Below are 144,179 nucleotides of genomic sequence, written 5' to 3' on the forward strand. Positions count from 1 at the left end.
CTGGGTATGCCGTCAAAATCTGTGTGAAATTTTAAAGGTGATGTAATGGTATCTGTATTTGAATGATCGCTGATGGTCCAATATTCAATATTATATTAGTCACACAATTTTATGTGAAAAAGTATCAAGGTAAAATCTTACATAAGTTTGTTATTGTGCTGTATGCATGAATCTATAGAGAGGAAAGACATTTGTCTGCATTGAAGGTGGGAGAATCAAAATTATTCAAATTCCATGCAACCATATCTGCACTTAATTTACACTGAAGTTTTTCCAGAATAATGAGCTATAACTCTTAAATATATTTACCAGTAGCTCAACTTAATTTGAAGTACATAACGTTCAGCACCTTTCAAATCCTTAAAGTCAAGGCCAATAACATAACTAAAAGTTGTTTCCTCAAATAACTCCCAAGGGAAAACTCACTTAGTCATGGGATATCATAAATTAAAACCAATTTTCAGAGAAAATTCAGGCATTAAAACGCTGCTCCAAGATGCAGAATTTACACTTACATATGCCTCATTCTGAAGACCTGCATACTTATGCAAAGCTGCTTTCACCAAAGAATAATTGTACGTTTTCATCACCATGGCAATGAAGTGTCATTGGTAGTTAATGTCACTTGAAAAAAAATACATTATCTACATCGACACAACTCTGTAATGTGAATCCTGATTATGTGATTCTTCTGCAACAATTGCTTCCTTCATAGCCCATATAAACCAACAAAGAACGGATTTTACTTTCCTGTCTATACTAACATCTCTGAATCATTCCTAAATCATTCATATATGAACTTGAATAAAATTTTAAAAAATGACTAAAATGAATTTTTACACTTTAGTGAATTTAAAATTGGTATTTTAAAGAGGTATGGGACACCCCCACATTGTGAAGTTCTTCTTTGAGACAAACAATAAAATGATAACTAAATGCACTTTTTCATAATAATTTTAATACCTCACAGAGTCAAACAATAAGTAAACTATTGATCTGATCGTCATGAGTTTGAAACCTGCTGGTGCAATTTTTTCTTTAAGAAATTTTAAAACTGCATTTTACTGTCAATAAAATCCAATTTTGCTATATTCCTATAAATTTAAGGTTAAATATGGCTCCTAGATCAGTAGCTTTATTGACAGTAAAATATTGCACAATTTAAAATGGTGATTATGTTTTGAATGTGACATTCTTTAATCCATCTTTATATCTCGAGGCATCTGATACCATTTAAATTCGACTAAGCATTAACATTCTAAAATATTTACATTTGCTAATATGTTTCCTTAAATGAACCCTTTGGAATACCGAAAATTTTCAATTCTGTATGAACTTTTTCGTGACGTCACAATGATCATAGCACACACTTATCTTATTGTAAACATAAAATCTTGGTAAATTTAACAGTTCTGAACGATTTGTCTATTTCAAACATAAATATAAGTAATAAACAGCAATGTTAAAAAGTTCACCAGGATATGAAGTTGGTTGGTATGTGATCAAATCTACTGAGAAGCCCTTCATGCCCCACAGGATTTAATCACGTGACCAACCAACTTCATATCCCAGTAAACTTTTTAAATTGCTGTTTATTTCTTAATTACATGTATAAACCAAAAACTGACTGATTGATAGACATGGCAATAGTCACATGATCTTGTGAAAGAGAACACAAGTCTGTATACAAATAACATACAAACTTTTTTTTATTAACTTGTTTTATTGGTATACTCAATTAAACTGCAACTGGAACAGATGGTGAAAAAAGGGTTACTAGGATAAAATACTTGCATTTATAAAAGAGGTGCATTTCAGTTTCAACTGTAGTAAAGAATAGCAATTCCCCACACATTAATACCATTTTTCCTAATGTTTCGTGACTTTCACCAATAATTAGATGATCAATTCATGATTTTTTTCAATGCACATATCAGTAATTAGATTATCTGCTGGCCTCACAGTTGTTACAATATGAAGTACATGGTACTGAAGAAGTCTACCTACCCCATTCATGCTAACAACACACATACACAGACAACAGGATTTACATTGCAGGGTAGGAGTTTCCATAGCTCTACACACAGACCCTCAAACAACGATAGGGAGTGTGTCATGGACATGTTACACTAACCATTGATAGGTGATGATGATGATAATGATGAAGATGATGACGATGAAAATATGATGATGTACTGACCATAGTCTACAAAGTGATACAGTTCTAGCATTATGCCCAAAATGTTTCATTAGTGTGCTAAAGCACTGTTGACCCGTGAGAAGTAATTGCATCAAAAACCGACACACCGAATGCTTGAAGCACTGGGGGGATTATCACAAGTACACACACACAAACACACATAGACACTCAAGTCTTTTTGTCCTCTACGTCAAAGTCCAGGACTAACAGTTTGGTTTCCTCTGTGCCGTTTCGACTGCCCACCGCACACACGAGTTTGGTGTTACTGCACCTGACTCTCCACACGACCCCCCCACTCCCCCCACTGTCCAGAGAGACCAGGTTCCTCAGAAAGTCCCCCGATTTTAAGTCCCATATTTTAACAGTTCCGTCATCTGATGATGTGATCACAAACTTCTTGTTGAACTGCAGACACGTGACGGCACTTTGGTGTTTGTTTGGCCCTGAAAGATAATAGACCTAAGCATTAATATCAATGTAGCATCGAAGTACATGTATAAATAATCAAGGACACCAAATGCATTACTAATGATTAAATGCTTGTCTTGATATTTAGTAATCATAGTTTTTAACATGTAATTTAATTAAAACATAGAATCTATAGAACAACAAAAATGTTCATTAATTATTATTGTGTAAACTTTTTCATGGGTCAATAGGTCATAATTTTGACCTCAAAATGATCATCACAGAAGCTTAGGATTGCATTATTATAAACATAAAAAGGTGATTATGTTTATAATTTCTAAACTATTTGCACTTCTTCAATGTAAATATAAGTGATAAACAGCAATGTTAAAAAGTTCACTGGGATATGAGCCTGGTTGCTATCTGATCAAATCTAAAGAGAAGTCCTTTGAGCTTCGCAGGATTTGATCATGTGATTTAGTGAACTTGTTCACTTCTTAAGTGTACACAATAGCTTTTACAGGTTTCGTAATACAGTGTACCATTTGTTTTCAGTGTTACCTTGTAGAGTTTGTAAGCACTGGCCTGTTGTGATGTCCCACACTTTGACTGTTGAGTCAGCGTTTCCTGAGACCAGTATGTTGTCCTTCAGCTCGAGTCCACTGGTCAATGACTGGTGACCAATCAATGTGTGTAGACAGTTCCCAGACTCCACGTCCCACACTCGAATGGAGGTGTCCAAGGATCCACTCACAATGTGGACCCCATCAAACTAACAGAACATGAAAAGACAGTGGTAAAAGAATCGTCTCATTCTGAAACCAGTTAAATCATCAATAATTGATCATTCTAGAATATGACAAAATGGAAAAAACAGTTGAATTTTTTTTTACACTTTGTGTTTTGATTACATTTTAACCACTCAGATAACAGTCAAATTTTCTTTAATTTCATGTTTTCAAAAAATCCTTCTGCCACTCAAAGCACCAGGTTATATGAAAAATACTAGTAGACAAAATTTCAGGTCAAGAACTCCATGAATACGGTCTTATTAACATTGACTTTGACCCACCTGTAAGGAGTAGACCCTGTTGGTGTGTCCCTGCAGAGTGTGGATACAAGTCTCTGTCTCTGGGTCCCACACTTTCACCATGTAATCGTAAGCACCACTGACAACCCGTTTCCCATCGTATTGCACACACCGCACTGCCGCCACATGACCCATTAACACGTGTTTACAAACACCACTGTGGATGTCCCACACTCTGAGTGTGGCATCCCTAGAACCACTCACAACTCTGAAGAGACAAAGTCACATCATATCTGGTTCAATTGAATATTCTTTTTTGCATTGTTGAATATGCAATGAAAAATTTAGAATAAAATAATAGAGTCTAGCATCCGTCTAAATTGTGCAGCATTTCAAGACTCCTTATTGAAATATAGATATTCATAAATTCATATTGAAAAGTAAAAAATATTTCGATTACCGGTAATTGCATCATTTAAGTGAAACTAAAAGCATTGTGAGGCAGATAAACCATCCTATTGGTGACTTACATGTTTTTGTGGAGGTGCATACACCTGACCGTGGAGGTGTGGCCATACAGTGTGTTGATACACTGCCCCGTGTCCGCGTTCCACACCTTGAGTGTCCGGTCTGTTGAGCCACTTATGATGATGTTGTCTTCCATCTGAGAGGACCATACCCCTCCTGTGTGTCCCACCAAGGTCCTTAAGCACTGAGAGACAGAACAAAAATTCATACTAAAGAGTAAAGACTAAATCTTGTTTACTTTAAAGCAAGTATTATACTGTATGTAATTTTTTAAGAGCAAGAACCAGTTGTTATTTTATTATTTCTAGAAGTGCATTTTCTGTCTATTTGTGTTAAATGTCTGGAAGCTAAGGTACGGTTGCTTGAGAAACTCTCAGATATTTATCACAAGTAATAATATGTGTACTTGACAGTACTTTATGTTTCAACACATGGTACATTAGTCTATCAGAGAAGAAGAATCAACGAGACATGCTACACTGAATGTCTGACTGTGATTACTTACCTTGCCTGTGATGACAGACCATACTTTGAGTGTGTTGTCATCAGAACCACTGACCACCCGAGAGCCACAGAACTCTAGACACGTTATCACATGATCATCATGTCCCCGCAAAAGCTGAAAGAGACAGTAACAGACCTTTCAACATGTACTAAAATTAGAACTCAAATATAATGAACAATGAAAATGCAGCAATTCTAACATTCTTATTCAGGGCTCTACATTAACTTTTTTTCCTACTTGTCCATTTGGACAAGTGACCAAAACATTTACTTGTCCGAACTTCAACTTCACTTGTCCGAAAAATTTTCAATATTAAAGATCAAATATTGTCAACTTGAAAACTACAGTACTCTATTACTAAAATAAAATCATTTATTGATTACTCTAGCTATAATTAATAACCTGACTTTTTAAATGGAAACTTAAAGTGTCTTTCCTATATGTACATGTATTTGTTCCATATACTTTAACATTAAACATGATTTGTCAGCTGTAGCTTTGTCATGGCAAATTACAAGACATTATAAATTCAGCATCAGGTTTAAAAATACATGTAACTGTTATATTGATTTCTCAGCTGTTTTTTAAACTAAACATGGAAAGTCATCAGAGTCTATCAATGATGAATGAAACCTAATATAAGTTACATTTCTTTCCATAATCCTTTATCTTTGCTACCTTTTCTTCCTTTCTTTTTCTTAACATATGTGTTTGGTACTTTGTAAGAACTAGGATCCACACCTTGAAAGTTGTTTGAAATTAGTGAACTTCAATCTCGATCAAGAGTAACTCAATTGCATTGCAATTTGATGTCGGGATCGGAATTCAAAATAACTAATCGATAAACTTATAACGAGACTACGGATAAACTTATCACACAACTTTCTTTTCTTTTTTAAATGTTTGAGACTTCTTTACATAAAAAATGCACTTGTCCAGTCGGACAAGTGGCCAGCAATATTCACTTGTCCGCATATTTTTTTAACTGGTACCGGACAAGCGGACAAGCGTTAATGTCGAGCCCTGTTATTAAATATAAAAACAACATAATTCTCATTCTGCCATGCAGAGTAGTTAATGTAACCTGAATTGTACCTTTGGACTCCTGAGTTCAGCTGCCCTCCAGTTCTGTTCGATCTGATGCTGCCTCATATACAGGGCCTTCCAAGGACTCCTACTTCCCGTGCGGCGCCGGAGACGGTTGGAGCCGTACACCAGGGTCTCTGTGATTCCCTCCTCCTTACATTTCTCCCTCCACAGAAGATTGTCCTCCGCCAGGACCCGCCAGTAACGACAGGTCTGGGCCGCCTTTAACAGGGCTTTGGGCTCAAGGAATGATAGAACGTATAATGCCAACTGAAACAAAAGTCAACTGTTTATCAGCTAGTGCAAATTCAATTGTTTTAAGAAAAACTTCAATATCTCGAACACTGATATCTCAAATATAATGGATATGTTGAAGTGATTTGTAAGTCATAATCACTTATTTTTGAAGTATTTTACCCTCAATATATCTAGTGCTCTGATATCTTGTAGCTTTTAAACAATCCAATCTTTTTTGAGATAACGAAGTCTGACAGTATTGGTGTATAATGAATCATTTAAATTTGTTACAGTCAATTTTTGTGGATTACCAGGGTTTTTTTTTTAACATGTTTGAGAGGGTGTAAATTCCTGGATTCATTCTAATGAATAATAAATAGAGAAAAAATTTTATAATTCACTGAGGATGTAAATTCATGGTTAAGAAAAACCAATGATATCAATGAAAACCGAGCCATCATGAATATTTAAAGTGATTTCGCATTATACAGGATACTCAAAATCAAAATAACAATCTTATGTGTACTGATACAAAATATTGGCACTGATTTTGCAAATGGTGAGACCTAGTTTACTTACCTCTTTTGGAAGTAGTGAGATGAAGTCCCTTTGGAACTGAGGCTCGATGACCTGCATCATGTGTCGCACCTGAGTGGGTTCACAGATCTGTATCAGCTCATCTACCGCCATCAGACGCTCTGCATTGCTCCACATCTACAGAACAAAGTTAACACTTCTGAGACATTTGCCTCCAGCATCTATATTTTCTTACCAGTTTTGGTACTCCATCAATAAAATTGTAACTAATATAAACAACTATACCTGAAATGTTTGTAGCCACTCCATGAGTCTGGGAGGGGGGTGTTCTTTGGATGGAATTCTAGGACGATGACCTCCAGCATAGGATGGAATGATTGTAGTCTTTTTTAAATTCCCAAATGTACTTTGACTGAATGGAAATAAGACACAAGATATTTATTGAACGTTATAAAAAGAGCGTCAATACTTATTATCACGAACTCGATGGGAGAGAGAAAACTTTCAGATAGATAAGTTAATTACATAAACATCTGCTGGGACTTCCAACTCCCATGACATACAGTATGCCTGATACCAAGTTCAACTGTGTTTTCAACTACCGAGAAGAAATACACACTAAATAATATTGAAAAATCTTTTTATATCAACCACCTGTCAAAGTCATCTGATCGACAAGGTCTTTTAAATGGAGGGATCCAAACTTCTTCTCTACAACCATAGCTTTTTCTTTTCATCTAGAAAATGAAAATAAGAATGTAGCACTTTAGCAATGATTCATTTTTGGATAAAAGAGAAATGCAATGGATTCACACCACAGCAATCAAGAGAGAACAACAGATTGCTATTACCTTGCCCACAAGTACAGGTATCCGTGAACGTGGGGGATGGACTCGTTGTAAGCGTCGATTTTCCTGTGGAGAGGGGGGTGCTGAGTCGATTTCTGTGGGACTACTCACATCATCATCAGACAGCTAACACAATCACAAGAAAATGACAATTCCATGAATTATGACCTTTAAATTTGATACAATGCATGCTTGCACACAATTCAAAAAGTATATTTTTTATTATTTTAAAATTGCCATAATTTCAAGAAATTATAACTTTCAAATTCAATACAAGGCATGTATGCTCATAATCACAAAAGATATTTTTCAATTCATTTCAACATAATAGCGTAGTATATTTTTCTGATGTATTCAACTTCGCTACACCAACCTGGGGCCCATTTTCCTCATGACTCGAATCTTCTTCCTCCTCCTCCTCCTCTTCATCTTCTGCCTCATCATCTTTCTCTACTTCCTTCTTCACCCTCACTGCCTCCGAGTGGGAGCCTCCATCAAACTTTCCATGACTCAGGGTGAGGCTGTCATCTGACTGTGATGTGCTGGGGGTCTCAATGAGACGAGACCTCAATGCCCGGCCGGTACTGGTGGAGGGTTGAGGGGATTCAATTGAAACATCATTCTCTGCTGTCTCTACATCGCTTCTTGACTTCCTCCCCCTAAAAAAAAAATTACGTCATCATGTGAAACATAAAAATCTCTCAAGTTTTACACTTATATAAATGTAACAATTCAAGAATTTCAGTCATAATCCACTAATTGAATTTTTTTTATGAAATTCAAATTCTTGAAACCATTTTAAATAATAAATGTGGTCCATTAAAGAGGATGTTAAGAATAGAGCTAGATCTAAGCATAAATCATCAATTCTGATTTTTGCTTCCTGTAGCTCAATGAACATATGCTTATTATGAGACAGGAAGTGGCCTTGAACTCTGACCTTGCAGCCGCCCGCAGCCTGCACTTGGACGCCACCGTACACACCAGGCAGTTCCTGCTCTGTTCTATGATGCCATAACCCAGACCTGGGACGTCACTCAAGTCAGATATTGTGGTGAAACCCCCTACAGCCTGTTATGACAAAAGAATGCATTTAATAAATAAACATGGACAATTTCTGAGAGTGTAGTTTTGATTAATTAATTTCACATGAGAAGAAACCTTGCAGATTTGTTTCCCCTTTTCAAACCTGCTTAATTAAATCTTTTAATCAGTATAGTTACATGTAAATCATAAATGATTCTAGCTTATCAATACTTACTTTTCTGTACTTAATGATAGCTTGTGCCTTTCGGACCCCTATTCCACAGAGCTGGGCAAAGTCCTGTAAAGTGGCTGTGTTAATATCTACCTTCTTACTGGCCATGGTTTCCAGGGCAGCTGGACTCTAAGTCTGCAAATTAAACAGAGTTAAAATTAAGATACAGCATCATATCAATATTTCCCATGAGCAATCATTTCACTGATTCTAACAATCAAGAGTCAGAGGAAAAAATACATTTTTAGAACATTACATATTATAATAGAGCCCAACAGTTTTACATTTCAGGTGAAAATGTGCGTGTCAAATATGCATGAAATGGGGATTTCCTTCTTGTAAATCATCATACATGAAATATATTCAACATTACAGGAAATAAAGAAAAATTTATTTATTGGTAACATATTTTCTGCAGAGGTCATCAATAAAATGCAAATAACTTGTAGTCATAATTTAGATATAGTGTATTTATAACCAACATACATGTAAAGTACAAAATCTGACAAAGGAAAATATACTTTGGAGGACCTGCATCTGTCATTGATCTATGCTAGGTATGAAAACTAAAAATGGAAGAAAAAAAGTTTCACATAATGTCTTATTTTAGTTGCAGACTAGTTATTTGATATTCTCTGAATCATGCTTGTACCATTAACACAGTCACACACTTCACACAAAGAAAAACTTGAACAGCTGATACAAACTGACTGGAATAATGAATTGTACATAATATATTCAAATAAAAAAAGAGAGTAAAACTTCCAAATGATTTTAAAGTAGAAAAATCCCCACAATTCTGTGTTATAATCGGTTTATAATCATATCTGATAATCATCAATGTTGAGGCTATGACAAAGGTATATTCACCAAAAATTATAATTGTGCAACATCAAGCTAGGTACTGGCGTACACTTTTCCATGGAGTTAACACATGCACAAACAAATTATTGCCTGTTCTCTTATCAATAGATCTATATCAAAATCATATTTAACTCATACATTATCACAACATATCTGCACGAAGTATATTTTCAGTCTATTGTCACACAGTACTTTGACCAGTCGATATATCGGATTTAAATTGATCCGTCTGATTTTGTTAGCCATCTGGAGCATCGTTAAAACTTTCTTTAAAGTAATTAATGACAAACATTATAATGTTTAACACTGAAAATTTTAAAATGTTAACCTGAAAACCATCATTTCTGGCTGTTTTTTTCTTCATGCGGCCGCCATCTTGCCAAATCAAAAACCAACAACATTGAAGGGCAGATAACTCTGACGGAAGAACGTGTAACTCTGCCGGGGTGTTGAAAATTCCCCTCAAGGAATAATGGGCTAATATTCGGATATGAGCATGTATTTAAAATAAATCCAGAAAAAATATCGATAACAGACAACAACAAAAGATAATTATATGCCGAGTTGAAAATATTTCTTCAATCGAAGACAGATACGTGTTGCCGCAGTATTTTTCGTCTAGGCTATAAATAATTAGCCTAAATTCAATTTCTATTTCAAGCAAATAATAATAATGATCATAACAACAACAACAATAATAATATTAATAATTCTTAAAATGTTGAATAGGTGTGTGTTTATGTCTACTTTTTGTATATTGATAATTTTGTCATACGTGAAAGTAATTATATTATTGGTACATGTATTGAAAATTCAGTTCCATAACATTGTATGACAAATTAAATGTGACATCAGTGTGAAAAGATTATAAATGCACGTTCTTCGGGGAAAAAAAAGTATAAGCTTTATGTTTTCCCTTTTTTTCAGTTTTTTTTTTTTGGTGGGGGTTGGGGGGTTGGGGTGGGTGATTTGTTGGCAATTCGATATTTAAAGGAAATAACATCAACTCTACTAAACAGCCAATTACAGCCCATTAGAATAATAAACGTGTATATTTTTTGTGATCTTTAGAAATTGCACCCATTTTAAACTTTACTACAAATTATTTGTTCTAAGAATACAGTGTGGCTAATTTTATCATATAAACTACATTATCTAACACACTTAATCAAAAATATGCCACGATCTCATATCAGAAATAAGCGCGGGGGGGGGGGGGGGGGTGTTTGCCGCTTTGGGGGGGGGGGGGGGTGTATATGGGGTAACATTACCTTGATTACTACCCCCCCCCCATTTCCCCCATATCCGCGTATTCAGATAAAAATTCGTATAACGAGTTTATCATTCATGAATAAATTCTCGATTTTTGTTGTTTACATGAATCAACTAAAATTAAGCATTTTATCTTAATCGGGATTGTAAAAAAAAACCAAAACGATATTCTCTTTAAAATATAGGTTGTTGTTCGTTTTTGTTTTTTTTTGGGGGGGGAGGGGTTAAAGGTAGGTCTATGTAAATCTGAATTTGAAACCACATTAAACACTGTTAAGCATAGAATTTGCTTACGGGTTGTTCTTATTTTAGTGGGAAAATTATTTTGATTCCACTGAGTCATATTGTCATCCATTTATTTACATGGTCTAGATTAGCCATTATATTACTAGCATAAGCTATTTTTTTTTTTTGGTAAAGAATGTATAAATTCAACTAATATAAAAAATGACCTTGATGCATCGGAACAAGGAGGAAGATAAAAACAATTTTAAAGACTCTTTACCGTTTCTGTAATAAAAGTTTACTTGAATAGTGTAGAATAGTATAATATATTTAATACAATAAAGTGGGTGGGGGGGGGGGGAGAGAGAGAGAGAGATTTCATTACAAATTTATCAAAAATTAAAATGTGACGAATTCAATTTTACAGTGAGTTTAAATAATGTATAATTTTAACCCTATGACCCCCCCCCCACCCCCCCCCCCTCCGATTCGCACATTTAAATAAACAGGTAACCTATAGTCTATAGCCATCACTATAAAGGGCGCGCACCTGTCAATGAGGCAATGATACGGAATATAATCAGATAAAAACAAAAACTTGGGGACTTTGTCATTTTCAAATCGCCCAGCCTTAGCTACTCGCCTTTCTGTTGCATTAACAGCAAAGCTTGCTAGCTACGCTCTGTTGCGTAAGTCCACAAGCACCCTAGTTTCGATGGAGCGCACTGAAGCGTGTTGAGCTGTCCGGAGTTTTCTCCTGTCTTGTCAGACGACACGGCGACCACTGTTTAAAAATTTGTGTGTGTGTATGGGTGGATATGGCTGCGATTTCTGAGAGAGAGGATGGCGAGGAACACTTGGACATCAGGCTTCGACAAGATGAAGAAATGGAATTTTTCACCGAGCTTGCACTTCATGAAGCAGAACGTTGGATTTCGGTGAGTGAAAAAACCCATGTCAAATTGCCTCCAGTCTGTTTTTGTGTTGTTGACACGATAAAAAAAAATCCCACAGGTAACACCCACTGTAAATGTGCGATAAAAACAAACTGTATCACGTGTATTTATATGTTCATAATGTTGGTTTATTTTACATTTTATAAAAATAATGTAGCACATTAAAAGAAGTGGACAGTGAAAATGAAAAAAAAGTACTTAATAGTAAATTTAGCAGATTGTTGTTAAAACTATATGAAACATGTCACTACGGCAGTAACACATCTGATGGATTTAGTTTGGGCAAACATACTTGATTAGAAAGGTACACAAAATATTTACTATGCCCACATATACACGCACGCTGGTCAAAACTAGGTCAAACTCAAGTCAAACGGGTAGTTTTTGTCCAAACTTAGATAATTTGTACTGATTTAAAGAAACAGTTTTCTTGACTTATCAAAATTCTTTTTGTTTATCTCTTTAAAAAGTGACACTCGAGAAGTTTTAAGCATGGTCCTCGAGATACCCATCATAAAGACGACTGTGATTTTGTTATTTCTTAAATGACAGTTTCTCTTTAGAAATGTTGGGAGAAGCTCAAAGTTGTTTACAGTGAGGATCAATGGTTTAGAAGTAAACTTATACTACTATGTACCGAACAGGACAAGGGTTTACCAAGACCTTGTTTGACTACTGAAAAATCTTAGAAGGATAGCAACCATTTCCCAATAATCTATACATTAGGGTATTACTTAGGATCTTAATTGTCAATTATTTCATTGAACCAACAGAGATATACAATGGTCTGCTAAGATTGATTAAGCTTTGAGCCAGCAGCTGTCGCTATAAAGCTCCCTAAAGAAGACATTTGGGTTTCAAGATAGGAGTTGCATGAACTTAAAGCTCACATGTATTTATATATGCGGACCGTTTATGCAGAGTAGTCTAATTAAATGGTAAACTAATGCTAGGAACTATAACCAGTTCAAAAATAAATGGCAATTGATAGTATATTGCTTTACAATGGAACCATTTAATAGCTCGTTGAATTTGTTAAGCTGAATTTGCACTTTAAAAAAAGGGATAATATTTGTGATGTAAACTATAGGAATCTTTATCTTATAAATGGTGTTGATTCTCAAGTACCAAACCAGATCATAAAACCTTAGAATAATGTTGTCAAGGTCTGAACCACTTCACAGTCGCCCCATAAAAGAAATAATGGTGTCTAAATGGACGGCTAAAGGTGTGGTTATTTTCTTCTCCTTTAATGGCATGTTCAACCATTCCAAAAGCATGTCTAGTATATAAACTAACCGGTATATAAGGAGTTCTAATTAATTCGATAACACTGAGAGAGGGGTTTGGTTTGAATTCCCTGATCTCTGCATATAACCTTGATAAAAACCTAATCTTCTACAATGGTATATGTAAAATCGGGGGCCAAACGATCAGTTCACTTGTACAAAGCAGGCTTCAGTGATATTGTGTTGCAGAGCAGCATGGAGCGTACAGAGGGCATGAATGGAGGAGAAACCTGTTGACATGACATACCATTCATACCGGACGCGCTCCAGCAAACCCTCAATGTGTTTTTGGCCTGAATGTCACCTGGTGGTCGCTAAATTTTATGACGTGTGCTGCCTATTTAAAGAAAAAATTACATGACATTTGATGTCCCGAGACATAAACAGTCACACGTGTTGATTGGTTATGGTCAATTTTCTAGACATATTAGAATGAAAAAGGTGCACAATAATAAAGTGTTCCGTTCTAAATTGACGTCTCCTCTCTATTGTTGACTGCTTTTTACATGCAGATTTGTATAAAAAAGAAATATATGTAGATAGGTACGACTGTGTATATTTCTTATTTTAGTTACTTGAGTTTTAGCATCTGTAAAACACCACCCCCTACCACCTCCCCCTTTACAATGTCGGACCACCCTTTCTGTTGTCACCCCAGTCCCACATTCACACGCCATCGAAACCTGATTGGTGCTTCCAGGCAGTGTCTGATTCTATCAAGTGTTATACGAGACATGAAACAATGTCAAGGCAACTAGAATTCTATGGTTGATATCTGATTTTTTTTTAGATGAAGCTAATGATATGAATTATTTTAGATGGAAAGGATTGAATACTTAATGTATACCCATTTATATCGTTTTGCTTTTTTCTTTCCTTTTTTTACTGTATTTTGCATTTGCTGTTGAGAAATATGCTCATAAATCTTATTTTTTCTATAGATCGAGAGACCCCCCCCCCCCCTAGTTTGTCAAACATTCATCTGGTGAATTTTAACGCATTTTAATGTTTTTTAATCTGCAAAAACATTTACCTGTATGATATCAAATATCAAATAATGTAAGAGAATACAAGTCTTTAATGTAAAGTGAAAAGCTTGCTTATCGCTGTAACCATTGTATGTTTTTAAAATCACCTTGAAGACCTAATGAAGGAGCTGTCCTCAAGGACAGATTTATTTACTGTATCAGCTCCTCTGACAGGCCAGTTAATGAACGGCCAGTGTAAACATAGTCATATTATCAACCCAGTTCCTGCAACCCAAGGGATTTATCTTAGTTTAAAACTTAATTTGGGAATGGAGATAAATTTCCTGGGTTCTGAACTTTTGGTAGTGATTTTGATAGATTTGTAGTTCGTCTACATCCTATAAAGGATTTAATGCATGCATCTTATGTCCCTCTTTTACTCAAGAGTGTAATTCAGTCTAATTGAAGCTGCATGACCTCCCAACTCTGCAAGGAAAAGCGATGACAGAAAGTTCAACAAACAGTTTGGTGTTTAACTACACAACTTTGCGAAGGGTATAATCATTATGGTTTTTAACCGTATGTCATTTAGTCCATCAGTCAGTCAATCATTTCTGCAACTCTACTTAAACCGCTGCACGGAATTTCATGAAAAAATCGTAGGTTTAACACAATTTTAACAGAAATTTTGGATTCCATTATTTATTTGGGAAATTTGGCCCTTTTGAACTTAGAATTTTGGCCATATATTGAATATAGTAATGATCAGTTTTTAAGCGCATATCGTCTTTTATATAAACCTCAATCGCAACTTCTCGGGCCTTTCCGGCAAGCTCGGAAAAACACCTCAAATGTATTAACATCACCGGATGTTAGAATTTTATACAAAATGGAGTCGCTTCCCATTAAAATAAGTATCGGCTAGACAGTCTTGTATGTCGCTTCTGTGTTATATTTTAGTGTATATCGTTTACTTTAATGAAGTATAGCTCACATCTCAACAGATCGTAAAATGTGTTCTATTTATTTATTAAGTTTTTAAAAAAGGGGGGTTGTCATGGACGCCTAGGTAATACATTCGAGGTGTTTTTCCGAGCTTGCCGGAAAGGCCCGAGAAGTTGCGATTGATGTAAACCTCTGCTAGAAATTTGTTAAAATGTTTTAGGTATTAGGCCAGTAAATTCTGATTCCATAATTTTTCTGGGAATTTCACTTCCTTCAAATTAAAAATTTTTTGGTTGACAAAGGAATAGATGTGTATATTTGCAGGAAGTTTTTATTTTTGCAAGTTATGCTCTTTATCAAATTATTTTGTGTATTTTATGCAGATTCTGTCATTCGTCATTTGTAGCATTGTCAAGTAATGGGAGAGTGAGGGGTATGTGAGCTTTCTCCCTTTTCCTTTCAGTTAATATGACATTTCATTTACTTGTCTATCTCCAGGGTACTCAGTAATACATTTCTACTATTCCTTGTTATCACTGAAAATTAGCCAGTGATTTTGTTAAGTTTCAATGAATTGTGTCTTGAGAATAATATTGTGCAGATCTTGAAAAGGAATGGGGGAGATTTAACAAAACTTCTAGGAATAATTCATACTAATTTTATTTAGTACAGGGGAGTTGGACACCTATACTCTCTGGGAATTTCAATGTTACTTAATTTTAATAGTAAATGAGAATAAACTTTGAAACCCCTCGCATTGGTTGCTGACCAAACAGGCTTTTAGCAGGGGAGGAGGTTTCACTATACTTAGTGATTTGTTTTTTGTTAGTCAAAAAATTTAGATGATAAAGGACCTAGCTATAAGAAAGTAACTTTTCTTAGACATTGACTCATTCTCATAGCTCTCACAAAGGAGAAGTAGCCCAATGGGTCATACAGACCCCAAGTTGGACTTAACTTTAGGGTGATTGTGTAACATAAGTAGGGCTTTCAGAAATCTGAATTGTTGGGTGTTTTTTCTTGAATTCTGCATTAAAAACAAAATTACTGGAGGTTTAAGACCTTAGTTGTCAAACTGTTTTTCAAATTCTTCATTATTTGTGACAAATGGATAACCTTCCTTCTTTTTTGACAGTACCAGAATTTTTCTTGATACAAGCGTGGTATGGGGTTCTTTTTTAACACATTGTGTGATCAATCTTATTGTTAATTGTCTGAAGGAGAGGATTATTTTCTTGTTTTCTATTTACAGGCAGTGACCAGGAAAAAGTTTTCTCATCCTGATGACTTTAGAAAATCTCTCGAGAATGGGATACTTTTGTGCGAGTAAGTACTTTAGAAGCTTTACAAAGACCTTTTTGTTATGCTGACAAATTTTCTTTAGCCTTAATACAGGGAAGGAGTGCAAAGACTTAAAGGTTCAAGATCAACCACATAGATATTTAAATCATCTGATATATACTTGTTTTTCAATTTAATTTTTAAAAATACATGTTATAATACCATCAGAGAAAGACTTTTTTATGACACGACTTACAAGAAAACATGCTCTAATTTCTTGCAAAGCTTGCATCTTGTCAGTGTGTTTTGTTCAAACCTTTTAGATTGAGATGTAACTTAATTAATTATACATGTATAAGGTGTTTAAAACCCTGTTATTAAAATCTTGGTGACAAAACAGTTTCAAATACTTTTATGAACCACACCAAGGTGATAGAATGTTCAAGAAATAAAATATATATGGAGTTTGAAATTTTAAGATTATTTTAATCGGCTGAAATCTTTGTTGACCATTTACCCAGCAGAATGACCTTAACACTATCATTACTGACATTTGACCCTATGACATGAACTATGGCCTTAGATTGATGAGAAAGGCTTACACGATGAGTATGAGATTTTACAATTGTGTATCATTATACCTTATGCAAGAAGTTGAAGTGGATACTATTTTTTATTTTTACTACATTCGTCAGTCAGTCATCGTGTCATTCCATTTTTTTGTACCTTGCACAGTTAGTTGCATAGGGTAACGTGCATCAGTCATTATACATGCATGCACTTATACAAGTTGTAAAAACCCAATAAATAAAATCTTGGTGACAAGACATATTCAAACACTTTTTATGCACAGCAAGTTGCATAGGGTTAAGTGCATCAGCCACCATACCAATGCAACTTTCTGCAAACTGACTGACACATCAGTCAATCAGTTAGTGTACGTGTCAGTCAGTCAGTCCTGTGTACTCCCTTTATACCACTGCACAGAATTTTATAAAACTTTGTAGATAGTTAAGAGACAGTATTTAATGTTAGATGTTCATATTTGATATTGTAAGGGCAACTCCTATCAAACCATAGAACACAATTCTATTAAACCTTGTATGTTAAGTTTACTATACCATTCTGTAAAATATGAGTAATATTTTCAAGTAATGTAGAAGTGTGGGGTACGTATTTAGCTGCTTTCTTTTTCTTTCATTCTCATAGAATGAAAGGGACATTCATATTACAGTTGCATGTGCATTTGTTAAATTAACAGTATTAGAGTCTGTTTTCTTCTTATTAAATGGAAGGCAATTATACTATTACCCCATCCCTGTAAGATCACCCTAAATAATTGCAGTAGTGAAGTAGATATAATGGCAAGTTATTCCTTTTAATTTCAAGGGTAAACATTTAGGGCATAGGAGAATGTAATAAAATTTAATTTCATTTGTTCATTGCATTTAGTTGGTGTTACATGTGAACTGAAGGTCAGCAATATAATGCCATATAGAAAGCTCTGATTTCCTCATTACATAATTCTGACATTTGTTGGCATTTGTCGAATATTATAGCTGGGAGGAAAATTAGTTATATTCAAAACTCTTGATTTCAAGGTTCATTTGTGAGTGGGGCATATATGAGTTGTTCATCATCTAACTGTATAAATGTTCAGAAATCCCAAGGCCTAAAGTTAAGAACTGTTTGCAGATGCCTACCAACCCATTCATAATTTTATGCACCCAACCCAAATTTTTTTTCCTTCAGCTTTTTATACTTAGAGAATTTTGTTTGTGTACAAAGAGATATATCAAAATTTGCTTTGTGTTTCTTTAAAAAGTGTGTTTATACAGCTGTGTTGAAGGCATGCTCTGATGGGGGAAGATCCATAGGATGAATGTCAAAACAATATAAAATTTGAATTTAAAAAAAAAAAGATGCACCTACCAATTAACCTACTACATGTATTAGAATTTCAATTCAGCAACTGCAAAGAAAGTTTTTTTAAGCTTGGCCGAATTTCACAAATTGGTTGGATTATTATATTCATTGTATGGTTTTAGCTCACTGAGATGAAGTATATATTTCCATATAGCTTGAGGAGCTAAATGCTTTGAAGAGAGATAACTCTATCAGAAATGTATAATAGATAAAATATGTAAAATTTTGACGGGTTATGTGTGGAAATTTTCTGTAATTTGATTTACTTATTTTTCTAGGCTCTTGAACAACTTAAAAGCAGGATCTGTGAAAAGAATAAACAAACTTCCTGGGGCTATTGCTGGATTGGTGAGTTTCAGTCTGAGTTGTCTTTCTTGTAACATTTTAACTGCTTGCTCTTTCTTTACATATTTAAACAACTCATTCTTTAACTTTGTCTTTGGTGAACAATAAAGATGAATGCAACACCTGTCATATTTTGCTTTGATTTCATGAAGTTTGAGCCACATCTATTCTCACTCTGACTTTACGGGTCTGGCACCTAGACTACCAGCTAGTATATTATGTATTATGTAGATTAATTGCTCTTAATTACCTCAGTTGTGATGCACATGGATATAATGCATGTCTCATGATGTATTATTTATTGATTACTTTTTGCATTAGGTCCCACACCAAGAGTCATGTATATTGTGACCACAGATTAGCTTAGCTGTCCACCAAGACAGTCTCTATGTATGATGGACGGCATTAAGAAATTGAATTAAATTACAACATTAGACAAAAAAATAATCAAATGCTCATGAACTTCATTTGACTGCCCTTTTGAAGGAGATATTTTTGGAGTATTATATAGAATTATCATCTACATACTTCTGATTTGAAATCGTTTGGATGATAATTAATTTACAGCCCACTCAAATCACTAATTGAACTTATCCATGATACAGAATTTAGGTTTATTATTGACGGCATGATAAGCCACCTCAAGTGAAGAGCTTTTAGTCTTATAATTGTAATGCTGAATGAAAAATCCTAATAATACAGATTGACCTTATGAGTGGAAGCCATGATAAATTTGTAGTATTATCAGCAGAGTTTTGTCTGCCGACAGCAAACTAATGTTTCCAAAGAAAGCAAATATTGACCAACAGCCGTCCTCTTGCTAGGATGAAAATTTGACTTAGTAACTGAATTCAGTTCAAGCAACAGAAATATGCTTTGATGGTGCGATTATTTAAACCTGTGTCCATTTCCTAGCTTTATCAGCACTGGTCTGTCATAAATGGCTGTGTAGATATATGTCCTAAGGGAGAAACACCGATTTCATGTCTTGCTTTATAGTGTCCGTAATACATCTCTCTGGATCAAGGGATGTTTGTAAGAACTGTTACCTGCAACTGAGAAACAACTGCCTTACTGGTATTTTGGGTTGTACAATAAAACAGACTATAGTCGGCATAAACACGACCATTTCTAAAGAAGAAAAAAATACTGGTTTGACAGCATTTAACATTTTAAGGTCACATAGAAATATGGGTCATCCAAAGAATTGCACACAATTGAAGTTGTTTAATTTGTCCTTCATTTGAGAAAAATGAGCCATAGCTAGCAAAAAGTGATCTACTTTTTCGTTGAATTTTTGAAGTTAACAATTAAAAAAGACACAAATAAGGACAGTTGAAAAATTAGCAATTGAAAAATTCAGATGCAAATAATGACAATCAGGACTAGGTTATAACAGCAATTAAATTAAACTTGCATAAACATTTTATTAACTGGTTTTGAGTGATTACTAATTTTTGCTGTTTAGTTCCTTTCAAGGATATTAGATATACGTAAGACCTTATTTTTAGGATCTTATGCACAAAAGACCTGAAGGTATTAAGTAATTCCTAGCCTTTAGAATCAGGAATTCCATTATCAAAAACTAATAAATCGTTTAGAGAAAAGTTTTGCTGCATGCATATAGTGTTTCCTTGGTCATTTCAAGCCATGGTTCAGAGTCTGATTATATAGCTCTCTCCAACCTATGCCTGCTTATATCACATCAAGTGTTCTTACTTGAATATTTATGCATTAGTATAAATGTGGTTTTACTGTACACTAAATCAGAAATGCAAGAAAATTTTGCAAGGTTCAAAATAACCTTGATCTTTGCAAAAAAATTTCATTGCAAACCAGTCTCTAATACTCTCTAGCTTACAGGTAATTGTAAAAGATTATCTAGACAATATATGTGCTCAGTTGCATTAAAATTAATAAGTTGCTTCAAATCAGTTCAACACAGATAAATTGCTAAATGATGAAGTTGTTGCAAAAAGAATGGTTTAAGGTATGTATTATTAGGTGGATAATGGCTATACCATATATATCTGGTATATTTTACAATGATCCAATTTTGCTATTTGCATGATAATTTCTATATTGCAAAAATAAAACATTCCGGTAGTATTTTGGCTTAATTAGTACTAATTGCTTAAAATGACTAATGCAAATAGAAAAGTTAATAGAATATCTTTCATTTTTACAAAATTCGCAACAATAATTTACATGCCAAAAAAAGAAGAAGAGATAACCTGATGCATGGTACATGTAGTATATAAGATGTGGATCTAAAGACTTCTGCATGTTTTTATTGAATTTGTACTGTGCCACAAGCGGATAGTATCTATATTAAGTCAAAGATTTGACATTTCTAGCATTTAAAAAGTAAACAAGATTTTTTATTATACTTTAAATTACAAATATGTTTGAATTAATTTTCATATTTGGCCTGAAAGCATTTTTTTCTTAAAGTGACACTTTATCACTGGGATCTATATAAATGAATTTCAATTATTTTGTTATTGGAGTGGATTTTCAAACACCCTGTGGGTGCCTTACTTAAAGGAAAGAATTTTAATGATTTAACACACAAAACCCATTTGATTTTTTTTTATATTAAAAGTTTCACTGATGCATTACATTTTTATTGCTTTTGCAAGCATGGTTTGAAGTTCTGTTCCCCTTCTTTATACCTGTTCTGCATAAAGGCTGCATTTTTCCTATTTTGAATGACCCTTGTGTAAATACCAGATAATATTGGGGGGTGCCTTTGATTTACTCATTTGATTATAAGTAAATATCCTTCCAGATCCTGACAGTGGTGGCAAGGTCCACAGCTAAGTCCTGTGTGGCTTTGAGGTCTTATCAAATTAGGTGATTTATTAGAGTATCTTTGTTTGCATAATTCTGCCTACATTAGGGACCAGAAAGGACCCAGTTCCACAAGCCAAGTCTTCACCGATACTGCTCGCTCAGCGAAAGGATGTTTACACAACGAGCTGATTGGTTGTTTTACTCTAAGAATGTTCAAATATTTAACTTTATGCAAGTGAGGTTAGCCGTATTCATTTCATATTTCTAAACGCACTAATTTTTGTCGTTGGTGTTTGAAAGTTCTTGAAAAGGATTTTTGCAAATTTACAAAGGATTTTTTTTGTGGGTACACATTGTATACAACTTGTAAGGCTTTTTTTTGTTTGCTGTCTTTTAAAAATGCATTAATTAAATGTTATCACTGGACTGTTTAAATACCGCATTCCAAAGATTTTGTTTGTGGTGCAGTGTTTACAGTATTTCTTTATGTGTCTTTCAGGATAACATTAATGTGTTTTTGAAGTCGTGTCGGGAGGCCTTCGGACTCGGCACCAATCAGCTGTTTGACACCGGCGACTTGGAAGATTTATCTCAGCGGGCCATCGCGGAGTAAGTACTAACAAACACACGACAACAGTAACTGGTACTTACTTAGTATTTTAAGGACTGTCAGCTATTTTCTCCAATGATTTTATGGCAAAAACTAATTCATTGCAATGATTTTCACACTTGAATTCTTGAAATGAAAATAAGAATCAGAAAAAAGGCAGATGGTTTAATTTGCATTGCTGGTAGTTTAAGTTTGATATACCGGTAAAGTCTAACTAAGGAAAAAGTATTTTTAAGTGCAATGATTTAGTACCGGTAGTTTGTTTTCTTAATTAGGATGATTTATTGTTTAGATCAACATTTTTGAAATACATGTATTTTCATTACATATGTACTAATATGAAATTAAATGACTTTATCTTAGACTAATGAAGTTAAATGACTCTATTTCTGGACATGCTCTTTGCGTTGATTATTATCATCACAGAATTTAAACATGGTTAACAAAATCATCCTGATACTTATATCAATGAAAACTTTTATTAACCCTTTTTGCAAAATTAAGCATTTGGTCAGGAGTTGATTTGATGAAAGTTAACAGTGATGTTACTGAGGATCTTTAGTTATTGAGTAACAATATAGACATTTATAAGTTTGGTATATCTGCATTACTGCTATTTCTCTTTTTAATGTGACCTTCAGTGCGTAGGTTTAGACTTTTCTTTATTGCAGTATTTTGTAATATTAAAATCTTAAATTATTCAAACATTAAAGAAAAATAGATTCATAAAGGCTGCATATTCATGATGTGTAACCATGAATTCAGGTCTTGTAAAGCAGAATGAATATTGAATTGGTACTTTGTTCAATGATCATTTTATCACTGCTTTATTGACTTATTACATAATATGATCCATTTGCAAAGTCTTTACTTCTGATCAGTTTCATATGTTATTGAAGAGCTAGCTAGTTCATAGTACTGGTACAAAATGGTCTGTTAGGCAACGTTTCTTTGCTTTGTTGCTAATTACACAAATCAAGGATGAAAACATGTACCATCATTTGTTGCTTTTATTAATTTCCACAATATTATATGTTTCTATAAGAAAAGATGAGTAATTAAATGTAAATGGATTTGCTAAAGAATATTTGCCTGCATATGTTTTTCTCAAGAAATTTGTGTACTAGCCCAGTTAGAACAATTTTTGCATTTAATGCTGTGACCATGCAGTACCATATGTCACTGGAATTACTATATTTCATACTACTATTTTCCTATTTCATATAGGCTACAAAGGGTATCACTACACATATTAACAGAATCTATAATTTTTTGTCAATAGTCATTTTAAGAATGGCCTTTAGGTATTACATGAAAAACCAATGAATGTTGGAACATATTGACAGAATCCATCAATAATCAATTTGAATTTGATATCCTATCGACAACAACAACAAAAAAGGATTTCCTATGAAGCATATATATGACGCAAACTGGGCAATGTTGGGGAACCCCTTTGAGAACCCAAATGTCTCACTGGTTCAGAGTTTCTTTAGAGAGAGTTCTTGTGTCTGTCCTAGGAAATCCTACTGATAAAAAGCAGTTGACAACCACAAAACTTAAAGGAAGGCTTTACCAACTCACACCTTAGGTAAATTGAATAATCAGAAATAGATAAAAAAAACAAGTTTAGGAATATCTAGAAGCAAAATAAAAACCCAATTTCTAGGAATGGAAACTAACAGATTAGTTGGTATATGATATTATGTGGTTTGGTCACTGTCAAGGGCTGGTCATTTGGCAAGCGTGTTTACATTGCCGTAAGGCTGAGGTCAACAAGAAGGCAGGTTTGAAAGCAGCCATGTGTCTAGATTAAACAAATCATTCTTTTTATAGGTAGTTTAATATCAATTCAGACATTTGCTTAATGTAAGACTAATGTATTGGATACAGAGTTGTGATTTTGTGGTTATAATGGAGTCAGTGGTCAACTTACTGTAGTTAGGCTATAAACACTCATCTGACAGGGAGATAAAAATTCTATCACCCTCATCTCTGTGTCAACTTCAGATTTATGGAACAAATTACTTTCACAAGAATTATTGAACCATGGAAGACATAGTTTGTCAAATTTAGACACTAGGATTCTTTTTTAAATGAAGCGATTACAATGGCAAAAAGAATAGTTTTCTATTAGATGTATTGTCCTGGAGGTTTTTGTCTAATGAAGCAACGGGCATGCCTTTGTATTCTCAACAGTCTCTTATTTCTGAGGTCTAAATGACTTCAGTCATGTGAAAATATGAGTAAACAATTATAACACCTCTTGCACATAAACAGGTTATTAAAGATATCGGCATGTTTGCCGCCATTCATCCGTCTGAAACCAGCGAAATAAATCGGGGAGTCAGATTCTCCTATCAACAAGTTAATCATCCCAGGAGACATATCATTTTGATCAGAGACAGTCCCATATAGGGAGAGATGTGTATTTTCTGTTTAGAAATTGTCACATAATTTTCTGCTTGGTGTAACTTATCTATTAGCATGCTGGCAAAGTCTCTCCAAAGGTTAAGTCAAAAGGACACAGGTAGTCGACTGCAAGTCCCATATCCAGCGTGTTGTATGTATCATTAGAAGCGGCAACATGTTTATCTTATCACAAAAGACAACTTTAATAGACAACTCATTTTCTTAAAAGCTCTTCAGTGAAATCTACAGATATGTATGCAAATAAAATGATCTCCAGACTTTTAGCATATTGACATTGTGGTTAGCTTCTCTCTCATAGTTCATAGGAACAATAGATTGCTAGCATTTTGTGCTCAGATGCAATCAGCACAGTAGCACTTAACAGCACAGTTGGTAAGGGAGCTGCAGTTTTAGCAATTACTTAGCAAGCAGCTTAACTGGCAAGATTTAGTTACCGGTACTTTTCCATGCCATGATTATTATATAAGTTAAGAGCAGAAATAAAGATGTACACTGGACAACTAAAGATTGCAAACACTTGGTACCATAGCAGCAAGCAGCAGAGTAGCTCTGCTGAACAGCACAAATGACAAAGGTTTTAGCTGCAGCAAAGCAATTACCCATGTCACCTGAACAGGCAAATGTTATTTTTTTCTTTACACCAGGAATAGAGACGTGGACATCATCTCTGTGCGTAGTTCACCAGGGGTTGTCCGTGTTTTATGTCAGTGACAAACGTCTCTTGCTGCATGTATACAGCCCGACAGGAAATATCATACATACCTTTGTCGTGTTAGCCCTACCATTCATTCTCTGTCTACCTTTTTTCATCTGGTCAACTTGCGATGAACAATAGCTTGTTAATTAAATATTTAGCTATCTATTTGAGGATAGTCAAAATGAGCAACATATTGCTTCTGTTGGAAAGGAACACAAGACACTATCCATAACGCTAATTTGTAGTGTACTATTTATCGTCATTTTCTATTTAAAAAAAATAATTGTTCTATTCCAGCAAGTTTTATGCTCAGAAGTCTTTAAATTTGTGGGAAATTATTTCATCAAAATGTATTCATCTGTGTATAATCTCTTAATATTAAATCTGCTTTGTAGACAAAATATTATGAGCAAGAATATATAAGTATTGCCTTGTCCTTCACTCCTTAATGTTTATGACTTGGGAATTCATTGAAAGACAATGGGGATAAATTACTGATAAACTGATTAAATTTACATCAGATTCATATAAAAAAGCAATTTTTAATTTATGTCAGGCTTGTTTGACTAATGCAATTTACACTACAGAAAAGAAGCCCCAATTGATTTTTTTGTTAGGTGTAAATTAAATGATTTCCCTGCATGGAGCCCCAGCCAGGTATATTGATGATATTATTATGAGTTACAGTGGTCTATCCAGTTTGTAGTGAAGAAATAAACCATTATGTGTTTTAAGGTCGACCACGTAATCTTTTACCTTTAAACATTTCTTATGCATTTCGGCATTTGAAATACTGTGTGGTTGACTCATTTGGTGCACACACTTCTGGATGAGCGCTTGTAAATATACATTGAAATATATTTCTAATCCATATTTTGGTGAGGACAGGGAATAATAATCCGTTTCTCAAGGTATTTAACATCAAGATTGCGTAATCTTTTGTGCCTACACTCTATCGCAGGACTGTAGACTTGAAAACTTGTCCAGTTGCTGGAAAATCAATATTTGAAGGTATGTAGTGAGGCCTGGCTTAATTTCAATACTAATATCCCTCTCTAAAGCCAAACAAAGACAGTAACGGGAGATGTCTAAATATGACACGCTGACATCTTTGTTGATTGCGAGTGAATTTGCATTACCAAATAAGGTTGTAGATTCTTTTACTGTTTGTTATACATATTATTACTGAACCCTAGAGACAGGGAAATTGTCATATCAGTTATTGAGTTTCCTTTTTAGATTTTTTTTTATCAAATAAATCATTGTTAATACGTACTGCAAGTTGTTGATTTGATTAACATTGAAGTATAAATTTCACTTTAACTCTTTATCGTTTTGATCAAATAAGGAACCGGCTATTACAGTACAAATGTATATTACATCAACAGTCTATCAGTAACGTGGCCATAAGACAGCGATTTTGTAAATCAATCCAGGGGGTACAGATGTATATTTGATGAAACATCAGAAATTTGTTTTGAAAAGGTTGACCTATGATAAGCTTTTGAATGTAGGCATAATATACGTAGGGGTAATAGTAGGCGTTGCCAGAGAGGATTCCTCCGTATTGAAATTCAATGGCATAATGGCTGTCTTTTATCAGAACAACAATGTCATTTTATAATAATTCATATTTTTTGAAAACCACAGACAGCACTTCTGCCAAGAACCAATTGTAAGAGAGCCGAGGTCTTTTAGAATTCTCTTTGTGCAGTGCTCTTTTTTTCTAGACCCTATCAAGTTCTAATGCATGTACTACATAGAATAGAGGTCTATTTTAAAGTCCTAGAAGACAAACCAATGTCACTGACACCACTGCACCGCTTCTTTTAAGTTTTTAATTAGAACTATGGGTACGAGTTAGGTCTTTGAAGCTGAAGGCATGGCAAGAGTATCAAAGCCCCAAGTTTGAGAAGACTGTAACAGTATTTCTCTTATAAATCATTAAAAAATACCTAAATATTTGCAAGTCACCTTCCCTTTGCTATGGGCAAGATCAAAGAAAATAAGGAAGAAAAAAAGTAATTTCTGTAAAAAGAAATTTTTTAAAAATTAAGTTGAAGAAGTGTTTATTTCAAGCTGATAACCTTTGTGAATTGACTTGTGACCTCGCTATCAACATACAAGATTACAGCCTCATACCGGCATGGCCACATTCCTGGCGATAACAGTTGTTATTGTATTCTACGACAGTATTTTGGAGATTTATCTGCAATGATAACTTTACCTGCCCAGGTATGTTTCCACTGTAATAAGTGACAGACCACTCTATCGCTGGCCTCGTAATTGGGCTACCTTTTTTTATGTTGATTTGCAGTTTGCTCTGTTAACATGCAATCATTTTTGCTGTCGATTGTGAAGTTTTTCTTGATTTCAGTGTATTTTTGACTCTTGGAGTGCTGTAAGGCTTTAAGTGCTGGCTGCAAGATAATATCAGGTATAACCTAGGCTTTATATGTAACTCCTTGGGTGAAATTTTTTCCTTGTGGTTTCTATTTGTGATGGATTCGTTATTATGATTTATTTAGGTATTTGCAAACATTGAAATCTGATTGAGCATTGTCATGATCTGCAGGTTCCGCAAATGAATCTTAATAACGATTTGTAAGGAAGTGAAAGGGATCGAATGTGGCGTGTGGATAAAGAAAGATTATAATTTAAGGGATATTTAATGTGTTGAAACTTTCGAGGCAGGTAGAGGATTAGTGAATTTTTTTATTTAAATTTCATAATAGCTTACATGGGGTTTGTTTATTCAAATCCAGTGTGTACACCTGTGTTTTGAATTTACAAATACCGAGAATAATTGCATTCAACCAGAAATATAAAGGCAATATCCCTATGTTTGGACTTGTCAGAAAGTACAACTGACAGTTTGCAGTAGTAGGTAGTCTTATTAACCCTGTGAGGTCAGGCGGGTCAGGACAAGGTCCATTGGGCATGTGCATTCCAGAACTGAATGCATTGAACATCAATGGTATTGTAAATGTGCCATTTGGTGTGAAATTCAATGTCAGGCTTTTGTCTATCATTATTTCCGTTGACAATAGGTTGACTTTGGAGAGAATTTAAACATTTTTCGAACTGTTGTGTATTGGCCATCTGCTCTTTCGTGACGACCTGTAGAAGTGTTTTAAGTGTTGGTTGGACATAAAATCTAACGTTTGATGTCATCAGACGGCATCATTACCTGCCAAGCGAGCATGTAACGCTTCTCTTAGGGTTGTCAATGTTAGTAATTCATGCATACCTTAACCAGACAGAGATAATTAGGAAATCTGTGGCTATTCAGAAGACAACGAATGATTTTGTTTTTTGCCTAGTGAATATTTAATCTGATTTGTTTTTTTTCTTATTTTCATTCTAGCTCGGATAACTTGAAACAGGAAGTTGATAGAAGATCTTTGAACGTAAGTTTATTTGTTTTGTTCGTTTTGAAAGACCGAAATTCGCAAACAAACGGAAGCTTTTTAGTTGACATGTTGCTCTCTCTCTCTGCCATATGCTGTTGAGTGTCCCTTAGATAAAACCTGATTATAGAATTTATATTGAGCGCACCCAGTGTGCCCGGCATGAGCAGTCATAGAATTACTCCCTACAACAAGCTGGACTAATTCATTATGGAAATCAATAACTAATAATGACATGGTGTAATCCCCCTCACTAAACATGGTTCACATAAAGATGTTCCCGGAGGCTAATGACATTCTGTGACATAGAGAGTTAAATATTCATTATGTAACCGTTTGATAAGTGTATTTGTCCCCGTCCTTTTACTTTGTTAGCTAAGCCTCAGTGATTCATAATTTAACTATAGCACAAGGTGTGCAGATTCCTGAAATTCAGTTGGACATTGTCATTCGGTCAACAAATAAATTTGGAAAAACAAATGTTTACCTGTGTACGATATTAAGAAGGTATTTAGGCATGCTGTCATTTGTTAAAAGTTATTAATGATGCAATGAAATATATTTATCATGTTGTACCTTTTGGGGGGCCTAATTCATTTTTCTCAGTGGGCCCTCTACAATTTTGTCTCGGTGTGTTATGTAAAACCATGTGTCTTCCGTCAGAGTCCAGTATAGAGACTGTTGTGATTTGTCTGGGAGGGATATGATGCACCAGTAAATAAGAACAATGACACGTAATGAACGGTATTTGGATATGTTCTCATTAATTATCTCTTCCAGTGTCATTCCAAACAAAAAATTAAGAGATTGAGCAACTTATCTTTTAGATGAAAGAATTTGAATTCAGAGCCCTTTAGTAGTACACCATGTTAAGACTATATATTTCTAAAATGAAGCATATTTATACAGTAAAACTCATTTAGTACGAACACTGATATAGTGAATTCTCGGATATTGCGAAGTTTTTTGAGTCCCCGGTAAATTTCTTAAGAAATCTTTGAAAAATTTTACGTTTATAACGAATTCAGATGTAACGAATTTACGGATATAGCGAACTGATTTCGAGTCCCATAGAGGTGAATAACAACGAAATTTGATTAATACTTTTATAACAAATTTGTTTACAGTTAAAACAGTTTGCACTACCATTTATCATAATAGTTTGAATTAATTTATTTTCGCATAAATTCTTCAATTTACAATCCTATTTTTTTTAGGTATCAAAAGAATGTATTTTCTTTCTAAGCCTCAATTAGCAAAACCTATAGTCTAGTTAAAAAAAACATGTATATAGTGAATTTGTTATAGTTTTTATTACGAATTCGTTACATGGATATAACGAATAACGGATATAACGAAGTAGATCCATTGGTCTTTTGGACTTCAATATAACCCAGTTTTACTGTAGCATATTTAAAGCATATACAGTGTATGTTCCTCTTCATTGCCAAAGCCTTTACCCCCAACCTTTAATATAAATATGGCAACCATGAGTATAATTTATCTGACAATAACTTATAATCTGCAATATTTTGTTCTGATATATAATCAAAATTTGTTTCATCTTAGCCACCTAAAGTTCAATTTGTTGTTATATCTTCCTTAAGGTGTTGTGTTTTCTTCATACTAAGTGCATCAAACATTTCAAATTGATGTGGGGGTTATTTTACAAAACTATAGTACCCCCGGTAATATTGTGTAGCTGCATGTCATAGAAATATAGGAAAAAGGGAGATGTATATTATTACTTATTAGGTTTGTTACTGACTGTTTAAAGAAATTTGTGGGGTCGGTAAAGTCCATAGAAGGCTCGCCTTCTATGGACTTTACCGACCCCACAAATTTCTTTAAACAGTCAGTAAAACACCTAATAAGTGTTTTGTTTTGTCGAGGACCTAAAGTTTGATATGTAAACAAACGTTTGTGTAGAAAATCAGTTCAAATAACGTTACGTCCGCCTTGTTGCCCTATAAATTTTGACGCTTGCCTTTTAAAGAAATTTGTAAGGCAGCCACGTGACGCGTTTCATCCAATGACGTCGCGACATTCTAGTCCGAGGCAAAACAAAAAAAAATATTTGTTTATTGGCAGACTGGAGTGGTCTATCCCTTGACCTTGTACATTAGAAAATGATCAATTCATCAATTATTGCTCTTTTTAGATTTGAGTTTTTGACATAAAATCCAAAGTTTATGTGAACAAATACCATATGTATCCGGGGTTTTTTTTCGCGTTTTGCAAAATTTGCGAAAATAGGTGAATGGAGTAAGATTATAAATTTGTGTCAGTTTTTTTGTGATTTGAAAAATTTCTTATAGAAAATAATACAGGATATCATATCTGCCTATTCAATAATTTGCAATTTAAAAGTGATCGAAAAAAAAATGAAAGTTAGATAATTGCGAAAATTACCATATATATATGGTAGTTCCAAAATTAAAACTTTCTGACATGGGACATGTTATATTCATTCAAAGTACAGTAACCAATATCTTACCCATTGTTATCAATTATGTACATTCATTTACCATACTTACCATTAATTTCATGTATGATTTAAATTTCAAGAAATCTTGGACTTTTACATTGATTATACTGTCTCAGATACTAGTACTTTCCAGTGCTAATATTATAGTCAATTGATGAATTAAAGTGTGGTTACAAATTAATTGTTCATTATTCTTGATTTAGTAACTTATGAATTGGAATTATGTAGTAAATGTAGAATTATGCTTATTATTATTAATTATTCAAAGTTGGCATTGAATAACTCAAATTTAGTTTGATAAAGTAAAAGCTGATGTTAACAGGTAAAATAGGCCATATAAAATAATAAATACCAGGAAAAAATTCCAACAATGCGCTTCACAAATAACTTTGATGGAGTATCTTTCAATAAAAGAGGGTGGGGAATGCAGTCCGTTAATTTATGATGCAACGATGTGCAAGGCTGCTATGTCACAGCCTGTTCAATTGAATCCAATTTGTGCATATGGTCCCCGAAACACTGCAATACAGGTAGTGTAGTTACACCTGTGTACACCTGAATATTTGTATAGGTGAGAATGACGTAGTGTCTGTAGAAGTATTGATTTTGTCGTTTCTGGCAGGGTGGAGCTTCCATCCACCTATCTCCTACGTAATGTTCTGCGAAATTAGGGAAAGTATTTTAGGATTGTGATCCGTTTAACTTTCTCCCCTTGTTTTTATCTACCACATTCAAGACTGGACCATTGGTGGGTAGGCAGGGCTAGTATACATACTTTTACTTACCGTCTCATACACAACATTACATTATTTTGTTTTGATTTTGTGTTGATACCTTTCTTAATCAAAGAGCATTGAACAAAAAGGCCAGATTGTTAAAGTTTCATTATTTTTAACAACTGCTCAACAAATGTAAAACTTTTGTGTTCATTAATGTGTCATAATACATGTTTAAAATTATCTAAAACTTTTTGTTTAATTATCAATGTTCTGCCACGTGAGTTACAGAAGGTATTAGAGAATGGAATGTAAGCATTGCGGTTTTCACCTCTTCAATTAGATTACCAGTTAAGGCGAATTTTATCAACTTTCGTAAGCGACACAGATTACATGTAAATGTCCTCCATTATTTCCTGATTGTGCTTCTGTCCAATATGCTACCAAAAGACAGAAGTGTTAACTGAGTGTTTTTATATGGTAATGAGCTTTGTTTTGTGGTCTGCTTCACATCACACTTGAGTTGATTAATTATACATTTGTTCTGCCTATATGTAAGATTATATATGCCGTTCTAGTGATTGAATGTTTTATTTGTTCTGGGCTTAGGGAATGTCATGCCTGGCCGGTAGATTGTGAAAAAAATTTAGAAGTCTTGTCATATCCCTCTGTTAGTTATTACATTAATCTCTCTACACTTCTTTTCTAAACCAGATTCTTAGAGAATTTAAAAATCGCTCGTATGGATCATATGTAGGACAAGACTTTATTGAAGGAGTTTAAACAGATTAAGTTGGCATTTTTCAATGTTTGGAATTTTTTAGGTTTTTTTGTCAGTTTATTCAGTCCCATTTTGACTTCTTTAGATTATATGTAGTCCCCAAATCTATGTAAAGACAAACCAAACAGAGTTTCAGAGAGGTTGACTCCGATTGGATATAAGGAGGTCCTAAACTTTGAACTTGAAAGGTGTGCATTCCAGTGAAATTGATTAGAAAGGTAGTGAATGCAGAAGCTTTTGTGGGATTGATTAGTCTGGTGGTCTGTATGTATATTTATGTTTTGTGTTCTCCAACTGCCAATTAGGAACATTGAACTTGTAAAAGTAACCAAGTCTACCGCAATTCATCAATGAATGTTTTAGAAATAGGCATTACAGAGGATTATGGGATTATTCTGTTTGTATGTTTTTGCTATTACAGGTGGCCATTACCATTTTCTGGCTGGGTAGAAGTGTTTCTCAGTCTTTCAGCGGCCCTCACCTAGATCAGTCGGCGTTCTCTGCCATTGTTCGCTACAGCGGTAAAGACCTCCTCCCCAAAGAGCGACCCAGGAATGATTCAGTTGACTCCTCAGACCAGACCTCTAGTGCCTACAGCTCACATGAGACCAACTCCCGCGTGAGCAATGACGACTCTCTAGAAAACAAACACATCAGGGACAGTTCTTGTGATTCTTTTGTCTCTAAGGAATCTGCCCCTAGTCTGGACTTGGAAGATGAAAGCATGCCAAGCTCTGTGAATAGTAAAATGAGGAGATACAACAGTGCAGGTTCTTTGAACACAAGTGGTGGCTACCATTTCTCTGCCACCTCACACGGTATCAATGTGGACGATCATGGTAACTCAAACTCTAACCACCACCGCCGTGGTTCATCTACTGACAGTATGGACAGCAGTAGTTACTTGGGCAACCACTCGCGTCAGTCCTCTGACAGTGCCAGTGTGGATATTCCAACACGGACACTGAAAACTCAGAGAAAGGTCAGTTCTTCCACTGTGGATCCACTTCAGTTTGTGAAGTCCAAGCCAGCTGACGTTCTCGCAAAGATAGCCCAGGAACAGATAGAGGCTGCCAAAGAAACCAGGCTGTCCAGAGTGGTCATTCCAGAGAAAGAAGATGTTGACTGGCAATCGGTAAGAAAAGATGGCTCAAATGACCACAGAGTGTAAATATTTTGACATACATGATAGCGTATGTTAATTATTAGATGTGAAAGCTTCCATTTTTCTGCCTAAGCTAGTCTTCCTCTTGTTTTTTTATTTTGCTTAAAATGATACCCATCTATGCAAGAAAATCAGGGTTTTGAAATGCTATATGAATATGAGATTTTAAAACTTGTAAGTAAGTTGCTCCATCAAGTATAATTAATGTTGATATATTTACTAAAGTCTTAAATATTTGTTTGTGAAAATTTCAGTAAATTTTATTTTGCAAGTGGTCTGGGTTTCAAAAGACATCAAATTATTGCAAACTGTGCTTTTGGAAATTTGTGCTTTGAAAATGATTTAATTGCTAGCTAGTTTTAAATCCATGCTAGCCTTGTTTTATGAGCTGTTTGTTGTTTGCTAGTCGGGAGCTCACAGCGATGAACAGGAAGTAGGTGTCACCCTCTATATAGTTATTATTATTCGTCACCTAAAATATTACTATTGCACCAGTAAACTATGATTCATAGTAACCTCATGTGAACTGTTACAATCCTCGTACATGTACTGGTATAGGTTAATAGTGAACAATATATACCAAAATAACTACTTAATATATTAATTTTGTTGTAGTTTTTTTAATAATTTATTTGCAATAATGTAATTATAATATACTGATGTCAGATATTAATTTACTTGCATTTAATCAATTACAATAAAAGTTAAAAATGCAAGAAATAAAATAACTTTTATATTCACATTGCATGTAATATGATGAAAAATTATCAAAGAATTTCACTTAAATATGAAAAGGAGGAGAGAGGCTATTTTTTAAGGAAGCTTTTAATAGATGATAAAGAAATCAGAGCTTTGAATTGTAAGTTATAGCTTCAACAGAGAGCTTATCAGTAAATAAATAATGAAGAATATTTTCTAAGATGATTGAAAGAGATATTGCATGTGGAATTGAAATATTCTGGGTATGAGACAATATTTGGCATGTGTGGCTTTGGCAACAGCTTGTGAAGCTAGTGACCTTGAGCTTGACCTAGCTGTAGTGTGCTACTTTGTGTGTGTAGATGATGTATCCTGTCTAACATGACCTTGACCTTCACTTTCCAGACAGCAGATGACCTTGGAGATTGGCAATCAGTGAGTTTTCCCACTTCATTCGTACTAATCCAACGTTACTTTTTTTTCCTTCACCTTCTGGAGTATTGTAGCTTAGATTTAGATGGAGAGCTCATATCTCATTAACAGCATTCATCAACCTTGTCATTTTGTCTTTTTTTTTTTCATAGAAAACTGTAAGATATTGTATGTACATGTACTAATAGCATGTTTACACACTTTATATAAAATTTCTTTAATGTTATGAAAAAAGCAGAATTGGTGGGACTTAGGTATACTCAATTGCAAACCAATTTGAATATTTTTAAGTTCATGATAACAATGGTTAAAAATTCATCATGCTTTGGTGTACCTTTGCTGGTAAAAAAAAAAGTACAGTATTGTCAAATAAATGCTCCTTAATTAACCATATTTCTCTTCTAACATGGGAACCTGAAGTAAAAGAATTCACGTCACATTTTCTGCAATTAATTTTCAGGAAAATCCAATGTATAGAACCTGCTCCATACCTTCCTTTCTCACATATGAAAGTACACAATATTGTTATATATCTTATAACAGCTTGTTCATATCAATATTACAACATATTTATATAGTGTACTCTTGGTTTATTCCTTCATTTCTGCATGTTTATCAGATGTCGAGTGAGATTGATACATTTCTTCCTTACCTCTGGTCAGCAATTGGTAAGTCAGGAATGCGGTGATTGTGTCTGATTGATTTCCTTTTGTACCTTACAGAACCTTAGCAGTTGGAAACACCGGCGGCGGAGAGCGTCCGCAGCAGCCTACCAGAGAGTGGAGGAAGTTGACTCCGTCGGGCAGGAGGAGGAAGATAAGAAGAAGCCGAAAACTTACGGAGAAATGATGGCAGACAGGTATAAAGCACTATCAATTTTCTTGATGAATTTATTTTTTCTACCATGGTAATTTTTTTGAAAATATTTTTAAACTTCAGTATCTCAAATAAAAATAATATTTTGATAATCATATATTTGTAAGTCCCAACCAGTTTTTCTTTACGCATGTTTATCCTTAACCTTTGGATATCTTGAAGTGTTTTCCTAATAGTCCATTGGGGTTCTAAATCATGAAGTTTGACAGTTTATTGGGTTCTTTTTCTTTTTACACCAAGATGTTAATTATAATCATTAAACAGTGCTATGCATTTCTTTTTTACAGGAAGAAACGAATGAGCACAGGGACGTTGAATTTTTATCCGCTCGATGACGATGATGACTTTTTAGGTCCCAAGAAGTCAGACCCTGTAGAAGAGACCGTGCAAAAGAAAGAACTGGTCCGACAGGAGACAGCGCCATCTATCAGGCTACAACAGCGCCTCTCTCACAAAAACAGAGCAGTAAGTGCTTTGTTTGACCCCTTTATCTTGGTGAATGATAATGAATTTGTTGACCCTTTTCGATGGTCATAATTTATATATTTTGAAATAATGTAGTTTAAAGTGCATGTTACGTACCCAGTAATTCAAAAACTTTAAATTGAATTTTTTTAAATTTTCTTATGACTATGAACCTTAATAATATTGATACTATTTTCTCTACAGAATTCCGTGGGAAGTGAAAAACCAAGTTATGAAGTGAAGGAAATAGCAGACTGGGCAAAAGATGATGAGAATGAAAATAATGAAAAGGAAAGTACTGATGACAAACAGGAGGAAAAATCGGTGGCAGAACAAACTAGTGCTCCAAGAAACACTCATGATGACAAATTCAATAGAGGAAAAGTGTCGGATAGTTCAAAATCCTTAAATAGTGATTCTTCCTGGAAAACACAGTCAAAGCCAGACAGGTCAACTGCCAAAAAGAGTGATGATAACAAATCTTCATCTGTGAACAAAATTAGCAACATATTAAAAAGTTTTGAGAAGAAAGAAGAAGTGGATTATGAAAAACCAAAGAAAAAGTTTGAGTTCAGTGTTGAGGCTGGTCGCACTCGCTCAAAGTGGCAGGAACGAGAGAAGAATGAGTCTGTTGATGCCCCTCCCGTCAGGCTCTCCGACCGACCGCGGGCAAAATCACACCCAGCAAAGGTAAAAAGGGATTTGCACACTTACGTGCATTTTTTCAAATCAGAATCACCCTCCAATTTTTTCTTTCTTTCCCATCTTCTCTCTCTCTCTCTCTCTCTCTCTCTCTCTGTGCACATTACTGCCACCACAAACCAATAAAAAGTCTTACCTGTAAGCAGCTGCTTTCCCACGCCAATTTTTGCAATAATTGCATGTATTATAACATAATGGAATTCCATATTCTGCTAAGGAACCATTTAATTTAGAAGCAACTGATTATGAGACTCAGAGTAAAAAAACCATGGTTTGGGTCATAAAGTAGGATGATGGTATTTTGGGTAATGAAAGGAATTTGATGTAAAAGTCAGAAAATATGCATAAGAGTAAGAATTTGGACTTTTGGAGTGGTTGTGGGGGTATATTTCTTTGGATGGAGGATTGTGTTAAAGAACAAGGAGGAAATGGGCATGAGGACGCTAGAGTATTCAAAAAGTCCTTGATATTATAGACATGTTGTTTTTATGGATATTGCTGATGATAGTTATTATAATGATTATGCAGTTCATGTTTTAATTTATAAGAAAGACCTCTGGTTTTGGTGCACTATTTTTAATACATGTAATGTATTATTAACAGTAATTCTTATGAATTTACTCTTATTTTCTTATGTCACATTATATTGGATATGAGACATAGCAAAATAGAACATTACCAACACATTTGGAATACTTTTAAATTACTGCACTTTGATGTTGCAAAATAAAAACTGCTACATTAGCATTTATAACTAATTACTTTAAAACTCTAAAGACAAGCATTCGCTTTATCACTCTATGGCAAATTATCAAATGCAGGTAGCCTTCATTAGAATGGAATGTATTGATTGGAAGTGTTTTGAACTTGAGGACAATAAATAATGCTTAATGGGCTGCTATTATGCATACCATGTGTTTGTTTCCTATCTATAAAACATCAGATGATGTCAATTCAAACATCAATGGTCGTTGAAAATGCATTATTTAACATGCACAACTATTACCAAGCACTATTTTAGGACTTCATTTGCTTGATTTTCAAGTGGAAGGATTACAGTTTTTTAAGCATGTTTTTGTTTTTCACTGGCAGCTTGGTTTGAACAAGTTGCTCTTTTATTCTTTTATTGGCATGCAATGTTTCCATTTCAAAGTCTATACAGTATATATTGAAGAAAATACAATGAAAAAAGTACAAGTGTCATCTTTTTTTTCTTTTTCTATAATCTTGTAATGTACAGCTAATTGGGAGTTAATATATCTTAGAATGTAATGATCTCAATTTTTTTACCGTCTTAGTTATTCCTCTTTAAATCTTAAATGAGAATGTTTATTTCACTATGCATCTGTATTCTAAATAGCCTTGAAACCATGATACTTAATGGATAGGAATTTTCCAGGTATCTGTAATATTGTTACAAGAATTTAGGTAGTGTAGCAGAATCTTTAGAACTTAGTCTGGAACATAAACAGAGTTTTGTGTAACCCAAAACACAAACTTTATCACCTATTTCCAGGGGGCACCTGCAAATGCCATCTCTATCATTGTCACCAAAAATATGTTATTTTTCAGGATTTCACGGAGAAGAATATAAAAATCAACCTACAGAAGCCCCACAACACGACCAAAGGTTTTGGATTTAGCATATCAGGGGGTGTGGAGAAAAAGCAGCCAATCACGGTGTACAAAGTCAACATAGGTAGGTCTAATCCCACCTGCTATAGACCCTGGACACAGGTCACCCACCCCGCACCAGACAGGCTAATCCCCAGCTCTGCAGATCTTACAGGGTCTGTAATCCCCCCAAGGCTTTAAATAACATTGCAGAGTGGATTTGAGAAATGAAGTGTATATCAAGCACAGAGAATAGCTGTTTTGCCCAAAGGTTGTTGGTCATGTATACATGCAAAGAGCCGAAGCCAGCATGGAGAAACAGGCTCTGTCGGAATGCTTACTGTATTGTTCGTAAATATTTGGGTTTGTATTGTGGGAGGAAATAGGTGTTTATATATCTACTGACAAGTTGCACACGTCCTATTTTGTAATATTTTTAGCTTTATTTATGCAGCTGTCATGAAATGAAAACTAAATTTCAATACAATATACTTTAGAGATTTGCGTCCATGGTACACAGAACATTTTTCAACAAAAACAGTACATATACCTATTCAAAGATCTTTTCATCCTAGAGAGTAAAGTGAACAAAACACAAAATAACAGACTATGTACTTGTGTACAGCAAATGACTTTGAAATACAAAGATATTGATGTACACATATCATAGGAAGAAAATGAGGCCATGCAGCTGATCTTTGGAAATAAAATATTTTATTTAATTCATATGATATATACAGTCAGTACTACTTGGTGCATGAAATCACCTGCAACCTTGAAATTGTACAAGATTCCTAAAAATCAAGTTTTGTTTTGTATAGATACATAGATAGATTTCAGTAACTTACATACAGTATCAACTGGTTTTTGTTCATTTCATTTCTTGGTAAAAAATTAAAAGCTTTTGTGAAAACAATTTTAAAAACTGAGACGGAAATAAATATATATATTTATCAGAATAATATGGATCTGGCAGAGCTGAATACTAAGATAATTGCCCATCATACAAGTTGCTAACAAAATAAATATAACATATCTGATTGAATTTTTTTCTTGCCTGATCTAAAAAAATGTAAATCTAATAAATAATTTTTTTTTACTTTATAAATGATGTCAAGTATCATAATATAAAGTAAATTATAGCATATGCAAGTTTTTCAAGGATTATTTGCACTCATATTCACACCAATCTAAGGTAGCTTGTGAGATCTTGGTACATGTACAATGTTTGTGGAAATTGACTTGTCCATTTACCAAATATGCTAGACATGGCCAATTGGTGACATGTCTGGCTTGTCCAATACCTCATTTCAAAATAGATATGATTTTTTTATGTGTTTTAAAAAGGAATAGAATGTTAAAGTCATATAAAATAAGTCTAGTCTGTACCTTCATGAAAACGAGTTGGAAGGAATCAAAACTCAGTTTTAAAAAACATGTATCATCTGTGATAACTATTTTGCAAAGGGTTTTTTTTTTTGGCTGTTGATAAATTGATTTGATTACCATTAGATTGAATTAATTTTTGTAATATTGTGTGTTGCAGGGAGTGCAGCAGATGTGTGTGACCTACAGATGAAGGACATCATTCTGTCCGTGAACAGGAAGGATGTAGCCACCATGACACAGCCCCAGGTCCAGCACATCATTGACATGGCCGCCAGACAGGGCCATGTCGAGCTGAAAATCAAGAGGGAGATGGGAGAAGGTAAGAGACGAGTTCTATTAGTTTTACTGTCTAATGTAGTAAATGATGTTTCTAAGGTACCATACACAATTGGTAGATATCAAGTCTGTTTGTTGTATAGTGAATGTTGATATTGTACCTTACGCAAAGGGTAGATATCAAGTTTGTGTGTTGTATGGTGAATGTTGTCTCTATTGTACTTTACATAAGGGGTAGAAATCAAGTTTGTGTATAGTAAATTTTGTCTCTGTTGTACCTTGCCCAATGGGTAAATAGCAAGTCTGTGTTGTATACTGAATGTTGTCTCTATCATACCTTACACAACGGGTAGATATCAAGTCTGTGCGTTGTATAATAAATGTTGTGTATGTAATACCTTACATAATGGGTAGATTCAAGTTTGTGTGTTGTATAGTAAATGTTGTCTCTGTTGTACCTTACACAATTGGTAGATATCAAGTCTGTGTGTTGTATAATAAATGTTGTGTATGTAATACCTTACATAATGGGTAGATTCAAGTTTGTGTGTTGTATAGTAAATGATGTCTCTGTTGTACCTTACATAAAGGGTAGATATCCAGTCTGTGTGTTGTATAGTAAATGTTGTTTTTACTGTACCTTACATAATGGGTAGATGTCAAGTCTGTGTGTTGTATAGTAAATGTTGTCTATCGTACCTTACACAATTAATGGATAGATATAAAGTCTGTGTGTTGTATAGTAAATGTTGTCTATCGTACCTTACACAATTAATGAGTAGATATCAAGTCTGTGTAAGTTGTTACTGTCCATATAGTCTGCTCCTAACATATAAATGGGTGATATCAAGTGAGTTTCCTGTAGACATGTAGTAAATGTTGTCTTTTTAGTACCGTATACAAAAGGTTAAGATTTCAAGTCATTAGGGTAAATTGCTATTACATTCAGCTAGTTCATATAATTATGTGTATTATATCAGTACACACTCCTCAGTTCAAAGATATCTATAGTTCTAAATGTAAATTTCTAGTTGCATTTTAAGAACAAATACAATCTGAACCCATTTTATTTTACATAGACGACAGCTTTCCAATGTTAACATAGCTTAATGCTATATGGAGACAATTTCATGAAAGCTCTCAATTTGTCCCTGAAAAAAAAATCAAAACTTTTATTTATGCACGTTCACATCCTCAAATAAACTAGACAGTCGTGACCAATCAGTTACCAAAGCTCTTTCATCTAAAGGCAAAAACTAATGGCATTTGCTCATAAATGGAATTTTCTTGTAGAAATTTGATTTTTTGACAGAATATTTCAATGTATTTTCTTGTTTCATCTTTTTTCCCCCAGAATATAATAATTTGTTTTTTAATTTGTCTACAAATAGAACAAGATTGGAATGATGTATTTGGTAAATTTTTTTTTTACATTTGTTGAATTTTTTTGCTATTTTTAAAAAAAAAATTGAAAAAGGTGAATCTATACATGGCTTGAAAATTGATAAAGGTGAATCTTTACATGGCTTGGTTTTACAGATTGGCATCTCTATCTTTAACTGACTACCGGTATATATTTTCACTTTTTCTCTCTTTTTGTGTGAAGTTCATCTTTCATATTTTTTGTATACATTTCTCACCTGTGATGTATGCAGAAAACATGCAAAGTATGTGCTCTCCAATTTATTAACTGCTTGTTTGCTCAAAATTTTTATAAGGTAAATTTCTTCCATATATCATTTTTTGACAGTTTACTGTGTAAGTATTTGGTGTAAGTGACTTTTGGTGGGGCAGCTATACTTCTGGCTTTATTTAAACAAGACATTAAAGGATATTATGTTCATAAAAGAGCAAGGTGATACCTGAAAAAATGTGATATATTTATACATGAAACTAAGGTCAAAACGTCATATTAATATGTTAGAAAAAAATCATGCCAGATGGAATGCTGATTCATTGTTGGAAACTGTGCAAGATTAAACTTAATATTCTATTCCAAAAATAAATGTTCTGAGGCTAACATTCAGGTTAACTTTTGTCATGAGGCTTGCAAATTTAATTATTCTTTTCCTGATAGTGATGGATTATTTTTGTGCGTTATAATCACAGATGATGACCTTGAAGACGAGACCTTTGAGGAAGAGGAAACTACCAGTCCTCAGAATCACTCCCCGATCTGGAAGTCGCCTGCCCTAGAGCCCAGAACCCACAGTCCCAAAACCAGCACCTCCCCGGCCACCAGTCCTAGCTACCACTCCAGACACAGGGAGAAGTCACCCCCCAGCCACCACCGACCCACAACAGACCATCACAGACACACAGACAACCACACACACAAAGAGCGTTCCACCCCAGATCACCACACTCGCACAGAGCGGTCAATCCCAGACCACCACACGGATACACACCGATCATTGTTAGATCGTCACACAGAGAAGAAACCCGACCATGACAGACACAATGACAGGTCAACACATGAACACTCTAGAAGGGCTGAGAAGACAGAGTCCAGTCCCAGCTATTACCAGAGGCACCGAGATACAGCGCCTGCTGCCAACAGCCAGAAATCAGACAAAGTACCTCCCCCGGTCCCAGGTAACATATTACTTGCATGTTTGTCTTAATTTTTTGGTGCTCCTTTTGAGAAATGAATTTGCTAAAGAATCAATTTTTGTTGATTTAGAAAAATGGGGTTACGACCTTAAAACCATTCTTCAATTCGCTTAATACCTATGTATAAGACAAGATTTTTTATCTTTTGCAGCTAAGAAGACTTCTACACATAGGGAGGAGGTGAAACTAGAGGTTTCAGTCTCATCCAGAAAGTGGGAACCTCAGCCACAGGGGCAGACTGTGGAGGAACCAAAGCCAGTGGCCAACTCCACAGCAGACGATGAACCAATGTGGATCATGGATAAACTGAGAGCTGAGCACGAACCTGTCAAACATGCTCCTATCTCAGACCCCAAGCAGCCAGAAACAAACAACAATGATGTGAAACAGGTAACCATTGTAAGACCTCCATTATCATATGCAAAAAATGCAAGATTTATCTATTTGTGTGTGCAGTGTTTTCCTGTAACTGTCAAAACTGGCCTTCAGATAGCACACCTATGTTCATGACTAAGCGTATAGGAACTCTGTAGCCTGACTTTTATAAACCAAAAAAATGTGACACCTGAAATTGAAATCAAAGCTATGTGTATGAAATCATTGCCTTTTTTTATCCTAAGGAATCTGAAAGCGAAAGTGAAAGTGAGGAGGAGGAGGATGAAGAGGAGTCCCCTGTCTCCCCAGCAGTCCGCGAGGAGAGGTCACCTCTGATAGAAACTGAAGTGGTTCAGAGACCTACAATCACCGTTAGGAAAAATAGAGGTTATTTATAGGATAAACTTCATAGATTTTGTGAAGTTTGTTTTGAGAAATTATCAAAAGTAAGATTCATCGTTAAAAATGACATTTGATAAAAGAAATAAAAGTGTCAATAAAAGAAAAAATAATTGATTTCAGAACCTGAGGTAGAAACCCCAGTGGTGGCCCACTCCTTCCATGTTCAAGAGTCCCTCCCCCCACCTCCACCCTCTGAGGCTCCCCCTCCCCTGAGGCGCAGTAATCTGGATGAAGAAGGGTTCAAACCTCCAGACATCCTCAAGCGATGGCAGAGGTCCACTCGGTCAGGACGTTCGTCCTCCTCCAATTCGTTGGACAGTGACGCTGACAAACGCTTGAGCTCCTCATCTCTCCATGCTGAGGCAAGTAGCATTAGAATCAAAAGTAGCTCGTTTCAGAATCTGTGTAGTAAGTTTGACGATAGTGAGGTTGTTGTAAAGAAAGGGCCCCCAGTTCCACCCAAACCAAATCGTAGGTCCCCAAATGAAGTAAGAGAGTTCAACCCTTACAACTTTTCTGAAACATCACTGAATATTGAAAATAAATTTAGTTATGGGCCAGTAAGGGACAAAGGTGTGCCTTTACGAAGCATGTCTGAAGATTATGCAATGCAAAACCATCTACAACCAAAATGGTGCAGGTCCCCAGTTAATGATGGAATCAGTTCTAAATCAAGACACACTATCAGTGTTGAACCCGAAAATACTTCACAGGAACATACACAGCTTCAAACAGATTCCAGTGATGTTAGGGACTTAAAACGCAGAGGCAACATGTCTGACAAGTATGTGGAGGCATCTGTCACTTTGTCAAGGAATAGTTCACAGAACTACAAAGAACCTTCTAAAAACAAGTGGAATACATCCTTTGACAAACCTCATTTTATGCCTAGCACTGGAGATAGCTCGAACCTTTCCAGACAAAAGTCTAGCAGTACAACAAATCTGGCTCAGAATTTCCAGACAGGAAACGACCAGTTGAGGAGGTATGTGTCTCAGGAAGATGGGTTGGATCAGCCAGGGAGATTGATAATGACCAGAGAAAAATGTAGGGAACAACAGACACCATCCACAAGCATCAACACCGACCAAAGGGAAACAAAGTTCTATCGAAAACCACAGACAGATTCTAATGGAAGTGTCAGGATTCCAAGAGTAATGGTGAACAAGTATGGGATCCAGAACAGAAATGATGGAAACAATTTGGATTCTTTTAGAGTAAAACGAGCAGTTTCTGACAGGAGTAAAATCAGGATGCCTAGGAGAGGAACCCCTGTCATGAAGAAATGGCCGTCCGAGACTTCCTTTCACTTGGTGGACATGGGCAATGACAATGAGTCAGATCTGGAGGACAGTCCCAGAAACAATAACAGCCTCACCTCCATGTTTCCTTGGCAAACTGACCTGGGCAGGCATGCAAGCTTCAAGAGAAAGCTGAGGAATGCTTCATGTGATCAGATCAACAGAATCGGACGGGAGTTCAGCTCGGACGAAGCAGAGAGCAGTAATACAAGCTCTCTGGAGGATCGACTAGGCAGTAAAACAGGAAGTAGTGGAGACTCCATCAGATTCGGAACCCATGCCGGGTTGAAGACAGGGGATTTAGACAGGCAGAGTCATGACTTCAGATCGTCTGCTTGGGTTGGTGACATTCATTTAGTTGATGATGAGGTGGATTTTGATGCACAGTTACGAAGCATTACTCAGCAGCTTGAGATAGTCAGGCAGCAGTTTGTGGAGAAGAGATTAGAAAATTCGGTAAAGGTAAAGAGTGAGTTGCTATGTGAAGGTTTGACCACTGATATAGTTTGTGTGGTGTTGACCTTGTCACTGTCTGGATAAGTGGATGAGTGGAACAGTATAATGTTTGGACTGGATTCAGTAAGAACTACTGATGGTGCAAGCTTGCAGATTTTGGCCACACACACACACAACACAATGATTTGAATGATGTGCACAGCTTGCACAGAGTGATGCATTGTTTTTATCTCTTGTACTTCTGCTTTTTAACAAAATCAATATTAATTGATTGAAAATGTACACTTTGTTAATTGATAAACTTGCATTTTTAAGTTCTATCAATTCCATTACAGAAATCATTAATTTTTTTAAATATTTTTTACAGTTTAACATCAATCAGGCCAACCCAGGTCAAGTGGAAATGGTGAGTAAAACTTGTAAATATGAATATAATGAATGATTGGAATGTTGATTGAATCCTACAATTCATTATAAAAAGAAACCATGCATAACATTGTGTAGGCATTTGGAATTTTAACAAGGACAAGACCGCATGATTGATTTATGTCCCCCTAAAAATACATTAAAAAAAGCGGGGCTGTTAAATTATAAATCGAAAATAAACAAGGCCCCTTATGTTGTTTATTGAGTGCACTGTTGTATGAATAATGAAGTCCTGAGCTAACTTTGAAATTGATTTTATGTATCATATTAGTTTGGTTAAACTTTGAAAAACTCTTAAAGCGACACACATAAAAGTCGTAAACTATGATTAAATATGTAAAGATATTTTTTTCTGTAAAACTAGAAATTAAACTCTGCAAGTACAGATGAAGGCATTATTAAGAAACACAATTTTAAGTCGTTACTTTTTAAGTGAACAATTTTTATTTTCTTTCATTGTTTTTGCTCTGTTTTGTGATGAGTACGTTTGTATTGACAGGAAGCCACACGAGAGCCTCGCTATGATGCTACAGTCGGACAACCAGTGACCTTACAGATATCTACATCTAATTTCATCATTGACCCAAGGAACCAGGATGATGAAGAGTAAGTTATGTGTAAATCAATATTAACAATAATTTAATCAAAACATAAGATTTTAATCCTGAATTTGCTGAAACTATGTTCAGAATATTTGGGTTTTACTGTACTTTAATTGAGACATGCTCACTAGTTGCAATTTTTTATATCATGATAGTTGAAGGATTTTTGTTATTGTATTAGGCAATTATTTTACATTTATTAATGATTTTATATTTACTTCCCATAGGGAGCCTGCACAATTACCTGAATACAGTTTCCGAGTCAACCTAGAACAGCCCAAAGAGATTGGAAGTATGTTTATAACACAGTACTATTAGGAGTTTGCTGAAGAGAAATTGTAAGCACTGACATAAACTTGTGTTGTGTAAACTTCTCCTTAATGATGTGATATGTTTTTCTAGGTGTTCTTCCAAGTCGGGATCTACATCATGAACAGAAACAGTTTGAAGAGGAGGATGAAAAAACACGCAGAATAAGAGAAAAGGAGGAACAATTAAGAAAGCAAGAGGTACATGGTCGCATTGTGGAATCAGTATAGAATTCATTGGTATTCTTCACCCTAAAAAACATTCCCAATAAGTTATAAAACAATCTTTATTCTTGATATACATGTACATGAAAATAGTGAAACCATGAAAATACATCCCCACTCATCTTTCAGAAATTGACAGTCTTGGAGTAATTAGCTCTGACTTGCAAATTTCAATGATTCCACTTCATCAGAAACAAGATTAAGTTTGAGAACAACTTTATTTTATGCCTTTTATAAATGTGTTTAGGTTTTTAAAGCTTATCTTTCAACCCTGTATTACAGGAGGAAATCAGGAAAGAGAAAGAAAAACTACGTCGTGAGCAGGAGGAGATTGAACGTGAGAAAGAGGAAATAAGGAGACAGAAACTTGAAGAAGAAAAATCTAAACATCGTCCAGTCTATGACACCAGGAGCACAATGAATGGCTATGATAAACCCAGTGATAACATGACTCAATACAGTGCTCCACAAGAAAACAACCAGGGCCCAAAGCGACTAGGAGAGCTGTGGGCGCCCGATCCAAACAAGGACAAGCAGCGATGGTCCAGAGAGGACATGTTGGCCATGAATCGAAAAGCCACCCCACTGCAGAAAAAGCCCGATACTGAGGCAGAGCCAGAGACGGCAAAGGAAGTGTATCATTCCAATTCTGTGCCAAAACCCAGGACCCGTGGCGGTGACTTTGGCTCCAGCCGACCACACCGGTCAGAGCAGCACAATCCACACTCCCATTGGATGGTGGAGGAGGCGGAGAGACGGAGGAAGGCCGACAATAAACGTCATTCTGTCCATGGAGGACCAATCAAACCGGTGCATCCAGAGGGACTGGCCAATCGCTGGCGAGATGACACGTCCATCCCGAAACAGCAAACTTATACTACGAACAGTGTGATATCTCCTAGATCTTTGAATACCAAACAATTCAGTGCTGAACCAGATAGACTGTCTCAGACTCTGCCAGCGTATTACAACAACAGTCATGCTCCAAAGTCAGAAAACAGTCTGCGACCTTCGAGGGGATCCCCCAACCCCCAATCCCCGTCCTCACCCCCCAGCCATGCTGAGCAAATCATGGCAGTCAGTGGGAAACAGCTCTGCTCACACTGTTCACAAGAATTGGGTAAGATGCAGAAATTGTTATAGAACATTTTTTTGGCCTCTCTTAATTTTGCCCTAGCCATTTTGAATTCACTTTGACATTGTTGAATCATAGCCTACTGACAATATGAGCACATGGTAAAAATTTGCCTGTATACAGTTTTGGTATGATTATTCAACTGTTTTTCAAATAGTTTGTATTTTGTTGATATTCTTGATAGATCTATGTAAATTTCTGATTTGCAGGTTTTGGAGCTGCCATGGTAATTGAATCCCTTGGTCTGTACTATCATGTCCAGTGCTTCCGATGTTGTGTGTGCCACCAAGCGCTGGGAAATGGATCTCAGGGAGCTGATGTACGTATCCGTGTCAACAAGCTGCACTGTCGCAACTGCTACAGCAATGACGAAGGTAGGTACCCCTTAAACTGCTTTTGTACACATTGGAGAATTCATCAATAAAGGTCACATTTGTGAGTTTATATGAGTATACAAGTATTCATAAATAAATTGATTTATTTATAACGGTGTATTTGAATCTTTCAGCTGGTTTGAAATTTAGTAAAGTGTGAACATTTCCACACAAATCTGAACTTTGACGAGTTGTGCAAGATTACCTGCTCCCTGATTCCCTGACCTAACAGACATAAAGCAGGTACCCTCTGTAAGGGATGGAAGCAAACCATGGAGGCCATTTTTCCCATAATTTTTTTTTGTCAGAGGAATCATCTGAAGACACTCTCTGGTTGCTTGATTACACAAGATGGGGTTGTGGCAATTTCAGTTTTCTGAACTGTGTTGTGTTCAAATGTGCTTCCAAAAAGTTTGAACAAGCAACTGGATGTTCCTAGGGTCAATTGTTTGGTGTGTGCGCACACCCGTGATCATGTGCACACATGTTGTATGCTTGTGGCAGTGATCTGCAAAATGATTAGCTTGATTTAGCTTTTATGTAAGTTTATGTATTCAAGCAAGTCATTATTTTTTAAATACAAGCTTGGTTTGATATAGCCCATATACCACGTATTGGCTTCCACAAATATATGAAAAAAAGCGGTATTTTTCTAATGGTTGTTTCAACCCATTTTGAATTCAATACAGATTAAGGTTGTGACTCTTATAATAGAACGTTTGAATGTTTCCATGCATGAAAGCAAAATTTACAAATGAATGACAGTATAATATGGACTTGTATAGTATTTCCTATCAACATATTTTTTGAACATTCATGCTTTCTTGCTGAACAATTCTTAAGAAAGATATTTTCAACTAATGCGTCAGTATTCAAAATCATCCACGTGTTGTGACCTTGTTACCCATTGATAATCATATTTACACTTGTTTGCTGGGTGTTGGTGTATCATTATTTAAACACAACATTCAGTTTTTGTGAATGCATTGTCAGTGCATTAAGTGAATGCCCTCATTATGCAAACAGATTAATGTGCCTTCGTTATCGCTATGGTTGACAAATTTCAGAAGAATATATGTTTATTATTTACTTCAATGCTTGTACCTCTGGGAAATCTGGACTGTTGAGAGTTCATTTTCCATCATCAACATTCCACACATGTACCGTATGGTTTGTTATTCATATTTTGTCTCAGTTCAATTCCTGTTTTTATTTTTCTGTTCATGTATTATATGATATCCTCTTTTGCATTTTGTGATGTGATCAGGGTAGAATGAAGGGAATGTTGTTTGAAAACCTGGACCATTATTTTACAAATTTATTTTTACAAATTTATGAAATTGTGCATATATATATCTCTCTCTTAAAATCAATAAAATCTGTGGATACAAAAATGTCTACTGAAGAATACAGTGAAAGTTATGCTACCATGTACTAGATTTTTATCAAACTTTGTATTTTATTCAGATTACTAATCATGATATCCAGATAAGAACATTTTCTGTGCTGTCTTGGGGAGTAAGAATAATAAGTATTGGGGTCATATAAAGGAGGAAACTGAAGTTATTTAGTTTACTTTACAGGGGGGTCAATAACTCAAGAAATTAAAGTAAGAAAATATTCCACTTAATGGTTATTATCATAAACATGCATTTTAAAGTATATATATGGTGTATATAAAAAAGATTGAGTTTAAACCCCTGTAATTTAATGTGGATAACTTCTAGGGTACTCCAGACTAAGTATGCATGGTTAAACAGGCAAAGAAATTGTGCAATTTATGAAGCAATATTAATATTAGTACCATAACTACAGCAGGTATAATGTTCATACAGGTATGTCAACTTTCATATACATGACATAATATGGTGTGTATATTATATATTATATATATTTTGTATATTGCATCCATTCAGGTACAAAAGGGTTGTACCAGCAGGTGTTTTTAACAAAAATGATTTTTGTAATTTAAGGAGTATCAAGAATCTATAATGTTGCTTTTAATGGATCTTGTAAATTACGAACCAGATACCATACATTTCATTTATATTCAAATGAATCAATCCAATATTGCTTTTTCAGGTATGTGTTTGGTTCATTTTCGATAACACTAAAAATTGCTGAAAATCTCATGTATTGCAATAAACAATGCATATTAGCTTGAATAATAAACTGCTATTACTTCTATACTCTGTGTGTATATCAGTACTTTTATAATTGTAAATAAGCAGACATCAGTAATATATTGTCAAATTAATGTGATACTGTAAATGGCTTAATATTACAATAAAATGTAGAAACCTCACACCTTAAATATTCTGGATATTGATTAACATCATGTAACAAGATACAAACTTGATGGGAATATTAAGCTTCCTAAAGAGAGACCAGCGACAAAAGACCTCCCAAATTCAGGCATGCCCTTGTTAATGATGTGGATTTTTTTATACATGTAAGATACCGGTAAGTATCAATCGAAAGCTGGCGTGACGAGACAAAATGGATTATTACCCAGTATTTGCGAAACATAATGGGTTGCACTAGTTGATATACGTGAATTTGGTTGGTCTGACCTAAAACGAGAAGAATCTTACAGGTCAAAGGTGAAGGTCACAAGTACATTTATCAGCCACCTGTTTAAAAGCGCCGAGGATTTGTGACAATGTCCATTACATTTTCTTTTTTGTCATTCATAATTTTAACTTACCACCACTTGTTATGGTAATAGATCATGGTCACATTAAGCGTACAACGAGTAATGAAAAAGAATCATTATATAAATAGTGCCTGTTTGGGAGGGTAACAGTTGAAATTGACACCCCGAGAAAACCATTGTCAACCGACACGAAGCGGAGGTTGACAATGGTTTTCGAGGGGTGTCAATTTCAACTGTTATCCTCCCAAACAGGCACTATTTATTTTGTTATACTGAATGTCTTAATTTTTAAGAAAATTTTACTGCTTTTATATAGGAATAACGTGAATTCTATAGCGAACCGTACGCGCATATTTTTCGCGCATGTAACAATTTTTAATGTTACCCGTTGCTAAGTGCGTTGCTAACGCTGAGGGTAATAGAAAGGATTATGAACTGCGTCTTAACCAATCAGATTTCAGTATTTAACATGAAAGTATAACAATATATATTGTATTCAATTTTGTGGTGTGTCTTCTTGCATTCCTTTTAACTGGACACCCTTTCTCTTTGAGCATTTACAAGGATTGATCCATAATGTACGTCACACTATGCACTGCGTTTTACACTGCCGCTGTTTTGTATGAAATGACACAACAAAATTTTCCTTATAAAAATTCTAATTTGAAGCAAAATTTGGATTAAATTTCGTTGAACACTTTAAAACCAGATAGATATTGATGTTTATAGCATGATATATACGTGACATCGCCGCGTCATGAATTTAATTACGTCTCTTTTAAGATTTGTATATATGTATAAATGACATTTTCAAAATTTGAAAAAGACCCAAACAATACAATATTTTGAAACAGATACATGTATATCATAGACTTTTCCCAACTGTTTTAAAAAAAATAGGGAAAGTTATCGTCTGTTTCGGATATCTACGAAAAGCCTTTTGTCTATAGACCATGGAATAAAAAGACTGGACATGCGAATAGTGATACCAGGCATTTTTTGCTTCGATGGATAGAAATCACTAGATAATGTACTGGAATTGCTATATCAACCTAAAATTGAGAGCAACTGAACAAACCCTTAACGTGGTTTCAATATCTAATAAACGCATATGTCATGTTAATAGATAAATTAAATAGACAGAAGATAAACGCTCTGAAGAAAAGTTAAAACTAGGTTCTTCCGTCATGAGCTATATCATAAATCTACGTTAATTCATGGCTACTTGAAGAGACCTCGACAAACTGTTCGCACGTTAGATAATATCCAATATACTAACTCATCGATTACAAAAAGAGTGTCTGTGATAAATTACTTTAAGAAGAAACAAATGTAAAATTGAGCACATTGGCTAATTTTTATAGAGTACTATATTACCAGAACGCCAAAGAGCTAGAAATGACGTCGCTATAGCGTGCGGCAACTATTCTTGCTTTACGCTCTATAAAATATCTTATCTTCATGCAGAAATATTTATCATAATGCATTAAATTTTTTAGATCTGAATTGAAATAGATAGATATCTCAAAGCACAAGTTTTTGTCTTTTTACGCGGATTTTTCTCGATTTTATCGCATCTTTGACATTACTATTGTATCAACCCTCGTATAAAGAGAACAACGAAAAAGGGGGGGGGGGGTCAAAATTACAAGCGATATTAAAAGGAACAGAACATGTACACAAAAATTTACCAGGTATATAAACATTCATAAATTTGTGCTGGGTACAAGACACAAGTTCCATATTCAGTTCCATTTTTATTCAAAAAGACATATAAATGAATGGGGGGGGGGGGGGGGGGGGGATAGGTCTTCAATTAGTTTTGTCCAAATTGACAAAGGGGAACAACTCTCATAACTTTCCACAATACTTAAATATGAATGATATTTATTCTGATAAAACTACTGGAAATTTATTTGCTAATTTTCCTAAAAATCTCATCTAAGATCAATGTATTTAAGTTGTGCACGGAACAAGTAAGGACTTTTTGTCATTCATAATAAAAGGCAAAACTGGACTACATTTAATCATATAAACATTGTAGTGTCGAATCAAAAGGTTCATACAACAGAGTATTTTAGCTAAACTTTCGTTTTATAAATCAGATGGTGTTGATTTCAGCTAGTGAAAATATGTGTAAATCTATTATGAATCAAAAAATGAACAGAAAAATAAACAAGAAATCACATTTTAAAAGATTTGGAATACACATAATTTAAAACAAGTTACGGTTGCTATTAGAATTATTAGCACGTTTGCATCGGCTATAATTTTAAAATATCTACATCTACCGAGTATAATTCCCTCTACTGTATTTCTTTCGGAAACTTTTTTGATTCATATCTCTGTAGAGATTGACAGGAGGGAATTTAAATCTACCCGCCCTTTTATTACAAAACGAAATTCCCACAAGGATTATAAGTGAATCTCAGGACAGATCATGAAAACTAATATGACGGCAAAAAGTTAGCACCAGACTTAATTTACAGATCGTCGGAAACCTGTTGAAAATTTTCGTTCATATGAACAATTTATGCTCTGTCCCGATTGGCTCCTTCATACTTTCGAGGAGGAAATCTCACCAATCCTGTTAAAGCTTACATTACAGCGACATGCTTTCTTAACACAAAATCGTCCTTTTCATACTCCCATCACTGATAGGTGAATTAATGAACAGGATAAATATTCATAAAAACATGATAAGTTCAATGAGATGGCACACAGTCAGTAAGCGTATGCGAAACTGGCCGAAGGTTACCGACAATGAAATCTACAGAGGGTGCAATCAAACACTATTAAGGCATGAGAAAATAGAATATTCTATAGAAACAAAGGAATGATTATAGGGTGAAAAGCATCAGATTGAAAGCACCCTTGACTCGATAATTTTAAAGCCTTTTCGGCAACTTTGTACTTGCCTAGAGAAGAGCTAAATATTAAAGAAACTACAAATTATACTTAATTGTGTAGCAATTCGCGAAAAAGGTTTTGCGACACTTAGTTTCATATATGAATCTAAATCTTAATTGAACTTTCGATTCAATCAGCATTCCGAAAAGTGTATTACTATAAGAACAAGTTCGGATATTCAGAAAAAAAAAGTTCTGACACAAACACAAGAAATTGTCAGGATTTGAAATGGGGAAACAGTTTTTAAAAAACCCGAAATTCAGAGGGTGAAAATTGTAAGCACGTGTTTAATGTAGCTAAGTCACCGGACTGACTTTGGCACAAAATACGAGTAGTTATATTTAAATGAAATTATATATTTACATGTCATGAATCGTATAAAAACTACAAGCGTGCTAAAAGGGATTTTCGGAATGGACTCCAATATGCACACGACGAATTTATGACAAAAGCCTTTAAGGACATAGACGAGGCTTCTGAATGCGACGTTCGACTCTTCTGGAAGTTGATCAAGCGCCAGCGGCCTCGTAGCTCTCGCTCTTATCCAGAAATAGAACTCGGTGAGGACACATTTACAGATCCTAGTGATATTGCTAACGCATTTGCACATCATTTTAAAGACGTTTACAACCCTAAGGACAACGACTCGTTCAACCCTGTGTTTTACCAATCTATTGAAACCCTGTACAAATCCTTAAAAACTGAAACGATGCTTAACAATTTTTTTCCTGGAATTGACATCAGCATGGACGAAATCTCCACACTTATTCATGATCTGAAACGTAGAAAAGCTCCAGGAAAAGATTTCATCCAAAACGAACACATCATTTATGGTGGCTCAGAACTAAAACTCTGTTTGCTTCATTTATTTAACTCTATTATTAAAACTGGCCAGATCCCAGATTCTTGGAAAAGGGACATTATTGTTCCCATACACAAAGGAGGTAATAAGTCAAAGAAATCCCCAGATAGCTATAGACCGATAGCTTTACTCCCTTGCCTTTAAAACTGTTTGAAAAGATTTTACTTACCAGGATCAAAACCCATGTTCTATCCTCAACCGACTTTCCTAACGCCCAGCAACAGGGATTTCAACCCAAACTCGGCTGTCTCACTGCCTCTTTTAACCTTCAAGAAACCATTTTCCACAACATTGAACGCGGAAGCCCGGTATACGTTGCATTCCTCGATACTCAAAAAGCATTTGATACTGTCTGGAGGCACGGTCTAATGTACAAGCTTCATCGTCTTGGAGTTTCTGGACGGTTATGGACTCTAATTGACGACTGCCATACTGGTAAATCTTGCTCTGTCGTGGTGAACTACACTAACTCTGTTTGGTTCCCTGTCTCACAAGGAGTTCGCCAAGGAGGCATACTCTCAACTTTTCTCTATCTTGTGTTCATCAATGACCTTCTCCAAGAAATTCAAAGTCAATGTTAAAATACGGGAATCTACAACATCGCTAGTTCCAACCCCACGCTTGTAGACGATATATCTTGCATCGCCCTGACGCCTGTAGCCATCCAAAACATCCTTACCACCGCATATAAGTACTCCACAAATTGGAGATTCAAATTCAATGCAGATAAATCAAGCGTTCTTAGATTCTCCTCTTCATCAATTCGAAACCTGTCGAATCTCTCATGGGTTCTCGGAAATGAATCTGTCGAATTATCGGAATCATACAATCACTTAGGAATCCTCCTGCAATCTAAACTGGTCCATACCGAAAAAATCGAAAACGGATGTAGAAAAGGGAGACAAGCGTATTTCGGTATCAAAATACGGGATCATCTTAATCCCGACACTTTATCCCGACTGTATAAAAAAGTTGTCCTTCCATCTATTCTCTACGGATGCGAACTATGGTGCGACCTTCGGCTACGAGATCTCCGAACACTCAGCACGCTCCAACACTTCATATGCAAAAACGCTATGGGCCTTCCAAAAACAACGAGATCGGACATTTGTGAATCTCTATTCGGACTTCTTCCCATATCATCCGAAATTGATAAAAGAAAACTTTTTTTCGGTCGATTATGTGATCTAGACACAAAAACCCTTACCAAACAGATATTTCTACATCGACTGTTTTCCTACCTACAATCCCCCTGACGCAAACAACTTGGCTTTATTCACGACATCATTGCTCTCATGCTTAAGTACAATCTCCTTCAATACATCACAGTTTATCTTCAAGTTGGCTATTTTCCCCCGAAACTTCTATGGAAAAAATCCGTAAAAGAAGCAGTAACGAACTCTCATATTGACTCAAGACGCCATCGGATGTTTTCTGACCCCGATTTTTACCTTTTCAGTAAGATAAACGCAGGAAGACCACCTTCTGCTATATGGAAAATCCCATCCAATGTTTTCGAAATAGAACTCTGTAAATTTATTGTTAAATTATGGACACTTCCGAAATTTCACCGGAAATTTGTCTTATGTGCAGCAACTATTTTACCAACGTCTTTGAGCATATCTCCACCGTTTGTCCAGGGATGTCTGCATTCCGAGAAGCTTGGTGGGATACAGTTATCGAAAACTTCGACATCTCTCTTAGTGCTGAACTCAGTGGTCTCTGTACACGTGACCTCTACCTCTTTTTGCTCGGGTCGAGACTTATCTCCAACATTACAGCTAACTTTGATTTACGCACCTTGCACATCCTCAACTTCCGCTTCTTGAGGGACACCGCAGCATGGTACAACCGATACCTGTGTTCTATTCAAAACACGACGTAAAATACCTGTACAATAGTCAAGATACTTTTCTACACTGTGCACATTGTTATAGCTGTAGGTTGCTATTAGAATTATTAGCACGTTTGCATCGGCTATAATTTTAAAATATCTACATCTACCGAGTATAATTCCCCCTACTGTATTTCTTTCGGAAACTTTTTTTGATTCATATCTCTGTAGAGACTGACAGGAGGGAATTAAAATCTATCCGCCCGTTTATTACAAAACGAAATTCCCACAAGGATTATAAGTGAATCTCAGGACAGATCATGAAAACTAATATGACGGCAAAAAGTTAGCACCAGACTTAATTTACAGATCGTCGGAAACCTGTTGAAAATTTTCGTTCATATGAACAATTTATGCTCTGTCCCGATTGGCTCCTTTATACTTTCGAGGAGGAAATCTCACCAATGCTTTCTTAACACAAAATCGTCCTTTTCATACTCCCAAAACTGATAGGTGAATTAATGAACAAGATAAATATTCATAAAAACATGATAAGTTCAATGAGATGGCACACAGTCAGTAAGCGTATGCGAGACTGGCCGAGAGTTACCGACAATGAAATCTACAGAGGGTGCGATCAAAAACTATTAAGGCATGAGAAAATAGAATATTCTATAGAAACAAAGGAATGATTATAGGGTGAAAAGCATCATATTGAAAGCACCCTTGACTCGATAATTTTAAAGCCTTTTCGGCAACTTTGTACTTGCCTAGAGAAGAGCTAAATATTAAAGAAACTACAAATTATACTTAATTGTGTAGCAATGCGCGAAAAAGGTTTTGCGACACTTAGTTTCATATATGAATCTAAATCTTAATTGAACTTTCGATTCAATCAGCATTCCGAAAAGTGTATTACTATAAGAACAATTTCGGATATTCAGAAAAAAAAGTTCTGACACAAACACAAGAAATTGTCAGGATTTGAAATGGGGAAACAGTTTTCAAAAAACCAGTAATTCAGAGGGTAAAAATTGTAAGCACGTGCTCATCGTGTTTAATGTAGCTAAGTCACCGGACTGACTATGGCACAAAATACGAGTAGTTATATTAAAATGAAATTATATATTTACAGTGAATTGGGTTTCAAATGAGCTGCAAAACGAAATTTAAGTCGGTTTAGAAAACACGATAATAGCGACCATTGGAGATAAATAAATAGAAAAAATATCGCATACCTCCATATATCGTTTTGTTTTCTAAACTACTCGTTACCTCCATACCCACATGAGCCACCAAAGAGAATATCTTGTGTTCCTGCAGACCACATATGTTTGATACACGTTTGCCGAAAAATAGGCGGGGTAGGAAGAATAACTAACATAACCTTAAACAAATTAAAAAGTAAATTTAAAAAAAAAAAATGTTTCGTTTCAATATATACTTGTTTGCACAATAGTTTGAGATGTCGTAGAATGAACAACATTTTTATTGGCTGCTGAAAATTATTGTCACTTCACAATGACTTTCACGTTTGTTGTGGATACGGATACATTCCATTCCCGCAAGAAGTTCGCTTTAGGCTACAGCAAAACTTTGAGGAAAGTTTTAGATTTCGAAGTCGAAGAAGATGACATCAACATCGGATAAAATGGTAATATATCGTACAATATTCTTTTTTAAAAAATAATCTTTTTTGCCAACTGTTTCTTGCAAAAGATTAGGCAAAGATGTTATATATAAGCTAGCGGCGATATGAACTACAATTGCTCTTCTGGCATGTTCAAGAGCGCTTTACGGAATATTTTAGCAAAATGTTCTTTAAAAAGAACCCAATTTACATATGACTATAATTTGTCATTTTAAAAAAAGTACAAAACTAATAGTTCTATGTTGCAACTTTTTGATATTTTCCTCAATGACATACTGATATTCGTTAACAAAAATTTTGCATAAAGCGTAAGATGCCATTTATTAATATAACATTATTAACAATATAATCAATATAATCAATTCTCGTTTAAGTTGAATTTAAAGAGGACATTTTTCTTTCAGATCACTGGAGAATGAACAATTTTTTAATTAATGTAAAAGAAATATAGAATACTAGTCTTTCTAGTTATCATTTTGCTTAATACATTAACGATCAACTTTTAAACACAAAATGCAGGCGTCAATATTTTATCTTATTTCAGAGCATAGACGATTTAGACCTCAAAGAGTGCTGCCGATCAACTAAGAGGTTGGCGGTATCCCCTCGTGGGGTGGCACGACTGGGGCTGGGGACAAGGTTAGGACATTTACAAGACTGTCATTGTGTTCAATGTCAAGAAACTGTCCAGGATGTTTAATACTTTGAGTCTTAGAGTTTAAGATTAACAATATAGGGTTAACAATATAGGGCAAGTACATTACATTCCTCACCATCCAATTAAAAAGGATTCAAGTACAACACCAATTCGAATAGTCTATGACTGCAGTTGTAAACTATATGGAAGCCTTAGCCTAAACGACTGCCTTGAATCTCATTCTCCACAACTCAATGAAATTCCAATGATTTTGACAAGATTTCGGGCTAAACAATATGCTGTGTAAACCGACATTGAAAAGGCCTTCCTACAGATCAAACTTCATCAAAAAAGACCGGGACATGACCAGATTTTTTTAGTTGGCAGATTATACAAATCCAGATGCTGGGATTTCTACGTTTAGATTCAAGGTAGTATCATTTGGAGTAACTTATTCACCATTTATTCTCAACAAAACATTGGAGACACATTTTGAAAGAAATCCACGTGAAACTCAAAGAGCACTGTCCAAATCATTGTATGTAGACAATGTTTTAACCAGTTTTGAGAATGAAAATTCACTTTTTGAATTTTATGAAAAATCAAGAGTTCTTCTAGCAGAGGCTGGATTCAATTTGAAAAGCTGGAAGTTGAATAACAAGAGATTGTGTTAGGAAGATGAGGAAGAGGTACTGGACAGTGATGACACTAATGACAGTGTAAAGATTTTAGGATTGATATTGGATCCAAAAACAGACCAGATTTCCTTTCCAACACTAGACTTGGACTTCAATAGGAAATTTACAACAAAGAGAGAAGTACTCAGCCAATCATCCAAGATCTTCGACCCACTAGGAATGTTGAGTCCCATCACTATCAAAGCCAAACTACTAATGCAGGATATTTGGCAAGATAATGTTACCTGCGAAGAAAGACTTCCAGGAAGTTACCAGGAGAAATGTTTTGAGCTCGCTGAGGAACTTGAGAATTGTTATCTACTACAATACCAAGATATATATGTGCAGATTCAGCTGTAGATCATATGGTTCCTAATTTACACATATTCACAGATGCCAGCAAGAGTGCTTACCGAGCCTGTGCATATCTTGAGACAAAAAATACCTCACGACTAATTATGGCAAAAAACCGAGTCGCACCTATCAAACCTACAACCTTGCCTCGTCTTGAGTTAATGGGAGAAGTAGTTGGAGCCAAATTAGTCAAGTACCTGAATGGCATATTGAACGTGAAATCAACAACCTTATAATGTGACAGTCAAATTGTCCTTCATTGGCTTCATTCCAAAAAGTCAATGAATCAATTCATTACCAATAGAAAAGCATTGATTGAATAATCGACGGAAGAACATACATGGAAATACATTCCAACTGACTTCAATTCCGCAGATCTTGAGACAAGGGGAATTTCCTACAAACAATTTAAAGATAACACCTTTTGGATGAATGGTCCTACATGGTTAACAGAACCATCCAAATACCCCTAGTGGGAAATCTCAAGGACGTCTACTTTGACAACTTGCACAGACAATGAAAATCAGAAAGTTGAACCAGAGAATATCATCATTCATGGAGTCAGCAACATCATAAACAAATCAAAGTTCAGCAATCTACAAAAACTAATCAGAGTCACATTTTATGTTCTGAGATTCTTAAAAGTCTGCAAATCATTCATTGAAAACAACCGTCAAGAAAGGAAAAGTTATGTTAAACAACCTCAACTAGATGAAATAAACGAAGCAACAATGCTCTGGATCAAAGATGTATAACAAACGAATTTTAAAGAGAGATGACTGCCATGAACGGAGGTTAACAACAGAGATCTCTACAGAAACAGCTAAAACTTTATCGAGACGAAAAAAGACTAATACGTTGTAAAGGTAGAATTGACAATTCTTTACAGGACTCAGCAAAATATCCTGTCTTGCTACCCAAGAAACACAGATTTACCAACTTGGTAATAATGGATATCCACAAAAGAAGTTTACACTCAGGATGCTCACAAACCATCACAGAAATTCGTCAGTCATTTTGGATACCTGCCATTAGACAGAGTGTTAACCATGTACTAAGGAAATGCATTCCATGCAAGAAGAAAGTTGGACAACCATTTCAATTACCAGATCTACCACCACTTCCTAAGGACCGTGTATCAGTCTGCATACCTTTTTCATCTGCTGGAGTAGATTATGCAGGACCCCATAATGTCAAAGTAAATAGACAGACAAAAAAGATGTACATATGTCTGTTCATATATGCAACAATCAGAGCAGTTTATTTAGAACTTGTTCCAGATCTGTCAACTGAAACATTTGTGTTAGCATTCAGGAGGTTTATCATCAACAAAGGAATGCCACACACCATATACTCAGACAACGGAACAACATTTTACCTGCCCAGCGTACAATCATGGAGGAATCCGGTTTGAATATTAACTGGAAGTTTATACCAAAAGGTGCACCATGGCATGGAGGTTTTTGGGAACGCCTAATCAGGATAACAATAAACAACTCTGAGGAAAATCCTTGGAAAAGCATTAGTGAGTGAGCCAACCCTTCGTACTATACTCAGTGAAACAGAAGCCACAATTAATGACCGTCCTCTTACATATATCTCTTCGGATATCAATGACCCTCAACCATTGACACCATCTGTTCTACTCAATGGACGCCGAGCATTTCCAAAATACTTTTGTGGCCCGGGGAAAGATCATGAACCGGTTGACAGAGTCCTTCATTCGAAAACAGAATTTCCTTGCCAATTTACACCAACGATGGAAACACGAATATCTTACAAGTCTACGGGAATACCATCTAATTGTGGGAACAACGTCCAGACTTTAAAAGTTGGAGATGTCGTCCAAATTTATGACACCAGCCCAAGAGTGAATTGGAGACTAATATTTTAAAATTACAGAACTTGCAGAAGGCAGAGATCCCTTGTCTCGTTCAGCAACAATAAGAACTAGTAATGGTCGTGTAACTTCAATACCCTTATCAAAATAATATCCACTTGAATTGTAATTTGGAACATTAACCGTGTGTGTGTGTGTGTGTGTGTGTATGTATATATATATATATATATATATATATATATATATATATATATATATATATATATATATATATATATAAACGAAATCAAGAACTATTTTGGTATTTTTCCTATTACCGTTGAGGGAAAAGAGGGTAGGTCTTTACAAACTTATTCATTACTCGACGATGGAGCAGACAAGACCTTGTGTGATGAAAGCTTTCTTAGTGCCCTGGATATTCCGAGCAAGCATGTGTCATACGAAATGTCAACAATAACGTCCAGACACAGTACAAATGTTAGCAAGGAAGTCAACTTAGACGTAAAACCTATGGGTGGTGATCATGTGATACCACTGCAAAGAGTTTGGTCCATCAAAAAACTTCAGTATCTGCACGCTTAACCGCGAGGAAAGCCGATTTGAGTCCTTTCCCCTACTTGTCAGATCTCAACATCCCACAGATTGAGACAGATGATGTGATGATATTGATTGGTACAGACAATCCTATCGCTTACATTCCGCTCCAAGTGCGTGGTGGCGATGTAAACCAACCATACGCAATCCGTAATCACTTGGGATTGATAGTTCGTGGACCAGCGCACATAGACACACGGAGAAACTTGACCAACATAAAATTCGAGAACGCAGAGGAAGTACTCCTTCAAAAACACCTTGAGAGACTCTGGAACACTGATTTTGATGATAAAATATCGAGCAACAAAACCAGTATGTATATTGAAGATAAACGAGCTCTCGCCATTATGGAATCTACAGTTATTTCATGAGGATGGTCACTATAAGCTCGGGCTACCTTGGAGAGATAAGAATGCAAGTATACCAAACAATCTTCCTCTTGCACATTCAAGATTACAAAATCTACGTAAAAAGCTGATACGCAATCCAAATCTACACGAAATGTATTAGTACAGTTAATGACCCTATCGAGAAGGGATACGCCACAGAAGTCACCAACAGTGAGATGAATACAAATTGTGTGTGTTATCTATCTCACCATCCTGTGATTAACGAGCACAAACCTGGCAAATTACGTGACGTATTTGACTGCGCAGCCACATATCAAGGCAGATCTCTTAACAGCGAACTGTTACAGGGATTAGATTTGATGAACAGTTTGGTCGGTGTACTTCTACGATTTAGGAAGGACAAAATCGGCATTGCAGCAGACATAGAAGCAATGTTCCGACAAGTAATGGACTGGACTGAATGCCTTAAGGTTTCTTTGGTGGCCTAATGGTAACTTAAATCAAGATCCTAAATGGTAGCAGATGAAAGTACATCTCTTTGGAGCCACATCTTCCCCAACCTGTACTGTATTTGCTTTGAGATGCAGAGCTACAGATAACTCAGATAAGTTTGAGAGAGAAGTAAATCAACAGTTAGAAAAAAATTCTATGTTGATGACTTATTGAACAACAGAGTATTCCACGCTTGGAACTATCAGGAGCTGTAGTTGCTTGTCGCCTGTATCGAATGATAGCAGAGGAACTAGAAATTCAATTTACACAGGCTTACTTCAGGACAGATTCTACAATTGTCTTGGGGTATATAAGGAACGAATCACGTCGTTTCAAGACCTTTGTTGGAAATCGTCTCAGTGAGATTCATTGGAGGACAACTCCTGATTAGTGGCATGATGTCGGTTCTACATCAAACCCGGCTGATGTAGCTTCAAGAGGCATCACTGCATGCGATACTGAAAAATTGCAGTTTTGGTTGAAGGGACCTAATTTCTTGTTTCAAGACCCAACCCAGTGGCCTTGAAGCGTCAAACAAAGTCCTAGATATTGCTGAAAATGACGCCGAGGTCAAGAAAGAAATCGCAGTATATACAACAACTGTTGGTTATATTGAAAGACTTATTGAATATTACTCGGATTGGACCAAACTTAGACGAGCAGTCGCATGGATGATTAAGTTCAAGGCCTATTGAAGACAACAGTATTTGAAACATCCCATCTCATGTGCCGAAGGAGAACTGTCTCTCAAAGAGATGAGAGAAGCTACAGAAGTGTGCAGTGTTGTTCCTTTACAGAAGAGCTTGAAAATATGAGGAAGGGGAGATCTATCAAAATTTATAGTCGTATTGCAACCTTAAACCCTACACTAGATGATGGTATTATTCGAAAGGACGTCTTCATTTCAATGAATTGAATGCATCTCCCATCATACTGCCGAGCAAACACCATGTTACAAACCTTATTATTCGGTTCTACCACGAGATTCAAGGACATATGGGAAAACAACAAGTGCTTTCTGAAACGCACAAAAAGTTTTGGATAATGAGAGGACTTAGTGATGTTAAAAGAGTCCGTTGGCACTGTGTACCTTGTAAACGTCGACATGGAGAGTTTTGTAAACAACAAATGGCACCTCTACTGAAAGAACAGACAACAGCAGATAAACCTCCATTTACGTTTTTCGGCATAGACTATTTTGGTCCGCTTCTGGTGAAATAACACCGTTCACATGTAAAGAAATATGGTTGCCTATTTTCATGCCTAACAAGTAGAGCAGTGCATTTAGAGGTTGCTCATAGTCTAACAACCGATTCATTTATTGCTGCCTTCCAACGTTTTACCAGTCGACGAGGAGTGCCAGAAAAGGTCTACAGTGATAATAGCACTAACCTTGTAAGTGGTGACCACGAGTTGCGCATAGAAGACGTTTATGCTAGGTTATGGTAGAAACAGGTCCAATTTATAGCTAATGTGTTGAAGGATGGAGTATTTGCCCCCAGCAAGTCAGACAAAGGTGGCAAAGGCCGATGTCTAATATTCAAATAGGTGACATAGTTTTGATAGCTCAAGAAAACGTTCCTAGAGGACAGTAGCCGCTAGGTCGAGTTATGGAAGTAAATGTGTGTAGAGATTGCCTCACTCGAAGTTGCCTAATGAAAACACAAAACGCAGAGCTAGTGTGACCAATAACTAAGCTGTGTTTACTAGAATGTTCAGGTTAACATAATTGTTTGATATTTACAACTGTAGTTGACTTTTTACTCTTTATTTTTTTTAATTGTTGATCGTAGACTAAGTATACTTTTATGGAATTGGTAACTCCATGGTGGGGGGTGTAAGAATTGTTTATTCTTATTTATATGTTTATACGTTTAATAATTGGCGCGTTACATTTTTGGCACAACGTTGCACGTGTTAAAATGACTATGACGTCGGTAACGTTATTGTTTATTTGTATAAGGAGACGTAACTGCTGTTTACTAGTGTCTACAGAGATCAAATTTTGGTAAGAAATTATAATTATTTACTGATGTATATTGTTTGTGTAGATTATTAATCTATAGTACGTAAGCAAGTTTATTGAACACCAATTACAGCTGTGAACCTTTATTTTTTATCTAAATACTTAAAAAGCGGTATTGTTTGTTAATATTTGTTGCGTACATATAAATGTGTATGTGAGTGATTTGTAAAATTGTACTAGTATTTGTAGTCTCTTTCAGAGAATCTTCATGATACATCATATGAATAAAACCAAGTGAAACGATGCACACTCTTGAATTCGATCACATACAACAGATTTATCTTCTTTCAAACACAAAATGCAGGTTTGAATATTTTATCTTATTTCAAAGATTAGACGATTAAAACCTCAAAGAGTGTTGCCGATCAATAAAAAGGTAGGCGCTATCCCCTCGTGGGGAGGGTGCATTGGGGACTGGGGACAAGGTTATGACTTTAACAGTTCTGGCATTATTTTTTCGTCATATTTATACCAACTGAGTGACGATAGATATAATATGTAAAAACTTTTCATCGATTTTTACTTTTTAATAGATCACCCCTCCTGGTCCAAAAAAACCCTTAACCATAGTGCTGACAGATACATTATTTGTACAATGTTGTAAAAATGTACCTCATTTGGCCTACATTCAAAAAAGTTTCGGGAGTAAAATTCATTTTTATGGATAGTATTTTTTTTTTGCTTTTAAACTAATAAAATTTTGGGTTCCAGTGTCCTTGGTGCTTAGCTTTACGCTGTAACATTAAGAATCTTTTACGGTCGCCAAGCTCAATAACTAATCAATTATTGCATTTTCTTAGTCAATTCAGAATAAATTGTGTTTGTTTTTAGATGCAGCCTAAACAGACTCCCAAAATCAAATCAGATCAGAAGACATGCTCTCCTTTAAAGTTGGGTTTGTATTTTATTATCATTTTGTTACAACTCTGAATTTCACAAATTTTCCGAAGGTTGCTTTTACTTTTAATATTTTATTTCACTTCTTTCAGCATTAAGAAGATTAAATTTCGGTGATGTTAAAACAATAGATACTCCGTAAGTTACAAAAATGCTCCTTTTTAAAAACCATTTTACAAACATGTTGTTTTCGTTTAATAAATTAAAATAAAAAAAGATGTTCTCACAGATTAAGAGCATCACAGGGAAGAAGTCGAAAGATCGTGTATATGTAAGCTCAAGATTACTTCCAATCAAAAAGACCAAAAAGCACACCAGGCATTCAACAAAAAAAAACTTTATCAAACATCCAGACCTGAAGACAAAGATCTATCAGATATATGTATAGATTTCTAATGCTGTAAACCACCTTTTATTCTCGACCACTTTATTTTGCAACATCCCGAGGAATTCTGGTTTGTAACCAAGATAAAGGGTATGTGGAAAAGAAATTACCAGAATCATTTGAGTATTCATTCGCGGCGAGAAATATTTGCGACGACAAGACTCGATTTTTTCCAAACCTCGGTAAAATATATCTCGCACGCGAATTAAAGTTGGTTGCTATTGATACAAACATAATTAATTATTGCTTTATATTTTATTGATAGTCAATACCAAATCTTTCTACGATTTTTCTCTGATAATTTCATATATGCTAGTTGTATAGAGAAATTATACAAGATTTTCATTATTCAGATGATACCCTCTTCACCAAATGTAATAGGTCATAGCTCCAGTAAAAAAAAGGAAGAGACAGGATGACGGCATTCAAAAGGCACGGAGTGTCACCGTCGAGTACACGCGAGCAAGTTGTGTACGTGCATTTATCTGCACGGTACTGGGTTTTCGCATGTTATATTGCCCCTGATTAATTTTCAACAGATACTGATAAAAGTACCCAAAACCATACCGACAGTGCCTGTGGCTTCAGAAATTGTACAGCCAACCAAAGACAACAAGAACACCGATAAAGCCGTATGCAAATACTTCTATCACTTGTCAACTATTTTTCAATGAATGTTCAGCCATGTTTTAACTGTATTTCTTTACCATCATTAGTGTGGGAGTACACTTTTTGCATAGGTTTGCTCTTTTAAGGCCCCAGTACAAATCAACGTCTATACAAAGTATATACATGTATAAAATGGGTACTACATAACAATCTCAAATACAGTATGTACCAGTTATTAACTAATCACAAATTGAGTTCTTTATTTTTTATCTAAGCGTTCTCAAAAATGAAGGTAGAAGAAATGTGATATCCCAAAAAAGAAGAAAAGTGTACGAATTCGAAGATGGAATTATTGAAGGACTAATCGCAAAATTTACTCTGCTTGCAATCTAACATTTCCACCTTGTTTGCTTTTGGGTCTAAAATACTGTAAATACATCTAATATTATATTTAACTTGTTCGTTGTTAATTATGCATGAATTAAGATGCTTTCATTTATAAATTGATGCATGTCCTACATGCCAACATCAGCATACATGTCATTTTGTTTTATTTGAAATAAGAAAATGCGGAAGTTGGTATGTGTCAGGTAACAACAACTATGTGGTTACTGCCAAACACTTTCTGGCGGCTGACAAATATTGATATATATATTTACAAAATTAGTAGATGGGCATATAGTATATTAAGCAAGGTGTTTTTTGGATCCAATCAAGTAAAATAAATGGTTTGAGAATGCAACGTTTCGTCACGATTGAGAGCTGTTTAGCGCTAACTGACTTCTATCAGAATTTTGATGCACATATTCCAGTCAACAAGCACTTTTCTTACGACCTTCAGAAAATATCCACCCCTTCTCCGTCCCAAGAAAAAGCGTCGGTCCCGATTTCGTGAATATTTTACTATTCTACAGAATATGAGTGCCTATTCCACAAAAATGGCCAAACGGCTTCTCATATATCTGGTCTGAATTATAACATTGAAATACAATAATACAATAATTCACATAGTAAGACAATGCATAGATACAAGCTGATAAAGTCATATACAATATATATCTAAAGCTGGAAAACTATGTATAGTAAGTTAAATCATCTTTTGTGAAACCGAGTCCAGTAAATCTCTTACTGTCCTACAGTCCTCCAATAAGTTACATGTGGCTGCTCAATAAGTTCCTCCTTATTTGACGACTACATGTGACATTCTGGGGTCCGTTTCACAAAAGTATCTGACTCATGACTACGATCTATCTTGAGACAACATTTTGTCATAAAATCTCATCTACATGTTCCGACTTAACAATAATAAAAGCGTAGAAAATAAAGCAAATGAATGAATTGTTGAACTATTTCACCATGGATCGGGCAATAATTACAAAGCATCGGACAGCTATATGAAGTAGAGATTAAAAATAACAAAATTTTCTGGTTTTAATGCGAAAATACATAGGTTCGGAAAAATAAATCTATTCAGTTAATATTGCTATTCAGATTTATTTTCATATATTTACATTTCCAGCTGTCATTGTCTGTTATAACATTACGAATCAATTTTGAACCCTAAAACCCGATAACTTCATAAAATACGAGTGAGTGACACAAATGGGCGTGTCTTACAGCATAACCGAGACACGGTCTTGGCTGCGCCGCGTAGTTATACATAGCATGTGCTTCATGAAAAAAATAGTGGTTTTAAAAATGTTGTTTTAAAGTATAGACATTGGAAATAATATAAGTATAAGTAATAAGGAATCATTCTTTGAATATAATGTGGTGATAATTTTGGTCGGAGCGTGGTCAAATCTATCATAAAGCCCTTCGGGCTTCATTGGTTTTGACCACGCCCCGACCGAAATAACCACCTCATAATACTCAAAAAATGATTCCTTAAATAAATCCTCGAATCTACAGTCAGAAATTTAGACTAGTGCCTCTGTTTAAAGGAATATCGGTGTTTATTATGAGGGGTTCGATCTTTATCGTGCCAGCACCTACAGGAACTTTGGATTAAAAAGAGAGTATCCATAAAACTCGAATTTCATAATCTGAGGAAAATGTTTATATCAATTATTTTTAAACTTTTATTTTACTGTAAACATTTTAAGTATATCACAAGAAATGGGCACCTAACATATTAATAATTAGAGAAAAAAAGTCATGAAAACTGTTCTATGCATGGTTAATTTGTGTCTGATTCGTGGTGAAATGAATATATGGAGCAAATATGACATTGACATATGCATTAATTGTTGACATTTTTAAGACGTATTTAATCAAATTTTGTTTCAAAACTTACTTCTTTCTAATTATTTAGGTAGAGGGTGCATTTTCACTTATTCACAATCAAATGCACTATTCATTGTATTGGTTTTGTGTAAAATCTAAATCCCTATTGATGATAAAGTTCATTAGTACTAATTCAGGGACAACATCAAAACAACACTAGCGCATGCACATTTATTGCGTGGACCCTGAGGTCCACGCAGAAAATATATAAGCGAGGTTAAACCGGATGCTATGGGGAAAATTCAGCCTGCGCATGAGCTAGCCTGGTTCCTGTGCGTAATGGGTAGCTCAAGGAACCAGGTTAGCACACGTGTATCTGAATCGGGATCAAGATTCCGTGCCATATGTGTGCATAAGTTTAAAGGCGCTGTAATTGTAATGTTGTCGGTAAACAGTACAGAAATGATTGGCATTATGGAGGGTAATCGTGTTCAAAAATCCAGACATGTAAACTTGTAAATCCGAATATGCAATCGTGTTGATGTGTGAGCCTGAGCATGAATATGTGTAATTCTGATCGTGTAACCTATAAAACTCGGGCATAAACACGCACGTACGATTTGACTCAGTTCCTTCGCATGATGCACATTTTGCAACTTTATTGTTTACATTAGTTAATTAAACCTTCAACTTTGCACACTTTCAATCCGTAGTTTCTGCATTTGTAACTTCAGGCTCGGCAATAGCACATCTGACATGAGACAAATTGACAAATGTAAAGTCTACAAGTTTGTCGAAATTTGACATGACCTTATATGGAAACAGTGACGTCACTGATAGAAAAAGGCTAGCTACAGGTAAAGGCATGCCGTAATCGCCGGAATCAGTCTGGGCGGACTCCGAAAACGGCGTAAACTCCGAAAACGGAGTATTTGGCACCGTCATGCATTGCGATTTTCTCAACTTCCGTTTTGTAGCTAATGTAAATAATGGAGAGTTACCTCCCTTTCTCGTAAAAAACGTGATTGAAAAATAGATTAAAATCATTCAGGAGCGTGTAAAAAAAATGGTAACGACTCAGATATTGTTAATTTTAAAATTATACCTCAAAAGAAATGTGGAAATGTTTCGGTAAACATGGGAATAGGGACGGAATAAATCAAAAAAAAATATTAGGTAAGCCTATAATCATATTATCTCTGGATAACAACATCATATAGAGTATTATTTTTCGGAAAATTAAATTATGAGATTGTTGTACATTTAATCAAGAGAATGTATAAAAGATGCGAGTAAAGAATTCGATCGGCTTCAGATATCCTCTTAGAACTGAAAAAAATTACATTTATTGACTTTGTTTGAATACACGTGTATAAAGACATATACGCATTTTTATTCATAGGCGTCTGAACCGGGAGGGGGGGCTAGGGGGGGGGACTTACCATGTAAGGAGATGAAGATTTAAATGTTGCACTCATGTAAGTATTTAAGCCTTTAATAAAGGTGATGTTTTTATTAAAAATATGACTGATTACGATGTATACAAGGTTTTAAGAAGTGTCGACTGGGCGAGTCATCGCGTGATCAAAGGAAAGGTGTAATGACTACAAACGGGATATCAAACTCACAGTAATAGTTCATTTCACACCCTAGCACATAAATAATTTTCAGTATTAGTGAAATCATGGAAAAACATTAATTTATTCACTTTTATTGACATCGTCATCGTAAACAGAATTGACCAACTTTGACAGCAAATAAAATTTGATTTGCCCAACGAACGTATATTTTTGCCAAATACATTCTCTTGAAACATGTCTTATAAAGCATGTAAACGTATTTTCAGACCTGCATATGAATAATCCGCTTTGCACGATCAATTTTCCTGAGTGCCCTGTTTCACGTAAAAATGTGATATTTTGATTAACTGCGCATGCGCCGAACTCCTTTTTCGGAGTATTTTTACTTTTGAGAAATCACTTCCGTTTACTCCGTTTTCGGAGTCCACCCAGACTGCTTACCCCCCCCCCCCCCCCCCCCCCCCCCACTTTTTTGCCAAGTTAGACCTAACCATTAGGAACATAGCAACAGGGAGGATTCAACCCCCCCACCCTACTTTTTCCTTGCAACAAACAAAATTGTTCCTTAAAAGACCTTAAAGAGAATGAATTATTAATACAATATGTAGTTTATTGAAAATTAGAGTCATAGTAGGTATACTAGCACACAACCCCCCCCCCCCCCCACCACCACCACCACCACGGATTAGGAATTTCATGATTTGGGGGGAAAAAATTGGACAAGTAAGATTGGAGTTATTGGTATACCCTCCCCCACGGATTAGAATTTTCATGATGATGGGAATTCTTGTCAATATTTTTTATGATTAGTTTAGCCCCCCCCCCCTTCAATTTGCTTCCGACGCCACTGTTATTAGAGTACATGGAACAAATTGTTAAAGTATAGGCCTCGGCTGAATTAAGAAAATATCTCCAAATGCATCCTTATCGCTACCAAAAAGTTGCGAGAAATGCGACAAACAAGACCCCCTCCCCCCCCCCCCCCACGCGAAAAATTACACGGGGTCCGTCAGCTGAGTTACAAAGTTATCGTGAAATTAAAATGTGTATAAATTATTTTAAGAATTGTTTCTTTGCATTGTCGGCAATATATAGGGAAAAAAGCCTATCATGAAGGTAAAAATTGACATTTTTAAAAAATTATTTTAAGCAATTATTACGGGATTGAGTATGACGTCCTGAATGTCGGTTCAATACAGACTCACTTTGTGAAGTTGGCTGATAAAAATTTTCTGGAGAGCTAGTTTAATACAGCTTTACAGCCACTTGTGAACTAGCTGCAGGTCTGTAGCTCCCTGTTTAAAAATACAGATGGACGATCTTTGAGCTACAGTGCCTCCCATTGTAAAACTTCAATTTACGGCGCACAAAAAATATGCGATAGTTTTTTTTATTATTATTGAAGATTGTGTTATTATTTATCTTTCACTTACACAACAACAAAAAGTATAAATACACGTAAAGTAACATAAATTTTTCCGCGAATTTTACCAAATCATTGCAGGTCGTTTATTCTAACTAATTCAGAAAAATAACAAGAGTAAAAATGTGGTACTCTATATGCAATGTTTTTGCCCCAAAATGACGAAATTCAACAGCGGATATTTTTATAAATTATCAGAAATCAAAATCCTAGCAATTTGCATACTTCTGATATATACGTATAAATGATCTGCAAAAGAACAACTTCCTATCTTAAAAACTGTTCGAGGAGTTATCGGTACAATAAGGGTACCTTTTTGACAGCCACTCGCCCGTCTGCAGTTTTTACTATTTCAATAATCGGAAACCCGGTTAAAATTTCACTCTCAAAATTCTTAGAATTCAGAAGCAATGGAGTTACATGGGACCTCACGGCGGTCTTCGAACCCCATGCTGCTCAAAATATATTTACCCCCTTAGGAAATTTCTTGATCCGTCTCATTTCTAGAAAAGAGTACGCATTTACTTATATTCCAGTTTAAATTACATGTCAATTTTTTTAGAGATATAAGATATTAGGCATTTCATAAGAATTATATTACGGAAATTAGCGCATTCGTCACATCGGCAACGATTTTTTTTCTACATGAACCTCTTCCTGTTTGGTCCAGTTTCAATCATACCTCAATTTTTTTTTCTAAAAATAATACCGGTGTTTTCGATAGAAAAGGTGTCGTTCATTAAAAGCTTATTGCAACAGTTTAGCTGAATATTATGTTTATTTTTCGTTCATTCCGGTCCGGCGGTTACGGCATGCCTTTTCCCCGCAGCAAGGCAGTTGCCATATAAGGTCATGTCAAAATTCGACAAACTTGTAGACTTTACATCATGTCAGATGTGCTATTGCCGAGCCTGAAGTTACAGACGCAGAAACTACGGATTGAAAGTGTGCAAAGTTGAAGGTTTAATTACCTAATGTAAACAATAAAGTTGCAAAATGTGCATCATGCAAAGGAACTGAGTCAAATCGTACACGTGTTTATGTCCGAGTTTTATAGGTTACACGATCAGAATTACACATATTCATGCTCAGGCTCACACATCAACACGATTACATATTCGGATTGACAAGTTTACATGTCTGGATTTTTGAACACGATTACCCTCCATATGGCATGTGATATGAACTATCAGTATTATGAAATAAGTTAATGTTATGCCGAAACTACAACATGCATCAAATAGCATAATTTGCAATGTTTTGTTGTTTTCCGAATACACATGTAACTTAACTTTACTTTTATAGTAGGCGAGGCTAGAGTACTTCCCGATTAAAAAAATTTAAGCATTTAAGTATGATTGAATAATTATGTCACTGTGTAAAAGTTAAAATCTCAAGAAAAATGCATCAAAATATGAAATGTTTAATTTACACAAAGCTGTCACTGCATAGTTAACAAAGTAGTGCGAATCGTAATGTGTGCGCAAATAGTAGAATTCGCCGAATGCCTGATACTATACATGCAATCTTCATTCATAGATAGATCATAATTATTTTAGAAGTATGAACTCTTTCAATTCTGAGATAAAAAGTCAGGGCTATACATACATGTATACTTAATACAACGTACAAATTTAGTGGGGGCTAGAGCCGGCGGAATCTCTGATAATCTCAAGGCTTTCACGTTTTCGTTGGAAACACATGCAAATGGTCCACGTATTGTAGTCCTTTTTTAAAGGACAGCAACTTGTTTGTATATTTTTAACCAAAAGTGTCCGATCCAAGGTATGCGTCCGATTCATGGTTAAATCATCCTATTTGTTTGCACAATACTAGTAGTCGATATTTTGAAATGTGCAACACGTAATAAACTCGAAGTTTTATTGGCTGCTGAAAATATAACGACGTCGTGCAATGACTTTACGCATCACTTTTGTTGTGGATACATTCTATACTTGCAAGAAGTTCGCTTCAGGCTACAGCGAAACCTTTTGGAAAATTTCAGATTTCGAGGTCGTTAAGGATGACATCAACATCAAATAAGAGGGTATAAATCGTACAATATTCGTTTTTATTAGTTTCAAGCGGATTTTTTTTTCAATTAGAAATCATATTATTATTTATTGCAAATGATAAATTCAGGACAGTATGTAATATTAGTTAACGGCGATATGAACTGCAATTGCTCTTCTTGCATATCGGTCGGCTGCATATTTTTAAGAGCGCTGTATGGAATATTTTAGCACCAAGTTCATTAAAAACAATCTAAGTTATATAAATATAAGACTATACTTTAGCATTGATAAAAGAAATAGAAAAAAAAAGTTATGGTTCAATGTAGCAACTACTTTTCTTAAATGACATACATAAACGTGTTACCAGAAAGTTGATAAAGCGTAATATGCCATTGACTACTATAGCTTTAATTATTAATGATCATATAATAATTTCTCGTTTGTGCTACATTTCAAGAGGACATCCTTCTTCTTGGATTACTGGAGAATGAACAATGGATAAAACAACATTGGTGTATAATCACAGAATGATAGACTTCTGGTTATTAGTCGCTAAATCTATTTACGCTCTTCTTTTAACACAAAATGTAGGTGTGAATATTTTGTCTTATTTCAGAACATAGACGATTTAGAGCTCGAAGAATGTTGCCGATCAATAAAGAGGTTGGCGGTTCCCCTCGTGGGGAAGGTGCAGCTGGGACTGGGGACAAGGTTAGGACTTTTACAGGACTGTCATTGTGTTCAATGTCACGAAACTGTCCATGATGTTATACATTCATTCTGAATCTAAGGCGCGGTGCAGTTACAGAGTAGATAATGAATTTCTAACCAGATTTTAAGAATATCAATGCAAATACGAATCAGCCACCCATTAACTGTTGAATGTATTCATAAAGGAAGGAAACCAAATGCTTCAGCTTTAATATCATTCTTATTTTATATAGTGCTGTCTTTTTCAAAGGAGTTAAAATATGTCCAATATTGTAATAATTATAAAAGTCCCCTCAAAGCACAGTTTGATATGTTTATACTGCATTTACATGTATGTGTATGTTCAGTATTTTGCAGTATTTTACACAGTGGAATTTCTACTAACTGACAATGTGTAAATGTTGGTGTAATTATTTTCATCGATATTAATTTTATTCAATAGATCACACCTTCTGGTCCAAAAATATAGAAAAAACCATGGCGTTTACAGGTAAATACGTTATTTATATACAATGTGATAAAATGTGTTATGTTGTTGTTCGTCCGTCGGTGGCGCCGATGACTACTGTCTCAACTTCATGGAGGATGGGGTTGACCTGGACGGTGGGTGCGGAGGTGGCTGGTTGGGCCGATCCTCGCACGAAATACTTGTAGTCTCGAGCAGTGAAAGCAGTGGATGGTGGCAGCTGCTGGGTCTTTGGCACTGTCTTTCCTGGCCTGCCTGCGTTGTTCTGTTGGCTTCACAGCTATTGGCGCCCTCATGGACTGTGGCTTTCCACCCACACCTGTCTTGTGCATGCTGACTTCCCATGAGTCAGGGTTGATACTGAATGCCTTGAGGAAGGTCTTAAGGCTTCTTTGGTGCACACCGGGAACACTTTCCTTCCTGTAGTTCGCAAGAGAGTAGTTTCTGGGGAGTCGATGGTCTGGCATACGGACTACGTGTCCCGCCCAGCGGAGCTGTGACTGTATGAGCATGGTGTAGATGCTTGGCGTGCCAGCTCGGATGAGGACTTCTGTGTCGGGTATCTTTTCTTGCCACTTGATACTGAGAAGCTTTCGGAAGCTGGTCTTGTGGAAGTGGAAGCTCTCCGGCGTGCTTCTGGTAGACAGTCCACGCCTCACGGCCATACAGCAGTGTGATGAGAACCACAGCACGGTAGATCTTAATCTCTGTCTCAATTTTGATGCCTCTTCTGTCCAACACGTTCTTGTACCGTCTGCCCAATGCAACGCTCGCCTTGGCAAGTCTAGCGTTCACCTCGTCATCGATCACAACGTTCCTGGAGAGAGTGCTACCGAGGTACGTGAACTTGTACACTACATTTAGTCGTTGGTTGTTGATGATAATGTTAGGCTCAACATACGGTTTGCCTGGTGCTGGCTGATGCAAGACTTCCGTCTTCTTTGTGCTGATAGTAAGGCCAAAATTGTCGCAGGCATCAGAAAACTTGTTAAAGCTACATATGTGCCTCGGGCAGAATCATCAGCATCAGGAGGTCGTTGATGGTGTCCGATTGAACCTTGGTCTTCGCTTGCGGCCGTCTGAGATTGAAGACTGAACCATCAAAGCGCCATTTGATGCCGATTCCGGTGTCCGTGCCATCGACGGCATCAGTCAGCTTGGCAGAGAACATCAAGCTGAAGAGCGTCGGGGCGATACGCAGCCCTGCTTCATTCCATTGGAGACAGAGAATGGCTCTGAAGATTCGCTGCCGTCTTGGACTCTCGCCTGCATCCCATCGTGCAGCTGTCGAACGATGGTGATGAATTTTGTTGGGCATCCGTACTTCGCCATGATTCGCCAAAGGCCCACTCTGCTGACAGTGTCAAAAGCCTTGGTCAGACCGACATAAGTTGAGTACAGGTCGAGTTCTGTTTCTGACCTTTTCTTGCAGCTGACGTGCAGCAAATACCATGTCGATTGTACCGCGATTCTTGCGGAAACCGCACTAACTCTCGGACGGAAGGCCATCCTCAAGGTGTTTAATGAGAGAGTAAAGTAGAACCCACGCTTACGTCTTTCCAGTGGTGAATAGGGAAATTCCACGGTGGTTGTCGCTGGCCTGTCTATTTTCCTTTCGCTTGTACAGATGGATGATTGGGGCATCCTTGAGGTCTTGAGGCACATTCCCTTAGCTCAAACAGATGGTAGAGTTTTCGACTAAAACCATGCCCCCTTCTTTGTAAATCTCAACTGGGATGGAGTCTCCGCCAGGTGCTTTGCCAGTTGACAGCAAACTGGTTGCTTTCTGGATCTCTCCCAAAATGGGAACGGCCGCGTCCGGTAACTGTTTGATGGAAACCTGGGGCAGTCGGTTGATGGCTTCGTCGTTGGTGGTAAAGTGGCGCTGCAGAACGCCATTGAAATGCTCCGCCCACCTGCCGAGTCAGCAATGAGGAGAGGGGATGGGCCTGATGGAGTTGGCCCGTTAACTTCCTTCAGTCCACACTTAAGGTTGTTCATGTCGTGAGAGTCGGCGTAGCGGTGGATCTCGTCAGGTTTGGCATTCAACCAGGAGTCTTGCATATCATGCAAGCTTTTGCTGTACTGCGAGCGTTCCTCAGAGCGTCTTTCTTGGTTGTGGAGGTGGGATCATCTAAATGAGCCTTGTAAGCGCGATGCTTGTCCTCTAGAAGCTGCGTGATCTCGGCGCAGTTCTCGTCAAACCAGTCTTTGTGTTTTCTGGTGGAGGGCCCCTGACATTCGAAGGCTGTATTGTACACCGTATTACGAAGTGTGCTCCATGCTGCTTCCACGTCGTTGTAATCTAGCACGATAGAGTTCAGGCGTTCATCCAGGGTGTCAGCAAAGTACTAAGAGATGGAAGGCAACCTGATCTTGCCAACGTTGAGACAATTTGAAGCCTTGGTCCCCTGAGGACGTATCTTGGAATTGATTCGAAAGGTGAGTTTTGCGAAGATGAGACGGTGATCTGTCCAGCACTCCGCGCCGCATATAGCCTTGGTAACACGAACGTCCTGTCTGTCCCTCTTCCTGACGATGACGTTCCTAAAGAGGGCTGCTAAGTCGCACAGGTGGCTGCCGAACTCCAACGCTGCTCCGGTCTGTGAAGAGCGACCCTATGGTCTATGCCGCCTGTGTTCAGGTCTGCAACTATCGACTTCCAGTTTACACGCACCTGTCACTTTCGTTGCTCGCCTGTCGCCACGGGGCTTTGTGGTGGACGATAGATAGGATGGAAGATGATAAATGACTTGTGCAATGAGTTTATTAAAAACAAGAAGTGTTGCGCGTTGCCGACCTCACTCTCTCGTCCGTAACAATCTAGATCCAGTGGCAAGACAGATGTCAGGACGTCTGGAGATGGCAACAGCTGCAGTGGATGACCAAGACGTGCTATATGTGCCTTGCCTTGCTCCAAGCATTCCACGGTGCTTGCTGTGTCCGCCTTCTCCTTTGAACCATGTTGGTTTCCTCCGCAGAGTCCACCGGTGCACAGTCATTTCATGCGTTATAGGCAGGCAAGCCCTCAATTAATGGGGGTATGAGATCCGTCAGCGCTTTATGTAGAGGGTGCTCTCCTAGAGGGATCTCCCATAAGAGGGGTTCCCTCTACCCGGACTAGTGGAGGGAAGGGGCGTCAAGCCATTGAAGGTCATGAGACTGCCCACTGCCAGTAATAAAATGTTCATGTGGGTCATTTGGCCTATATTCTAAATATTTTCAGGAATTAATTATACCCCCTGCAAACGAAGTTTGGGGGGTATATAGGAATCACCTTGTCCGTCCGTCTGTCCGTCTGTCTGTGCAATATTCGTGTCCGGTCGATATCTTTCTTATGGAGAAACATTGGAAGGAGGAAGGATGTGTCATGACCTTGACCCAAGGTCATTCGGTCAAGGTCAAAGTCACTGGCAGAAAATGTGCCAAATTCATTTCTGGTCCATATCTTATGGAAAAATATTGGAAGTTTTTAATTCATATTAAGATTGCATATAACCCATGGGTGAGCCATGACCTTGACCCAAGGTCAATTGAGGAAGTTCAAGGTCATTGTTTAATAAACACTTAATTCCTGTCTGTGTCATGTCTTGTATTGATGGAAATATTTGACGCAAAGCTTCCTTGTCTCAGGCCACATAAAATTATTTTTTAGATTCTCATCCCTGTCTCCCTGTAAATGGCCTGCCCCGCTGTATTTTTTTTTTGGGGGGGGGGGGGGGTGTGGGAAACAAATTTCGGGGAAAATTCGGGCTCGGCACCAATAACTCAAAATGTTTATATTAAATGGCTGCCTGACATGTGGATATTCGTTTGATTCGAGTCATGTTTGTGAACATAAGGATGCAAATGTCCTCATGCATTAACAGTAACTTGAAATAAAATGGAATTTAAAGAATAGAAATTGGTTTGCGTACTCATATTAGCATTTACAGTTTTAAAATATAGAACAGTCGTTATTTATAGAAAATGGACGGTGAATTAAAATAGATTCATCCAATATTTTCTATAATAGAAAAAATACATGAGTTATGATTTTTTCTTAGCAGGGGTTATCAATTGTGAGCTTGCTTTAATTTGAGTTTTGGTGTTCCTAGTATATAGTTTTATACTGTAACATTAAAAATCTCTTACCGTCACTAAGTTATATAAATAATCAATGGTTGCATGTCCGTGGTCAATCCTGAATAAATTGTTTGTTTTTAGATGCAGCCTTAACATACATCGAAAATCAAATCAGATCAGAATATCTGCTATCCTTTAAAGGTGGGTTTGTACTATGTCATCATTTTGTTACAACTCTCTGTCTCTGAATTTCACAAGCTTCCAGAAGGTTGCTTTTACTTTTTATATTTTGTTTCATTTCTTACAGAATTTTTTACAGAATTTCATTGATGCTAAAGACCATAAGATACCCCGTAAATTATATTATGGTCTGTTTAATTTTAAACCATTTAACAAACGTTAATTTGTTTTCGTTTTGTTTTTAATATATAAATAAAAATAAAAAAGATGTTTTCACAGATTCCAAGCATCACAGGGAAAGACACGCTATAGCTAGATCGTGTAGATGTGAGCTCTTCACTCCCCATCAGAAAGACCAAAAAGCACACCAGTCATTCAACGGAAAAACCTTATCAAATATCCAGACCTGGAGAAAAAGATAAAGTAGATTTCCAATACCGTAAACCAATTTTAATTCGCGGTCACTTTATTTTGCGAAATTCAGAGAAAATTTTGGTTCTCAACCAAGATTTATCTGGAAAGAATTTACCAGAATTTTTAAAGTACCGATTCGCGGCGATAAATATTTGCGAAGCGCGAATTAAAGTTGGTTGGAATCACAGTTATACTAATGATATACAGTATATTGCTTATTGGTTGGTATTGATACAAATATACTTAATTGGTTTATTGCTATATATTTAACAGATAGTCAACACCAAATCTACCTACGATTTCTCTCTTTATATAAATTTCATATATGGTATTTGTGTAGGTAAATAATTTGATATTTTCATTATACATAATCTTACGATAGCCTCTTTACCACATGTAATAGCTCCAATCAACAAAAGACCGAGGCATGGTACCAGCAGCAAAAAGGTACGGAATTTCACCGTCGTGTTCACGCGATCGAGTGTTGCACGTGCATTTATCTGCACGGTACTGATTTTTTTTCATGTTATATTGACGATGTTTAGGGAACAACAGATACCGATATTAGTATCCCAAACCATACCGACGGTGCCTGTGGCTTCAGAAGTTGTACTGCCAACCAAAGACAACAAGACCACAGATAAAGCTGTATGCATCTACTTCTATCACTTGTCAACAATTTTTCAAAGAATTTAAGGCCCAAATATAAATCAACGTCAATTTTATAACATTGATATATTATATACATACATACAAAGTAAATATATTATATGTGTACTACATGACAATTTCAAATACAGTATGTACCAGTTAGAAACTACATGTAATCACAAATTGAATATTCTTCAATTCATTTCGTCTCTCTTTTTTATCTCAGAGCTCTCGAAAACGAAGGCAGAAAAGATGTGATGTTCTAAACAAAAGTCGGCGTAAGCGAAGACGGAGTTATTAAAGAACTAATCGCAAAATTTACTCTGCTTGCTATCTAATTTTCCCTCCGTTTGTTTTGGTTTTGAAATATTGTAAATATCTTTAATATTATATTCAATTTGTTTGTTGTTAATACTGTGAATTTGAATGTGTTTCCATAAATTGTTTCATGCACATCATACACGTGTTTTTTTTTTATTTAGAATAAGAAAGAAAGTATAAAAACTGTTTGGTGGCATCCCAAATTTTTTTTTATAAACAACCATCTTTATTTTCCATGACTGCGACACTGCGATAGAGCAACGAGTTTATCATGACCCATCCCAATTAAAAAAGAAATTATTGGTACAAGTATGCATTGTAGGTATCTGTAGCTGGTTTTGATGCATTTATTTCAGCCAACGACAAACACTTGAAGCTTTGCTTGCGTACTTCCTTCAGAACGCGATCTACCAAGCCCCAACCCCTTCCACCCCGCAAAAAGACGGCATTACAATGCCGCAAATATTTCTTTTAATTACTATTACACCCCCAAAAAATGGTCAAACGATTTTTCAAATATCTGATTATCAACATTGAATTTACAATCATATTTGTTTTTAAAAATACTGATTAAGTCATACACAATGTACCTCTAAAAACTGGCATACTAGTTAAATATGGCAGTCTTATTCATCATTTTTGTGAGATTTTGTGATCATTCCAATGCATTAACCCCATAGTGACTTTGCTAGGTTTCTTTTATTTGTCTGGTTGCTTGTGGGTCGTAAAGGTCACCAGAGAATAATGCATGCCTCCCAAAGCTGAACTAATATTTCAAATATGAAGCAATCGTAACACTGCAGAATTATTCAAATTACTCATTTTCTAGAAATTATTGCTAAATAAGTAGTTATAATTTTTCATAATATTACCTGAATATAGACCATAAACAAATTATCAAAATAATGTTCAAGAAGTGATATTAATTGATTATGAAGGTTGTTCTGAAACACAATTGAATAGAATCGGAATTTTTTCTGCTATATACTAGAACATGCAAGTACCCTCAATTCTACTTCCCCAAACCAGGCTCTAAGTAAACAATAAACTTTTAGTTACGAAATTATGTTTCCCCTCCAAGATAATTTAAGAGAGCTTTGTAGAAAGACGGCAACACTATTGTGTGCAAAGTATTTGTGAAACTGTAACTACGACATGTATGGGCAAAACAGTACTCATAAATACTCTTGTCAGATTACAACAAACAATTGAAATAATGACAATAAATGGAGAGATTTTTTTTTTCATTATGCTGGCAAAAAAAAAAATGATGGAAATTGCTGATCATTTTTTTTTCCTGGAAAAAAATATGTCTGTAGTGATTGCTTTTCACAATTTTATCAGGAAATAAGGTCGTGTAAAGATGTGCATAAAAATAAACCACAGTCAGATTATCTACTATCATTTCAAACTTCCTCTTATAACAAATTGTACAGATACGCCAAATGCATGTGGAGGATCAAAATGTAAAGTCAAGCATTTGATGAAAAAAATGTATTGCACAAGTAAATTTGTTTGTGTAAAAGTTAAGAAAGTCCAATTCCTGACCAGTGCAAATAAAACTTGATCAATAACTTTTTGTAACTATTCAACACATTTCAGTAATTTGTAGATTTATTTTCATACTTTCATTTGCACACAGATAAAATATTTGACATCAATCAAACATATCTATAGTATCTTAATACAAACAAAACAGTTGATGTAATGTTACTACACATTGCATAACTTTCAGTCTTAGCCAGTGGTGAACCATGACCTCAAAGGATGGCCATATTATTCCCTTTGACTCTGCACAGAGCCACAAACCACAGGGACCTGTCTAAACAAGCTCATCATCAGTAGTCACGCTGTTTGTGAAGACAACAGAAACCCTTAAGAACTTGTTTATGTAATAAAATTACTAAGTGGATCTAGTAAAACTTGTTTATAGGCAACACAGAAAGCATGATGCTGATGTTAAAATTGTCATTCATATTACACGTATTAATAAAGTACACGTAAACTGTGAGTTAAAAAAACCTGAATGTGACAAAATTGTTGGACATATATGAAATTTGACATTCTTATAAAAATGATGCAAGATGTTGGGTCCTTCCTAAAGAAAGAACTTGGATTTCCTCTCTAAATTGTATTATATCATTTTAAATCCCATTTTAGTTACATAAATACTAACATTAATTTAATTCAAAGGTGGTTCATCCTCATAACATTAAAAGATATTCCAAACGATATAGATTTGGAATCTCTTTTAAATGGCAAAGGACCTGTCAGCCTAAACATCCTAACCATAGCAGACCAAAGGCTGGTTTCCTCCTAGGATTTACTTAGTCCTACATTCTTCTTACTATGACACATGGCCCTGACTTACCTTTATTGGCATTGTAAAAATCTCACAATAAATCTATTTGGTCTTTTTTTTTTACCCTAATGAAAATTATCATATCAATTCAAATTTTGAAAAAGATCAGTTTATACAGGCTTGAGTTAGTTTGGGCACAATTAATCTATCCAAAGCATAGGATGTTTATAAAGATGTTATGATTACATCAGAATGTTTTTACATCATGATGTAATAATTACATCTAGATGTGATAATTACAACCATATAAAATAATTGCAGTAAAATGTAATTATTACAAAAAGTTGTAACAATTACACCATGATGGAATCAGGTGTAATGAACACATTTGAGTGAAATTATTTTATGTTCAAAGTAGCGAAAATGCCAAAATATAATGGTACATTAAAGTGTAATGAGTACCCTTTGATGTTACAGTATTTGATGAGCTCTATTTTAAAGTCAAGAAGTCTAAGGAAAACTGCATATATTGGTTACAGTCACATTTAAAAGCATTCTATCAATAAAATAAAGGATTTAATTATTTTTCATTTCAAGAAATGTCCAAACTTCACAATGGTAAAATGTTGAAGGAGTTTTTTTTCTAAAATTTCTGTCTTTGAAAGAATATTCATTGGTAATCAGTCAGTAAGAAAAATATGAAATATTTGAAGTAAAAGAATATACACCATAAATTTGAGATTAAACAAGACTTTGAACTCCATTTTTCTTTTTTATATCTACTGGGTCTTTTTTTTAACCATCCATAAATAAGAACACCCCCCCCCCCTTCCACAAGCCCGCCGTCCAAATAAATGTATGTTCTGTCATTAAAAAGCTGGGTTTGCATCATTTTTTAATATTCTCATCGAATAAAATTCTCTTTTGATGACAATTTAATTGTTTTCTCATGTCAATTACAGAGGCTGAAGTATTTTCACATTAGAAAAAACATTTTATTTACAATTTAAGAGAAATGACAAATATATACGAAGCAATGTAAGCTCAGCTTTTATACTTCACATAGTTTGTAAAAAGTTAAAACTGATATAAACGCAAGATAAATATCACACACAGGTTATATGTAACAAAATGTTGACTGCATAATACTTATGGTACATCTTTTATGCATGGATTGTACGATGAAGAATATAATCATTCACTCCCTTTACACTGGTTCCAAAAGTAGCAACAAAGTAAGTATAAAGTACTATTAATGATAGTAAATGCAAGTTACAAGAAACAATGCTGACCAAAAGTTTTCTTTTAACATGAAACAAACTTAAACACATTTTTAATATTATGTTGGATTGTTGTATACCATACCATTTCATAAAAACTTTTTCATAAAATTTTCATAAAAATTTTTAAAACAGTATCTTTAATAATCACACCGAGAAAAAACTTTAAATATCTTGAAAGTACAGTGTTAACATTTTATCATTAAATTATACAGATGAAAGAAAGGATGTGCAATTAAAAAAGAGAGAAAAATCCACCATCATGTCATCTTATGAATCTCTTTGTCCAATCAAGATGCCCTCTGTCATAATATCAATATAGTACAAGGCGGCAGAGATTGCCCTACGAGCACCAATTAGCCACATCTACTGGCATCCAAAACATAAGAACAAGTTTCCCTTTATATATACTCATTGTCAGCTGAGGATTACGCATGCTTCTATTAGATGATAAAGGAACAGCGGGTTCTATCAATACTTTCTCATAAATGGGTTCTATCAATACTTTCTCATGATTTTATATTATGCTTAATTTTTCTTTGATTGTAAATAGCTGGTCAAAATTTAACTCTTTCTTAATTCAAGAAATCTTTTGAATGAAAAGGAATTTTCAGTATGAATTCTGGTTTTAAAAAACCCAGATATAGTCAAACTCTTGCACCTTGCTTGTAAGTTTGTAGTTGACTGTGTCCTGCTAACAAAATCTAACAATAATTTATCAGTCGCACATGTGTGTTTGTAACACAAATTAAACATGTACATGTAGTGTGTATTATGTTGTATTAGTGTGTAATATTCCGCTATCTCCTATCTCTCTCTCTAATCTTTCTCTCATATTCGTTAAATCATCAATTTAAATAACATGTAAGGAACCTAATGAAGACCAATGCACAGTTACTCCTGGTGAACGGTATGATAAGCAGTGTAAGAGTTGTTTTGTTTCTGTGTTGCCGTCCTTGCTTCATCACACTGTAGCCTTCATCACATTCATTGTCAAGTTTCTCATTAAACACAGCTACTGAATCCAAGGCATTAACTTAATAAGAATTCTGTTGCTCTTTCTATATCCCAGTTATGTGAAGATAGAGCCACTCTGGATTTGTGCTGCAAGCAAAGGAAAGAATTACTGGACACTGCTTTATCTTATTGTTACATTATACAGTAAAACACGATTATAGCGAACACGCCTAAAATGAATTGATTCTTACAGTGAAATGATTTTCATTCCCCGTGACTTTATTACATCTTGTAAACTTGACAGTTATAACGAATTATGCTTACAACGAAGTAAAATCGCCTGTCCATGGCACTTTGTTAAAAGCATGTTTAACTGTATATTTCAATTCAAATCAAAGAAATCAGTACAACAGGTTTAGATACAATAGAAAAGCACACTAATATCACTACTGGTATTTCAAACCCAAATCAAAAATTTAACACACTTTTATGTAGCCCCTGTACCAAAATTGAAAAAGAGTTTTTGAATTGAACACTGTATTCAATAGGATACATGTACATTTAGGACACAGTGACACAATCGACATTAACAATGTTTCTGTTTACACAGTTATCAGGAAATCCAGATTTTTTTTCTCAACTATTTCAATGATAAAGTGTTGCAACATCAGATTTAATAAGAAAGAACACCTACCTCATCAAACCCCATGCTCATCACCTGCTGTATCTTGGCTTCAATGTCATACTCCCTCTGTGGACCTGTGGTTAAAACAATACTTTTGTAATAGGGTAATAATTATTGAGGAGGGAAAAGAGATACTCTTTTAACAGTCTGATAATGCAGAGAAAAAAAAAGATGCCTGACCTTAAATAGAATCTGACTCATTGATAACTAACTCATTGATAACAATGCTTCATAAATAACAGAAAAACAACATACAATTAGTATGCATAATCTGATCACTTTTATCTTATAGGGTAGAACCATGAACAAATTCAAAAGGAATTTTCACATGTCAGTAAAATTTGATGCAATAAAGCTTTTCCATAACGGCTTGTCACATGTCTTCATCACATGCCGGTAATACCCCCCCCCCCAAAAAAAAAACCAAAAAAAACCCAACCTAAACAATTGGCATGACTATCTTGAGTAACAGTTTCTAAATAAATTCTAGTTATCTCTTTCACACTCTGTTTTGTGGTCAAATTCTGGATTTTTGGGTGATGTACTAGTATATAAATCAGAATTTTTATGATAAGAAACAATTTCTAAGAATTTTTGTAGCTTGAAGCTTGATGCTTCTTGAGATATTAACTTCTTCCCTTAAACATTCACATTTATGAGGGAAAAGAACTTTGCAATCACTCTTTGGATCCCATCATTGGTCTTGATTCCAAGAGAAGAAGATGAATATATGAGAAACTAAACACCTCTAACAAAGACCAGACAGACAAATTTTGATCAGAGAATAACTGCAAGAATGTAATAAAGATACTAGTACATAAAAGGATAAACAAATAATTCAAATGACCTCCAGCATAAGCATACGTCCAGTGTCTAGCAGTTTTCTTAAATATTTCATTGTTTTCTTTGTATTGCTTGGCTACCACTGCGTCCTGGGGATCATCGGGCTCTGCTGCTGCTAGCAGCGCCTGTAGGGAGAGGAGGACAGTCCTTAACGTCATGGCTGCTGCCCTGGAAGACAGAATAACTTGTTTAACTATCGAACTCACAGCAACTTCCATGCAGAAAGGAAAGAAGCATGTGATATGATTTCGACTTTGCTATTCAAAATGTTATTTGTAAAGATGCAACTGTTATTTATCAAGCACTTACCATTGGTCTTTTAAGATGTCTAAGCAAATAGCTCCAGTGACTGAACTGATATTTGGATGCCAAATTTTTGTTAAAAACTTCACCTACAAAAACAGTTTAGAGAAGAAAATGAACCTCTGCTTATATATATGGTACTAAGCATATGTAAAAATTTATGCAGAAAAAAAAGTATTCATGTTTCTAATCACTCACAAGCTGATTAGCATTATTCCTGTGAGAAATGTACCTAAATTCAGGGTGTATTAAATTACCACAGCATATCATGTTTGTGTTTTTGGATTATGATAATCAAAAATGCATCAAAGTGTTCATGTTTTTGATTATCAAAACACATCGAAGTATTCATGTTTACAACTACACACAAAAACTGCACATTAGCAAATATGTACCAGAACCCAGTGTTTTTTTCCCACCAATTTGGGACTGGAGGCAGGAGCCCTTTCAATTGGAAAAAATAGCGACGAAACAGGAAATTTGGGAAAATTCGTTCTTAATGATTATGATGAAATTTAATGATTTCTATAATTTATCCAAATACTAATTAATCACAATGCCTCTTTTTCTAGAGTTCTTAAAATTATTCATTATTCTATTCAGCCGTTCTTGAAAATTTTGACAACTTGTCCAAAGTTGTTTTTTTTTAAATACAATTGGGAATTTTTGATCCACATTTGGCAAAATATTAGAAAATTCCCAATTGGGAATGGGGCTGAATTTCGGCCCCAATTCAGGCCCCCCAAAACACTGGAAACACATACATGGCTTTAGCCCAGGTAATGCACAATCTGAAGATTATTCTGTCCCACACATTCTACTGCAAAAAGCATTCCAAATATAGTACCATATATTGGTGATTAAGTTAGCACAAGCAATGAACTCACTTTAGGAGGATTAAATGGGTAAGTTTCTGGTATTTTAATCTCTAGATGAAAATTTCCCCCTTGATAAGGTGTATCTGGTGGTCCTGCTATTTCACCTCGTAGTTCGCTGTAGGAATCATTCACTAATTCTACTTTGATACTGCATTTCGCCACCTGTAATATATTGAAATCATTTCCATACCTAAACATGAATAAATGTTGAACATGGAAAATAGTTATGCCCATGAATGTACTCAATGACATTAAAATTGGGCAAGAACTCTTTTACGACAAATCAACATACATGCAAGAATTAAATAAATTCAACATAATGGAAAAATTGAAGAAAATGTTTTTGTTATTGGTTTTATTGTATATAGACTTGTTTACAGTTATTCAAGACATCTGATCTCATTTTTTCTTTAATGTTTCGTAACTACACCATCCATGTGATATCATTTACATGCAGCTTAAACAGATATCAACACAGTTCAGAACTCTTTATGCACATTCAGCAATTTTTAGAACATCTTAAATGGCTTTTCATCTCTGCCCTTGTCACAGTTATTCAGAGAATATCCTTTTAAATAAACAGTGTTGGAAGTGATTTAGTTTTTGGTTTGAGAACTCTCTTATTCATTTCATTTATAAACATTTCATGAACTGAGACGAGTCCATGGATACCTATCAGCCTATATAACCCACACCTTTATTCTCAGTACAACACCATTTTCTGTTGAGAAACATATGAAATACAAAAACATCACTGAACACTATAAGCTAAATTGTTGTGAGTAATGAATCAAGAATAAAGAATCCAGGAACCGGGATAATTGAATCCGTTTTTTTTTTCTCTCGGGGAAATTCGAACTGAAAATAACACTTATTGGAGCTGTATTTCTGCTCTCCTATGAAAACGCACGTTACCTCTTCACTTTTTACAACTTCTTTGAATTCTCTCTGTATTCTTGCTGCGGCAATGTTTGCCATGATGCGGTGTTCACACTTTTATTTTGGGTAACACTAGTAAATGCTCTCAGATAATCGTAAACAGAGGATTACTTCACTTGCTCTACTTCCGGTTATTATTTTTGGAAACATGACGCATATTTGGGCTTTAGTGGAAGGGATCGATAATTAAATAACAAACGCACTTAATATATGACTTGTTTTCTTTAATACCCTATTTCATACAGTTCATCTCAACAACTAAAAAAATTATCGTATCCGGATAAAAACGACCGCATTGTATCCTGGTAACGGCACCCCTTTTGGAACAAAGTTGTTCCCCTTTACAGGGTTTTTTCTTTAATTATTAACTTTATCATATTATGTGGGATACAATCTTCGATATAGTTTTTATTTTGTCCCTGGCTATGCCAAAGTAAAAAGGACATAAGTTTACATTGTTATAATTTTAAGTAAAGGATACGGCTTGAAAACTCTTGTCTAGGACATATGTAAACAATTTTACAGTACATGTCGATAAACATTAGCTGTAGCAATCATTAAAAGCAAAACTATACTCTATCCCGGGTTTTTGCTTCCACCACTTATAGCTTGATATTTCGATAATCATAAATACCTTTGAGTTCAAACTACGTTCATCCAAAAATATGACAAATGTCCAGATTATCTGTTTTGAAACGCCCCCTCTACCGCTTCAGGTTTCCATGCACTTCCCAAAATAGAAAGTCTACGGGGATTTTGCATTGCATCAGCCAATAATAAGCCCGGATTATAACGTTGAAAAATTGCACGAGGTGTCCCGAGTACTTCCGAATGGAGAAAAGATGTAAACATTTCCCATTATAAATCTCCGTAAGAAATTTGTTTTCGTTCTTGTGAACTTTAATGAGTGAAAAATGATGATTTGTCAATGAAGATATCCTGGACATTTTCCTTTTTATCGGTTTCACAGGTATGTGTATTTATATTCAAAATCATCAAAAAGTGATGGAAGCAATAACTTGGGACAGACTATAGTAGCATATGCTATTTTCAATTCTTTTTATTAATTACATGTACATGCAATTGGTTTTACACGGATACTTTAACATTAGTGGGTGTTTTAAACTATGTCCCAGAATCTTTATGCAGCATTTTTTCAAATTCTTCGATCATAAATACCTCAGAGTAAAAAATATTGGAAAAATCAACTTTTAAAGTTGCAGGATTTAAGTTTGAAATTCCAAGATTAAAGTTGGAAAAATATTATTTAAAATTGGAAAATCCAAGATTTATGTTGGAAAAATCAACTTAAAGTTAGAAATTTCAACTTTAAAATTGGAAAATCAGTGCTCATAAACCAAAATGTTCACCAATGATACAGAAGTCCTTTTTAAAGAAACATATATTTTTAAATGGTTTAGAGAATTCGTGTCTTTAAATTTACAACCATTTGAAAATCTTTCAATCTTTTTTTTTTCTTCCACCATTCAAAGACAGTACTTTCGCACATGCACAATATTTCTAGGAGCGACTCGGCGTAGGGCGAAAAGACCCTTATTACTACAGCTTCGAGAGGCGAAACTAATTTACACCGTATGTAATGCGTGCGCTTGACATTGACTAACTCGTGCTGAAAATCACTCAGTGCAACACAAAAGATTGATGCATAAGACCTTCATCAAAAATAATCTGCACGCAAAGTCAGCTGTTGACTATCACAGAATGCCGAACATAAAGGTATTTAGTGGCATGTCCCACCCTGATTTGGCGCAGAAAATCTGCGATCGACTCGGAATTGAGCCTGGGAAAGTCGTCACCAAGAAATTCAGCAATGGAGAATGCTGGTAATATACATATACTTACATCTCTCATTTTATAAATAATACGGTTCTTTTAAAACAAAATGGATAAAAAAAATTTTTTTCTTCCAGTGTTGAAATCGGGGAGTCGGTTAGAGGAGAGGATGTTTACATCGTTCAAAGTGGGTGTGATGAGGTCAATGACATGCTGATGGAGCTTTTAATCATGATCAATGCTTGTAAGATTGCTTCAGCCTGCAGAGTTACCGCTGTTATTCCTTGCTTTCCTTATGCACGCCAGGACAAGAAAGACAAGGTTTGGCAATGATGTTAAATTATGTTAATGACTTAAAATATGCTAAAGTCTGTCCCAAGTTATTGCTTCCATCACTTTTTGAGGATTTTTAATAAAAATACACATACCTGTGAAAGAAATACAGTTGAAATCGATAAAAGGGAAAATGTTCAGGATATCTTCATTGAACAATTATCCCTATTCACTCATTAAATCTTACAGGAACGAAAACAAATTTCTTACGGAGATTTATAATGGGAAATGTTTACATCTTTTCTCCATTCGGAAGTACTCGGGACACCTCGTGCAATTTTTCAATGTTATCATCCGGGCTTATTATTGGCTGATGCAATGCAAAATCTCCGTAGACTTTCTATTTTGGGATGTGTATTGATACCTGAAGCGGTAGAGGGGGCGTTTCAAAACAGATAATCTGGACATTTTTCATATTAGTGGATGAACGTAGTTTTAGCATAAAGGCATTTAATATTATCAAAAAATCAAGCGAAAAGTGGTGGAAGTAAAAACTTGGGACAGAGTATAAATCTCATTAACCTGCATATTTGATTCTTTTGTACCTGCTTTAACTGATAGACTTATTCAGTTTATAAGAATTTTTGTGCCAAAATGATTAACAAAATAAAGCTATTCATCAACTTGTAACCAACTTTGAAAATATCACCATGGTTAAGTTGATTTTCTGGATGCCTTATAACCTACCTCTTGCATCTTTTAAATGTTTCCAAAGTCAGGGACACAATGAAACATACTTGTTTGAATCTCACTTATATTTCGCTTTTTAAACTTTGATGAAATTATATCTTTTTAGAGTAGAGCACCCATATCAGCCAAGCTGGTGGCCAACATGCTGTCTGTGGCCGGGGCAGATCATATCATCACCATGGATCTGCATGCCTCTCAAATCCAGGTAACAAATCTAGCAATGTTCATTGTCAGCATGCCTGAAATCAGTCACAATTTTATTTTTTTACTTTTTTTTTTAAAATTTAAATCTTGGATTGGACATGGGATAATTTAAAAGAAAACATGTGGCAGAGATGTTGATAAGTGTTTTTGTAGGGGTTCTTTGACATTCCTGTGGACAATTTGTATGCTGAGCCAGCCGTCCTAAAATGGATCAAGGACACTATCCCAGACTGGAGGAATAGCTGCATTGTCTCCCCTGATGCTGGAGGAGCCAAAAGGTAATGGCCAAAAGACAACACGTTGAAACAACCAAATCATTCCCAATGTATTTTGATGAAGAAATGGAGAGTAATATGTATACCAATTACAGAGAGAGAGAGAGAGAGAGAGAGAGAGAGAGAGAGAGAGAGAGAGAATGGTGCAAAGTCTCATGTGACAAAGTTTGGTAAAATTGCTTAATTTTTCTGTTTAGAGTAACTTCCATTGCGGACAGACTGAACGTTGACTTTGCTCTGATTCACAAAGAGAGGAAGAAGGCTAATGAGGTGGCTACCATGGTCCTGGTGGGGGATGTCAAGGACAGGATTGCTATACTGGTGGATGATATGGCAGACACTTGTGGAACTTTCTGTCATGCTGCAGAAAAGTAGTTACATTTATGATTCAAATTTTCATATATTCATCATTGTCTAATCAAGCAGAAAGCATTTAGCACTGTACATCAGGTTAGATTGCCTAGTACAGCTTGAATTTTAGATTTTGTGTTGTGATGTTTAAAAGGACCACTCTTAGATATGAATGTTTTAGAGTATATGGAATTGAAATAAAAACTCAATCACAAACATGATTCCTGAAATGAAGTACATGTACATAATAAAAATTGGCCTTCAGGTGATGATTACAATACATATACATAAACTCTTTTCTAGACTTACTGAAGCAGGGGCCTCCAAAGTTTATGCAATTTGTACCCATGGAATCTTCTCAGGACCAGCCATTTCTCGCATCAACAACTCTGTTTTTGAGGCGGTGGTTGTTACCAACACCATTCCTCAGGAGGAAAGGATGAAGTGTGCTCCCAAAATAAAGGTAAGATACAGCCTCGAGTCATTCCTGTTGAATACTCACTCTCACCTCGTGTATCGTATTGTAGATGTGCTTTTTGTCTACAGGGTACAGATTTCTATTACTCAACAAACTTTCATTTTTTAATTTAACAATAAAAAACTTTGTGCTGTTCTAAAACTGAACAATTTCTGTTTGAATCTAACACCAGCCATACATATTTCTTGTGGTTTTGATTTGATTTTAATACGAGGGTCAATCAAAAAATACGAAGACTTTTGTCATAGCTATGTTACTTAACGTCATATCATTACTAAATTTGGTAGACATAATTTAGCAATAGTTTCAAACAATTTGCAAGAATTTTTTTAATAAATTCCTTAATTTCTAAGAATTATTTAGAATCTAATCCTGCAAAAATGAGGTCACGGCGCACGGTCAAAATGTGTTTTATGTCAACAATAAACCATATAATGTTGAAAGTAATATCTCTATAGATTGGGCTTAAAATCAAAAAATATTGAAACCTCAAATTAAGTATTGTCATGGTATTCTATGTTCCAAAAAAATGACGGGATATATTGTTTTGTCGAACAGATATTAGTAACTAAAGACAGATAGTCCTCTTTAGAATTGACTAAAAACATCGACGTCGACGGACGTCACGGCGCAACGAGAAGTACAATCAAAATGGATTTAACTCAGGAAAAAGCCGATACAAGCTATGAAAATGCTCAATGGTGCAAAAAATAAGTCAGCTATTATTTTCAAGTTTGTGTTTAACTGTAATGAATTTTGTGGGGGTGGTGGAAATTGTATTTGATTATAAAACAGTCCGAAAGAGAGTAGAATATCTGTAAATATTTGGTAAAAAAAAAAGTAACGTCAACCGACGTTCAGGGTTATCCTTACTGTAAACTAATAGATACATGGTTAGAAAATGAAAACTTTGAAGAACTAACTTCTGATTCTTGAACAAATGTGTGCAAATAAGATGTTGAGTGGTTCAGTGCCATTTTAAATTGTAAGGAGAAAGGCACAAGAGACTCAGCGTGATATAAAGATGGGATATATCTATAAATTGTGCGTGTTTAATCTTGACGTTATGTTTTGAACGTACCGTGCGCCGTGGTGACTAAACATGTTGTTTTTAAAAAGGGGTAACAAAAATACCGTTTCACCAAATGGACTAAAACTTCGCATATCAATAACATAAGTGTAGGTGCACAGATTAATCTGTTAAGTATGACTTTAATGAAAAATATATGATAGACAGCCACATTGTCTTCGTATTTTTTGATTGACCCTCGTACATGTAATTTAAATGTAAGTATTGCTGTACTCTAAGAGAACTTATCAATTGGTCTTTTAATTAATTGTTTTCTTATTATAAAGGCACTTGGAAATAGCATTGATTCATAAACCTTAAGAATAATGAAGAAATAAAATAATGTGGAACTAAGCTTCACTGGTTTTCTTGATAGAACAGTAGTTACATTTTTTTATCCGGTTTGAAATATCTATGGAAAAAATTACCCTGTTGACATTAAGTATGTCTACTGTTTTTAGATTTGTGCCCAACAGTCCAGTATGTAGTGCTTGATGCCATCTTCAGACGATTAAAATTATTGACTTTTGTAAAAATCAGCAAACTTTTCTCATTCTCATGAAAGTCGTTTTCCAATTTGTTCCTTTACACTTTCTTGAAAGAAGTCTCATCAATTACAATAACACTTACATGCATCTGTAAACAACATATTCATAATTAGTATGTTGTCATTTTCTAAAAAACTAAAGTGTTTTACTTCATTTGTGGATTTAAAGTAATTAATATTCATGAGAATGAAAAAAAGTTAATTAAGCCAAGTCCCATATTAGAAAGCACATTTGAAAAGATGAAAACTTCTCAGTTTAAATTATGACATGTGTTCAACCTTATTTCATGTGTTCCTAATCATGATTTGGTCCTATCTTAAACCACCACCAATTTTTTTCTAAAAAGTTTTACATGTATGTCTGTGTATTAATTGCAACAAACTGCACACAATTTTTATTTTTGTAAACCAAAGCCTAATTTTCCCCTTTCATCAGGTATTGTAGTTGGGGGCGTGGACAGTATTAAAAGTGATAACAAACTAGATTTTCTTTCAATGTATAATGAAGCATTTGTTGCTAAGAATAAAAAGTAAGGGTATATTTGATTTTAAGTTTGAAAATCAACCACCATAAGATTTCATAGAATAATTACTGTCTTGTTTTTTGTTTTGATGGGAAAATTGTCTCATCATGGAAAAAACTTGTTCAGTGATTATCTTTGGTTGATCTTTTCTGTCACTTTTTAAATGGATTTTTCAATTATCATAAATACCTTTGTGTCCAAACAATACTCAGAGGATGCATGATATTTGAAAAATTGTACAAGATATCCCAAAAAGTTTTGAATAGATCACATTATATTTTTCCATTGTAAATCCTTGAAAGAATTTTGTTGTCTTTCTTGTCCATTAAATTACTCTGTCTAGAAAAGAGGGGTTAAAGAAGAAATACTGCATTTTTTCTCATATAAATTTCAATTATTCTTTACCGATAAACATCTTAATGTATTAAGAAAAAATTGACAAAAAATGACTGAAATAGAAACCTAGGACAGAGTATAGAAGCCTTGAGCAGAATAAAGAAGATAATTATTGCTGAGTATTTGATAGAGCAGTGAAGTTTGGCAAAACCCAGACTTAGATGTCTTACAACATTCATAAACCTCTCCATTCTGGAAACAGAATGCCTCATCCTCTTCAATGTCTAATGTTTACATGGACTTGACTATTTCAGTGCATTGACATCTCCATCATCTTAGCGGAGTCGGTGAGGAGAACACATAATGGAGAGTCTGTGTCCTATCTGTTCAGTCATGTGCCATTGTAAATCACCTGTTGCCCCTCAGTCTAACAAGGCAGTAGGTTACCTTTCAGAGTACCATGTTCTTTATGATGTTGTTGTTTTGATTGCATGCTGCATTCTATTAATTTACCTATCCTTTCTTCTGTTATGCAGGTTATTAATCATTGCTTTATTGTAGTTCTACATGTTATTAGTTTATTATTGGCCGAACATCAAGTATTACTGTAAATGTATCATATTTAGTCAGTATGATATTTGGCAGTACCTGGTAATTCAGCAATTTAGCATGATTTCATGTACATTTAACAAATTTCTGCATGTTAGTTGTCATGCTTAAACATAAATGCAGAACATAAGCGCCAATTTTATTTTGCAGAAGCAATGTTCTGGCAAAAATGCTAAGTGTACCAAGTCAAATATACATTTACAATATATTTTTTGTTCAAGATGCACAGGAAAGATGTATTAGACTAGAATCATCTTTGATTGTAAACATTGTGAAAGATGTTTTTTGCAATATCACTCTTTCCATCAAAGAACATGCATTTTGATCGTTCATTTAGATGATTGTATTAACATTACTGTTCTGTTAGTATACATGTATTGTCTAGAAAATCAATGTTTTGGGGTATATTGTGTGAATTGAAAGATTTCAAGACAATTTTTGTGTTGGCATGACTTTAAATTTCAGGTATTTATGCACACCTATATAGCTTTTCTTAAGGGTGTTCTTTGTATTGAAGAGAAGAAAATTCCTTTAGTTGTAACAATTTTAATACTGCCTTACCCAAAGGTCATGAGGGGTGAAGGTTGTCAATATGCCTCTTGTATGTCCTTATTTACCGAAACTGGTTTCTAAGGATTGTCATTAGTGACGAGTAGTGACTGTTTTAGTGTTTTGTGTGTTATGTTTAGAAAACAATAGATTAGAGAATGTTCAATACTTATGATACTTAATTAAATATTGGTGTTGAAATTAATGGTAATACATTGTATAACTGTTTTCAATTACTTCTAAATGCACTGGTACCGGTATACTGTTTCCATGTAACTAGCTATATCTTTCACTGTTATTGAGAAGAAAGAGAATACTACCTGTATTTAGAATTTACTATTTTATGGCTCTGCCACATTAAAATGTTGATTTAAACTTTATTTATATTTTTTTTTCAGTGCATCGACATTTCGACCATGCTGGCTGAATCCATTCGACGAACTCACAATGGTGAATCTGTTTCATATCTGTTTACTCATGTACCCATGTGATCTCAATTTGGACCTTAATGTATATTACCTACCACACATGTTATATATTTTCATTTGCTGATTTCTTTCACCGAGATGTTGTGTCCTAGTAGAACATGTACTTTTAAAATGCTTTAAATAGTTTTCATTTATGATCATACTGTATATGTTCACAAAAAGACTATTAAATAAAATAAAAACCAAATACACATCAAACCATACAGTTATGACTCATTGTCATTTATAGTGCCATAAAAAATGAAGATAAGATGTTGATGAAAGAAATGAATTCTAAATTATTTTATAGAAAGTCTATAATGTTCTTTTTTTTTAAACTTAGTGTTTGACTTCTGTGGTGAATACATCTCGTAGGCTGGTACAATTTGAATTGTCTATTTTCATGATCTATATATGTATTTTTTTACCTTCCATTTCAATAGAGACACAGATTTGATCATAATCTTAGTACATGTAGTTTATATTGTGTAATAATTATGGGAATGTACCAAGATGATCTAATGAAAGTATAAGAAGATAAGAACTATTTGAATTGATCTATTTTGTTTCCATAATGTATTTAATACAATGTACATAAGTTTTTGTTTATAAATCAAAGTCATAATTTTATAAACCAGGGTTTTTTTATAACTGGTGGGATATAATTTGAATAATAGAGTTATTTAATGCTATCACATTTGATTTCTTTTCTTTTTCCAGTAAGCATATTTTTCGAAATGATGTTTTTCACTAGTCATGAATGGTTGTGTCTTGATTAAACTAGATTATTCAGACATTGATGTGTGGCAAATTAAAATAATCTCAGATAAGCAATAATGATGTTAAGTGATCATCTGATTCAAAACATTTAGTGCTCATTTTTTCCAGATATTTACATTTGGTTGTACATGTATTCCACTTCAAAGGGTTATTGCATTGACTTGTTTACATTTTTGTTCACCCTTGTGAACTGTTTTCTCTCCATTTACAGTGTAATATTTTTCATAAAGTAGAATCTCGAGGGTATCATATCATCTAAGATTTATAATGCATGTATAATATATCAGGATCATACAAACACACAATTTAACGTCTCCTTTCAGTGGGTATTTGAATTTCATTTTTCATTAATATTGGTGTTTGAAATGTCAAATTATAAAATAAAATCTTGGATTTAATTTTCAAAAAAGGTTTTTTTTTTTACTTTATTTTACATGTACATGTATACAGCAAACAGGTTTAGATGAGGTGGACACGAATTTCCAGTCTGTCTATCTGTCCTAAATTTTGACCAAATTGCATCTTGATGGCAAAAAAAATAATTTTTATGGCCAAAAAATTGAGTTGCGCCTATGGAGGGATATAACTTTCAAAGAATGTGAATTTTGTCTTTTGTCTAATTTCCGAAACGGGGATATCTCCCAGACTGTGGCACAGTTAAGAGTATTTAAATTGTTTCAGACCTTGCTGCTTTATCAATGAATATGAAAACAATTGGAATCTTCTCTAATACTCAAGGAATCATGTTTCTTTGCTCATTCTATCATGAATATTAAGGGGGTTCTAAATTGAACTGCATGGTTTGACTACAGCTCAACTAGTTGCATGGCTGCATATTACAGAGGTACAAGGAATTTGAGTGTTGGTGAGGGGCGAGGGGGTGAAGAATGCAGGGATGATCACTCATGGGGCCAATACATCTATTATTATGCATAGGTTTGTCAAACTAGTAGTCTCCACCACATTTATTACCAGTACTGTCAATAAAATTTGATATTAAGTAAGACAACAATTTTCGTAATTGTTATTGGCTGAAAGGACATCACATGACGTTCGTCCGTTTCATGATCAGATATCGAAATTGATAGGATGTTCATACGTAGATTTAGACACCCTACCAACTGTTACACTGGCAAGCCTGGTCGATATCACATTAAGGCTTCGGTCAATATCACTTGACAAGGGTGCATATAACAACATATCGACCTAATGAAGTCCAATTTTTTTAAAATTGTATAATATATATATAGCAAATATTCTTCTGGACTACATTTAAGATAGTAGCAGCTATGCTAACCGCTAGGTCAGATGAATGCGGTAGAAATTAAAGAGTTTATTCTGCTATAAAGCAAGCGTATCATTTAAAACTAAGCTCTATATCATACTATAGTGTTTGGTGGCACACTTCTGTCCCATTGTGTGGAAGTTACTAATTTTTCTATATTAAACATGTCGACATACAATATCAATATGTTGAAAAGCAAGATAATTACGTCAACATGCAAGATAGCTCAGTCAATTCAGTTTTACAATATTACAGTTTTAAAATTATACCGTTCATGTAGATAACCATTGTTGACAATATAAATATATGCATTAACTCTACCCTTTAAAATAATGTTAAATTGGCATTTACCAATTATAGTTATCGTGTTTGTTCCAATAAAATAACTTTAGAACCATTTTATCAAGAGCTTGGATTTTGGGTGGTTGTGTCAAACAGCAATATGACGTAGGCCTGTGTATTTCATTGCTGGCCACTCAGCCATGGCTCTTTGAAATCAACACTATTTGTCTGCTTTTGAGCTAAGACTACGCAATCGGTGCATATTTCGCTTGAAACTACGTCATTTTTAAATAACTCGTTTTGACGCAAGAAATAGATAGCTACGTCTAAGCGAAAGTCCAAGGTCTCGTTAAAATGGTTCTATTTGTATTAAAAAAGGTATAGCGCCTTTTCCCATACCTGTGTTTGAATGGAAAGTCATGACCTGTTGCTAAAATTAGATACAGGTACCTGTCGCAATATGATCAAAACCTACTGATTTTATAATGGTGTCAGTATGTAACCACTGATTTGTCATAAATAGGAAACCTGCATCGAGAACTCTATGTATAAAATCAGTTGATATTATGAACGTGATAACCGATCAATGCAATGAATGCAGTGTTGTTGACGGAAGAGATCTGGGTGTTGTTGATTTTTTTCATATCCCAAGCATGCTCACACTCAGAATTAAACAAAAGAATTAAAAAAAAACTCCAGCAGATTAGATACACTAGATACATGTAATCTAAACACTCGATCTATTCTTATCATGCTTTTAAGGAAAAGAAAAAAAAACTACTCAGAGGAATCGTTCAAGCGACCGCAAAATCAAAGTGTACATGTAAGAGTTACCATTAGGCCACGCACATAACAGTTTCATGGGATGTTTTTTTAATGTATGTCGCTATATGCTTTATTATATTTTAAAAAGTCATTAACCAGATTAACTGAAATAATCGTTCAATTATCAATAAGAAGACCACGTTAAACCAAACTTAATTCAATGTAAAAGTGTACTACTTTACCCGTTGATCATAATTTAAATTGGATTTCTTTGGTTTAAAGTGATTCAAATGGTCAGCTACTCAACTTTTTATATATCTCTAACAAAACCTGTAGATTTTAACGATGCCGTGTAAGATTCTATTAAGGTAGTCCATCAATAATTAAGGCGAATTTAACCATTTTGATTAATCTATACTACATCAAATACGTATTTTTTAAGTTGTTTAAGGCTGACATAAACCAAAATCGGACCTATGTATGTAGTCAATTAAATAAACTTTTTACACTTAAAACTGTTTTAAAGAGTTGTCTGCCCTTTAAGAAAATTAAAAAGATAATTTTTTGAAAATATGTATGGTAAATTATATATGAATTATTTTAGCATATTCAAAGAAAGGGAAAGCTTTTGCAACTTTTTACCAAGAGAAATGTGAGAAAATTACTTGTCCTAAAAAAATATATTTAAAAATGCATTTTCCCCATAGACTTAAGTATATATGATAAATTTGTTAAAGGGACTTGGACACGATTTGAGATCAAATATTTTATTTTTATTTTTTATGTATAAAATGGTTTATTGGTGCATTTTAAATGATTGACCAAAATATTAAATGTTAAAGTCAAGTTACAAGCGAGATACAGAGGTATTTTAAGAATTGATTGTTATGTAAACAAAACTCGAGTCTTATAGTTGTTTATAAAAAAGTAATGTAGAGAATTACCATTTCTTAGACAAAATCTCATGTAAATAACAATTTAAACTAATTCAATATCTTCTTAAATAATATTTTCAACAAAAGAAAGTTACACACATTTCAAGTCAAATCGTGTCCAAGTCCCTTTAATATTAATTTTTTCTTCAATTTCAGAGGTGAATATTTATTATTTAATAAACCCTTTAAAATCACATTAAAATTTTGGTGATTAAACTTGCAATCTAATAGATATGAAATATGATAGTTGTGGATGGACAACCTTAATTACACAGGTATATACTGCAGGGCCAAAACACCACGTGGTGAAAAAGACAATGGACCAAAAAAATGAAACCCATATTCATAGTCTTATATGCGTTTTTCTCTTTCTCATTTTTATAACGGTAAACAATGCTATTGAATGACATTGAAAATCATTGCATGTGCTAGAGATTGAAACGAACTTGAAAATGTTGCGATTGCCCCCTAAAGTCGACCCAGAAGAACAAAAGAAAATAGCGAGATATGGGTGCATACAGAGCGTTTGTGTATTTGCAGTCACATGTGCCGTTATCCGTGCTCGTGAGTGATGATATTCTATTATTTATAAGGGCTTACTCCTGACGTTGTTACACAAGCATTTTTGGGTGAAAGCATGTATACTCAGTTATGATTTTTAGTGCTAGGTTAGTGGTTACATTTAATAATATGTAAACGGTGTGACCGTTGGACCGAGCGCAGATTTAACACAGTGCAGTTTGATTTTTGTAGAATAAAATTTATTTGAAATGCACACAGTAGGATCCGCCTTGTTGACTACTCAAAGCATTAGCCAAAGTTTAACAAAACGTCGCGTGCTCAGTCTACATTATGACGTCATGTTTCAAACGTAATACACGTTTTAACTTCGGAAATAGCCGAAGAGAGTTACGTTATTCCGAACTTTTTTTTCTTCTTTCATTGTTTATCAATTTAATTCATATAAATGCCGCAGTAATAAAATTGAATACTTTATTCAGTATCTAAAAGACCAGTTCCTTGATGTTAATGTTTTTATTTTCCATCTGATAATTTGATAAGACATACATAGAACTAGTCGTGTTTTTTGACTGAAGCACTATTGAAACTTAATCGGTGTCCTCTTTTATTTCTTTTGATTCAAATTACCTTCTATTTAAATACTGGAACATTTTAACTGAGTTTAGGGGCAACAAACATCGATAAGTACCGGTCAAACAATGATCGAATTAACTTTTAAAAAACAAAATGGCTGCCAATATGGCCGCGCCCATGGCTGGAAGAAAAATTTTTTGGCCTTAGTACCCCTGATTAAACTTTCAGTTTTCAATGATTTTCTTATATATACGTGTTACCATTAATCCTCGCTTCGCGAGGCGGGCTTCGCCCGCCTCTCGCTGCGCTCGGTATAATCTATATTTTCCTGGAAAGGTTCAAAGAATTGTGTGTTGGGGGGGGGGGGGGGGGGGGGGTCATATCAAGTGGGTATTATCAGAGACATAAATATAAAATAACATTATGTTATTTATGTCTCTGGTACTATCTACCACACATAATATGTAAACGGTGTGACCGTTGGACCGAGCGCAGATTTAACACAGCGCAGTTTGATTTTTGTAGAATAAAATTTATTTGAAACGCACACAGTAGGATCCGCCTGGTTGCCTACTCAAATGATTAGACAAAGTTTAACTAAACGTCGCGTGCTCAGTCTACATTGTGACGTCATATTTCAGACGTAAAACGTTCAAGTTTTGTCTTCGGAAATAGCCGAAGAGTGTAACGTTATTCCGAACTATTTTTTATTTCTTCTTTCATTGTTTATCAATTTAATTCATATGAATGCCGCTGTAATAAAATTAAATACTTTATTCGGTATCTAAAAGATCAGTTTCTTGACCTTAATGTTTTTATTTTCCATCTGATAATTTGATAAGACATACATAGAACATGTCGTGTTTCTTGATTAAAGCACTATTGAAAATTATCTGGTTTCATTTTTAATTTCTTTTAATTCAAATTACCTTCTTTTGAAACACTTGAACTTATTTAATCGAGTTTAGGGGCAACAAACATCGATAAGTACTTATCAATCAATGATCGAAATAACTTTTTAAAAACAAAATGGCTGCCAATATGGCGGCGCCCATGGCTGGAAGAAATTTTTTTTGGCCTTAGTACCCCTGATTCAACTTTCATTTTTCAATGATTTTTTTATATATACGTGTTACCATTAATCCTCGCTTCGCGAGGCGGGCTTCGCCCGCCTCTCGCTGCGCTCGGTAATATGTAAACGGTGTGACCGTTGGACCGAGCGCAGATATAACACAGTGCAGTTTGATTTTTGTAAATCAAAATTAATTTGAACGTGCACAGTAGGATCCGCCTGGTTGCCTACTCAAATCATTAGCTAAAGTTTAAGTAAACGTCGCGTGCTCAGTCTACATTATGACGTCATGTTTCAGACGTAAAACGTACACGTTTTGTCTTCGGAAATAGCCGAAGAGAGTAACGTTATTCCGAACTTTTTTAAAATTTCTTCTTTCATTGTTTATCAATTTAATTCATATATATAACGCGGTAATAAAATCGAATACTTTATTCAGTATCTAAAAGTTCAGTTCTTGATGGTAATGTTTTTATTTTCCATCTGATAATTTGATAAGATATACATAGAACTAGTCGTGTTTCTTGATTGAAGCACTTTTGAAGCTTATCTGGTGTCCTCTTTTATTTCTTTTAATTCAAATTACCTATTATTGAAACACTAGAAAATTTTAATCTAGATTAGGGGCAATAAACATCGTTAAGTACCAGTCAATCAATGATCGAACTAACTTTTTAAAAACAAAATGGCTCCCAATATGGCGGCGCCCAGGGCTGGAAGAAAATTTTTTTGGCCTTAGTACCCCTGATTCAACTTTCATTTTTCACTGATTTTCTTATATATACGTGTTACCATTAATCCTCGCTTCGCGAGGCGGGCTTCGCCCGCCTCTCGCTGCGCTCGGTATTAAGTAAATCATACATCAAAGCTGTCCGGGAATCAATAAGTTTGTGCAATTATGAACGATTTTCTTTGCAGTTACTGTAATGTATGAAAGGTTTATAACGGTTAGTAAATGAAAGTAGAAATATTTACTTGTAAATTGAATTTATCAGATATCTCTCGGTTTTTCTTTTCCCATATAGTTTGGCATATGTCAAGGTTTGACTGTAACTGAATGTATGTCATCTTATCTTTACAGTACCATACGTTATGAAGCAGCTGAATTCCTAAGGACTGTTGCTCTGCTGGGAGGTCAAGAGAGCTGTACATAGTTTGACAATGCCTCATGGAGGAAAATGTAGATACTGGACACGAATTACCCTGGACACTGCATAACAAAATTGTTTTTGATGATGATGAGCATCCTGTTTTTGCAGTTATATGATGATAAATAAATGTATCTCGCATATCTAATAGCTCTTTTTGATCTATGCATATTTTAATCTATCAAAAGAGAACTAACCATCAATATGGCAGACTGATTAAAATCAACCCTTCCAACAGCCCTTTAATTCTGATTAAGAACATCTGAACAATTAGATTAAGGAGCTAGTCGAAGGTTGCTTGTGGTGGTCTTTTCCTATCTGTGTAAACAGGATCAAAATATTGCTCTCCTTCTACAAAAAATCCTTTCACACCGCAAACCTTCATACAGCAAAACTCATTTATAACGAAGTCACTGGGACCTGAGAAATTACTTTGTTATATCCGTAATTCGTTATAACCGTATAAAAAATTCATTAAATTTACATAGCTGGGGATCCAAGATGACTTCGCTATATCCGTGAATTCGCAATATCCGTGTTCTTAATAAACGAGTTTTACTGTACATTGATCATAAGCAGAATATAGAGGTATCATTGGGATACGTATCACATATATCACATAAGGGGTTTTGGAAAAGCTAAAAGTATTGCAGGTAAAGGTGTGTTAAACAAAACTAAAATATCGGCACCGGACACCTCGTCAAAGACAACTCATCGAATGCGACAACTCATCAAAACTCAAAAGTCAACTACCAGGTAATCAAAAGTAAAACTCGCTGACGCAACATGTCACAGAATGACAACTCATCGATATTACATGTATATACTCTGAAGTAAAAAATCTTTGAATACTTCTCAGATTATTTTTTCATACTCACTTAAAACATGGCTGAAGGAGGTACCAATTTACCTTATTCCGTCGCAGATGAATACAAACAAATTGGCATACAATGGTTTTGCACACTTGTGCAATAGGAAAAAGAAAACTTATTTGAAATTCAAACTGAGCACTTGTTAGGGGACTCTAATTCGAAGTGGCCGCTCATAAAGGAAAACTCTGAAAAAAAAAAATACAATTGTGTAAACCGTCGGGGAACGAATCAGAGATGGTAACTACATGTATTTAAATGATCTTGAGGGTAAATATTAATGTTTATGTGAATAAAAATTTTATTAATAGGTTTTCTTTCACTTTCTATGACTGTCGAATGTGTTGTCGTATCCATGAGTCGTCTATTCCATGACTTGTCCTTTCTATGCGCTGTCCATTCTGTGTGTTGTTGCATCGTTGTCATCGATGATTTTTTTCGACAAGTCGTCTTTCTATGAGTTGTCATAGACCCCTTAAATATATCTATAAGTCAAGATGTAGTTTTCTGGTTCTTTAGTTGATGATAACCATGCATAAATTTTGCCATGTTCAAACACAGGTTAAATTATTTTAAACAGTTTTTATTTTTACCAGTAATTTCTACATTCTGCTCAAGACATATACACAGGTTTTGCTGTGTGAAACAACTTTTCTGGTTTGCAAGTAATGTATGGACACTCTTTACGCACACAGATGAACATAAAGACAAGCTAACAACTGTTGTGTAGTAAAAAAGAATTGTATTACACTTTCCTGCTGCATTTCCATTGGGGTTAAAAATAATTGAAATCATAGAAGGGATGGGTGAGGGTAACCTGTAATCTGGAGCAAGGTACATTACCGGTAATACCTTTGAAAGGTTATAAATGGATACACTACATTCTAAGACTTCCATTTCCTACTTAGGGTTTATAAATGCAATTAAAAGAGCTCTTCTATAATGTAGAGGAAACTAAAATCTTTATATAAAAGTTAATAACTTATCATCAGTTACAAGTGCATTACCGGTATGTTGTTTATAAAATCTTGTCTTTGGTAATAGGTAACATTTACCCTGGCGCCTACAGTGTTGAAAACACTTAAATTCACTCAAAATAAATTATTGTGCAACCAAATATTATTAAAATAAATAACAACTAAAAAAAGAAAAAAATTCCTTGTAGACAAGAACTTTAAAAGTTATTTTTTGACTATTTTTTTTGTGTATTCTTTCCACAAATACCCTAAACTATCTGTATTTAAAGGACAGAAATATTGAATAATTCTACAACACCATTGGTACAAAGCTTTATTTCTTATATGACTTGCACATAAAACATTATTATTTTATTAAAATATTTTGATAAGAAAAATTGATTGCAATGCATTTGCACTTTTAAGAGATACATATGATTCGATGAAAATCTTAACTTTTCTTCATGTAATTTTGAACATGATTAATAAGGTCACTCATAAATATCACAGTCACAGTTCCTATATACCCGGTAGTTACACTGTTTTCAGCCGAAACACTTTGCGCTGCTGCCTGCTATCTTCTGTATTTCTTCTCTATTTTTTCTACTAAGTTGGGCACATTTTTGATTTCAAAGTCCAACAGCATCTGGCCCATGGCTTTTCCCTTGAAAATAATACCAGTATTTTCAGACATTGTTAACTAGGTGGTTACAAAGCAGTCACTCTGAAGGTTGTAATATAAGCGTGTGATATATTTATTTTCCCTGTTGTAGATTGTTTAATCAACTGAACATGTTACTTGTAGCCAAATATATATACTGGTACATGTGTAACAAAAAGAAAATTTCCTATAATCATGAGGTGATAGGAGAGGGTGTTCATATCATAAGAACTGCAGATGATTGTGCATTCACATTTTATCACAACATATGTAGCTAACTTACAGTGTATTTGATTTTATATGCCTCTTTTTTAATCTTTTTTAAAAAAATATATTTCTATAGTGAGATATTTTTTAATGAGAGCCAGTACAATAAAAGGCTGGTGCTATACCTTTTCATAAACCGGTATTTTTAATCCATTTTCCATAAAAATGACTGTTTGCACTTAAACAGAACTATCTTCTATCCATACCTGAGGGTCACTCCTGAGAGAGGCGATTCCTCCGCCCCCTAGCACATCATGCAGCACAAAGTTCAACCCATACACTCCTGGTACATCATACCTTTAAAATTTAAGAGAAAGGTATTTTCAACATTTACTATTTCGTCAATAAAAAAGACAACCAAAAATACAATCAAAATATATATTAAAACTCTAGCTAGATATAATAAAGAAATAGTTGTATTAATGAAATTTTATATTGGATATTTAATTGCAATACATGTTAATTTTCTATTTATAAGATATATTGTTTTTTAAAATAAATAATTTGGAGATGTGTGAAGAGATCAAAGGGGTGGTAATTAGTATTAATTGACAATACTTCACTTACCCATGATCAATTATAACAGTTGTTGTAATTAACTCAGCAGGAGTGATAATTAAACCATGAAACTGTGGAGAACTTAACAAGGGGGTCAAACAAACCTACCTGTGTCCCACTTCCTTTGATCTCAGTAGGATAATGACCTCATTTAAAGTCTCAAAATTTACTTAATGAAGAAAAAGAGTAACTCCTGATGCATGGATGATATATAAGGGGGAACTTGCAGGGCATTTCATTACAACTCTCTTCTTCAAACCATTCAATATAATACTATCAATATACTCAAAACCATGGATGTTAAGACCAGTGCACAACTCCTACAGAGACACCTGATTCATCACGAGAAGGCCAAGGCCCAGGTCAAACTCATAGGTAGGATTTTGTAAAGTTTTCTGATAATTAATTCTCATTTAAATTTGTAACTGAACACTATATCCTTCAGAAATAAAATATTAAGTATAATACTAAAAGAAACAAAAATTAACAATGGTTTTATCATTTTTCAATGATTTACAAACTTTGTCAGGTTTTTTTTAGCCAACCTACATAATTGTAATCTAAACAATCATACCTGTAATTATCAAATACAGAGCTTTGTTGAGGAAATCAGAAAGTTGCAAGCATTTTAAAGAATGAAGAGTATATGTCTTCTATGACTCAACACAAACTCTGTGATATGTCATTACCATAATCTGTATTTCAAAAAAAAGGATATGTAAATTATTTTAGATCTGCATGGTGTTGTTCTGATGAAAATAAAAGTATCTGCTTGGTATTTATTTTGCTTTTAATATTTCAGAGCGACAGATTAAGAGACAATATCGACTGGCAGTGCGCACTGTTCTCAAGGGTCACAAGGGACAGTCCCTTCACTACATGGGAATCATGACCGTTCTACAGTCCGTCCGACACTTCTACCAGCGCTATTCCCACAGGAGTTGGCTGAACGTCCAGATGCTGGCCCGCATTATCATGCAGACCATGGACCCCTGCCGCATGCTCCCTCCCCTAGAGATCCCAGAGGACAACTTCCAGTGCGAGAGTGGTCAGTCAGAGAAGTACCAGCATGCTCTAGTGGTGGCCCATTGTAACTTCTCCAGGGCCAGTTAGTGACATCCCAGTTGTTGCTACCTTGTGATATTGTGTTTGTGATATTCTAGTGATTTTCATTGTGTGACAGTGTTTTATTCTGACATTGTGTGTCAAATAAGACTCAAATTTTTAAATGGCTTTCAAGAGTAAGAACCTCTTGATAGGCTAAAAAGATATCCAAACTTTCAACTGATGTTTTATTGTGTCCTTTTGTGTAAACAATGATATTATTTCATGTGCTCCTCTGTGCTGAACCATTTGTATATTCTATTCAAAATGTGAAAGTGCTTACATGTTATAAAAACTAATAAATTATAACCATAATCAATTTTATAGTCTTCTTTATAAAAAAAAAAAGCAATAGAGAAAAATTGATTTTGGTGACAAGATAAAACCAAAACCTAATATCCCAAATATGCAATCTAAAATGCCTAGTATATGTTATATGGGTCTTAAAGGGGCATGGTCACGAAGTTCATCAAATTTTATTTTTCTAATTTCAGTGTTTACAATGCTATTTCGTTTAAAACATAAAAAAAACCATTTCCTGATATTTGTGACATTCATTTTAGGTCTAAGTCCCTTTTAATGCATTTTAATTGCATTCCAAGCATATCTAGAAATATCTACCAGTAGTAACTTCTTACTGTTGAAATATATACAAGCTTTTATAAAATACCTCTGTATCTTATGGTGACTGGGTACACTCTTATTCTCAAAGAGATGGGAGAAGTAGCTTTCCACCGCCTCTGTAGTGAGAGCCTGTCTAAGATAGGGTAGTATATCAGGGTGTCTGGCAATCACACCTACAACACAAATACAATGGTCATTACACACTTATACATTAAACATATAACACTTTAAAGAAATATTTTTTCTTTTGAATAAATGCACGTCGCTCATGAAAGAACACAAATATTACTTGAGAGCCATTTCAATTACTGCATAAAACTGCTATCATGATTTCCACCCTATCTTGATAATTAGTTTGTACAGATCAGTGTTTGTACCAATATATGAACTGTGATAATGAATTCCCCCTAATCTTGACAATACAGATGAGTTGATTACCAATATTAGCACTGTTTCCCTTGTCTCCACTCCTGGTGTAGGCCAGTTCCTCCAGCCTGAAGGAGTAGTCTCCCCCTGGGAGGGGTGTCTCCACCACTCGGGAGGGAGGTGTGACATTCTGGGTCATGTACTCCGACATAGGGATGTCTGGGAACTGATACTGTTCTACATGTTCACCATTCATGTGGATGTCAACCTGTCGCATTTAAATAATTCATTATACAAGAAAATCACTACACGACTACATCTTTTTATGAAATCATATGCATGGAATGAATTATAACGGTAATTGATTATATATGTATCAAATTTTCTTCTTTAACACCATGCTCTGTTTCAGTTTAAAACAAACTCATTTAATTCTGATATTGTGGCAACCTTTTACTAAATCAAAATGGTTATATGTACGAAGAGAAGTTCCGGGGCATTTGCTGAAAGTCTCACAAACATGTTTACCTGGACATTGTTGCGTGGATACAGAAAGGAAAACATCTTCAGCACTGGATTTCTGCAAACAAATAGAACATATTAATATAAATAAATGCACAAGTACACAAACCAAATCAACAGTCATACTGGACCAACAACAGATTAAGATTTATTTTATAAATATTCATATTCTCATATGAAATAATTCAAATTTAAGTAAGAAGAGGTAATTTTGAAAAAAAATAGTTCAACTTCACCAAATGTAAAATACATGTGCAGCTAAATATATATACATGTATAAATATATATACCCATATAAAAATTTTTCTGACAGAGTTGCGATCTGGGTACTTACACTCTTGGGCGTCCACCAATGATGTTTGTTAATCCTGGAGCTGTGTACGGAACATAGTTTGGATTTGTTAGATATGAATTATCAGCAGATGATTTTTCTACATGTAGTTTCAAACAATATCAAAATTTTATACATTAGAAAAAGATTTAAGTTATTCAGGAATTCAAAAGATGAGATTAGATAAATGCAATTGCTGTGCACCAATGTTTAACTAAGAGGAAAACAACTTGTCATTTTTCTTAAAAACAATGCAATTTGTTTATTATTCAAACACTCTTGATAGGACTAGACCATTCAGCATCATGGGATGATGAAGAAATGTACGACATAACCCTTTCTTGCAATAATGAAAACCTCATATTAATACCTGGTTGGAACATTTGGCCTAATCCACATTAAAAAACCATGATCAGAATACCGGTACACATGATGTCGGTGGGAGATACATACCCATCCCCGTTCCTGCAGGGGCAATTTCTTTGGCAAAAAACTCTAATGCCTTTTTGTCTTTGTGTTGAACTGCTAACCACATAACAGCATCCCTTACACCCTAATGACAAGGTTATGGATTACATTGGCATAAGATACATGTATATTCCACAGTTAATTAACTCTTTACCTCTCAATGCCATATTCATAAGATACATCTGTAGTTCGATCAAATGAGACAAATTGACAAACCTTTGGAACTCTACTATGTGGTCCATAGATATGTTCTGAGCCAAGCACCTCCAGGTTGACTTTCGTGAAATCACTCATATTTAATTGTGAAAAAACTCTTCTACATCTGAAATAAATACATGTACAAAGGTACACTGTACTGTAACTATCAAAGTCTTCATTTTTTATTGATACATTGTACCTTTTTTGAACGTTCCTTAAATTTTTCTCTCTTACTGATTCCCCAGTATTTCATACAAGTTAAGCTATATTTGTATATTATGTGTAGTTACACAGTTGTCCCAGGTCTAAATTTATGTCTCTTTTTTATAGTTTTCTTAATCAGTACAAATACTTATCAGTAAAGAAGAATAAAAATGGATATAAGAAACGATTCTTGGTACTTTTGTTCATTCTAGTGAATGAATATTGTTTTGACACAGAGGCAATTGTGCATATCAAAATATGGCTTATCTGCATCTTTGTAATTCCAGATTCTTACTGTCTTGAATGTTGTTAAAATAAATAACATCAATGATGATATGACAAAAATTGTTTTGAAACAGGGTTTCATCTTATTAATAACCAACCAGTATGCATTCATAAATCAAAGTACTGAAGTACTGACGGGAGTTGATTTTATCAATTATCATTTATTACAAAATCAACTTATCTTGCATGGCAATTAGTTTCTAGTCTGTAATATGAATTTTAATTAGACTTTTCAGACAAGAATTTAGAGAAACCCCATATGAATCATGTTGTGTAATATTTAAAGATAGATTTCAAACTATGTATTAGTAATCGAAACAATTCTAAAAATTGTATGGATCCAAGCACTATAGATATTGAACTCCAGTCTCGTTCAACCAGACGCTCAGCTGTCTCCTTTAATCTCCGACAAGCAAGAGAGCCTCTCTGATTGACGGAGATTTACGGAGACAGCCAAGCGTCTGGTTTAACAAGACTATATTTAACTCTGGCGTAGGCATACATGAGATTACATAAATATCTAAATTATTCGTATTATATAAAATCTTACTATTTTCAAAGTGTTTATAGATAACTTTCCTTGAAAAACAATGCTTCAGCATACATTACATCAAATTTTTCTATTATATTCAAGAACTAAAACTTGTCAGCAGTGATGATTTGTGCTTAGGTCCAAACACTGTTTCACTTTCAGTTTGCCAAAGTGACTGCATAGGAGAGTTGATTAAAATCAACTCCCAAAAAACCATAATTGTAAGGGTACAGAATACAGACTACACTTGCCTTTTAAGGATTTCTTCAGCTGTTTTTTCTGCTTTAGCCTTGGAATTGACACCACCCACGCAAGCTACAGCAGTGGCTCTGAATCCACTGGGATATATGGTACAAACCTGATTAGTGTAAAAGCAATGTGTGTTATGGCACAGAATAGTTATAGAAATTAAATATTTGACAAATTAAGTTTAAGATAAAAGAAACGATGAAATTCAAAAGTAATCTTAAGCAAGATATGGAGATCGAGTAAGTAAATGTAGCACAATTAGGATCTTATTTTGACCTTGAACTCCCCGGTAGGAGGATGACCTTTGGCCCCTGAGACATAAACAGCTGTACCATCAGGCGCTACAATGCAATATCATTATAGAGTTCAGTCTAAATTGTGTTATACAGTAGTTTGAATAACACAATAAATATAGAGGTCAGCTTAAGGTCGTACTGTCAAATTCATCCAGCTGTACTTGAGAGAAATCACAGCAGACGTCAGGGAGCATGTAGTGCTCTGGGTCCCCTATCTCATACACCAGCTGCTCGCTGACCGTCCCCCTGTTCACCAGACCCCCTGTTGCCTTTGGTTTGGTGACAATGAATCCACCATTGGAGGCACACTCCACAATAGGAAATCCAATGTGGTCCCTGTCACAGATTGAGTATCGTTATACAAGCATTTACAGTTGGTAATTTTAGAGAACTACACACCTAATGCATTTCACCAAAATAAGCTCAATATATGCTACAACCAAAAAGGAGCTTTCAATTTTAAAATCCAAGGGCTATAACACTGTTAAAATTAACTGAACTTTAGCAGATTACATAATTTGTATGAAAAGTAACTTACCAGTCGGGTACCTTATCCCAGTCTGTGAAAATTCCTCCGGTGACCTGAGCCCCACACTCTACCAAATGACCTGCAAGACTGTAAAAATCAACACAATATCATTAAAAATGCACAATCAGCAACTCTTACCATTCTCATGTACTCAATTGAATTATAACCAAAATAAAGAAAACCCTCTCCAAATTGATAAATATTCCTTGAAAATGTAAAGTAAAGTATTGAATGGCCAGGAAATGATTTTCAGCAATATCAATTTATGTACCGGTATTGGTACATGTATGTAACAATAACACATGTCTTTATTAATATACAGTCGCGTAATTTGCACACACCTTCCTGCAGCAAGACTATTGAAATCTTTCCAATCCCATCCGAACTAGAAATATATAAATCAACTAAAAATCATGTGCCTTAAGGAATAAACATTTAAAAACCTCAATTTCTTTTCAAAATTATGTGTATTGCATTATCACATTTTAAGCAACAATCCCATAATGATAACATAGTACTAAATTCAAGCAATGAATTTTTTAGTGAAATTTTCACATTATAGTAAGCAAATTCCAATAACATATCTTATAACTTCAGCCAATTGAATCACAAAAGAATTTCATGTAGAAAGTAATACACAAAAATTAATGTGAAATTTCATGCATTTTCAAGTTATCTGTATTTCACATTAAAATTTTTATGTAAAATTTGGATGTAATTATTGCAGTTTATCAGTCTTAAAATTAAGTTAAGTACAAGTTTAAAAACTATTTTTTTTCCCATCATCACAGACAGGCAAACTTACTGTGTGTACAAGAGGTCCTAACACTACAGCACTGTCTACACAGCGGCCTGTGATCACAACATCAGCTCCAAGGTCCAGGGCTCGAGCAATGGGGCCTGCCCTGTAACAAAACAATCCAAGTATCCAATTAATAAAACTACCTATACAGGACCATTACTACTGTAAATTCCTTATTTGTTGCGAGTACTGGTGCTTAATTCCGCAATTCAACTGTTTTGTATTAAATCATGGGAATATAAAATCGTGAGCACCATTTTTTTGTTATAATTCCTAAAGTTCAAAACTGTCTGAAAAATAACAGCATGATTTTATAATCGGTGAGGGTTGCTTCTCGCGATTTTTAGCAGATGTTAATTCCTTGCCTTTAATAAGGAATCTACAGTAGCTAATGGTCCCTGTAATCTGGGATAGAACATGCAAGTAATAAATTTACACATATTACCCAATGTAGGCATTCATGCTGACCACTGCTTTTGGAAATGATTGACCAGACTGCATATCTATTATACAGTCATCTTGGAGACTCTTCAACTGAAATGAAATTAAAAAGGTAATGAAAATCCTTTTTCTCTAAATTTATAATTTGCTTGGACCATCATAGATTTGTGTGGTGTGTGTGTGTGAGGGTATGTCTGTCACTCTAATCAAGACTTTTACCTTTGGCATGAGATCATCACCAGTGACAACAGCAACATTTAGATTGACCCCTGCAACCTCACATACTTTTTTCAGTGCAGCAGCACAACCATGAGGATTTACTCCCCCTGCATTGCTTACAACCTTTATTCCTTAAAAATATAACACAAGAGTATAATATCTTAAAACACAGTCATAGAGAAAATGCTCAAAAAGAATTCATGCTTACATCAGTTTCATTTCCCTAATCTTTAAAGTGTATATTAAAAACTGATCGTACATTATGAATTATGCTTATAACATATAAAAATTGCTTGTCCCTGGCATTTCACTATATTAACCCTATTTAACTGTAGTTTCTTAAAGTATACCTTTATCATAAATAAGTAATCTGTAATTCAATCACACATAGACCTTTATTGCCTACCTTGTCTTTTGATATCTTTGATAAATGGTGCCATGGCTACTGTAATGAAATCTGGAGCATATCCCATCTCCTGTTAAAAATATGAAAATAATCAACAGTCAAAATAATTCTAACCAACCTAGGAATAAGTTTATTGGTTGATTTATAGTCTACAAAATATAGTGCCTTTGTGGTTATAAGCAAACAGCTTGTTACTGTTATAGGCATTCCAAGATAACATGTTGTACAGTAATATAAAATCAACCTACTGCCAATGAAAAATGTTACATAGAGAGGGTTAAGCAAAATTATGTTGCATCTGCAGGTAGGGGATGGAGAAAAGAAAGTTTAGGGGATTAACCCTCACTCTTTTTTTGTCTTCACTGGACAGAAACCTTCTATTGAAATATGACCAATTTACTGTTTGGATGCAGAGTCATTATAAAAGGGCAACTTAATTAGTATCACGTCTAGTTAGTGTACAAATACAACCAGTGTATCACCATGATCACAGGGAAAGGAATTTCAGAAAACAATGCATATATGCAATATATACATTTATCAAAAAATTCTTTTTTTCACAAAGTTTACAAAACTTATTACAAATATGAATGTTTTGATTTACATATAAGTAAAAATAAACCACATACATTGTTCTTATGCTTTGCCCCAACAAGTAGAGACATTGTGACCTCAGCCAGATAGTCATAGACCAAGTAATCAATCTTCCCTCCATAGATAAGTTGTGGGGCTGGAAGAAAATTATATTATACAATAATAGTATTCAATCAAAAATTACAATATTATATACGATTTCTTAATTTCAATTTAAATACTCCAATATACAGTAAACATATTATATTTAGCTTATACAATATTTGGCAGAAAATGACTGTGCAACAGGTTAAATAAACGTAGATTTGAATACACCAATGATAATACTAAAGTAATTTGTAAATTGTGCACTGCTCATTTTAAATATACTGAAATCACTTTGGACATGCGGTAATGCATCAATAAATTGAATATATTTTAAACCCTTTTTCATGTTTTCATTGAGTTACAATGTATTGTGATCTGTATCATATTGCATTTCAGTACTAGCTATTATGATGATGTACCGAATTGGCAAAGCACAGTTTTGGCCAAGCCCTAAATCAAGTTATTCTGAATAGCTTATTAAAGCTATATAGCTTATTCAAGATATAAACAGAACAAGCTATATACATGATGCTAAATCAAGAGATTGTTCTGGACCTGTTGATATGTGATATTTCAACTGTTTTGTAGCTCTATAGGCAATATCTTAAACATTAGCAATAAACATTTGATTTATTATTATTCATTTAAGATTAATCATCAATTAATTCCAGTTCATAAAATTTAATCCACCACGATTTTTCTAACATAAAATTTTAAAAAAATATTAATTAAGGGGGCCAAATTTCCACGTAACGAATTGACTTATCTCGGGTAAACAACGTACTCGAAACAGAGGTATCCCCCCAAAAACCACTTGCGCATCCTATTCTGACAGTCTTTCCTGGTAAATAATCAGAGTATCTCCTTTTCTCATATCTGAATTGCAGATATGAAGAACAAGGCAATGTTTTGCATTTGTAATTTCTAAAAGCATTAAATATTTGCGGTGTGAGTAGTTTCATTTTCACTTCAGCCGTCTGCTGACAGGAAGTTCAAGTCGCACATGCGCACTACATCATATGACAAGTTTCGTCACTTCTGGCCAAAATGGATGACAGCATCATCTTTACAGACGGATAATAATTTTATGGTCCTACAACTGATGGATGCGTAATTGCATCCTTTTGAAGATTATTCTTATCGAATTAGTATAAAAAACGTAAAAATCATGGCAGCGATTACGGAAACAGTGTATGGGACGTCCGAGGAAGGGCATGTAATGTCTGAAAAGGTTTCCTCATTAGCCACAAATATTTACAAAGAATTTGAACGAATGATCAAGAAATACGACGAAGATGTAGTAAAAGAGTTGATGCCGTTGATAGTGGCTCTTCTAGAAGGGCTTGATCAGTCTCTTTCGGACAAGCAAGAGGCTGATGTTGAGTTAGAACTATTAAGAGATGATAATGAGCAACTTTTGACACAATATGAAAGGGAAAAGCAACTCAGAAAGGGTACAGAACAAGTAAGTTGTAACATTTAAAGTTCATGAAAAAGTATTACTGATTTGCTTTTTTGGTTTCCTAAAGAGAGTGATATAAGATGCAATAAAAACATTGAACGATACCCCTCCCCCTTTTGCTTCAATTGCCATAACATTTGTTTGCTCTTTCTATTTGTATTGTTTAGTACTGACTTTAAACATATGGTATTTTATATTCAAAAATTTTAATCTAAAAAAAAATGAGCATTTCTTATTGATAATTAATTAAAATCATTCGGATGAAACATAAGACTGAAAATTGAATTGTCCTTTTTGATTAAAAAACATATTGTAATCTCAATAATATTTTTTCACCCGCTAATCATAATGTTTCCTTTTTTAATCTTTTAGAAATATTTGGAAATGGAAGATGCAGTTGAAGGAGAGAAAAAGTCAATGCAGGATAAGCTTGAAAGTTTGGAGTCTGTTGTGAGAATGTTGGAATTAAAAGTGAAAAATTCTGCAGATCATGGTAATGTTTTTATCTTGGTAATTTTGACTGAATATAATCTGAATAGTAAAATGGAGAGGTCAGTTATCAAATTTTGATATTATTTGATCTTGTTTTATATCATTCTATTATTTAGTGTCCAGAATGGAAGAAAAAGAAGTAGATTTAAAAAAGGAATACACAAAACTACATGAAAGATATACAGAGGTAAGATCCGAAATTATCTTAAAAAGTATAGTAATAAACTGAGATTTACTACCCAGATTTCAAGTACGTGAATAATTGCTTTTCTTGACTGAATCATGTTACTCTTTTATATGGAAATCTTCAAATTGATTTTTAGTTATTCAGAACACATATGGACTACATGGAGAGAACTAAAATCGTGATGGGGTCTGACAGAATGGAAGTCTCAAACAGTCCTCGTTCTAAGTAAGTTATCTCCACAACCTACCAGCATCATGTAAGCAACCAGTAATAGGCATACAATGGATTGAATATGAAACTTTAAAATAATGTGTGCTGGAATATTTTTAATCCATCACTTTCAAAATATGATTTTACAGCATGTATTTAATAGTATTATTTGTATTTTCAAATATTATTTTTCATGGTGCTAAAACCTTGAAGGTTCCGAATGCAAGTAAACATGTATGTCAAACTTTTTAAATGAAACAATAATCAAGGAAATCCATTAACCAATTCAAAGGAAAATATAGCATGGTATGTTATACAATATATATTGTATGTTATACAATGTTTATTTTGGGTTGAAATTTATTTACTATAAAGACAAGTGTTTATGTATAAAACATTATGATAACTTTTTTGTGTGGAAAAAGCTTGAGAACTGTAGGTGTGCAGACTCAGATACTAAGAAATGACAGTGAGAGGAGTGATACTGAAGGAGTGGTGTATCGCCAGACAGAGCCAGTGTTAGGGTACTACAACCAGGGCATGGCTACAACACTCTGTCTGGAATGACTTGATGAATTTCATTTCCAACAAATTTGATGCTTTGTTTTACAAAATACAGCTTCTATGATCTCTGGATAGTGATGTCAGACTCTCCAGTCAACTATTTCCCTGTAAAATAGCTTTCAGCAAAGAATGACCTCCATTATTTCTGTTTATATCTTTTCAGCTAAACAGGATCTTCATTTACTATACACTTTTATTAATGTACTCAGTGAGCTATTTTCAGAGATATAAATTTAATTTAACAGATTCAATTATATGTAATTATATATTACCTTTTATTTACTCTGTATACTTATTCTTATTCACTCACTTTTCTAGCTGTTCTTTAATTTCACAGATATTCTCGCCCTAAATGAATTCTAGAATTTGAATACCCGTAATAATTTTCATCTGGCAACTTTCAATTTCTGCTGTCAGACATGCAGTAATATTCATAAAAAAATATCTCAACACATTAAGATATTGTTTGGTTTTTCATCTGAATAGTTTCCTTTAATAGATAATTATGATTCATTGTGACAGTTTAGAATTGAGAATATCACTGCCCTTGTGTTTGTTGTTAACAGAGGAGGATTTCATTTACCAAGCCTTCGCCCGGTCAGTATAGCTTATGGTCAGAACATCAGTGCCCGGTCAGGGAGTACCCCTCCTAGCTTCAGTAGTTTTGATGACATGATGTCACCCCGCAGTGTGGCAGACTCCAATGTCAGTCTACAGAGTGAACTGGGAGAACTGGACTCTCCACAGAGTGCCAAAGGCAAGCAGAAGGAGACCAAAACCTGTGACCAGGGTCAAGTGACCGACAGTATTAACGTCAGAGAGTTTGCCACAGCAACAAGTAATTCTATCTCTTGGTTGTGTTCTCTGTTGTATTTCTGATCATGTTATTCATCGTGTTCATGTTGTGTTGTATTTGTTGTACCAAACATCATTTTTCAAATTCTGGGCATTCTTTTTCATTTGCTGTATATTGTAATGTTTACCTTAAAAATCATCAAAAATCATAATAGATTTTTACTAAAATATTACTTGTAAATATCTGAATAATTATATTAATTTTAATGTGAATTGATCAATCAATATAAAATTCATAACAATTTCTATAATCAATAATATCTTAGTCACTTTCTCAACTTCTTATTGAAATTTTGCCTTATTCAAATAGTTTGGTACAGCATTCTAATGTTGAAGAAATTTCAGATGTACATTTCATTAATTTTACTTTTATTTTTTGCTCCATTTTGCTGGAATGCTAATTTTTATCATGCTTAAGTTTGGTTTATTTCTTGTTTGCATGTTTGAGTTGTTTGATTTTCTTTACTTTATTCAGAACCCCAAAATAATACTGAAGAAAATAGCAGCACCGCACAACCAAAAGATTCTCAGGAAGTGAAAGTAGAAAAAGACAATCAGGGTGAAAGTGAATCAAATACTCAAGTATCTAATAATACCGACAATACTAGTGAACTCGGTCCTAGTGATGGTAAAGCTAGTCAGAAATCTCAGTCAGTCCCACAGTCAGTGGACAGAACTGAAGATAGTACTTTAGATAATGAGAGGGTCACTGTTGACCGGTCTGACTCAGAGAACATGATAGACAATCAGAACGTTGTAAGTTCACCTGAGGTCAGTAAGCCCCCTGAGGTCAAGACCTCCACCCCACAAACTGAGGACGGTAGGGTTAGGGAAAGGCATGATAGTAGATTAAGTATTGAGGAAGAGGAGGCAGAGTTTGAGGAGGATAAGATTATGGGTAAGTTAGGTGACGACAAATGCCATTCTCTTTTCTCTCTCTTTCTTTATTTTGTCTGTCTCTTTTACTTATTTCTTTGTATATTCACTTGTAAGATTAGTTAACTGTGTACTGTTAGTAATTATAAGGAGTTATTTTGTTTCTCCATTAGATTTTGGTCGTAGCTTATACTTTGAAGGTAACTCATCCACTGTTGTTCTTTAGCCAAAAAAATTCTGTGCCGCTCAACAACAGCTGTTCTACACACGCTTACTTAAAACCTACTTATATGTTCATTTATTTTTGTATACTGTACATCCCTACAGATATGTTAATGTTCAAGCACAAATCAAAATCTCACATCCTACATGTATATTTAAAAAAGAAATACATGCTTTCATACCTCAATTAGCAGCAAATGAATTCATATATTTAACAGTTAGGTTAATAAATTTCATCAATGGATAAAGGTATGATTTTTTGAAGTTGTTTTTTGTTCTGGAACTGACATTACTAAACCCTTTTGATGTTTTAAAATTGTCATTTTAACCAATGATTGATTTTTTTTTTCTATTCATGCATTGCTTATTGTGATTTTTATGATGGTAAGTATATTGTGCCCAGCCTTCCTTTATAATAAATCTATTATGCCCTTGCACCTTGTACAGTAATAATATTTTTTATAAGTATGAATAACTAACAAATGATGTATCTTATAGGTTTGGATCATACTTTGGCTAAAATTGTAGCTACAACACCAGAGCTTCAAGAAATGGAAGAATCCATGTCAAGTGTGAAGTCCAATAGGTCAAGAGGACCCAAGTAAGTGTTTGTTTCATTTGACAGTATTCTAAAGCAATAAATAGGTATCCTGATGAAATGATTGCTTCTTCAATTATTTTATGCAAAAATTGCTATTGAATCATCTAAGGAAATGGTTAAACCACCAAAGGAAACTACACAAAAACAATGCCTTGTTGGGTATTGTTAGTCTTGACCATTCCCCTTGATATTCATTTAGGCTTATCTTTTTACTGATATCAGACATTGTTCAAATTTTCTTTCCTATTGATCCTTGTTTCAGTTTGTTCCTATCACAGATACTATCCTCATCTTTGATTACCTGATAAATTTTGTTTTACCTTTTTTTTTCAGGAGAAATAACGAGTCAATATTTGATGAACTTCAGTCTCAGGACACAGATATCATTGGGGATGTGGACTTTGGCATCACAGGTAATACCAAAATATTTGTATCACTATGGATTCTGAAATTTTAATGAAGGGTTATATGTTAAATAATACTCATGTAGATTCTTCATTTAATAGATAACAAGCATGCTTCAACAAAAAATATTTATCTATTTATCATTGATTGAATGAATAATGTAGATGTAATGTTCAAAATATATGCAAATCAAACAATACATATGGTTTTGGGGGTACTATGTTTACGTAATTCTTGTTGGCTTAGAGTAGAGAATGGGAATTAGAATCTTTATTTCATAAAGGGAAATTATTAACAAACATGTTGGCTGACATCATTTGTTTACATCATGTATTTTGTCCTACAAAGGACGGGAGGTAAACCCTGGAGATTACGCCTCATCAGGTAGGGTACCACGAGGATGCCGCCACTCGGGTCTCCTTTATGTAGATGTGTCTATACATGTATATGTCTGTCTGTTCTGTTCTGGGTAGTGACATGTATGTAGATTGATTTCCTCTAATTACAGTGATGTATATATCAGACTGCCTGATTACTAAACTCTATTATTACTTTAGCAATCATTTATTTTCTTTATTGAGTGATAGCATGCTTACAACTTGAGACAAGTGTAACTTGCATTAATCATCATTCCATTTTTTTTCTGGTTCAAGATGAATGTTTTTAGTCAGAAGAAATCATTTAAAATAAAGAATAATTTGTTATGTATGCAGGTATTCTGGTCAAAAAGAATTGTAAAACAATTTAGTTCAATGCACTCTAGTTTATGATTGAAATTATATACATGTATCTCTGCATGGTCATCTAGGCTTCAAGTTACATTTAACAGGACTTATTTACTAGCACAATATGCAAGATGAATAAATTTTCCAGTGCATATTAGACTTGATACTAAACTGCATAATAACCAGTATATAACCTGTATTTATGTATCAACCTGTAGTTATAAACTACCTGGGGATCAGCAGCATCAAATAATCCTTGCATTATGAAATTTGATCTTCATGTGACTTATGAACAATTTTACATTGTTTTCCTCAGAAATGAAAAACTTTAAGAAATTTGGTATGAAACCTTCAGTTTGAACATCAAAGATGTTAGCATGTTGTTCTGATATTACTGAGACAGTGGAGAGAGAGAGTCATAGCTTACCATAGCACTGTGTGGTAGACATCTCAAGACATGGAGTTCACTGAATTAAGGAAGCTCTGACTCTCTCACCCTGTATCTCTTGACCTTTGTTGTTGTTGTTGTTTGTGCATTTTGTGTTTATAATGCATGCTTATTTTTGTTGTATTAGACTCTGAAAATGAAGATGAGAATGAAAGACGTTCTACTGGTATGCACTTCTGTATATACCATTCCACTTGTCTCTGTGATTTACTTCTTTGTCAAAAGTAGTTACTCCAAGTAACAAAATGAAATTTTTTGGAAAAAAAGCATATAATTATTTAATATCTCAATAATTCTATGATCAACATAAATATTGACCAATATGTAAAGGAGCAATATAGATTGCGAAACTTGCTCTATGTTAATTAATTTTTAAGTTAAAAAGGAAATGATTGAACTTTTTTCTATTTTCATTTCATAATTCCCATCTACAGTGAGCGACAACTTCTTTGGTATGTACACAGAATCATGACTAGTACATATGATTAATTACATGCAAGTATGTCATTGATTTGGAATGGTTTCCAAAAACAGCAGAACATTTTAATGTAATACATGTTTTACTTCTCTTACAGGAATGGGAAAAGAATTAGAAAACTTAATTCTGGAAAACACTGAATTACTGGAGACCAAGTAAGAAAAATTAAGGAATAAATAGAACGTATTGTATAGCTTTATGCTAGTTATAAAACATTAATGACTTGTACATGTAAATACTGTGTTCCATTGTGATAATCGGATTAGTACTAACAGTCATGTATAGAAATGTCTAGTATCAAGAAAAATATTACAATATACCGGTAACTGTTATAATAGAGTAAAATCTTATTAAACTGACAAATATAATGAGAGCAGTCAAGAATGGGTGAATGAGTAAAAGATTTATCATAATAAGTCTTCTCATATTCTGTAATCACTTTGTAGGAATGCTTTAAACATTGTCAAAGATGATTTGATTGCCAAAGTGGACGAACTCTCAGGGTAATATTTTTTCTCTCCATTTTTGCTTCTGCTTTTCATTTTGAGCATTACATGTAAATGACTTGATTTATCACCTGTATAATGATGATGTGTTACAGAGAGGTGGAAATCCTGAAGGAAGAAATCAACAACCTACAGGGAGTCAAGACCAAGTTGAACACAAGAATAAAGGAGTTGGAAGACGAGCTAAAGAAAACGAAGGAGGAACTCGAGAAGAAGAATACGGCCACCAAAGAAGGAGAAGAAGAGGTACAATTCAATTCATTTTCTACATACTGAAACATATTTAGGGTTTTCTCAATCACGTTGATTGTTTTTCAAATTCCATACTGCTATAATATATCAACTATCTACAGAGTTTTAGAGTGCCTGAATACCTTTTATTGAAAATTATTTGGATTTAACAATAGACTAGCTATCACCAAAACCTTGTAAAAATTATATGATGAATATTTGTATGAAGATAAAATTACCGCAATTCTGAAGTTTGTTCAATATGATGGCATGTATTCTGTTTATAGGATGATGTGCCTATGGCCCAAAGAAAGAGGTTCACAAGAGTCGAGATGGCTCGGGTGCTAATGGAGAGAAACCAGTACAAGGAGAGACTAATGGAGCTACAGGAAGCTGTCAGGTGGACCGAAATGATCCGTGCCTCAAGGGAACATCCAGAGGCATCCAACAATCCTCAAAAACAGAAAAAAGGATCCATATGGAACTTGTAAGTCTCCATGATGAAGTTTCACCCCTTTGATTCTTTATCTGTAACAGACATTAATCCAACTTTTTGGCAAATCTACAGCCCTTACTCAACTTTTAGGAGGAAGGGTTAACTTTGCTTATCCCTGAACTTTCTCTGTTATTTTGTGGGTCTCTTGATTTAGCATGTGTATAACTGGGCTGGTCTGTTTTTAGTTTCAGTAACCTGGTAGCTCCCGTCCCTCCAGTGCCTCCCCCCTCTACCAAAGCTAGTCCTAGTCGCAGTCAGAAACACAAGACGCATATTGTTTGATTTGTTTTGTTGTGCAATCCTGGTTCTTGATCTGTACACATACAACATATATATTCAGTCAAAACTTGGCCTTGATCTCTTCTTGTATTATACTATAATTGTACTTAGATAAAGACACAATTATAAAGTTACAATTTTATATATATGTTGACCAATTGAAATCCATTAGATACAAAAATCTAAACTGGTTTTGCGTTTATTAATCCAATGTTAAAGTTTACAGACTTCATAAGGTGCTAATTCTAGAACTGGGGTTACTTGTAAACATGGAAATAAAAAATATATAAGAAACAGAGTAAATTATATTTGAATGATGAATTCCTAATGTTCTTTTAAAGTTTATTTTACAATTTCTTTGTGAATTTCCATGTTTGCATGAATTAAATTATTAATGATATATTCTTTTTATTGTTTTGAACTTTACAGAAATCAATAGGGATCACATGGTTTGAAAAAGTCATTGTTTTGTTTTTGAAACAGAATATAATTAAAAGTTTGTAGGTAATTGACCTATAGGATCGACTTGGTACTTAGGATCAGATACTTAAAGCTTTGATCCTTATTGATGAATCTATTAATGAAGGTTTCTATTTTTTCAGAAGACAACATTGCATGCTCATTGCATGTTGTAACTGCAAAGGCAGCTAAATTTTATGTATCATTCATTTATTGATTTACTTTTTGCATGAGTCCAATTCTGCCATTTTGATCCCTATTATTTCTGAAAAGCATTTGATTTCTTTATGATGATTTTATCATAATTTCTTTTATTTATGAAGTGTTCAATGTTTTATCGTTCAATGTTTTACTGAGAGAGAAAGTTTTTTGTGATCCATTTTATATGTGATATTTTTAAATATTAAAAAGCTATTTTATACCGAAAAGTTTTAATTCATTTTTTGTAAGTGGTCAAAATGGCAGACTGATTAAGTGGTTATAAAGCAATGGTCATCATGGTGGAGGAAACAAAACCATTCAATGGTTGTGGAAACATGACCCACGTTCCATTTCTGCTTACAGACTAAGTTATTGGACACATCCCAAGGGCGAAGATGGAAAATGAATGGCAGAATTGTTATTGTTATTTTAATAAATATTTATACAGAGTTACTGGACTTCCCTGTCTGTTTCCACTTCCATTGCAAAAAAAAGGTTTTGCTTTCCAAAACTGCATGCTGCTGCTGGCATATGGAATTTTATTCCACAAGAGAGATGACATTAAATAGAATGTATGCATGGTTTTGAGTAGATAGATCAGTACTAATGAATGCTTGAAGAGCTGATATCTGTGATACTCATCGAACTTATTTACCATCATCATATGATGTAACAATATTACATAATTTTTAAGGTCAGATGACACGTTCCTTGAGCATCTTTTTTGTATCTCCTTGTAATAAAGAGCTCCAAGAAAAATTATCATTTTTATAATGATTTTTAAAATGATTAAAATTTATTTGTATATTGATATATGCCTAGATGGCCGAGTGGTTAGAGCCGTGGCCGCTCTCTGCCAGGAGCGTAGATTCTAGAGGTTGTGAGTTCAAAGCCCGGCCCAACATAGTGTATTATTTGTTTATTTTTATATCAGCAATTCAAATGTATTTTCAAGAAGATTATATAGGAAATTGCATTCTCAAGTATTTTGTAGAAATGCCTGGTAAGGTTTCCTAATTTTTTGCAAGAAAGCTTGTCGGAGTAGTAGTAAACCATTAACAAATTCCTGGAAAATGTTATATAAAATTGAGGAACGTGTCGTCTGACCTTAAGTTGAAGATTTGTCTCTCTTTTCTGAATAAATACTCAGTTCTGCTCAAAATGCAATTTCTGTTGAACTCTTAACAGTGGAATATTAATTGCCATAAAACTGGATCCTCGAGTGGATGAGTAACTTTGCAATAACATAACACTGTTCTGTTAGATAGGAGATTAAGTTTGCCTTTTATGACAAAATCACAATGAAGTCCCAAAAACTATGCTTTAACCAGAAATGTTTATTTGAGAGTATTAAAATCTAAAATTTTAAGTGCCAAAATAATTGATTTACATGACCTCAATGTCTAATAATCACAAAATCATGGCATTTCTGGCATTCTTTCTTCCGAGTGAATTGCATGACAACTTTTGACATAATCATTATGATTGAATTTTCATGAGCATTATAAAAGATGTGAAGAATACAGGATTTAGTCAATTTGTATAGAATCAGGCTTTAGCACTCACAAGAGTAGTGTGAACTTGACATAAGAATTTTGTTATGAAACTTTGGTTTTCATGGTTATGAATGATATACCAGAGTGAAGTTCAAGGGACCTTCCAAGTGAAGTAATAATCAATATTGGTGGGAATTCCTTTAAAAATGTGAAATTTATATTTAATTTTTCAGAAAGTAAATAAAGATCATAAATTTCATGAAACATTGATACATTCTTTGTGGTGCATTTTTTTTTGGTCAAAATCAAATAATATGATATGTTGAACATAAAAGTAGGGAGTAAATATCTAAATAAAATTGAAATCTAATTAAAAAAATTCATTAAATGTACCTATGCCTCTTGTAAATATATAAAAATGATAACATTAAAATCTCATTGGATCATGAAGTCCTCTTCCTGATTCTTTGCACTTGAAGAATAACATCTACATAGCATTGAAAGACATTCATTCTAAGAAGAATTCAACGATGCTACAAAACAGGAATGTTAACTAGTATTTTGTTTTGAATTGAATGACATATTATGTGCATTGCAGATTATTATCATTTAAGTCAATTTTAACCAGTTCTGTGATTTATTTAATTAATCAAGAAATAAATAGCCAGTTAAAAAGTTCACTGGGATGTGAACATGTGATCAAATCCTGTGAAGCCCGAAGAGCCTCTCGGAAGATATGATCATGTTCCATCAAAAATAAGAGTGTGTGATAAATGTGATGTCGTGATAAAGTTCACACAATTGAACATTTTCAATATTCTTTAAGTTCATATAAGGAAAATATTTGCAAATGTAAATATTTAGAAAGGATCTCATGAAGGTAATTTTAAGTGGGGGGAAATGGCTATCTTTATTCTAATGAGGAAAGATTCTGTTTTGATGATCGAACAATGTATTTTGGAGTTTCAATTCTGTATAATTATATGGATATTTCTGCTGCAAACTTTTGTTATGATGTCATTTAGTCCACATATGTCAAAAAAATAAAAGCAAGATTTTAAAAACCACAAAAGGTGCTTCTCTTGATTTTGCGCCTATATTGATTTCTCGTGTTTAATTAGGAATCTTCAGTATTAACAAGAATAGTTTCTTCTCCTGTACTTGGTTTAAATAACTTAATGCAAAAATTTCAATGTTTACAAAAAAATTTGATTTATATAAGTACATCACTGGTATCAAAGACCTTTGAGGTAGTGGTATACTTTAAATCTGCTCCGTTGTCGTGTTTCAGCTTCAGTAACCTGTTCAGCAGCAGTTCTCCTCACAAACCGAGCAAGAAGCCAACCAATGTTCCAGTGGCCACCATCAAGTATAACGCCCCCACCACCCAAGTCCAGCCGGTGGGAGATCCCAACCGCCGCTCCCGTGAGATGACTAAGCTTGGGGACAAAGCCAAGGCTTACGAATTCCTGCAAGATGATCTGTAAGTATTCTTTAGATGGTGTTAGAGCCTTTACATAACTCAGAGTGATAGGAACACAGCGTGACTGCATTATTTATGCTAACCGATTTCTAAGATATTAAGATTGCATTATCAAGGTTGAATATATCGGATGTTATTACATGAATCGACGCATGGTGGGTTGTGATGTCAGAATTTTTTTGCTTATGATTTTTAGACAATTTTATTTTGTTGATTTTGTTGGTATAGATGTAACCCATTTCAGTTTCATACATATTCAGTACAGTGTGGATGATTGTGTAGGATTTTGCATGGACAACTTTGTTATGTTTTGTTTTTTTAGGTCACCTGAGTCACTCAGGTGACCTATTGCAATTGGTCTTCGTCCGTCGTCGTGCGTCGTGCGTCGTGCGTCGTGCGTTAACAATTTTACATTTTTAACTTCTTCTTGGAAACTACCAGGCCAATCGTTACCATTTTTGGTGTGAAGCATCTCTATGGTAAGAAGAATCTAAATTGTGAAATTTGTGGCTCTACCACCCCTGGGGTGCCACGGGCGGGGCCAAATATGCAAAAAAAGCCAAATTTTCAAAAATCTTCTTCTCTACTTCCACACATGTGAGGAAAAAACTGAATGCATGGTTATGATGTCCATGAGGCCCTCTACCAAAATTGTGAAATTTATGGCCCCTGGGTCAGGGGTTCTGGCTCTAGGGTGGGGCCAATATGGCCATATAGTAAAAATGTATTAAAATCTTAGAAAATCTTCTTCTCTACTCCCATATATATTTGTTAAAAACTAAATGCATGATAATGATGTCCATGAAGCCCTCTACCTAAATTGTGAAATTCATGACCCCTGGGTCAGGGGTTCAGGCTCTAGGGTGGGGCCAATATGGCCAAATAGTAAAAATGTATTAAATCTTAGAAAATCTTCTTCTCTACTATCATATATATTTGTTAAAAACTAAATGCATGATAATGATGTCCATGAAGCCCTCTACCTAAATTGTGAAATTCATGACCCCTGGGTCAGGGGTTCAGGCTCAAGGGTGGGGCCAATATGGCCATATAGTAAAAATGTATTAAATCTAAGAAAATCTTCTTCTCTACTCTCATATATATTTGTTAAATACTAAATGCATGATTATGATGTCCATGAAGCCCTCTACCTAAATTGTGAAATTCATGACCCCTGGGTCAGGGGTTCAGGCTCAAGGGTGGGGCCAATATGGCCATATAGTAAAAATATATTAAATCTTAGAAAATCTTCTTCTCTACTCCCATATATATTTGTTAAAAACTAAATGCATGTTTATGATGTCCATGAAGCCCTCTACCTTAATTGTGAAATTCACGACCCCTCGGTCAGGGGTTCAGGCTCTAGGGTGGGGCCGATATGGTCAAATAGTAAAAATGTATTAAATCTTAGAAAATCTTCTTCTCTACTCCTATATATATTTGTTAAAAACTAAATTCATGATTATGATGTCCATGAGGCTCTCTACTAAAATTGTGAAATTCATGACCCCTTTGTTAGGTGTTCATGCTCTAGGGTGGGGCCAATATGGCCAAATAGTAAAAATGTATTAAATCTAAGAAAATCTTCTTCTCTACTCCCACACATGTGGGCAAAAAACTGAATACATGGTTATGATATCCACAATCTCCTTTACCTAAATTGTGAAATTCATGGCCCCTGGGTCAGGGGTTCAGGACATGGGGGGGGGGGGGGGGGGGCGGGGGGCAATATGGCAATAAAGTGTAAATGCATATAATGTTTAAAAATCTTCTTCTCTATTCTCACACATCTGTATAAAAAAAACGACTAATAATTCTGTTTACCAGGAAGTCCTCTACTGAAATTTTAATTTTCATGTCCCCTGGGGTATGGGTTTTGACTCTAGGGCAGGGCCAAAATGGATGTATAGATGTTAATGCATATAACGTTAAAAAATTATCTTCTTTACTCCCACACACCTGAAAGGAAAACTAAATTCATTATTTTGTAGACCAGATCTTTTAGTTTTTCACCAAAATTATAGGTTTCACAGTTCTTTTTGAATTAAATGTGGTTGTCATTACAAATTTATAATTTTTCTACTCCAGTATGAAACCTAATTAATTAGATGCATATATGAGACTCCATGACAAGTTTGTGTATTGGATATATGCTACTCAGGTGACCGTTAAGGCCAATTGGCCTCTTGTTTGTCATTGGACAAGTTTTAGTAACATTGCACTTTCACTGTTAATTAAGGACCCGAATCAGTTCATCAAATGTTCAAAAATTGCTAGAAGAGTTACAAGACAAGAAAAAGTATGTATTGCTATTGGAGGTAAACTTCTGTGTATGTCATGATATTGCATGTCCAGTCCACGCTATGACAGGTGCCCATTGTCTCAAGATGGCTAACCATAAACGTCTGGTAATGTGTATTTCAGCATTTTTGAATCTGAATACAAATATATATAATCCTGGCATGCAAAAAAATTGTTCTCTGGAATGTCTGTTTCTAGATATTAACGCGTTTATGGAAACTGAAAGGTTGAGAGAAGCTTTCTGGTGTAGATTTGCTGTAAATCCATTATTTTGAAAATCGATCAACATCCAAAAAAGATTTCAGAAAAGGGAAAGAAAATAGTATCTTTTCTTCAGCAGCTATGAAATAGTAGATAGTATATGTATATTTTAATCAGTTATGTTGTACTTATTTATCACTGGAGATATTTTTGTTATCATTTTATTGATTGGAGAATTTATTTTTGACCTAGATCTGACAGTTTTGTTCATATTGAGGCAACAGATGGAGGGTAGGGGCAGGCACAGCACAGTATAATGCCTCATTAGCTTAGACCAGCTACTGGTGTCTGGGTCTCACTAAGTCACCTAAAGTTCCCTCAGCCAATAAAACTTGTAGACTCGTCCTTCCTCACAATCTGTTACTTTACTTCATAATGCAAGCTGCCATTGCATTGAAATATCCTAACACTTCTTGCATGAAACAAATGAAAACCCATCGTCATTGATTACCAATTATTATTTGAAGGTTTTAAAGTAAGCACTGAAATCATTAAATATAAAGACTTGAGCAAGTCTCTTTTAAGTCCTACAGTGAGTCTTTTATTTCTTCTGAATCCTAATTACAGGATTAAAATAATTCAAAATTTAATCATCTTTAATACAAGAAATTTACTTCTCTTTATACATTTGCTTTTTTCTGTCAATATGAATCAACTTTTTTCTTACATTTCCTTATCGAACCTTTTAACTAAATACATAACTGCATAACATACCGGAATATTATCAGTATGATAAACCTTTTTTGTATGTATTTGTTTAATCCAGAAAAATTGAATAATAAATTTTGTGTGTGAGATGCATAAATGTATGATTTTTTATGTGTACGTATTGACAGGTGGGACCAGGTTTTTCCTAATGTTAATTTTGTATTGATGAATATTAAATGTTTTCATAAATTATTTAATGAAAAATTATAATTTCTCATGCAATCCACATTTGTTAACATATGAAATCATTTCAAACATGTTAAAAATTGAAGAAAAAAAGTAAAGCAGGTATGCTGGGTTTGTAGGCCTGATTTTGATCGGTTGATGAACGAAGGCTCACTATGGCATTGGCCCTTTATCGATGATTTTCAAGATAAGTCGTGCAAAGAAACATCTCTGCTGACTTCCAACTAATACATTCACCCTTTTGTAGCGTTTATTTTGCTTCTTTTATTTTTCTTTTAATGTACACATAATTTGCTTCACTGTAACCTGACTTGATTTTGAGTTTTGTGTTTCACCAGAGCCAGTAAAATAGAATCTCTTCTCGAGGACCCTGTAATTACTGCTCAGCCGAAGTAGGTTACACAGAGTTATACTAACCTAGCACCCTATACTCCTCTACTACTACTACACACTACCACTATTTACTATATCTTAATAGTATTATATTCTCCTAACATCCAGTAGACATTGCTAGTGTTCATTAATCATGGGTTAGCAGAATTAATGGTAAGTTCAGAGGTACCACAGTAGCAATGTCAGAATTATATCAAGTGAATGTCTTGGGAAGAAAAGCCACAAATGCTTAATATTCTACAATTTAAATTTTTCAATACTATTTTTGAAATATGTTAAAATCCAGATTTTACATATGTATGTAATGTAACAGGAAGAAGCTTCGTCAAAAGAAAATGATACCCATAGCAAACATGTACATGTTAAACGGAATTAGGTATTTATTATTAGCTGTCTTACCAAGACTTTCACAAACAACCTTTATTTATATAAGTTGATGTACATAGTGTAAATTATGTAACAGGCAATTATATCATCAAATTTTGATGTTTTTTACCTGGTAACAAATTTGGATAAAATCTGAGCTGAAAATTTTTAATTTGTACATACACTTTCGATACTAACTTTCACAGCAAAGCATAACATCATATTTCACTTTCACTTGTGAAGGCAATTAATAATTTGGTGTTAAAAAGTTGATATTCAATTACCAGTATTTATTTTGGTAGAGGTTATATAATATATATATGTATGTATTCAATATTTATGGCAGCTCTAAAGCATCTTTCAGTTTACGAAGTTAAAAACTGTTGTGGTAAATTAAATTAATAATAGTACATGTATTCATATGTGTACAGAATTTGAAGCTATATGTATAATATTAATAGGGAAAATGCTTGTGTATGGATCAATGGAATCTGTTTTTCAACAAAATGAATCTTATGATAGTGATTATAGTTTGGAAATATGAAACTCACAGTGCATGGAAATTTTCTTGTTTAGCGCTAGGTACATAGTACATGTATTCAGTATCAAATAAATCATTTTTACATGTACCAGCAAATATAATGTTAAGTTTTTTTCAAGGTAACAGAAAAAGTACCATTATTTTTTTGAAAGAAAGCATGCATGCATGCAATTCCTCAATTTCCATGGAATGAAACATTACACAAAATTCATTGTAATACAGCATGTCTTTGCCCCCCTCTGTTTATAAAGCTATAGGAGCTGCCTCAGTATGAGTGTTATATATTTTAAGAATGTCCGAGAAGGCAAAGAAGGAGCGAGAGAAGGAGAGACAGGAACAGTATAAGCAAGTCCGCGCTCATGTCAAGAAAGATGACGGTCGCCTACAGGCGTACGGCTGGAGTCTCCCGGCCAAGTTCCAGCCCTCGATCCGCGAGACCCCGGCCAAGCGGGAAGTGCCAGTTCCAGTACCTGTCTACTGTCGACCTATACTGGAGAAAGAGCCAGGCATGAAGGTATGGAATCAAATCTAATGCACCTGGTCATGATAGTACATCCCTATCTGTTGAATGATATTTTTAAAGATTAATGTGACTTAGGATGGAAAAAGAAAGAATTAATACACTTCCCATACATCTGTATTCTGGGAAAATTTTGACCTGTTTTAGTTTTGCTCCATTCACCTTTAGTGTCAGTGGTTGATTGTTAATTTTGTCTGAATGTCTTCGGCAGATAAAACAGAGCTTGTGTAAACCAGTATAGTTATACATGTATATGTTAAGTGTTTGAATACAACACAATCCTGTATGTACAGTATTAATAATAGAAATAACTGACTGTGATATTTTCCCCACCATTAGAAAAGAGCTGAATCATATTTCTTTAATCAGTTTTTTCTTGATTATTTGTGTATATTTATTTGATTGTTATTGACAAATCTTGTCCACAGATCTGGTGTGCTGCGGGTGTAAATCTGACCGGAGGGAAGACCCGAGATGGGGGCTCAGTGGTGGGTGCAAGTGTGTTCTACTCCAGTCCCCCCGAGTCAGAGACCGACAGGAAAGAGGTCAAGGACGAGGTCGACCGCCTCAACCAGGAACTCAAGGTATAACTCTGCTTCACCCAGAAATTGAAAGAAAAGGGAGAAGTTTTATCAATTTACCGGTACTGCAAAAACTTATTTTTTGGCATAACAAATGACAGTTAAAAGAAATCAAAGACTTACTGGAATTTTTTTTTTTTTTTGCTTCACCAGAAACTGAAAAAGTGATAGGAAGTTGTCATTAGTTGTTTTAAAAGAAACTAATTTCAGACTAAAAAACGGACAGCAACAAAATCATAAACTAAGGTAACTGGAAATTTTTGGTTTTGTTTTGGCAGGACCACGAGAAAGGCCTGAAGGATGCAGAGAAGGAACAGATGTCTTCCCTGGTGTGGATTTCTCACAGTTCAGGCTCCCACACCCAAGTGTCTGTCATTGATGCCAACAGTCCGGGGGATATACTGGAGACCTTCAAGGTTTCCTCCTCCCCTATCCTCTGTATAGCCAGTGTAGCAGGTGAGTACTCCACACACCATAACAAATGTATAGAATTTATAAAAGCAGTATTACTGAACCTATATTTCACATACCGGTACATACATTGTTTACAGTATTGCCAGTGTAGCAGGCAAACACAACTCATAAACTTTAAATTTTTTTTTTTTAAAAGCTGTTATACAGAATATTTTGATGAGATTTGTGATGTACATGTAGATAATCAGCAATGAGCATTCTTCACACATTTTAGTAGTGTAAAAAAAAAAAGCAGTACAATGTACATGTACTTCTAAATATTTCAATATATATTTATGGTGCATTTTCAATCTGTAGGAGCCTTGGAGTCTGACTATCCAGTAGATGAGGAGATTTTAAAGGCTGAGTCTTTCCCCCAGTACAAGCCCCCTCCCTCCTCCTCCTCCTCCTCCTCCTCCAATGACAACGCCCAGGCAGACAACAGTGGGATCGGGGGCATCACATTTGTACAGTGTGCCACAGGAAACAACAGCCAGCCCACCTCACCTCAAGTGTCTCCTGTCGGCTCATACAAGTCTAAGGGTAATTACCGCAGATCTACTTAAAGCAATCGCTAATTAGTAGTAAACACTGGTAAATCATTTGTTTTCAACTTCGTTTTGATCATATTGGCTGTTCTATCAGACTGTAACCATACAAATAATTCTTCTATTTCCCCAATACATGTATTTCTTTTAATTATACGTAGATGTGTGCCATGCTTAGAGTATGGAATTTTTCATTTATATTGGAACAAGCTTTTCTAAGATATTCTGGAAATACTCCTATTTCGAACACATTGTCCTGTGTACTGTGATTCCAAACTTATGATGTTATTTGTGTCCTTTCAGAAGTCACCCCAGAACACAAGAGTAACCTGAATGCAGTGACCCGGGCCTTGACTTCTAGTGGTGAGTGGGGTAGTCTGTCTCTCTATATCACAGTCTGTAGTGCTCAGTAACCAGCCTCATAATAAATGTAGTCTCTAGTAATTATTCATCTTCTAATCAGAGAAAACAGTTATAACAGCTTTGCGTATATTGAACATCTAGTAATTTTATCCATTTATAAGCATTACAGTGTATACTGTGAGAGATATGTACCATTGGATAATACATGTATCAGTATAATAAATCTGTATATGAACAATAATAACTTTTCAAAAGCTTTCACATATCTGGATATAACAATATCTAATAATATTATAGTTTTCATTATCATGGACAATCTAATATTATGCACACTCATGTTTCTGATGTTACTACTCCACGTGGTGTGGGTATCTGCTGTGCTTCACTTAACACCATGCTGTATTACAGAGGAGAAAATTGACACGGAGGTAGAGCACAAGGATAAGTTTGATACCGAGAGTATCATGTCAGAGCGTAGCTACGAAGGTGAGATCTCTTGTCCCAGGCACACTGACCTACGTTAACCTGTGTGGGTCACTTCATTTGTCTTAATTTGTTTTATAGCATATAGATTTTATACACTAATATTGTAGTGGATACTAACTGTAATAGGAACATTGTAAATTTAGTGGCAATGCTGGCTTAAATCATCTTTGCCAAGGCATTTTTAATACTGATTGCTTTATATAGTAAATATTTCAAATTTAGTAATTTATTGTTTCCTGAATTAAAAAAAACACCAATTTGAACATCAATGACCATTCATAACAGAGAAATAAATATTTGATATGTTAATTTTCCTCCAATCTTGACTACCATTTTGATTGCAGTACATTTTGGTTCGGATGATGTTCAGCCGTCAGTGTTCAAAGCCAGAGGTTCACCAGCGAACTCAGGCACGAACACGCCTGTGTCACGGTCCTCCCTGGCCTCACTGGACCGGCACCGACACTCGGAGCTCATCAGGGACGGACTCAGTCCGATGTCCGTCGACAGCGACGTCCAGTTTGAGGAGACAGAGAAGATGACCAGTGTTCTACCCACAATGTGGATGGGCACCCAGAGTGGAGGGTAGGTGGATCTTGTAAACAATGAGCTGGGGGGTTATTAGTTGTCTATGGCAAATGTTTAAATAAGAAAATATGGAGTGGGTCAAGCTTTATTTCTTGTGCAATTCATTTCAGTCTGTATGTAATAAATACCTGATTTATTGTTTCAGTCTGTATGTACATTCCTCAGTGGCACAATGGAGAAGATGCCTGTACTCTGTCAAACTTAGAGACTCCATTCTCAACATTGTGTAAGTCCTTTGTTTTCCATCTAATGTTGAAGAATGTGTCAATGCTCTGCCTTAAAAAAAAGAGAGGATTAATATTGTTTTGCCTTTTTTTACAGTCATGTTAAAGGAAGAGTTTTGGTTGCTCTTGCTGATGGAACAATATCCATATTCCACAGAGATACAGGTATATTATTTCCTGCATGACTGTAATTTTTTATGTGAATTACATTTCATTATTTGTCTTACCGTTTATAATTTACCGTGGAGTAATTATTTTCTGTGGTGACTCAGTAGTCATGAATTTCATGCACACAAATTTATATTTCCAAAATCTTTTTAATGTTTGGGAATGTGTTCAAAGGAGTTGATTTGACACCCTTTGATGGAACAATTCCGCTTTATCAATACACATGTACTTGTATGAGCAACTTTTGACATTCTTTTGTGTCTTTGACATAGATGGTCAGTGGGACCTGCAGAACTATCACCTGTTGGATCTGGGGAAGCCTCATCACTCCATCCGCTGTATGACTGTGATAGCTAACAAACATGTCTGGTGTGGATACAGGAACAAAATCCATGTCATTGAGCCAAAGAGCATGACCATTGAGGTAGGATGACATCCAATATATGCTTTATCTGCAAAATTTCATGTTTTTTTTATTTAAGTTTTAATATTTTTGCATTGTAATTCCAAACTTTTAGCTTATCTAATGTATGGAATTTCATTATTTTGACTCAATTGAATTATTTTAAATCAAGATAACATTAGAAATACATGTATTATTAAGGTATTGAAAATTTTAACGTTTAAGATGATACTATAATGTTAAGCCAAGATTGGCTAACAAGGAAAGGTAGAAGGATTTCAATCTAATGCATAGAGTCAACACAGCAAAATATTGGTAACAAGGGTTTCTGTATTGCATTTATAGAAAACGTTTGATGCTCATCCTCGTAAGGAGAGTCAGGTGAGACAGCTGGCGTGGGTGGGAGATGGAGTGTGGGTGTCTATCCGTCTAGACAGTACCCTCCGTCTGTACCATGCCTACACACACCAACACCTACAGGACGTGGACATTGAGCCATATGTCAGCAAAATGCTGGGTGAGTGTCTTAGGAAAAACCTTTTAATCAGACTGATAAATCAGTTCTAGTCAGAGTTATGTCCCATAAAAATCATTTGCAATATACTTCCATTTAATATCCATTGGATGAATCTTTAACATTAAGTTAAGCATAATGAATGTCTATATATTCTTTTGACTACTCCAGGAACCGGTAAGCTGGGATTTTCCTTTGTGCGCATTACTGCCATGCTGATTTCCTGTAATAGACTGTGGATTGGTACCGGGAATGGAGTGATCATCTCTGTGCCTCTTTCTGAGAGTAAGTTAACTATACCTGTTGAATATAAACTATGAATTGATCCAGTTATGAATGTCTGAGTGTTACTTACTTTGAAATAATCTGAAAGCAGCTCAAAGATGGCATACTTATCAATCATAAAGTTTTTCAATAGTTTTTATGTGTTTACTCACTGTTATGAAGAAAATTTTTTAAGTCTACTATAGCTCCTGAGACTATGGCCAATTTGTATAACAGAATATCTGAATAGGTACATTATATACTGATACATTTTACTATATTAGACCAAACAGGTTTCATCCATTTTATTTCATTTGTACCAGAAGATTTATCTATAAATCCTTATAAAAAAATCATAATACCAGTGAAATCAGCTGTGCCAAACATTTCTAATATGTGGGAATAAACACATTACATCAGGATAATTTGTAATATCAGGAAAGAGGTGATAAAGGGTCATTTTCTTATTTCCGGCAAACAACACTTGACTACTAACAATTATCACCTCTTTACTGATTCCTGCCAGAGCTCTGAATACGTATAACAGGACTAAAAGAACACAGTGATGTTTATTTCAGGTAACAAGCAGACCGTGTCCAGTGGCCCCAGCGGTGGGCGGCCAGGAGGAATCGTGAGGGTGTACAGTGACACCCAGACGGACAGCGTTACCCCGGGGACTTTTATCCCCTATTGTTCGATGGCACAGGCCCAGCTATCATTCCATGGCCACAGGGATGCTGTCAAATTCTTTGTGTCAGTTCCAGGTAAGAGTGTTTTATTCTTGCTCAATTCTTGTTCTCAGTGGAATAAAAAATTTAGTTCCAAACTACAAAACGATTTTTAAAACATTTTGCATTGCTGCAGTTTTCATTAATATTTTTTTTACACCTTGTTTCTTGGATTTCACTAAATGAATTACCAGGTAAATATCCAATAAAAAAAATTGAAAATATCAGCATTCAGGAAAACTGTTGTAGTTACCAAATCTGAAAAGCTCAAAATGAAATAATAATTTTGCTCATTAAGCAGTTAATTAGTATAGTGTTAGTACATAATCACAGTATTTCACAAAATTAATATTTTAAAATACTTTTAATGCTAGAATGAAATTAAATCAAACCTTTTTCTATTCTCATGCCGTTTGTTACTGGGTATTTATGTTTAGAAAAAACAAAATGAAATTCTAATTCAAGGTCAACCATAATTAGCTTTATTGTGTATGTAATATACCAGAATGGGGTATGAAATACCCTGGGTTCAATTTAACCTACAGTATATAGATGCTGTATTTTATTACTGGGCTATAAACAGAAAATGGAAGGTTTATAGGTCGGTCTCTTGTTAAATTGACTGAAAATAAAGTTTAATTAAAAAAAACAACATGGAGACTATTGTGGATGAGATTAAAAAATGTGTTTGTTTGGATATAGCCTTAAAGGAGAGAGTAGACATTAAAGAATCAATTGTTACACTTTTACAAAGATTATTGAAATCACTAGAGCATGTCAACGATCGTCTTGTGGTTAAAAGAATCATGCCCTGTGGAAGTATGGAGGAAGGAACTAGAAACTGGAAATTTTCAAAACACAACAGGGAGCCCATTATTGAGTTTGATTTTTTAGCAGTGCTGAATGATCCGACTGATACAAAATTATCCTTGACTGAACACTGCAGTGGATATATGGCTATTATGTATGAAAATGACAAGTTCTTACCTTATTGTTTTAACAAACCAGAAACTGGTCTACAAGCTGATAGAATTTCATTTTCTTTCAGCAATGATTTACTAAAATCTGTAAACTTCATGTGTAAATGTTTTCAGTTTGATAACAAATTTAAATTTCTTCAGAAAGATGAATGTTGCAAATATGTTGTTCAAGGAACTGTGTCCGAAATTGGACCTGGTTGTGAATTTTGTACAGAGCACAAACCCTCAGGGTACATGCAGATTGCCACTGGAAATGATGTGGGGTCTCCTTATTACAACGACTGTACTCTGGTATTTAAATGGACAAGTAAATCTCAATCCCTATTAGTGCCAGACCCAAAAAATTATAGTGTAAAAAAAAGTCAAGATTATCTATACGTTTTAGTAGATTTTTTACCAGCTTTTGAATTATTTAAAGCGAATAGGTCAGTCTGCAAGAATTCCTCCGATGTTCAAATTTCAAAACTGGACCATGAATGCTATTTGGTGCCAAAAATGTGTAAACAAGGACATAGGACATGTTGGAAAAAATCAGACTGTGAAATAGAAGTAAAGATTTTAAAGAACTCATCCTCTAGCCATCGTGTTGCTTATATGGTTTTAAAATTCCTATGTGACAAATTATTTTCTGGATTCATTGAAGATGGTAGTGTTCCGACAACATACAGAATTAAAACTGTTGTTTTACATCACATTCAGAACTGTGAGACATGTGAAGTGGTAACATGTATTAAAAAACTTCTACACAATATGGCATCAAGTTTTTCCCATCAGTCTCTGTCACATTTCATCAATGGATCCAACTTGCTAGCAGCAAATACAAAGGAAAAGCTACCATCACAAAATAAGACTTGGCACAAAAATAGGTGTTTAGTTGTAGCAGAATGTTTTTCTTTCATTCAAAAACTAGCTGAAAACTGTAGTAAAGAATTGAGTACCATAAGCAGACTCTCACTGCAAACTTTAATAGGATTGTTTAAATGTATCAATAGAACATTTCACCTAGCATGGTCACAGACAGAAGTTGAACCAACCTTTTTAGTGAATCAGGAAGAGCTATTATTTCTCTTTGAAAAGACATTGAATAAAGTACAGAGTTTAGATCAGAGAAGTGCAACAACATTTATAGATAAACTTGCATGTGACTACAACTTTTCCTCTTTAATTGTAAAGCAAAGTTCTCCTGAAATTCACTGGACAGCTCACCTAAAGGTTTGGGAGTACGAGAGTGTACGGGAAATGTATCAAAAGCATCACTTTGAGTGCCCAGATCCTCCAGGCATGAATTCCACTACACCTGATGAAAAAGTTCTTTCTAAAGCCCAGAGGTTCTGTGGCTTCCACTCCTGGTCATATGAAGAACAAGAGAAATGGAAGGCCAAGTTAGCAAATAGCAAAGACCCAGACAATATTGTAACTGCACTGAAAGCTGTGGACATTTATTATGTTGATAAGGAGAAAATCAAACCAGGGGAGATTACTGAGGAACTGTTTAAATGACCGTCAGATACCTATTTAACATAAAAATTAATGCCAACAAAAATTTCTTCATCCATTTTCTTCAAACATGCAATTTTTAAAAATCAGTTTTATTAATCACCAGTAAATCCATTCATCTAATATGATGTGCTAAATGTTGTTAATTTTTACATTGGTATGGTAAACAAAGGTGTGTCAAATCTCTTCAAGGATGGGGTATTTCCCCCATAATAATAGCAATTCATTGATATGTGCTGGAAAAGATATTTTAATGCTTATAGTTGATATTTTAAACCAGGATATCCCTCTTCATATATCTCCAAATTTCCCCACGTTTTTCAAATAGATTAATTTAATCCTGAGTTTTATTTCTATTCTTGAATTACTGTATCATGATTTTATACCCTGTAATACTTCATGGTTTTTGTACCAATTTAAATATATTGTTTTTAAACATAATGCAATGAATGAAGACTACATGTATCAGTAAAGTTTTCATAAAAAGGTTGCTTTATGTCCATGAGGGGTGATTAAAAAAAGTTGAAAATGATGCCATAAACAAAAGCTATTCTGTCAATGGCATATTAATTTATAAGGATATATATTATACATATTCTCTACTCTATATATTTCACCTCTGTGCAAACTGCACTTCTTGAATGTTATTCAACATTATGACACAAGGCAATAGCATTTGAGGTCTCCAAAGTATTTTACTATGGCTGCAATCAATTTTTGATATTTCAAAAACAATGAAAAAAAACCCCACTCCTATTCATACAAAACAAAACCTGAGGTTTGTTTTGTGTCTGGAAACATTGTGAAAAAGGTTTTGAAGTAATTATTCCTGCAGTGTAAATTTGTTCTCTACCTCATAAACAGCTATAGTATAACATATGAATCCATTCTTTCTTCATCACATATACTTTCTCTACCCTCGTAGCTTTTATACCATTTGAAAGTTAGAATTTAGGACCCTCAGTTTGATTCAGCAGCTTCAGAAAAGTACAAACTTTTTTCTGTACTCTTTCTGTTTTTCACCTGGGTTTTTTTTCTGTGTATATTTCTAAATTTTTGCATATGAAAACATATATTGAATATATATTTATATAATAGTGTTGTGTATCAAACCCTGACTACTATTTAGGCATAGTTCATGCACAACACAACACTATTGTTATTATTATGCTGACTGTTGAATATACTGACGTGCTTTGCTATCAGTAGCTGTGACATTCGAGTGTTGACAAGTCCCTAAAAATAATCTTGAAAAGCAAGCGTTTGTTGGGTTTTTTTCAAATTAATCAATTGATTTGATTGTTTATTTAATCAACAAGTTGTTGTACAATAAAAAGTCAACAAAGGTTTATGTTCTTTTCAAGATATGAGAGACGTTTGGCCTTACCGAGAAAACTCGAAATGTTTAGCAGACGAAATCTCATTGAATTTTTTTCCTGTACATTCTTTATCAAGCGTCATTTAAAAAAGCGTTTTTGTGATTCTCATGTAGAATTTCTTTGAAAAATGTTCAATCAATTTGTTCAAAAGTTTATAAGAAACTTAAACTTTAAAATTACCGCCAATAATGAAAGTGTTTTTGGAAAAATGATTAATTTTAATTGCTTGATGTCAGTCGTGAATATCTATGTTTTATATATATAAATACCATTAGTTATAATAACGGCGAATATAGCTTAGCGGTAACGTATTGGGCTTCAAGCTGGAATGATTTTAGCGTCGTGAGTTCGAATCCCGCCTTCGGCGCTTGAAAGATTTTCGTTGAAAATATTTGCCGTGCTCTATTT

At 34.7% G+C, this 144,179-nt stretch overlaps 9 protein-coding genes and 2 long non-coding RNA genes across 36 annotated transcripts in view; 7 read left to right on the forward strand and 4 right to left on the reverse strand.

Moving 5' to 3' along the window:
• Nucleotides 1-1,703: 1,703 nt before the first annotated feature.
• Nucleotides 1,704-9,978, reverse strand: LOC105329852 (F-box/WD repeat-containing protein 7). The gene is made up of 14 exons (XM_066076930.1): nt 9,830-9,978; nt 8,641-8,772; nt 8,320-8,450; nt 7,753-8,038; nt 7,383-7,505; nt 7,186-7,268; nt 6,817-6,943; nt 6,574-6,708; nt 5,767-6,027; nt 4,672-4,785; nt 4,169-4,350; nt 3,681-3,906; nt 3,170-3,380; nt 1,704-2,643 (listed from the first exon to the last, which is right to left on the reverse strand). Exons 2-14 carry the CDS (start codon nt 8,743-8,745, stop codon nt 2,369-2,371), a joined length of 2,259 nt encoding a protein of 752 aa, XP_065933002.1. The 5' UTR covers nt 8,746-8,772; nt 9,830-9,978; the 3' UTR covers nt 1,704-2,368.
• A 1,680-nt stretch (nt 9,979-11,658) lies between these two features.
• LOC105329851 (LIM and calponin homology domains-containing protein 1) lies at nt 11,659-50,779 on the forward strand. Of its 4 annotated transcripts, XM_066076931.1 has the most exons (25): nt 11,659-11,936; nt 16,409-16,482; nt 18,642-18,711; nt 22,004-22,113; nt 28,612-28,654; nt 33,061-33,774; nt 34,211-34,237; nt 34,909-34,938; nt 35,658-35,794; nt 36,099-36,276; nt 36,481-36,966; nt 38,551-38,677; nt 40,139-40,300; nt 41,649-41,672; nt 42,367-42,852; nt 43,022-43,260; nt 43,491-43,632; nt 43,768-44,009; nt 45,772-45,810; nt 46,330-46,436; nt 46,660-46,724; nt 46,835-46,941; nt 47,248-48,085; nt 48,310-48,474; nt 48,609-50,779. In XM_066076931.1, the coding sequence occupies exons 1-25, from the start codon at nt 11,817-11,819 to the stop codon at nt 48,632-48,634; spliced, it is 4,758 nt and encodes a 1,585-aa protein (XP_065933003.1). In that variant the 5' UTR covers nt 11,659-11,816; the 3' UTR covers nt 48,635-50,779. The 4 variants fall into 4 exon arrangements, with proteins under 4 accessions (XP_065933003.1, XP_065933006.1, XP_065933005.1 ...); XM_066076933.1 differs by lacking the exon at nt 34,211-34,237 and having other exon boundaries at nt 11,661-11,936; XM_066076932.1 differs by lacking the exon at nt 41,649-41,672 and having other exon boundaries at nt 11,662-11,936.
• Nucleotides 50,780-64,111: 13,332 nt separating this feature from the next.
• LOC105329850 (uncharacterized) lies at nt 64,112-67,698 on the forward strand. Of its 4 annotated transcripts, none has more exons than XR_010711257.1 (5): nt 64,112-65,661; nt 66,189-66,252; nt 66,347-66,392; nt 66,484-67,271; nt 67,524-67,698. It is a non-coding gene; the product is annotated as an uncharacterized lncRNA (long non-coding RNA). The 4 variants fall into 4 exon arrangements; XR_010711254.1 differs by having other exon boundaries at nt 66,484-66,729; nt 66,993-67,698; XR_010711255.1 differs by having other exon boundaries at nt 64,112-65,339; nt 65,557-65,661; nt 66,484-67,698.
• Nucleotides 67,699-75,779: 8,081 nt separating this feature from the next.
• LOC136271623 (uncharacterized) lies at nt 75,780-76,334 on the reverse strand. The gene has a single exon (XM_066072005.1). It carries the CDS (start codon nt 76,332-76,334, stop codon nt 75,780-75,782), a length of 555 nt encoding a protein of 184 aa, XP_065928077.1.
• A 6,562-nt stretch (nt 76,335-82,896) lies between these two features.
• On the reverse strand, nt 82,897-89,623 carry LOC105329848 (ubiquitin-conjugating enzyme E2-22 kDa). The gene is made up of 6 exons (XM_011431314.4): nt 89,464-89,623; nt 88,558-88,710; nt 87,677-87,759; nt 87,372-87,535; nt 86,534-86,598; nt 82,897-85,986 (listed from the first exon to the last, which is right to left on the reverse strand). Exons 1-6 carry the CDS (start codon nt 89,524-89,526, stop codon nt 85,915-85,917), a joined length of 600 nt encoding a protein of 199 aa, XP_011429616.1. The 5' UTR covers nt 89,527-89,623; the 3' UTR covers nt 82,897-85,914.
• Nucleotides 89,624-91,085: 1,462 nt separating this feature from the next.
• On the forward strand, nt 91,086-97,900 carry LOC105329847 (ribose-phosphate pyrophosphokinase 1). 2 transcript variants are annotated; one of them, XM_011431311.4, is made up of 8 exons: nt 91,087-91,331; nt 91,419-91,602; nt 92,411-92,509; nt 92,662-92,786; nt 92,981-93,154; nt 93,438-93,597; nt 96,403-96,526; nt 97,645-97,900. In XM_011431311.4, the coding sequence occupies exons 1-7, from the start codon at nt 91,150-91,152 to the stop codon at nt 96,493-96,495; spliced, it is 1,017 nt and encodes a 338-aa protein (XP_011429613.1). In that variant the 5' UTR covers nt 91,087-91,149; the 3' UTR covers nt 96,496-96,526; nt 97,645-97,900. The 2 variants fall into 2 exon arrangements, with proteins under 2 accessions (XP_011429614.1, XP_011429613.1); XM_011431312.4 differs by lacking the exon at nt 96,403-96,526 and having other exon boundaries at nt 91,086-91,331.
• Nucleotides 97,901-101,985: 4,085 nt separating this feature from the next.
• On the forward strand, nt 101,986-105,223 carry LOC105329846 (uncharacterized). Its single transcript, XR_900400.4, has 2 exons — nt 101,986-102,324; nt 105,009-105,223. It is a non-coding gene; the product is annotated as an uncharacterized lncRNA (long non-coding RNA).
• A 1,997-nt stretch (nt 105,224-107,220) lies between these two features.
• LOC105329890 (uncharacterized) lies at nt 107,221-117,645 on the reverse strand. The gene is made up of 19 exons (XM_034447689.2): nt 117,428-117,645; nt 116,592-116,692; nt 115,963-116,032; nt 115,557-115,687; nt 115,342-115,430; nt 114,900-114,999; nt 114,436-114,479; nt 114,104-114,181; nt 113,705-113,901; nt 113,546-113,610; nt 113,272-113,378; nt 112,018-112,123; nt 111,787-111,886; nt 111,337-111,376; nt 111,009-111,060; nt 110,553-110,748; nt 110,161-110,287; nt 108,035-108,125; nt 107,221-107,564 (listed from the first exon to the last, which is right to left on the reverse strand). The coding sequence occupies exons 1-19, from the start codon at nt 117,603-117,605 to the stop codon at nt 107,475-107,477; spliced, it is 1,962 nt and encodes a 653-aa protein (XP_034303580.2). The 5' UTR covers nt 117,606-117,645; the 3' UTR covers nt 107,221-107,474.
• On the forward strand, nt 108,324-109,773 carry LOC105329844 (uncharacterized). The gene is made up of 2 exons (XM_011431309.4): nt 108,324-108,761; nt 109,189-109,773. The coding sequence occupies exons 1-2, from the start codon at nt 108,680-108,682 to the stop codon at nt 109,497-109,499; spliced, it is 393 nt and encodes a 130-aa protein (XP_011429611.1). The 5' UTR covers nt 108,324-108,679; the 3' UTR covers nt 109,500-109,773.
• A 25-nt stretch (nt 117,646-117,670) lies between the features above and the next one.
• The window catches only part of LOC105335674 (C-Jun-amino-terminal kinase-interacting protein 4), a 28,889-nt gene continuing 2,380 nt past the window's right edge, over nt 117,671-144,179 (forward strand). The window contains exons 1-34 of one of the 19 annotated variants that reach the window (XM_034447672.2): nt 117,671-118,108; nt 118,478-118,598; nt 118,714-118,784; nt 118,921-119,009; nt 119,420-119,518; nt 120,125-120,396; nt 120,889-121,311; nt 121,463-121,489; nt 122,010-122,112; nt 122,446-122,525; nt 122,866-122,901; nt 123,818-123,856; nt 124,125-124,142; nt 124,266-124,323; nt 124,615-124,671; nt 124,770-124,920; nt 125,193-125,392; nt 129,128-129,319; nt 131,559-131,618; nt 132,074-132,112; nt 133,114-133,167; nt 134,367-134,589; nt 135,024-135,179; nt 135,455-135,632; nt 135,948-136,172; nt 136,481-136,540; nt 136,949-137,026; nt 137,371-137,611; nt 137,760-137,840; nt 137,936-138,003; nt 138,279-138,430; nt 138,755-138,926; nt 139,095-139,208; nt 139,766-139,951. In XM_034447672.2, the coding sequence (XP_034303563.2) occupies nt 117,812-118,108; nt 118,478-118,598; nt 118,714-118,784; nt 118,921-119,009; nt 119,420-119,518; nt 120,125-120,396; nt 120,889-121,311; nt 121,463-121,489; nt 122,010-122,112; nt 122,446-122,525; nt 122,866-122,901; nt 123,818-123,856; nt 124,125-124,142; nt 124,266-124,323; nt 124,615-124,671; nt 124,770-124,920; nt 125,193-125,392; nt 129,128-129,319; nt 131,559-131,618; nt 132,074-132,112; nt 133,114-133,167; nt 134,367-134,589; nt 135,024-135,179; nt 135,455-135,632; nt 135,948-136,172; nt 136,481-136,540; nt 136,949-137,026; nt 137,371-137,611; nt 137,760-137,840; nt 137,936-138,003; nt 138,279-138,430; nt 138,755-138,926; nt 139,095-139,208; nt 139,766-139,951 (4,420 nt within the window). In that variant the 5' untranslated portion in view covers nt 117,671-117,811. Of the gene's footprint in view, nt 118,109-118,477; nt 118,599-118,713; nt 118,785-118,920; nt 119,010-119,419; nt 119,519-120,124; nt 120,397-120,888; nt 121,312-121,462; nt 121,490-122,009; nt 122,113-122,445; nt 122,526-122,865; nt 122,902-123,558; nt 123,583-123,817; nt 123,857-124,124; nt 124,143-124,265; nt 124,324-124,614; nt 124,672-124,769; nt 124,921-125,192; nt 125,393-129,127; nt 129,320-131,558; nt 131,619-132,073; nt 132,113-133,113; nt 133,168-134,366; nt 134,590-135,023; nt 135,180-135,454; nt 135,633-135,947; nt 136,173-136,480; nt 136,541-136,948; nt 137,027-137,370; nt 137,612-137,759; nt 137,841-137,935; nt 138,004-138,278; nt 138,431-138,754; nt 138,927-139,094; nt 139,209-139,765; nt 139,952-144,179 lie in introns of all 19 variants that reach the window. The other 18 variants (XM_066076941.1, XM_034447682.2, XM_011439683.4 and 15 more) reach the window with 18 other exon arrangements.
• Nucleotides 139,981-143,503, forward strand: LOC136273084 (uncharacterized). The gene has a single exon (XM_066076947.1). The coding sequence runs from the start codon at nt 140,569-140,571 to the stop codon at nt 142,393-142,395; it is 1,827 nt and encodes a 608-aa protein (XP_065933019.1). The 5' UTR covers nt 139,981-140,568; the 3' UTR covers nt 142,396-143,503.

This window comes from Magallana gigas, chromosome 2 (genome assembly GCF_963853765.1).
Source record: "Magallana gigas chromosome 2, xbMagGiga1.1, whole genome shotgun sequence".
Classification (NCBI taxonomy): Eukaryota; Metazoa; Mollusca; class Bivalvia; order Ostreida; family Ostreidae; genus Magallana; species Magallana gigas.

Bases quoted from the DNA above. Each gene is read 5' to 3' on its own strand.
- LOC105329852 (XM_066076930.1), bottom strand. From the start codon at position 8,745: ATGGCCAGTAAGAAGGTAGATATTAACACAGCCACTTTACAGGACTTT. The intron at 8,039-8,319 runs GTCAGAGTTCAA...TTTTTTTTTTAG, and splicing joins AGGCTGCGGGCGGCTGCAAG to GGGGAGGAAGTCAAGAAGCG. The intron at 4,786-5,766 runs GTACAATTCAGG...TGTCTCTTTCAG, and splicing joins CTGAACTCAGGAGTCCAAAG to CTTTTGCGGGGACATGATGA.
- LOC105329851 (XM_066076931.1), top strand. From the start codon at position 11,817: ATGGCTGCGATTTCTGAGAGAGAGGATGGCGAGGAACACTTGGACATC. The intron at 36,277-36,480 runs GTAAGTGCTTTG...TTTTCTCTACAG, and splicing joins TCTCTCACAAAAACAGAGCA to AATTCCGTGGGAAGTGAAAA. The intron at 48,086-48,309 runs GTAAGATGCAGA...TCTGATTTGCAG, and splicing joins ACACTGTTCACAAGAATTGG to GTTTTGGAGCTGCCATGGTA.
- LOC136271623 (XM_066072005.1), bottom strand. From the start codon at position 76,334: ATGGCCGTGAGGCGTGGACTGTCTACCAGAAGCACGCCGGAGAGCTTC.
- LOC105329848 (XM_011431314.4), bottom strand. From the start codon at position 89,526: ATGGCAAACATTGCCGCAGCAAGAATACAGAGAGAATTCAAAGAAGTT. The intron at 87,536-87,676 runs GTAAGTGCTTGA...TCTGTCTTCCAG, and splicing joins GACATCTTAAAAGACCAATG to GGCAGCAGCCATGACGTTAA. The intron at 86,599-87,371 runs GTCATTTGAATT...TTTTAACCACAG, and splicing joins GACGTATGCTTATGCTGGAG to GTCCACAGAGGGAGTATGAC.
- LOC105329847 (XM_011431312.4), top strand. From the start codon at position 91,150: ATGCATAAGACCTTCATCAAAAATAATCTGCACGCAAAGTCAGCTGTT. The intron at 91,332-91,418 runs GTAATATACATA...TTTTTCTTCCAG, and splicing joins TTCAGCAATGGAGAATGCTG to TGTTGAAATCGGGGAGTCGG. The intron at 92,510-92,661 runs GTAACAAATCTA...GTGTTTTTGTAG, and splicing joins TGCATGCCTCTCAAATCCAG to GGGTTCTTTGACATTCCTGT.
- LOC105329844 (XM_011431309.4), top strand. From the start codon at position 108,680: ATGGATGTTAAGACCAGTGCACAACTCCTACAGAGACACCTGATTCAT. The intron at 108,762-109,188 runs GTAGGATTTTGT...TTAATATTTCAG, and splicing joins GGCCCAGGTCAAACTCATAG to AGCGACAGATTAAGAGACAA.
- LOC105329890 (XM_034447689.2), bottom strand. From the start codon at position 117,605: ATGAAACTACTCACACCGCAAATATTTAATGCTTTTAGAAATTACAAA. The intron at 112,124-113,271 runs GCAAGTGTAGTC...TATTTATTTCAG, and splicing joins GCTGAAGAAATCCTTAAAAG to ATGTAGAAGAGTTTTTTCAC. The intron at 108,126-110,160 runs GTATTTTATAAA...TAAATTTTAAAG, and splicing joins AGTCACCATAAGATACAGAG to GTATGATGTACCAGGAGTGT.
- LOC136273084 (XM_066076947.1), top strand. From the start codon at position 140,569: ATGGAGACTATTGTGGATGAGATTAAAAAATGTGTTTGTTTGGATATA.